At 47.7% G+C, this 143,159-nt stretch overlaps 3 protein-coding genes and 4 long non-coding RNA genes across 20 annotated transcripts in view; 4 read left to right on the top strand and 3 right to left on the bottom strand.

Moving 5' to 3' along the window:
• The window catches only part of LOC111838154 (uncharacterized), a 76,466-nt gene extending 64,005 nt beyond the window's left edge, over positions 1-12,461 (top strand). The window contains exons 12-13 of the mRNA XM_072698922.1: positions 8,845-8,992; positions 11,551-12,461. Coding sequence (XP_072555023.1) covers positions 8,845-8,992; positions 11,551-11,718 — 316 coding nt within the window. The 3' untranslated portion in view covers positions 11,719-12,461. The remainder of the gene's footprint in view (positions 1-8,844; positions 8,993-11,550) is intronic.
• Positions 12,462-25,300: 12,839 nt separating this feature from the next.
• On the bottom strand, positions 25,301-62,773 carry LOC111838208 (BCL-6 corepressor). Of its 6 annotated transcripts, XM_023800945.2 has the most exons (15): positions 62,503-62,773; positions 61,931-62,124; positions 53,147-53,262; positions 50,471-50,549; positions 46,882-49,821; positions 45,091-45,229; positions 43,137-43,388; positions 41,711-42,052; positions 38,959-39,188; positions 37,283-37,552; positions 31,697-31,863; positions 31,208-31,353; positions 28,726-28,803; positions 27,417-27,573; positions 25,301-26,409 (listed from the first exon to the last, which is right to left on the bottom strand). In XM_023800945.2, exons 3-15 carry the CDS (start codon positions 53,230-53,232, stop codon positions 26,115-26,117), a joined length of 5,181 nt encoding a protein of 1,726 aa, XP_023656713.2. In that variant the 5' UTR covers positions 53,233-53,262; positions 61,931-62,124; positions 62,503-62,773; the 3' UTR covers positions 25,301-26,114. The 6 variants fall into 6 exon arrangements, with proteins under 6 accessions (XP_023656713.2, XP_023656712.2, XP_023656714.2 ...); XM_023800944.2 differs by having other exon boundaries at positions 61,931-62,773; XM_023800946.2 differs by having other exon boundaries at positions 53,147-53,259; positions 61,931-62,773.
• An 11,874-nt stretch (positions 62,774-74,647) lies between these two features.
• LOC111838142 (uncharacterized) lies at positions 74,648-77,715 on the top strand. The gene is made up of 3 exons (XR_002836811.2): positions 74,648-75,097; positions 75,208-75,330; positions 77,200-77,715. It is a non-coding gene; the product is annotated as an uncharacterized lncRNA (long non-coding RNA).
• Positions 77,716-79,120: 1,405 nt separating this feature from the next.
• On the bottom strand, positions 79,121-93,726 carry LOC140578334 (uncharacterized). 4 transcript variants are annotated; one of them, XR_011982439.1, is made up of 9 exons: positions 93,590-93,726; positions 91,714-91,911; positions 89,690-89,736; positions 88,971-89,291; positions 88,532-88,778; positions 86,660-86,857; positions 85,213-85,654; positions 84,284-84,330; positions 79,121-82,384 (listed from the first exon to the last, which is right to left on the bottom strand). It is a non-coding gene; the product is annotated as an uncharacterized lncRNA (long non-coding RNA). The 4 variants fall into 4 exon arrangements; XR_011982438.1 differs by lacking the exon at positions 85,213-85,654; XR_011982441.1 differs by lacking the exon at positions 85,213-85,654 and having other exon boundaries at positions 93,578-93,693.
• On the top strand, positions 85,400-94,270 carry LOC140578335 (uncharacterized). Its single transcript, XR_011982443.1, has 2 exons — positions 85,400-85,678; positions 91,430-94,270. It is a non-coding gene; the product is annotated as an uncharacterized lncRNA (long non-coding RNA).
• A 590-nt stretch (positions 94,271-94,860) lies between these two features.
• LOC140578332 (uncharacterized) lies at positions 94,861-104,621 on the bottom strand. The gene is made up of 7 exons (XR_011982436.1): positions 104,482-104,621; positions 102,602-102,799; positions 100,261-100,307; positions 99,555-99,875; positions 99,101-99,362; positions 97,221-97,418; positions 94,861-94,911 (listed from the first exon to the last, which is right to left on the bottom strand). It is a non-coding gene; the product is annotated as an uncharacterized lncRNA (long non-coding RNA).
• Positions 104,622-122,972: 18,351 nt separating this feature from the next.
• On the top strand, positions 122,973-137,519 carry LOC111838257 (sentrin-specific protease 7-like). Of its 6 annotated transcripts, none has more exons than XM_072698858.1 (23): positions 122,973-123,121; positions 123,930-124,019; positions 124,190-124,294; positions 124,414-124,529; positions 125,063-125,263; positions 125,346-125,446; positions 126,226-126,338; positions 126,678-126,999; positions 128,770-128,924; positions 129,741-129,890; positions 130,697-130,730; positions 131,496-131,666; positions 132,458-132,708; positions 132,786-132,868; positions 132,954-133,070; positions 133,214-133,333; positions 133,447-133,539; positions 134,165-134,367; positions 134,943-134,995; positions 135,115-135,158; positions 135,398-135,466; positions 135,818-135,968; positions 136,196-137,519. In XM_072698858.1, the coding sequence occupies exons 2-23, from the start codon at positions 123,960-123,962 to the stop codon at positions 136,352-136,354; spliced, it is 2,871 nt and encodes a 956-aa protein (XP_072554959.1). In that variant the 5' UTR covers positions 122,973-123,121; positions 123,930-123,959; the 3' UTR covers positions 136,355-137,519. The 6 variants fall into 6 exon arrangements, with proteins under 6 accessions (XP_072554959.1, XP_072554968.1, XP_072554967.1 ...); XM_072698867.1 differs by having other exon boundaries at positions 123,927-124,019; positions 124,194-124,294; XM_072698866.1 differs by having other exon boundaries at positions 123,927-124,019; positions 132,458-132,690.
• The last annotated feature ends 5,640 nt before the right edge of the window (positions 137,520-143,159 follow it).

The raw sequence follows: 143,159 nt of genomic DNA, 5'->3' as shown, positions 1-143,159 counted from the left end.
TCCCTCCGCTCCGCTCGCACTGTACTTCCCCCCGTACTGTTGTTCTCTCACTTTCTCTCGCTCCCTCGCTCTCTCCGTTCTCGCTATTGCTCACTTCTCCGTCTCCCCTCTCTTCCTCTCTCGCTTTGTCTTTCTCCCCCTCTCAACTACAGCCTACTTTCCTTCTTATTCTGTCGCTCTTTCTCTCTGTCTCATTCTGTAACATCCTTTTAGACAAACCCCCCCCCCCCACCACCCTCCCGGGTTGACCTCCCTGGACCGCGGTGCCGCTGGCCGTCAGGATCCGGTTGCCGGAAGCAGGTCAGACTCGCTGTGTCCGGCTGATGTTCCGAGTCACGCTACCGCCCCCATTTTGAGGAAATGGCCTGTCGGCAGAAGCCCCCCCCCCCCCCCCCCCCCATGTGCATTAAATTCGCCGCCTCTGTCGTTAATGAGCCCCTAAACTCCACCGTGCATCTCCTTGACTGTTTTTAAGATTCATAATGTCCCCCCCCCGACTCCACAGAGGAGCAGCCAAACCCAGGACAGCTGGGAGCCCTGCTCTCGGTTCACCCAGGAAGGGGGCAGCCGGCACGGGTCTCCGCCTGGGATTTTTTTCTGCCGAAGCCGTCGGTAAAAATAACCGCGGGATTTACTATGCAAATGGCGGCGCGGCGGTTTGGGCGGTGAGATAAGAGTGCTCATGTTTCCGGGCACTGCCGCCTGCCCCCGTGCCCCGCAGATGTGCCCCCGGCTGGCACAGCGCCATCCGGAGGTGACGCACTGTGCTCTGCCAGTGCCCGCGGTCACCTGCATGGGGCGCCACTGCTCTGCGAGGCCCGGAAAGGGGAAGATGGACGAGCCGGGGGCTGTTTCTGAGGAAGCTGGGCCCGGCGGGGGGGGGGGGGCGGCGCGTGAATTTAGTGGCTGAGAGCTCTTGTGAGGTTAATTACAGTGGCTCTGCCGGGTCTAAGTGTTTGGCAATGTCTCGCTCCGAGACGGTGACGGCCATTTGCATATCTGATGTTGGCTGGCCTCTGTGAGCCGTGTGTGTGTGCTTGTGTAACTAGTGCATGTGATTGTGTGTGTGACTGCATGTGCGTATAACTGCAAATACTGTGTTTGTATGTGTGTGTGTGTGACTGTGTGACCCAATCTGCGGTTGACTGTCTGCGTGTGACTGTCTTTGTGTGTGTTTGTGTGTGACCCAGACTGTGTGTGACCCAGTCTCTGTGTGACTGTGTGTGTTTGTGTGTGACCCAGTCTGTGTGTGACTGTCTTTGTGTGTGACTGTGTGTGTTTGTGTGTGACCCAGTCTGTGTGTGACTGTCTTTGTGTGTGACTGTGTGTGTGACTGTGTGTGACCCAGTCTCTGTGTGACTGTGTGTGTTTGTGTGTGACCCAGTCTGTGTGTGACTGTGTGTGACCCAGACTGCATGTGACTGTGTGTGTGCTCCTGTGACCCTGAGCCTGAAAGCCCTGCGCTTATTAAGCAGTGTGACTGTGCGCCCGGGGACACCGCAGCACGCCAGTCTCCGCCAGCGCGTGTGAGTCTGCCTGCCGGAGCACTCATTAGCTCCAGCGCAAACGGGCATGCGTGTGTTTGTATTGCGAACGACGCGTCCTCGCTTGGACAAGCAGGTGCGTGCGCATTTATAATGAGCTGTGTGTGCGTGTATGTGTCTGTGTGTCTCCCCATGTCGCTCCAGGAAGGGCGTGGGGGTTAAATGGAGGCAGCGAGCAGGAGATTAGGCCCCCTCCCCGTACACACACACACACACACACCCGCCACCTCCACCCTGCTGCTGTGCCTGATCACTAATGGATGTGTGCCTATATTTAGCAGAGGGCTGCCGGGGCTGGGGGCGGTTTTATGTGGGGGGGGGGAGAAACAGCTTCTGAATGACACGTCTGTGACACCACATAGCCCCCGAGGCCCCCGCAGACCCCCCCAGTCTGAACGCCATGCCGTGTTGTGTACACAGCCAATCTCTTTATCTCTCCCACTGCTGGCATTAATAAATGATGCCCCCCCCCCCACTTGCCAGCTTTAAATATTCATCATGCCGGCTGCGCTGTGAGTCGCTCCCACGTGCGGCACGCGGTAAACGGCTCTCACAGGGCTGCAGGAGGCTGGCCTTTCATCCGCAGCTACCTGGGAAATGGGGGGGGGGGGGGGCTGAGGGAGCCGCTTGTTTTTCTCCGTAAACGGAGGTGCTTGTGCTTCCCTTTGTCCTCCCAGCACTCATGGATCCCCCCCCCCCCCCACCCTCCTTCAGGTAGCTTTTGAAAGGAGCCCGTTACTCTACCCGTAAAAAAAAAAAAAAAAAAAGGGAAACCGCTTTGCGTGGAAGATCCTGCCGCTGCGATGAATCAGGCTCTATTCATAGCGAAATTAATAAATAATTTAGTCTAATAATTTAATAAATTAGCTCGTTAATTTGATGGGATCGGGACGCTTCCCTGATAGGAGAATTCCTAATTAGTAGCGGCTGGGAGATAAAGGCGGCCTTCCGGGGCTCCGGCCCCCGTGAGCCGTGGCGGCAGGCTGGCTCTGGTCCCGCCCCCCGCGGTCACCTGACACCGCATGCGGTGAAGAAAAAAATAAAGACGAGGGTTAGGAGATGGCGAGCCGCCTGTCAGCGCGGCACACACACACACGCACATACACACACACGGACGGCTCTACTTCGCGAGTCGTTTCTGATCATTAGCGCTACCGCGGAGGGCGGGGGGGGGCAGCAGGAGGGGGGGTAAACACCGCGGTTTAGCCCGTGTAAGCCCCGCGACAGCTCCAGGCTACCAGGGAAACACGCAGCAGCCGGATTGCTGTCGTGTTCCAGGAAGCAGGATGCCTCTTTGTTTCCGCTGGTGAGCGTCAGCGGCTGCGATAATCTCCACGGCAGCGGTGCGCCGGTCCCTGCCGCTCTGTAATCTCCGCGCCCAGCGCTGTGTGGTCCGGCTCTCTAACACGCACGCACACACGTGCGCACAGCTGCTGGGACACACACACACACACACACGCACACACAGTCTGGCTGACAGACGTGCATGCATATCTTTCTCTGTCGCACACGCACGCACGCACACACACACACACACACACACACCTGTTAGTGCGCACTAGCACACTGCGCCCTGCACATGTCCGTGTGCACGTGTGTTCCCCCCCAGCACAGCGGCGGCCGGCGCTGAAGAGAAAGTCGGATCGCTTCCAGCAGCCTCTAAAATAATTTATGCCTCGATACAATCACTCGCAGATGTTCACAGGGACGTGTGAGCCTGGGGGGGGGCGGGGGAGGCTGCCGCGGGGCGAGGAGAAAAACAGAGACGGACAGATGAAATACGGGCTGACCCTGGCGTGACCCCGACCCCCCTGATCAAAGGGGATTATGGGTGGTGGTGTCGTGACGGTGCACTGCTGTAGCTGCGGGATTCACACACACATACTCCCTGACTTGCACACGCAGGCTGCGCAGACAGCACACAGGCAGTACCGTCTGCACGGCGTCAGGCCACCCCAGGGATAGGGGACGACATGCTGGGGATTAACCCAGCAGAGGGAGGGGACCCCCCCAACACTGTAACCCTCAGGCGGTCCGTGTGGGCGATACGGTGAGGAGCGAAAGCAGCGAGATGGGATGGCCTCGCAGGAAGCCAGTGAAACTCCGGACGCCGGATCCGGCACAATCGGTCCTCCCCAGCTGGGTGATCTCGCCAAGGCGGGCTTCCCCGTAGCCAGGCATGCAGCCCTGGAGACCCAGAACGCTTTGGCCCGGGTAGCATGGAGGGAAACAGATGGTTTCTGTAGACGGCACAGCGCTGGGGGAGATCTGAGAGCTGCCGGTCCGCGTGCTTGCGTGTGTGTCTGTGTGTGTGTGTGTGTGTGTGCGTGAGAGGCATCTGAGGGGGAAGAACAAAGTCCAGGCCACGAGGCGGAGCCGTCTAGCGATCAGATAAAGAGGCACGCGAAGCGGCAGAGCCCGTGTTCTGGCTGGGCCAGGCGGGGCGCAGGTGGCTGCCAAAGGAGACACGGGCGCGGGTGTTCGAGTGAGAGTGAGCAGCACGGCTGACTGTGTGGGCGGCTGCGGCGAGCAGGCGAGCAAGAGAGGGAGAAGGAGAGAAGTGCGAATTATTCTACAGTACCGGGAGGCTCCCTCCCCCTTCCTGCGTGATGGTTCCCGGGCCAAACATTGCCCCCTAGGGGCGGAGGCAAAAATTAGCACGCAAAGAGAGCATTATTTCCAGACGACCCGCCAAAGAAGTCCCAGGAAAATTCCCTGAGTTGAGCAGGGCTGCGTAAGTTTGTGGCAAGGCGACCAACCTCACGCACGTCGACTTTCTCGGGCTGATTCTACATTGGTAGCAGCCCCCCAACCCCCCCCCCCCCCCCCCCCAAAATAGTACGTGGCAGTTTTATTGGTCAAGGGAAACGAGGCAGTGGTCTGCCGGGGCATGTGACATAAAGAGAAGGGATCAGGAACTCCAGCTGTTCTCGAGCTTCTACCCCCCAAAGAATGTGTTGGAAGGGCATTAGAAAGGGGGGGGGAGAGAGAGAGGGGGGGGGAGGGAGGGGGGAGCGCGTGATGTGGGTACAGGCGAAGACGGACGGGCCTTTGCAGATTGTGAGATTGCACGCTCCCGTCCCGCAGCGGCTGTGAAGAGATTGAAGCTGATAGAGAGGGAGGGAGGGGGGCCCGCCCTAGCTGATAATATCCCCCCCCTCGCTGTGCTGTGGGGGGGGGGGGGGTGTCCTGTCTACCCTCCTCGCTGGCAAAGGGCAGGCGGCTGGGGTGATGGGAGGGGGGGGGGGGGATGAACACAAGGGCAAACGAGAGAGAACGATACAGGGAGAGAGGGGGGGGGGGGTAGTTGATGACAGAGCAGGGCTCGGGGTTGGGGGGGGGCTGCACGTGGTGAGAGGCTCGCCGTCAGCTCTGACGCGGAGACCTGTATCAGATAGCAGCGCCCCCCCCCCAGTGCCACCCGACACCGCCGGCCTTCTGTTTTGTCGCAGCTTAACCCGGCCACCCCCGCTGTCTGACCGCGAAGCCCCCCCCGCGCCGTCACTGCCGCCGACACGCCCCGCTCCTTTATTTTTTAGCACCCACGGTAACACAGGAAAGAGACGAGCCCCCCCACGGCAGAGAGAAAGGGAAGCCTCCTCTTTCCTCTAATTGAAGTCGTTCTGTTGCCATGGCGCCGCGTCTGCTCCCGGGGCCCGGAGGAGCTGCAGACGGGGGCAGCTGGGGCGTCTGCGCAGCGCCGGGTCGCCTTTCCAGGCCCGCCGCCTTCTCCGCGTGCGCAGGGGGAGCGGCTGCCAGGAATAGCCGTGCCGAGCGGCGCTCCATCTGTCCGGTGAGGTCACGGCGGCCCGGCCTGGGCGGAGCCCCACCTCCGGCATGTCCGCATGAGCCCCCACCCCCAAGGAGGAATGTGGTGGCAGGGCGTGTTTGGCCGTCGGAGTGGGGAATGAGTAATGTGCTGGGTCGGGTCTCCCGGGGCGGTGGGGGGGGGGGTTCCTGGCAACTTCCCCATCAATAACGCTGCGGCTCACCTCTACCTCAGCGTTTACGGCAGCCCCCTTCCACCGGGGGAGGGGCCCCAGTCCTGTATTCTGGGTGTGGGAATTTTGTGTTTTGTTTGGCGAAACAATGAGCACTTTCAGCTGCATCCTGCAGTCAGCCCGTGGAACGGAACGAGTCGCCGTGCGTGTCACGGCCAGCACGGGGGGAAGAACAGCGTTTATATCTGTTCTTTATCTCCCTGCCCCCCCCCCACTGAACCCAGAATCGTGACGGAATAACAAGGATGTCTCTTGTTTTTGCTCAATGCTGAAGAGTCACATGTTGTTGGGGAGGGTCAGTTTTCTGGGTGGGGTGGCACTGTCACTCCTGGGGGAGGGGCTATTGTTGTTGACCTGGAGTCTCAGCAGTTCTCTTTAGGGGACCAGGGACGAGCGCTTATTAATCTGCTCCCCCGGCCTATGGTTCGACAGGTCTCCTGATTGCAAAATGGCCGACAGTCCAGCAGAACATTAGGCGTCTTTTTCACACTAGGATGAGGGCGAGGAGACGTGATGCGGGGGGGCGCATCTGCATGCAGGAAAAACATTTTCCTCCTTAAATCTTCACCCCCTTCCATGGTGAGGGTCAGACAGACCTCGTAGGGGGGGAGGTGATGGTAAGTGGTCCGGCGATTGGCTCTCGACACTCAGACTGGTGGGATGTGGGCCCAGGGTGGTCCGTGCCCCCCCCCCCCAGGGCGATCCAATTCCGCTTACGCTGCGTCGGTGACAGACGCCCAGGGCCCAGCGCTCTGCGCTGCTCGTCCGTTCAGCCGCAATTAACCTGCTTATCGGCGTCTCCGCCAGCTCTAACCACGTTTAGTGGGAGGCGGCACACCGGTGTGCCCCGGGGGGGGGGCCGCGGTGCCCATGCCCTTGATTTATTTGGCCGTTAATGGGAAGTGAAATCAATCCCAGTGGCAGCCGACTTGCTTTAAATCCCCCCTCCCCTGACGGGAGCCTCGAGCAGCCGATCACAGATGCACCTCCGTGGCTCCCACCCGCCTTCCGGACCAGAGCTGGGGCCTGTCCGGGCAGACCCCACTGCACAGCATGACCCGTTTCTGCTTTAACTATCTGCGGGCTGTGGATCACATCTGCGGGGAACCGGCGGAGCAAGGATCAGGGAAAAAAATAACAGAGGGAGGGAGAGGGGGAGAGAGAGAGGGAAGCCGGCAGCTTAAACGAATAACGCAAAAGGATTGTGGAATTGCCAAGACCGTGGTGAAGTAGGAGAGCAGCCAGCGGCAGAGGGCTGAGCCCTAATCCAGAGCAGGCGGGGGTGGGGGGGGCTCGTGCGCAGGACAGGGGGGGGCCAGACCGAGCGCGAGGTCGGGACGCAGAACTGGCGTTACCTGCAGCGTCTCACCCGCCAACAGACAAATAACTTGGCAGAGGCTGAAAGGGGACTTTATCTCCGGCTGAGCCGCGGGGGCTGGGGGGCACCACGCCGATGTGGGTGGGGGGGGGGTGGATAGTCGGCCGGCCGTGTCTCTACGCTGTCCTGCCTGAAGGTCCTCGGCAGGGCAGCACCCGTTGTGATCCCAGTCCTGGCTGACTAACCCCCCCTCCCAACCCTCCACCCCCACACAACCCCCCCCCCCCCCTCCCATTTTAAAAAAAAAAAGGTGCTGTGTGCCGGCAGCATCGCAGCCAAGAATGTGTCGGCCCTCAGATTCTCGGCACGCTGCAGTGGCGTCCTGACCGCCGGCGGGGTGGGTGTGCGAGAGAGCGAGTAGCCTGGAGGGGAGGCGCCAGACGTGCATTTAGCGCAGTGCTTTTCAGAGATCGCTCACGCCACGGGGCTGTGCGGGGCGGCTGCTGGGGGTCCTGCCCGGCCTCCCCCAGCTAGATTTGTCGCATGATTTGGAAGGAAAAGCAGTAAATAAAAGAGACAAATTTGTTGTTTTAAAATTTATTATATTTTCATACCTCCTGGTTTTGGAGCCCGTGTCAGAAGGCTAATCTGGGTGGCCACAGTTCTGGGAGGAGGGGCAGGCGTGATCAGGCCTATTCCAGCTCCCTGTGAGCCGCGTCCCCCCCCACGCTAGAGGCTGACTCACCAAAATGCCGTTTTTTTGTGCTCTTTCCATCAACACGCCAACAGCAGTCAGAGAGGCAGCCTGGGCTCTTCATTCCTGGGCTCTTCATTCCTGGGCTGTCTTTCTTACTGTCCTCCCGGTGCCTGCTTATGTGGTTTACGGACACCGGATAGATGATTCCTCTTTATTTTCCTCCTCTTGCGAAATGTGGGAGGCACCTTGCACCGCTTCAGTCTCGCAGCAGAGTCCGCTTTTGTATTCCCGGAAGTCTCCCCACCCGAGACGTTCCCGGGATTGAAGAGTGAGGATGTGATAGGGATTGGAATGAAGGATGGGATGAGGGTAGGATTGAGATATAGGAATAAATGAAAGAGGGATTGAGAGACTGGGATTGGAATGAAGGATGAAATGATGGAGGGATTGAGATTGGAATGGAGGAGGAAATGAGGGCAGGATCGAGAGACTGGATTGGAATCGAAAATGAAATGAGAGCTGGCATTAAGACTGATACAGAGAATGAAATGAGGACAGAATCGTGCGACTGGGATCGGAGAGTAATGCTGCTGTCAGACGTAACTTAGTAAGGAGATGGATTTGTGTGTTTGAATAGGGAGCTGTGTGTGTGTGTGTGTGTGTGTGTGTGTGTGTGTGTGTGTGTGTGCGCGTGTGCGTGTGCGTGTGTGTGTGTGTGTGTGTGTGTGTGTCTCTTCTCAGAGCCTGTCCTGGCCTCACTCTTTCACACAGGTATGTTTGGTACTTATTTTGACATTTGTGAGTAAATCACAAATCAGTCCTCAGCCATACGCAGTGGCGCTGGAGCACAAGCCTGCAGACAGGGGGCGCTGCCCATTCCTGGCAAAACGGCTCCCTCAGATTTTGCCGCACACCTTCCGAAATGTCAGCCGCTTCCTGTCCTCATAGAGATTTTGTGTGTGTGGGGTGGGGGTGGGGGGGGGGGTTGTCATTATTGCACTCCGTGTGTGTGCCTCAGTTTCTATGAGGATATGTAGTTGCATCACATATAAAATATTTGCATATGTGTATGTATTCATATATGAGTATGTATGAGTTTGTGTATGTGTGTATGTTGGAGGGTGATCCCATCTGTGTGTGTGTGTGTGTGTGTGCGCGCATAAAGAAATTTGTGTGCCTGTATATTGTTCCATGAAGGTGCCTGTATCTGTGCGTGTGTTCCAGCCTCGCTCTGTGAGTATTCCCGCATACACAGGGTAACACCGGCTGCCTCTCTGCCCGCAGGATCCATAACGCCTTGTACCCCAGGACACCGGTGTTCTCACTGACGCTGATGCACGTCTTCTCCGGCCCTCTGCACGGACTGGCCAATGCCGTCGTCTTTGGCCTGGACCGCGACATCTGGGGCCAGCTGAGCCTGACGGGCTTGCAGGTACCACGGGACGTCTGGCGGAGACGCGGCGGGCGGGCAGGCGGGCGGACGTGGGAAAGCACAGGGGCCCTGAGCTTCCTCCTCTCATCGCTCAAGCCTGACTGCCTTATTGATTTTTTTTCCCCTCTATCCCTTTTTCCGTCTCCGTGCCAGTGAGAGGGAAGGAGGGAGGGGGGAGGCAGGGGCTGAAAGGGGGGGGCTTGTTTTCCCCTCTAAGCAGGATGAGCCGCGAAATAAATTTCCAAGTCATAACAGCTAATAAAAGCTGCAGGCGCAGGACGGAGGGGGGGCGGCTGGCGGTCAGGTGGTTTAGCCTCTCCGCAGGCCCGGGAGGGGGGGGGGGTTCAAATTTCAGATGTGGCCTTGGCTCAGCCCCCCCTCCCCCTTTGCCTTGCCTCTCTCTGCCCCCAGGGGACTCATCAAGTCCAAAGCAGACACCTGGAAACATGCAGCCCCCCCGGGGCGTGTGCACAGATCAGGTCGGGGAGCGTGAATGCAGCGCAGGCGATCAGATAATGAGACGGGGCCACGCCCCACCCCCCCCCCCAGCCCGACACCCCCGGCACGCAACCACGCTAATGTCATCATAACAATTCCACGCGGCTCCACCGCAGAGCAGGGACCGCCTGGCGAGCAGCGGCGTTTGTTATGTGCCGAGTCCCTCGCCGGGGAGGCTGGGAAATTGTTTCTGAGAGATTAGCGGCAGCGGGGGCCACGGAATCAGATTAGCCGGAGAGGAGCGGAGCGGAGAGGAGCGGAGCGCGTAAAGTGAACGTATCTCACAGCGCTAATCCCAGTCGTTTGCTCCCTGGTATTTACTTTGATCCTCTTCTTTTAACTCTTTCTTTTAACTGTCAGTCTGCACCGCACCCCCCCCCCCTCCTGTCACACACACACACACCTTCCTCCCATGGTTTATTCGGCCCCCTTACCTTTCTTTTCCACGGAGCTCTGGCACACGCGGCCCTGATCGGCCAGACGTTTCTGCCGCAGCTTTACGCTCCGTAGCCATCCTCCGATCGGCCGCAGACCGAGTGCTGGCAGCGTCTCCATGGCTACGCAGTGCAGGCGCGCCTTCGAGAAAAGTCCGGCTTTCTAACACAGTTTGGCGAGGTAAAGCGTCTCAGTGAGAACCACAGAGCAGTGGAAGGTGACAAAGGATCACACACACACCACACACACAATGTCCGAGGCCACCCCCCCCCCCCACTGGAGGGGGGGGTGGTTCCGTTTTCGGAGACCAGCCTGAGTGTTATGCTGGCATTTGTGCCGTTAAATGGCAGTATTTACCACGCCATTACCTCAAACACAGCCGGTGCGAGACACAAAAGCCGGTGATTACAAGTGCCAGGCGTCAAATGCCCCCCCTCCCCCCACCGTCCTCGCTGGCGACTGTGTGGGCCGCGTTGATAGCTCAGCGTCCAGGCCGAGAGAGAGAGAGAGAGAGAGAGAGGGAGGGAGGGAGGCTGGCGCTGGGTGACCTTTATCTGAAATGTCAGTCAGGAGGCGTCTGCGTGCAGGGAGGGGGAGGGGGGGTGAGCTGATTGCCCTTGGCCATGCCGGGCTGCCGTGGGGGCTTTCTGACTGCTCTTGGGGGAGGGAATGGGTGGGGGGGTCGTTGCTCGTCAACGCAGCAGGGTGTCCCTCATTCCTACCGGGAGGGTTGGGGCCATCTCCACCCGCAGCGGTAATTAACGCAGTGCGGCGGTGCGCCTTTCAGGACCCGGGTGCTTCTGCCCATCGCGCTACATGTGCATGATGTGTGTGTATGTGTGTGAGATGTGTGTGTATGTGTGTGAGATGTGTGTGTATACCTTATGTGTATATTTCCATGCTCAGTCACTAACCAGCACTGTTTCCAGTCCTGGCAGCACAGGGTCTGTTTGCCCCACTGGCCTCATACATCTTGTTGGGGGGGGGGGGGGGGGGGTTATTCCCCAGGGTGGCAGCAGGGTATCGATCAGCACTTACTAAAGGAGCCGCTCATTTCTCCACAGCCTCACACCGCCGGCACTCCCTGCTCTCCCGCATATGCGTGTGTGTGTGTGGGTTATATATATATATATATATATATATATATTACATCATGAGGACCATATGTCCCCACAATGCAAGAGAAACCTGTCGTTTTGACTTTGTGAGGACCATTCTTTCAGTCCCCGCAAGGGGAAATTCAATTTTATACAAATCTGTGAATGCAATCAAAAAACTAAAAATGCCAAAAGTCTCTTGTATTTTGTTTGGCTACTTGCGGGGTGGGTAGGGGTTAAGGTTGTCATTGTTGGGATTAGAGTTTTGCCCATAGAAATGAATGAATGAGTCCCCACAAAGATATGAGTACAAACCGATGTGTATGTGTGTGCGTCCTTGCCTGTGTGTCTCGCTCAGGACACACAAAGGGAACTCGCTGATTAAATGTTAAATCTTTAACAGCAGAGCGATTATTTTTCTTCTCCTGTTGCCTCCTGTGGAAATCGCTCATGTGGGCTGGGAAGGGGGGGGGGAGCATGTTGACCCGGTACCAACCCCCTCTGTCGTCTCCTTCCACATCCCCATAGCTGGCCCTGCACTCTCGGCTCTGCGACCACACCCGGATTGGCGAGTACCACCCGGGATCGGTGCGCTACGCCCCCGCCGGGGAGCTGGATCTCTCTGATTCCGACGAAGACGACACCAATGTGCTCTTCTACTCGCCGGACATGGCTCTGAAGGACAGGGGACCATGAGCCCTGCATGGAGCTGAGCAGGACGACAGCCAGGCAGACACAGGAGACGACCTGTCAGGCTCCATTATTAATTTCCAGCTCTTAATATTTAATGTCATAAAACTGCAGCTCCATGCGCAGCCGGGAGCGAGCGGCGAGACACGGCGGACAAGCCCCTCGCGCCTCCCCAGCCCGGCAACCGGCTCCTCCGCTGTTCTTCCTTCAGCTCCCGTGATTTAAGTTTGACTCCGTTCGCTGCCGTTTTCCACGGCTTTCATGTTCCCAGTATTTTCTAAGGATGTGGTTCTTTTGCCGATTCCAGCATGCGGTGTTTTAATCTTCGTATTTATGAAGCGTGTGTGCTATGTGTATTTTTTGTACGTGTCTAAGGCTTGAAAGGGGTGGGCAATGAGGGGGGTCTCAGTGAAGTTCCCTTTGGCCGGCTGCCCCATTGACTCCATGCTGCGACTGGAACTGGACGTGCCCCCCTCCCATAGCGCACCTGCCGGCTGATTGGCAGACGTTTCAGGACGTCGTCGGGGGAACGGGAGGAGCCAAAGGGGGTCGGAGGACATGTGACTGGCGGGTCACCTGCTGGGACAGCGAGCAGCGCTGCGGGGGCCTGACCCCGGAGCTGAAGCCACCACCGTCTTCACCTGCAGACAGTTATTTTGTTGGCAAGCACTCCTGTGTTATGGACGGCACCCCCTGTGTGGCTATCTTGCGTCCATCATACAGTAAAGCACATGGGTATGAAAAACAAAGTGAGGGCTGCCTCATTTCCTTAAGTCCTGATAATTTCTTTGTGAGTGTGTGTGTACCCGTGCGTGTATTTATGTATGTGTGTGTGTGTGTGAGAGAGAGAGAGAGAGAATTTGCACGCCGCCCTTACAGGCGCAAGGTTGCATGTGACGGTGGAGCCGCGCTCTTCCCGCCACACACCTCATTACGCCCCTAATTTACACATAACGCCTCCGGACGCCGGGCCCATTACTCATTCGCGGGGAAGTGATTGAGTTTAAAAAGCGCCTCAGCCGGCAGATGGGCTCCCGGACTGACGCCGGAGCGCAGCGCAGCCCCCGTCGCCGGGTCCCCGTGGTACTCCAGCCCCCGCGGTCGTCGCCAGCCAGATCCCCCCCCCGTGATTTCATGTTGGTGCGGAGTCACAGCCTGCGTGGGCTCCTCTCGAGACAAACAAAACAGAGAGAGACACGCGGGGCGTCTTCCAACCTCGCACCCGTTCGGGGTTTTCGAATCGATGCAGGTGCCGTGGCCTCGGGGGGAGGCTGACTGACACAATGCCCCCCCCGAGCCGCGATGAAAGAGGCGAAAATGAAATAGCCGAATCTTCCCCATCGCCGGCATTTTCATATGCTCAAAGATGTTATTAACTTGGCATAAGAGCCGCGGTGCGTGTGGAATAATCCAATCTCTCGCTGTCATACGAAAAAAATTATTTCTCCCGTATCGCCGCGCGCGCTGTAATTGGATACAATTTAACATCGGCGGCCCCTGGCAAGTCGGCTCGCGCGCGGTGTGGCTGCCACGAGCCGGCCTCGGCGTCCGCGTGCTCCTCGGAGCTCGCGCGCGACGTGAAGCACCTTCTCTGCCTGGGAATCGTTTAAAAGGGGGGGCTGATTGAAGTCAGCTGTCTGGCTCCAACTGCAGTCCAGCACCGTGCAGGTTAAGGGACAGGAACGGGCCGTCCAGGCGGAGCAGGAAAAATAATTTTAAATTGAATCCCGCGGCTGGCCCGATATGAAAGAGCCACAGACCGGGCAGGAAGCATTAAATTTAATGCTTTTAGAGGGTCTCCGTCGCAATTGCGCAAACCCCCGGCAGGATGTCGGGGGCGACAGGCATGCCTGGTAAACTCCCCATTTAACGACAGGACCCGGAGGGTTCAGGGATTATCGCTGCTGCCCTGTTGTCCGAGGGGGAGGGACCTGGGCGTCGAGCCTCCAATCTGCATGAGGTGAGGCGCGTGTTCTCCCCCTCCAACACACCCGTGGCTTTGATTTTCCAACATTTTCATTTATTATTTTTAAAGCTGGCTGGGTGGCTCATCGTGTGTGTGTGTGTGTGTGTGTGTGTGTGTGTGTGTGTGTGCGTGTGCATAAAACCGTTCCCGATTGGCAGACGTACAAGCCTTATCCGTGTTGAAACGCGGGCCCTCCCCGCCGCAACGGCTGCGTTCACATCTCTGCCGCCGCGTTTGATGCCGCGGTTTAAGACAAAATAAACGAACGGCACGATAATTATTCTGAATGGCGCGCAGATATTCTCATGAAAACAATCCGCGAGATGCAGGTTCTGCGGGGGAGGGGGAGGGGGAGGGCTTCCTCATAAAATAAACGGTGCCGTTTTTCAGTCGGCGGGAAGATGAACGCGTTGCTGATAACACGGCTTTGTTAGCGCGCCGGCCACAGGGGATGGGGGGGCGTTTTCGCGTCGATTTTCAGCCCCTCGTTTTTCAATCCGTCTACGTTCTCTGGGGGGAGAGAGCCGGGGTCAGGCCGGGAGTTTGCGGGCTGACATCATGCCTCTCCACCGTATCCCTCGATTACTCAGAGCGTCCGTGTCGGGAGAGAGAGGGAAGGTGTCTGACTGCGGCCTGGGAAAGCCTCTGCGCCGGCTGCCGTGATGAATGTGCTGGCAGCTCTAAGCCTCTCTGCCTGTTTAGGCTGCAGGAAGAAAAATCGCCCCTCGAGATCAGAGATCCATGCCACGGTCGCTGCCGGGGGGTAGTTGTGCGGGCGTGAGGGAGGGAGAAATGAGGGGGGTGTGCCACAGCGTAATATCAAAGTTCCCCTTTGAGCTCGTCAGTTTCGCTAGCAGCCCCCCGGTAACGCGAGCGCCCTCGCCCAGCCTATGCATATTTCATCGGGCCGCTGCTCGTTACGCGCTCCTGCCTTCCATAGATCTGCGGCGCCCGCGCCGTTTATATCCGCTAATGGTCTCCGGTGAGCGCGTGATGACGCGTGATGCTAGGGGGGAGGGGGGCGATCCTCCGTGTGCCCAGGCGAAAGTAAATGAGCCCCTAATATCACCGGGCCTGCTTTCTCCGCTGTACCCCACCGATGTAAAAGCGACGACACAAACCCGCAGGGATTTGGATCGTTTTATAGCGATATCTGTGAGATCCTCATGGTTTTAAGGGAGGGGGAGAATATAGTGGCGTGTCTCCCCTCATAGTGCCTTCAGTTGACGTGCGGCTTTCTGTTTTTGGAGAAGCCATGAGAGCCTTTACAGACTCGCCGCGTGCAGCTGGTTACGCTGTCCCCGTTCGCCGTGTGCGCGCGAGTGCGCCTGTCACCATGCTTCACCCCCCCCCCCCCCCCCCGATGCTGCCTGTTTATTTACATAAGTCTAGCTGCTAATTCCCCAATGGAGACGTTTATAATGGGGTTTCCCCTTTAATTATGCAGCATTCCTCTTTTGCTCGTGCCGCTTCCATCTTCTGGAGAAGGGGAAGGCTGTGTCTGTGCGATTCGCTAGCGGAAACGCGGCGGGACCGAAACGTCTCTGTCAGATAGGGTACGGAAGAGGAGGAGGGGGTGGGGGATGTTCACCGGAGGAGCGCCGGTTATCATGTGCGAGCAGCCACCCGATCTGCGCTGCGAAATTTGCAGGAAGATTATACGGGAACTATTCCTATATTCTCATAAGGACGGCGTGAGCCGGAGATCAGCTGGGGCTCAGCCTGGTCAGCAGGGTAATACGGTGTGAATAGAGGGCGTCTTCGCTGGGGTGGTGCGCATACAACCCCCAGAGGGGGCGTGGCTTTGCTCATCTTTTATCCTGGTTTTATCCAGACAGCTGGTGATGTTGACTTTCTCTCGGGGTCTGATGCCGTCGTCCTCCGCCGTATTTCTGGTGTCATTCGCAGTGAATCTCTCGTGCGTCCTGCTGTCAGGATAATGGTGTTACGGGGAGGACTCCTAAGCCCCCCCCTCCCCGAGGCATGCCTTGATCTGCTTCACTTTTGTACCGCTTTGAGGTGCTGAAAGGACGTCGACAGAAATGTTTAATTACAGGACTGTTTATGTTTAACCTGATTAAGTTACACTAAATGTAGCTCGTCTTCTTGCGTAAACAGTGACGGACACGGCGTTGGCGACCTCGTCTGTTCCTCATCCTGCTCCAGAAACGCCAGGAGTGGGTCTGTCTTTGCTGCCACAGACAGCAGCTGCAGCCTTTCAAAACACTAATTTATTCTCCTCAGCCGCGGAGTCGGGGGGGGGGGCGTGTCTCCTTCGCCTTCTCGCACCAGCCCGCCTTCTCCGCAGCCCCTCTCGCTCCGCAGCCTGCCACCGATAATCGCGGGAGCGCAGGGGGAAGCGCGGTGCCGACGGCTCTTCTGAGCCGAACAGCACGGAGGTGTTTATGAGCGCAGCCTCAAAGAGCGCCGCCGCCCCCAGCCTGCACGCACGAAGCCCGGAGGGGGGAGGGGGAAAAAATCCACCACCTTAATTTAGCTTAGGAGGCAAGAAGGGTTTAAAAATTCATACAGGAATGGCGCAATACACAAGAAATTACAGTCTTGGAACTCATTCAGTTTGCAGGAAGAAAGGAGCGGCGATGTCGGGTCCGTACGTCCTAAAGCCCCGATGGCGGTCCCCAGCAGCTCCTGTTTACCTGCGCTAATTTAAGGCGTAGCTGTAGGCAGACTGGACTCTGCCGCTACCTGCGGATATTTGTTTGGCGATTCGCGGCAGTAGGTCCGATTTGTTCGGGGGATTCTGCCGTTTTCTTTCCACAACGGGTATTTACTGGAAAAGCACAGAAGGTTATGTGTACAGTACATGTGGAACTATGAGCTTGGATCGGTCGCGGTCAGTCCGCGGGTCGGGGAGCCACCCCACACCTTGGGGCTGAAACGCTGCCCCAGTAATGAAGAGCTCTGGATGGAAGCCAGCCTAAACGAACCGCCGTGCAATTATCCACGTCGGAGGCAGGGCGAGGATTTTTCTGGGGAATAAGCGCGGCCCCCGAGAGGCTGGGTTGGGGGGAGGGTGCCTCTCCGTGTAGAGTGTCGTAAGCGATCCGTAACCATCTGCGGGTGGATCACGCCAGTTAATAACGGACGCCCAAGGCTCCACAGCGTACAAAGAACTTCCTGCAACGTGAGTCGCCGGTGCTGGTCTCCTGCTCTCACTGTCTGGCCCTACTCCGCCCTGCCCTGCCCTAGCTTTCGTTGCGGCTTTAAAGCCGTCACCGCCATGAGGGTTTGATTGCAGGAGCAGATGGTTGGATCACTGTTACCTCCCAGAGAGCGCAGCTCCTACACGACGGTGTCTTAGCGTACTCGCTGCTTTTATTAGTATTTCTCCTTTTGTGACGCGAAAGCGAGACTGTTTTCGGACCCCGTTCTGCTCCTGGAAACACTAAACTTTAATTTCCGCTGAGTTCAAGTGCTGCCCCCATCATCCCGCCCCCTCCCCCCAGGCGGGGGGGGGGGGGGTGAAAGGTCTTTGAGGGTTTAACTGACCCATTATTTCCATTTACAGTTCTTTAAAGGATGTCATAATTGCAATATTCCGATATTAGAAATAATATTCGAATATTCGTTGATCGTAATTTCCACTAAATCGAGGTCCATGTGATGAGATTGCTGAATGGGACTGCGTGTCGTCGAGGATTCCGGGCCCCTTATCCCTGGGGGTATTGTGATTAGGCCTCCAGTTTTTTTATTTATTTTTTTTTTATTATAACTAAAAATAAAAAAAACCGCATACATGCAAAGAACTGTGTGAATTATATAACAGTATCATTTAAATGTCCACGTGGATGTCCATTACGAACGGGGTGTAATTTAGGAGGGAGATCCACGCGCTTTATAGGAGCCGTTACGGATCCGTACTCGGCTGAATAACGAGCGGAGTCGATAGGGCGTCGTTAAAATGCATCCTTAAGTTACTGAATTTCGGGAAGCTTTACTAAACTGTTTTCGATGCCAGGATTTTAGTTTAGTTCTTTATTGGGTATTCAGATGTATAATTTGCATGTTTAATTAACTACCGGTCTAATCTCTGCCGTGTAAATCCTGTTGGGATTTAAACCCTGTGAAACTCGGAGGACGTGGAAAGGGGGACAGGAACAGCGGGTGTCCACGGATCTGTTCTCCAGATCCCGGTTCCAGCTGGGGCCTGTCACAGATGCTGTAAGTAGGCCTGGGGGAGAGTCTATTCTCCATGGGTCCGTCTCTCCTGCTCCTGACCCCGTCTCTTCACGCGCCATACCGGAACAGACCCCGCGCTCGGTAAAACGACTGCATCTTCAGAGAGCGCGGTGCGCTGTTCGAGCACGCCGCCCAAAGCCCCCCGGAGACCCACGCTCTCCGATTTCCTTTGCAAAGCGGAATAATGCGATCTTTTCAGTCAGGCTCCCCCGGTTTCGGCTGAAATTGCTCGCAAACACCTTCCCCTTCGCTCAGCGGCGCTCCGGAACTGCACGCCATTGTGAAAGGGCGCCGCTGAATTAATTAGTTTGGAGGTTATTTAATCCACTGGGGACCATTTTTCTTGCCCCTAAACTGGAAATGTGTGTGTCTCCGGCTGGCCCTTTCACGAGCCGCCTTTCCACCCACCGCCCACGACAGCTGCAATAAATGGGTCCAGACTCCCCCGCTCTCGATGCATCCCCCATCCCCCATCCCCCCAGCCCTTCACTCTCCGCATCCCAGCCTTGACAGATTCGTCCCAGCCGGCGCAGCGTCTCCCTCTGCCCCGCTGGAATGTGACACTGCAGAAGGCTGCTTACAATGTCACTGCTAATAGATAAGGTGGGGATTAACCGTCGCTACAACGCTTCTGGCGGAGGGTAGAATAATTACCCCGGCTAATGTCATCTAATTGTTTTTTGAGTAAGTAAGCGGTGTTTTTCCTAAACCCCTGCACAAATAGGATTTTTTTTTTTTGCGGTGAGTCCCTAGCCCACGTAATGCACGCTTTAACATGCGTGTACACGCATTTCATGCAGTTGTTAAATATCCCATGAAAAAGGTAACCTTTCATAATAAAATCAGCATTTCAAACTCGGATTACACTATTTGTACTAACCAGTTGTGTTGACAGGATAATTGGGAGAGTTTGTGGGGAAATCTGAAAATAATTCAAGATTAATATTGATATAATTCAATGAATCTTTAAAACCTGCAGCAAATATATAGCAGCTCTGTGCACAGATTTTGCTTAAATCGTATTTTTTTTGGTTGAAGATGAACTAAGGTAAGCTATGAGAGATGTCTTCAGACATTGCTGCCCACAGTGAGGGCATTTATATCAATATAGGGGCTCGTGGGGGTAAAAATTCTGTTTTGATGGATATGGATTTAATTAGCCTTCACTTTCTATACCGCCCCCCCCCCCTCCCCCGAATCTCCGGTCATAAATTCAGGCCTGCAACACCGAATAATGTGAAATTCAGTGCTTTCAGCTGATAATGGCTATTAAAATGAGAAAGGTATTGGTGTCACTCAAATCAGTATATTTCTCTTTGGGGTGACTAATGTACATTTGGCGATACAAAAATATGTTTGCGTGAGGTGTGGTGGATCCAAATTAAAAAAAAACTTGTTGTCCCGAGGGCCAGTTGAAGGACTAATATGTGAACTCAACCCAAAAGTTTCCCCATTGGCTACGGGGATCGAACCAGGAACTTTCGTGGTGGAAGGCGATAACATTAACTACTATCAGCGCGCCACTTCTACCACCGCCGCAAAGAGTTGGCGTCCAAAGTAGTATCTGGGAGTGGGGTAGGCCTTCATCTTGGGCTGCCTAGCCAAACTGAACACTCAAGCACCAGCACTGGCAAGTAGTAACTGCTGCGTTTTAGTGCACTTTCCTGCATTGTCTATGTGCGTCTTTTCAAAAACCACCTTCGCATCCACTGTTGCACCTAAGAGGACATCAGCCCGCACATTATCCCAAACTGTCATCCTTGGATTAGCCTAGTCACCCCCTTTGCTGATTGTTTATCCAGAAAATCTAACTGAAAAGTTAAGCAGAAATGATGGGCAACGACGTTATACTGGGATACGGAAAAGGGCGTAGCCGTGCTGAGGAAGCCGGCTGTGCAAACGGGTGGATGTGTTTGTTTTGGTTGCCTGGTGTGTAAAAACACTGTGATTGGGCTGTGTAAACAGCAGGTCTCTGTCACAAACTAGCGTGACACAGAGCATGGACTCCTACTACAGGTTAGCTTGCGATGCTTCCTATGCAGTACAGGGGAACTCTAATCCCGCAGTTTGTTTTATCACTGTGCATATTATCAGCAGACGCATATATTGCTTCTGGAAAACATGCACCGGGTTCCGTTTATTTCCGCCGCGTGAAGGCCATTACGCGTTTGGTATTCTGGAGAGGCGGGCGGATAAAATGTGCAGGGCTACGGGTGAATTGAAATGCGCGCATACTCGCAAAACCACACACTGTGATGCGGAGCGGACATTAATCTTCTCGCGCTGTTTTGACAGCAGCGCTGACACCACCCAGCAACACGCGCCAGGGTCGTTTCGGGAATACCTGAGCTTAACTGGCGCTCACTGTGCCCAGTCAGCGCCCCTTTAAAAGCTACCCGACGCACCGGCCCCTTCCTAACATGACAAATTGAGTGCCTTTAGATGGTCTGTGTTTAACAGTTTCTGACCTGCGACCCAGCGAGAAATGCAGATTAAGGACGATCCCTGCTGAACTACAGAAACGCATATTTTTCTTCTATAACTGCGCATGTCTTACGTCGCTGGTTAACCGAACAGCGTCCATACGGCCACACATAGATTCATTTAAGACCAGATGGGCATATGGGCAGATCTGAAAAATGCTGTACTGTCGGGCAAAGAAATATCTTGAATCCAACGTACAAATCGCCATTTGACATACCTCTGATCCGGAGGCCTGTAAGTGACATTCTTATTAGATAATCCTTATACATTTAGTGCAAGTTATTTGTCTAATGAAGAAATCCGGGGGTGTTCCACGAAGCAGGATTTCTCAGTTAGCTGGGATAACTTAACCTAGAAATCACGATTGTCCAATAGGAATGCTCCTTATCTAAACTATTATTGGACATTTGTGACTTCCAGCTTAAGCTAACCCAGCTAACCGAGAAATCCTGCTTCATGGAACACCTCCTTGCTTTTTGGAATACGCCCCCCCCCGATCTGTGGATGATTCTTGTCTTATTTATGCTTATTTCTTGTTGTTATTGTTGTTGTAACTAGATAATTAGCATTATCGCCCTAATGAACGCAAGACTTAAAACAGAGCCAGGTATTTCCTTAAAGAGGTTGAGTGGGTTTAATGAAGCCGTCTGGACCGCCTATCGTTTCCCCGTCATTACGCTCACCCTTCTGCGCCACCTGTCCGCACTCCGTAATTAAACGCTTTTAAGGGGATTCGCCGAGTTTCCATCCGTATCAGCTACAGCGCTGCGTCCCCGCCTGGGTTACACGCATCTAATGAGACCTCTGAAGAGAGGCTAAGGGCTGCATTAAACCTGCACAACCTAAAAGAGGAATCGGCAAAATAGCCTATGCTTGTTTGTGGGACAAAGGCGTAGGCTGGGAAATCCGCTATGGAACACAGTTACGTAGCTTGTATAGTGTTTCCTTAGTGATGTAAAACACATTGATATACCCACGGTTTCATAAATAATACAATTTATGAAAACGGATTCGCTTATCAGCGGTAATATCAGGTCTTAAGTGCCATGCGGCGAGGACGTAATTTGGGTTGAGCTATGCAGAAAATTCCAGACCCGTCTTTGAAAGTTGCTCCCTGGAATAGTTTGCTTTGGGAGAACGGAGTGATCCACTCGGCAGCTTGCATCAAACAATTGGAAAACTGGAGCGGCATAGGGATAAACTAAACTAGTCCTGTGTTTTTAGGGGCATTTGGTTTGCTTTGGCATCAGCCCAATCCCTATTGGTAATAAAACAAGCCGGGTTTAACTATCCGCAGTGGTCTTTCATTAAGCCAAGCGGTGGTGTCTGGAGCGCTTACACAGGGAACTTCCCGCAAACGTCACACTTTTCCCGTTGCACGCAAACCGCTGCAGTTTATCCGTTGTTTTCACAGAGGCGCAGCGCTATTCCCGTTCTTGATATCTAAGTTGGACGGCAAGAGTTGCCTGCATCATCACAGCATTTAGGTCAGTGGAACGTAATTACAAAAATAACATGAATTTGGGGAGAACCCCCATAGCACATAACGACCTTGCCCAACAAAGCTTCCCGCCAAGATATTGATGATTACATGTAAGACGAACGGCATGTAGGGCCTATTGTGTTACAGAAATAATACGGAAATGAAAATGAACTAAAATTTAAACGTTTTAAAGCCGTCGAGCAGCCTGCAAAAGTGATTTAAAATGTTAATCTGGGTAAATCTCCGGGTGCGCTTGAGCACCACTGCGTTTGTGGGATTATCGGGGCTCCATGTGAACCAGCAAAGGGATTTATTTATAACTCAGACACGCCGATTAGGGGGCTGCTGTGTTTCCACCTTCAAGCGCAGCTGCCGTGCGGCGCCGATCGCAGTTGACGGAAACATAAACGGGGGTGTATTCAGAAACGGGGTCTGGCACCTATTACTCCTCTGAAGCTAATGGTGTGATTAAGGAGCGCGTCTGTTAGCAGACGTTCACCGCGTACCAGTGATGATGATGCCATTACATTAATCTTATTAAATTTACAATCACCGTCACGACCCCCCCACCTAGTAAATCTGAATGCATTCTCTAAATGTATAATAATTGTTTTCTTTCTGTTTTATTTGGTTGTATTAAAATAATTTGCACCACAGCATGAACCCGTATAACGGTATCATACCTTTTCATTTTACCTTCACAAACCCCGAAACCCATTACAGTGAGCGGTCCTATGGTTCGGCATTAGACCGCCCGGTACATAACGGCCCTTAAAACGAGATTTACTGGTTCATTTTAACTAATCCAATATATTGTCTAAATGAAGTCACGGCCTCCCCCAATTACGCGCGGGCACAGAACGGTCCGAAATCAGGAAGCTCGCCACATGAGGGGTCCGCTATTTCATGGCTCTTTCTTTTTGCAAAGACGTGGATAATGGGGGTGGTTACATGCCAGTAAGACAGGTGCCGAAATAAGCAGTAGGCACATTTTCTTGGGGTGCGACGTGTAACATGTGACGTTATGCTGTAACCCTGAAGTAACCGCATTTGGTCAAGTGAGTGTTTAACTAACTGGTTCCGCAGTGGTTCCTTCAAAACGTTGCACCTTGTACACCCAGTACCGGAGTCGAAGCCCGTATGTCTGCCTGGCAAACTTAACCACCCAGTTTTATCTCGCAGGGGGAGGGGGGCGACCCCTAAGAAGAGAGCGCTCTAGGCGGCCGCCTATGTTGCTTAATGGGTTGACTGGTCCTGTGTTAACGAGCAGACACCTGAACATTTCTATCAGCGCAAATGTGCCGTGATATATAAACAGATTACTTGTACACTGGACGGCGGATATGCGTAATGCAACTATATTTAAAGTAATTGAATTGCGTCGTTATACAAGTAGGCTACTGGGATATTTTTAGTATTGACGGTGCTCTGGTCATGGGCTGTAAACGCAAATTACTCCCTCGCAAGGTCGCTGAGTTGCATCGGCGCCCCGCGTTTGGTGTTCGGTGGCTAATCTCCGAATTGGGTGCTTTAACACGTACGCTATTGGCCTTGCCCTATCATTAATCCCATCAAACCTTTCACCGGCTCCCGCCATCTCTGTAAACAATTTCAGCTGCAGCTACAAGGGCGTTCTCCGGAGAATGGCTGTGAGCTGCCGGCTGCCCGTTTTCCGTTAATTCGTCGGTCTGCGCTCATGCAGTAATGCTTGTATAACCCTCAGTCTGTGAATTTGACGGGGTGGGCGCAGGGGATCCTGTTATTGAAAGTTTGTCGTTTGATTATGTCTACATATTTGGTGTTATATCGTGACCCTCAACAGGATAAGCGGAAAAAGAAATTTAATAGCAGTTTGATATTCCTTCTGTGGCGTTTGCATTCCTTCGGTGATTATTTACACAGGCGATCATTCAAAACAAATGTGAGACACTTAAAGGATCGTAATGTCTTGAGTCTGAACCGGCAACCTACTGGTTAGAAGCACGTTGCTCTTAATTGCGCAGTGACATGCGGTTCGCATTTAGAAATACCATCGTCATTTCACTCAAAGGCTCAGCCTCCTATTTACATTCACAGTAAACTCTTGGTCACGGAAATATTTTTGATAATGCTTAAAGAAACGAAACGCTCAGCCACTGGTTTTAATAGAAAATGTGCAGCGGTCTGTTTGGAGCTGACTGACTGCTCCTGCTTCCAATAAAACCGGAACCTGAGCTCTGCTACAGCTAGTATTTAATTGTAATCTTTGAATCTTCAGTAATTGATTCATTTCGCTCCAAAATTCAGAATGACACGTCTGTGTTTGTGTTTCCAGGAAAAAAAAAAAACTTTAGAAAACGATTAGTATTTGAGCGACGTAGGCATACCAATGAGTTGCGCTATTCCGTCGCCATGTCAGTGGATCCAGAAGAACGACGACGACGTGCATGATACATGACTAATTGAGGTATTTGGGGTATGACTACAAATGGTAATATTTCGTGTTAACGTTGTTTCCAGCAGTATTTGATTCCCGAATCTCAATGTTGAATAGGGGGGGGGGTGAGGCTGTGAAATGCGGGTTGGCACGGCTGTGCTGCTGTAGTTACGTTATGGTCAGTTATGCCAGCAGACTGCAAGTGCCGGATGCCAAAACCAATATATTTAAATCCCATTTGTTTAGTCTCCACCCATACTGCCTCTGCCCCCTTATAACACTTACCACATTTAACCCAGATCTAATTATGCCTCATGTGGCCATTAAAATACCCGGCGGTACTGGGAAATTATTCAGGCTGCTGGCTTCTAAATTTCATTTTGAGGCTTCAAAGAGCCCAATAAATAGGGTGAGGAGATGTTTTGCCGCTCGGAGAGGGGGACCCGTCCTCATAAAAGCACAAAATGGCAACCAAGCTTTCCCAGCGATAAAATGACAGTGCGCGGCGTTTGCGAGAGCCGGCCTCCCGTGAAATGTTCCCCGTTATTGTTACGGATGACAGAGCTTCTGCCGAGCTAAACGTGCCCCGTAAATTAATTACTGCTATCGTCGTATCATTGGTAGACTAACAATTATGCTTCCCTAATGTTTTTGAACGTTAGTCCTAGGCCTATATATACAAAAACGTAAAATTTCTAGGAAAATGTAAATTAGAGGAAAAAAATGCAAGGCCTATTAGTGTAATTACAATTAATAAGATAAAGGAAATTATGAGTATAAATTATAAAGGGATGTAAGCAACGACCGCATTGCCGCCTATAATAAAGCGCTGGGTTGACAGCGAAGAGGGCTCAGTAGAGAAGCATGACGTGCGCGTGCATATGGGGGCAGGGGCTCGTGCCGTCGTCACGGTGATCCAGTGTCCGCCGGTCTCTGTCCAGCAACGAGCTATCACGCTTCATGGGAGTTGGAGTTTCTCTCGTATGCTTTTATTGCCATTTATTTTAAAGGAGCTTTTTTTGTAAAATATAAATACAAATGATGGGGTATTTTTTTAATTACAAAGTTTAAACACGTCTCCAAAAACAAACACACCAGTCAGAAACAGTTACTGCAATTGTCACCTCGTTATTTACATGTTCAAGCATGTTTTCTGCCAAACAGCTTACTTTAGTATCTTAAAAGTTCTGTAGCATCTTACAAAAAAAGGAAAAAAAAAACGTGAAAATATTTTAGATTTTTCATCTTAAATAAGAGGCAACAGTAAAAGCCAAGTTTAAACAGGAACCAATCAGCTCCTGAACATCGAGCTCCGAGGACGGAGACCCAGAGGGGACTGTCCATTGGATGCTAACTCATCATTCAAAAATAGGTTTAGCTTCAAAACAATATATATTTGCCCGCCACAGCGGGCAGGCGTGTAAACGGAAGATGAAGTGCACTCAGTAAATTAGAATAAAATATTAATTTGCTTTGCGCTGCAGTCCTGCCTATGTGACACTCAAACCTGAAGGAAGAATCTTCACTACGAAGCAGCCACTCGCCGGCGACCCCGACGGCTACGTGCTAAAACGAGCGGTGGAAACATTTTTCACCAGGGAACGGAAACATGGCCCGCATATATAAAATAACAGACAAAGCAAAAGATATATTTATATTTATAAAAATAAGATAATTGTTAAATTAAGAGACTCTATGCATGGCTTAGGGCAGCCCAAACCCACTGTCCTGCACGCTTAGGGAAGCGGCTGATATCAGTACCTACCCCCCGGCACACACCCAAAGTCCATGCTGGTGTCTTTTTTTCTACAGGAAATGTACACATCCACATCTGGGGCCAGTTCACGGCCGGGTCATGAGGTTGCCGCGGCGACAGGCTCCCAGCGGCTGTCCAGGCATTCCACGGAGGAGCCTAGGAGCGTGGCCAGCTCGCCACTGATCTCCACCAGGTCCAGCAGCTCCTTGCTGTTGGGCAGGAAGCCCTCCAGCTCCTCGGGGGAGGAGAAGAGCTGACTAAGGGAGGCCTGCTTATAGAATTCGGCCTCTGCGATGGTGGCCACCTCGATGTGCGCGAAGGCGGTGCGGAACGCCCGGGCCGACATCTTCAGCCTCTTCAGCACGTCCGACAGCAGGAGCCAGTTCCGGGGCCTGGGGGGGGGCAAAAAGTGCATCAGAATCCAAGGAATGACAGCACCGGAAAGCCCCCAACTCGGCCAAGCAGTCGATGGGCGATGGGATTTTGTTATTCGTTTTGCTGCTTTGTCGTCGAATTCGAATGCCTGCTCGACCGATGGGTCACGCAGATGTCCAGACTGGTGTGGAAGGGCGGGCTGACGCGCATGGCGGGGGATGCTGGCCAATTGATGGTACTTGAAAGCGTTTGAAGACTAGAGCCTTTAGTTCGCTGCCCGAGCGGAGATGGGGGGGGTCAGCCACACGACACAGGAGAGTCATTAATACTGCATCAGGATGGAGTGGGCGTTAGAGAGCGGGGGAGGGGGAAGAGAGAGCCTGGAAGATTAGAGTGGGGGGGAGCGAGAGAACAAACGAGAGCGAAAGAGAGACTGAGCGAGGGAACGTGTGAGCGCGGCGGCCGTGGGGGAGGCAATTAGACATTTCTGCCTTTGTTAGCTTCCCGACAGAAGCTCCGGTTCATTCTCAGCCGGCATCGCGGAAGCACGGCCCACCGGCAACGTTTCGCGCTGAGACAGCAACCCCCCTCCCAGCAAATTATCTCCTTCCAGACAGCCTGTGACAGCCCACAGCAGCCAGCTGGCAACCCCCCCCCCCCCCGTTCCCTCCATACCCAGGTGAGACTTATTACTTTATCAATACTTCAGTAATAATGATCCTCGGCCATTTAATTAAAAGCCCTAAACGAGGGGAGTTAGCAGTGCAGGCCCAGTGTCTGGGTGACCGCTAATTACCAATCTCACAGGCAGCAGTTTAATAAGAGGCCGGACCAGCTGATTGTCCCCCGATTGCCGGAGATTAACGGCGGCATCCTGCTTCGTCTTCACTCGACAGAAAAAGTAGAACAAGGGGAACCCTGGACTATCAGGGGGAATCTCTGAAAGGGGCACGGTGGGTGGGTCCTTATAGCGGCCAGCTGGGTGTCTGTGAAGGGCACCGGGGGCGGTGGTGGGGGTACTCACCCCTGAGACAGGGACACCTGGATGTTGTAGCAGGGCAGCAGAGGTCGGTCCGAGAACTCGAACTCAAAGACGCCTCGCTGCTGCAGGTCCTCCTCGTCATCCCCGGGGCCGGGGGGGTCGGCCAGGATGTCAAAGGTGGCTGGGTCCTTGGCAGGTTCTGGGGGGGGAAACAACAGAGAACAGAGGTGAGGGCCCAGTACAGAAAGCTGAGGACTGGCGAATGGCAGAAGCCGCAGTCGTGCAAAGGCAGAGTCACCCCAGGGACAGTTTGCGTGTGTGTGAGACGGGCTCTGGGCTGGTCCTGCCCCCCTAGCCGTCCCGAGGCCCTGTGCTGTGAGACGGGCTCTGGGCTGGTCCCGCCCCCATAGCCGTCCCGAGGCCCTGTGCTGTGAGACGGGCTCTGGGCTGGTCCTGCCCCCCTAGCCGTCCCGAGGCCCTGTGCTGTGAGACGGGCTCTGGGCTGCTCCTGCCCCCCTAGCTGTCCCCTGAGGCCCTGTGCTCTGACTGAACTTGCCCCAGCAGGTGTTTCCCCTGACAGCTGACCACACCCCCCCGCCTGCCCCGGTGCCTCCTGAATAATTCACACGCTGCACACGCAGACCCGCCGGCCTGTGCTCCGCGGAGCTGGGAAATGCTTTATTTTCTGCAGAAACAGTTCCCTCACCACCCCCCCTCCCCCACCAAATACCCACTTATTCCAAATCTCATTTCAATTTGCGGCGGCGCTTCACTCTGGAGGACAGGGGGGCTTACGGGGGCGGTGGGAGGGTGAGGGAGCGAGGCGCGCGGGGGGGGGGGGGAAGGGGGGCTTCTCAGGAAAAAGGGCCTCAGGGTATTGGGGAGGCGTATCAAATCCCCCGCCCCCCCAGGACAGAGGATCAGGAGCGAGCCGGCGCTCTCAGGGCTGCTTTTACACGTCGGCTCGTCCCCCTCCCACTCCCCAGGAAGCGTTCCTAAATAGAGAGCCCAAAAATAGCCGCCGTCTGGCAGGGAGATGGTTTCGCAGTGGTGACATTCCAGGAATTTGGAAAAATGCGCAGAGCCCAAGAGCTCGATTCACCTCCCTGATTGGCTGGCTATCAGTCCTGGGGGGGGGTCTTACCTAGTGGGGGGGGGGGTATTTTTCATTCGGGGTGATCTGACAGGGTTTGTTGGTATTTTTAATGACTAGGCAACGAGACTCAGAGCAGTCTGCTGATATTCCTGGGATCGATGGATGTGTCTTACACGTGGGGAGCTGGCTGCCCGTGGGGGGGGGGGGTGACTCAGATCTAGCCCCTCCCTCCCACAAGCCCTCGACGAGACTTACCGCACACCGAGCTGCCGTAGAAGTCCCATCGGAGCTCCGGGTCCTCGTCGTCGTGCCCCTGCAGGTCGGCAAAGTAATCTGCGGAGACAGGAAGGAGATGATGGTGTTTTGGCGCCGAGACAGGGCCGAGACATCATCACGGTTACAGAGAGGGACACGGTGACATGGCAGTGGTGGAAACAATCCCCCCCCTCCCCCGGGGGAAAAAAAAAAGGGCTAGAATGCCAGCGGAGGGGTAGAGCGGAGGTGACAGTGGCAGGAGGAGCGGTACCCTCAACGGCCCTACCTGTCACCAACACGCAGGAGCACTGAGGCCGAGCTGCACTTGATTAGAGCCCCCCCCCCCTCACGTAGAACGAACAAACTGGGGGAGGAGATGTAAATCTGAGCGGGCTGACGGAGTGTCGTGCTGCTTATTTACGGCAGCGAAGGCAGGAGAGACTGGGTGCGGCGGGCGGGCGGGCGGGAGCTTGCGGGCGGGCGGCTCGTTAGAGCCCAGCTGGACACACGTCACGCTCCAACTCAGACTGACTCACTCGTCCCCTTGTTAAAAAAAACACACACGGCTCCTCTTTCCCACATTACAGACAGTTGGGGGGGGGTTCCATCTTGCCGCATTGTCAGCCACGTCCTCACCGCGAATGGATCAGCACCCCCCAAATACCGCTCCTGCCCCCCCCCGTTCCGCTAGGGGTTGACCCAATGGAGTTTACCCCCACCCTTTGTGAAGGGATGTGGCCAGTCAGTCAGCTGAACTGTAACATCCTCCCTCCCCCCACCCCCATGGAGGTGAAAGTGCAGGGGGGCACAGTCCCAAAAGCCAGCCTCACAAGAAATGCCCGGAGAAACATCCTTCACACAGTGTAAATACAAAAAAACGGGCGGGGGGGCGGGGGGGCGGGGCGGGGCGGGGGCGCTTCTTCCCAGTAGTGACAGATGACAAAGTGTAGAAAACAAATGCTCTAAAATGCTAACAGTGACGAGAGCAGGAACAGCGTCAAGGTCCTAATTGGAGGTGTGAGTGTGTGTGTGTGTGTGTGTGTGTGTCTCTCTATCTGCTGCCACCACGCTCGGCTAATGTAGGTCACAGAGCACCACGTGAGCAGGGAGACTCATCAAGCCCATCTCACTGCCCCCCCCCCCCCCCCCCCACACACACACACACACACACCTGTACTGCAGGGTGAATGAGCCCGGCAGCCTGGTTTGTATGTGCAGAAGCCAGATGCGTTCCCATGGTTATCGTTACCGCGGCGATTTACCTGCCCCCTCTGAGATAGCTGTGGCGTTAATCTTGCTTCCTGCTCTGACTCAAACAGCGCTGAACGCATTACGGTCTTAAAAGAGGAACAGAGGAGCAGACAGACGACCCGAGCATCCTGTTGCTCAGCCCCCCCCCCCCCCCACAGGGCCTGACTGCTTGGCTGCCCTGCTGCTGGGGGGTCCTGGTCTTTATGGGGGGAAATTACAGTTTATTCATGCTGGGTAATCCTCAAAGCACACTGAGGAAAGGAGCCATCCTTATAAGGGGGGGGGGGAGGGGTGCCTGTTCCGAGAGCAAAGGTGCGGAGAATTTGGGTATTTTACCACATTCACTCCCCACTGCCGCCTCGCATGCCAGCGTGGCTTGACAGCCGCTCTGTCTTGGCCCTGGATAGATGTGTGTGTGCGTGTGTGTGCGTGTGTGTGTGTGCGTGCGTGCGGGCCCCGGCGGAGCGGCGCTGGGCAGCGGGCCATGGCTGCCAGCGCTGGGTGCCTGACGCGGCTCTCAGGGATTAACGGCTCTCACATGAGTGCAGGCTGGGTGGAGTCGCCGGGGCCGGCGGCCGGGACCCACCCCCATGCTTCTCCCCGGGGTCCTAGCGCCCGTCTGCGCTGCCTGCGATCTGCTAGTTAAGGGAGCGAGAGACAGGTGCCGCTGGCAACGCCGACCTAGACCTAGACGCGGAACGTGCGCGTCTGTGTATGTGTGAGGTGTGAGTTGCTGAAACACGTTACTGCCGCAGGGATTGATTATGGATTCTGGGGGGGGGGGCTTTTGGGAAATGTACGCTTAAAACTGACAGCAGAGAGAGAGAGGCGGCTCCCGGCCTCCCCAGCGCAGCCTGACCTGACACAAAGCACCGCACCCGCCCGCCCCCCCCCCCGCCGGGGGCCGAGCCGCTGACGTCCTCACAGGCAGCCATCTGCGACGTCAGATTAATATCAGCTTTCGCTGCGACGCCGCGCTTTACCGCTCGGAATGACAAACGAGGCGGGAGGAAGAATCCCGGCGCAGGGGCGGCTGTGCGGAGAAGCCCGTCGGCCGGTACCGGAAAAAACTTTTGTTTAAATAAATACGCCAGCTGTTGCTAAGTAACCGGTTACCCCGGGGGGACTCTGACAGGGGGCCAGCAGATTTCACAGAGGCTGTCAACTGACTGACACCACTATAGGTAGGGAGGGTGGGGGGTAGTCCGGGGGGGTAGAGGGGGGTCCTCACCTAGCAGGAAGTTCTCCATCAAGTCACTGTGCGTCATTTTCAACAGGCCGCGGCCAGAGTAGGTGGCCAGCGTAGGGTCCGACCCGTGTGACAGCAGCAGACGTACCACCTCCAGATGGTCATTCTCCACGGCATCGTGGAGGGGCCTGTGGGGGGGGGGGGATGCGTAAGCTGAGAGCGGGACCGCAGAGAGGCGGAGTTACGGCAAAGAGCTGCACGGCAGGGACGTCTCATCAGACGCCGCTGTTTCTATCGTGAAACCTTTGACGTAACAGTTCACAGATTTTTCCACATTAATTACATTTAGCTGATTACAACAATGACAACAGTCTAATTTTTTTTAAACGCATTGTGTACTCTAATTAGCGCACTGCACAATAACGGACTTGAGTTCCCACGAAGCCTCCTGTTGATGTTAACCCATAATTACACAACATACAATTAGCAGAGTCTCGCCGCGGCTGCCGACGCCGCTGGGGGCCCTCGTACCTGGTGCCGTCCTGAGCGCTGCAGTTGATGTCAGCGCCGTACTCCACCAGATGCTGCACGATGGACAGCCAGCCACGCGCACACGCCTCGTGCAGGGCGCAGTAGCCGGCGTTGTCACGGTGATTCACGTCGCACACCTTGTTCTCCAGGCAGTACAGCACCACTTCCTGGGGAGGGGACAGAGGCAGAACAGAAGCGCACTGAGCATGGCGGCAACCGAAACGGATCCGCCTGAGTCTCCCGGCACTCGGCCGTCACGGTCACCCTCCACCGGGAGAAAAAGGGAAGGAAAAAAAAAGGAGACTGTGTGACGGGTCGGATTTGCACAGCGCTGCCTGCGTGCCGCGATGACCGTGCATCCGCTCGGTTCTGATCCGTCCCGAGGGAAAGCGAAAAGGGCCAGAAATGCTTTAATTGGTTTAGCGCGTCGGCTGCTGGCGTGAGAACGGCTCGCTCTATATTTTTTTTTTTTTAAGCTGGTAGGAACAGAGTGACGTGTAAGGGGCTGTTTAATATCCTGAGACCCAGGGAATGGAGAGGAGGGGCGGGCGGGGGGGGGGGGCACTTGAACTCGTACAATCTTTTCAAATTTCCATTTCTATGCAAATTTCAGGCCACCCTGGCAGAGGCTTTCAGAAATTCCTGCCGTCTGTGCGCCGAGGAGGCCTGCCCACGGCGGCCTGCCCACGGCGGCCTGATGACCGCTCTGGACATCTGGATAGTAAAAAGCAGCCTGTGCCCCATGTGCCATCACCCCCCCCCCCCCCCCAACCTTTTTATTTATTTTTTTTGCAAGTTACCGGGAAGAAAGGGACAGTATTTTTCCACCGCAGACCCTGTCGGGAAATCCCGCACGCAGGGAGTGCCCTGCGGTGGGAAAACGAAACCGAGGTGCATCTCACAGGACGTCCGCCTCCGTTGCTGGAGCCAGGACCCGCGTCCACGTAAGGGGGGGGGCAGACGTGGAGTCCGAGACGCATCTCCTTCCCCTTCAGCTCACCGAAAACGGTGTGAGGAGGAGCAGCCTCTGTCCGAAGTGTGAATTCACGCGAGAACCAGAGGAACCAGTAAGGGTCCAACAAAGCCCACCCACCATAGAGACTCAACAAAATGTCCCGGGCAGTGAGATAAAACTCCTCCCACTCCCTTCATTGGCCAATTAAATTAGTTTTAATTCACCATAGTCATACCACTGGGGCATGTGGGAGGTTTAGTATAATTGGTCAGGGGAGCCAGGCGGAGCTCGGCCTGCCACCCCGGCTGGCTCATGCAGCTGAGGAGGCCTGAACATAGCTGCCTTTGTTTGGCGTGTTCAGCCTGGCTTAATTCAATCTGAGCCGGCAAACTGGGACAGGAGACAGATGGGATTAATCCATTCAAGGGGACCAGCGGAAGCCTCTGACCCCATCCGGTGACTGATGTCCTACCCCTTAGGTGAAGAGGAACCCAACCAGTCAGCCGAAGCTTGTAGTTTCTTAGGGGGGGTGGGGGGTTCATTCATAATTTCATGCAGGAATGAAGGTGCTGTGCAAAAAAAAAAACTCTTTAATATTTAATACTGACAAACACCCCCCCCCACAACCAAACCAGTGGAATATTCCATAGGGGGTTAAAGGGAGCATGAAGCTTCATGGTAGGCATGGGAGGCACCACTCGTCTGTGGGGGGGGGTCTCGAGTTAGGGTGGGGCTTCACCCCGTGGCATTAAGCGTCGCATTTAATGGACAATAAAACCCTTTAACGGCTCGGGGAGAAGCTGAAGTCGGCTGTTATTGGAAGACACGGAGAGCAGCGAGCCGCTGGTGTCTCAGGAGACGGACCCCCCCCCCCCCATCCCCCTTTTAATCTCCCGTTCTCGAGAGCTGCGCCGCACACAACTGGAATCGATGCATCAACGTTAATTCGGCAGATAGTTAACCATTTAGCGGTGCAGAGCGGACAGCAAGGACGGGCTGGTGTGGAGGAGTGCGGGGGGGGACCAGGACTGGACAGGATGCACCTCCCAACCCCCCCCCCCCCCCCCCACCTCACATGGGTCCAAGATTAGACTCCATCCAAGCTAAGAACTCCATTCATCTCCACAGGACAGATCAGGTCAGACCGGACGGCTTTTGCACGAGTGCACCGTGATGTGCCCCAACCCCCCCTCCCCCCCCGCTGCAGTCACGCTCCAATACTTATGACGCACTAACTGTCATGTTCCAATTCTAGCCAAACTCATGGGGGGTGGAGCAGGGCAGCCCGAATGACGGACGGCAAGGGCAGCGGCTCTCTCCGGGTGGAGGATTAATTGAAAGACTTGCGAGCAAACAGTCAAGCGGTGGGGGAGGGGGGGCGCACTGCACTGAGTCAGGGAGGGGGTGGCCAAGAAGCCAGCAGGCAGAGGAATCAGAGCACAGCTGAGAGGATGGGATCCGCGTGCTTATGCGTGTGCGAGACGGTTCACGCCTCTGAGGATCGGCCCGAAGGTTTGGCAGCCCCGTGTCTCCATGGGTCATTGGGGTGGAGGGGGGGGTTTATTTGCGGGGGGGCTGCCAGGAACCGCAGCAGGTAGCTAACACAGCCCCCCCATATCCGTTAGTATTTCAAACACACAGGCATGAAACGGCGCCGTGTCACAGAGCTCATCGCACACACTCCTGTCTCCATAAGGGAGGGGCGGGGGGGCATGCCGGGATCACGGTGCAGTCACAACACGCTCCAGCAACCCGCGTCAACATGGTCCGCCCCTCCCAGATAAGGCCAAGTCGTGCAAGGGCCGGCGCCAGCGGCTGTGCTCTCACGGGGAACCGGTGCCGGAACTCGCTGGGGCTGCGCAGACGCCAGAGCGTTTAGAGAACCGAGATTAAAATAAAAAGAGGGCAGAACAGAGGCTGAGGCTGAGGCTGAGGCTGAGGCTTCTCCTCCGGAAGATGCACGTTACATCGCCACTAATGCAGTAAAAATATAACAGGGAGATCACGCATGCAGATGGACCCACACACACACACACACACACACACACACAGAGCAGGGTGCCGGGAGGGGGGGGCTCTAAGCTTGAGATTATACTCCTAAGCAGAGGCAGAACCGCGGAAGATCACAGCACCGATAAATCAGGCAGGGCGGGGGGGGGGGGGGGGGGTTGTGCGCGGAGCCGCCCTGTTCATTACGTCCCGGCCTCTGGGTTTGGCCTGCAGGCCCGGCGTGTGGGATCTGAGCCCCCCCCCTTCCCGCCGCAGCCTGATGGCTTATCGCTCGCTGGCAGTTACAGCAGTGCTTCTTGCCCAGGGTGGGGGACGTGAGAGGTACGAAAACAAGAGGCTGAACGCGGTGTGAAGGCTGTCAGGCACGCGCCCCCCCTCGCCGTCTTAAAGGGGAGCCATTGGCATGGCCCAGAAACACACCCACCTGGGCTGGGGGGGCTTAAGCGATGCCACCTTGGGGAGCTATTAGACTGTAATTACTTAGCAAGGCCATCCGTGTGCACACCATGTACACACACACGCACACACACCATGTACACACAGACACACACACGCACACACACCATGTACACACAAACACACGCACACACACACACACACACACATGCCAGTGATGAATGGGTGGCAGAAAAAATCCATATCTATATTTAAACAGTCCTCCCCATAACCCCTCTCTGCAGAAGGAGCGAGCGAGCTCAAAAAGGGGAGATTTGCATATAAGAACGCCAGTTTCGGGGGGAGGGGGGGGATTGGTAGTGATTGTACACACAGCAACTCTGGAGAGTGGGGGGGGGGCTGAGGACAGCGGAAAATGTGGCTCAGCCCACCCGGGCATGAGTTACCAGAGCTGGGGGGGTGGGTGATTCCCACTATAACCTCAGGGTCTTGCTGCAAGCAACCCCCCCTCCCCAGAACCACACTCCAGAGCGTGATGCCAATTAAGGGGTCCTGCAGCAGGGCTTCGTTCCCAGAGCAGAGAGGCACGTGGCGGCGGCTAATGGGCTAAAACAGCTGCTATTTAGCACATTTCTCACAAAGCAGCTTCAGCGGGGAGATTCATTCAGCCCTGCATGCGGGAGAGAGCACTTCTCAGATAACTGATAGAGCTTTAATGGCAAAGAGCAATTTCACCTAAGAGCAGGACCGCCGGAGTGGCCTGGGGTGGCCGCACACAGACTGGGGGTGCAGGCGGATGTGCCCCCCCCCCCACACTCACACACACACGCAGCCTCTCATCTGCGGTGGCGCACAGAGGCGAATTCTGTGTGAACGGGGTTGGGGGGGGCACACCAAAAATGGAAAGAGAGGCACACGCACCCCACTCCACCCCCCCTCTCTCCCAGGCTGGTTAATTTGGACTCTTCTGGAGGCAGACAGAGCTAATGAACAAAGGGGGGGGGGCGGTGACGACGGCAGGAAGGAAGGAAAGCCGGGGTGGTGTTGGGATCGGCCGCGGCGAGAGCGAGCGGGGAGAGATGGTGGCTGCACGTGCCTGTGTGTGGGGGTGGGAGGATGGGGGGGGGGATGGGGGGGCTGCAATCAGACAGTGCGGCGGGACGCGGAGGCGGGACCCTGGACCCACCCGGCGCTGTGCTGTCCCAGTAAACAAGCCGGGCCCTCAGAGTGGGCCAGCACACTGACACATCACAGCTGCTCCCCCGCCCCAGCCCTTCCGTGGCAGCTGGCCCCCATGCGGGGGGGGGGGGGGGGGGGGATAGGGAGGGGCTGACAGCCGCTCACCATAAAAAGGCCTTTGAAACGTGACTTTTATTTTATGTTATTTTTTAACTTTGCGATGCACGTCGGCATGGTGCTAATTGCCAAGTTACTTTGACATCATCACCGGGGACAGAGAAAGGTCTAGAAGCGCTAAATTCTAGAGGTAAACTTCCAAGTACTACAACATTCGGCTACATTTGAAACCGCCAACTCCATCCGTGTCGGACACAAACTGACTCTCCTGAGCGTCCTGAGCTACCGACTGCAGATTCAGAAGCTGGACGCGGCTTTGCGATCCGGACCTGCCTGTCCGGTTACACCCTGTGCAGCTAGAAAATGTTTATCTGGCAGCTTTGTGCCCTTTAAACGGCAGAGCAGACGCTTAGCTTCCTGCACGTTCCACGCTGGATACCACCCGGGGGCCTCGTTTAGTCTGGGAAAAAAATGACTCGTGGGGGAGAGTATTCTGGGAGGCTGACCTTTAAACGAGAAAGAGGGAAAAACAACACGGAAAGAGCGCCGCGTCAGTCTGGGCCGGGAGAGCGGCAGGGAAGGGGTTAAGAGCCGCCGGAGATTATACTGGAGCCGTGATATATGAGAGAGAGCGAGAGAGAGAGAGAGAGAGAGGGAGGGAGGGAGGGGGGGGGTGAGTGCGTCCGGGTGGCGCGCGTGTGTGTGCGTGCATATCCGCTAGCGAGCACAGGCTAAGCGATCACGGCGCGCCTGTCGAGATGTCTCACATGTCACGCTCAGCCTCATGGAGGATTTAATGAGTGGAGGGTGTGTGGGGGGGAGGTGACGGGGAAAGCCAGCAAGCAGGGCTGTCTGTGGTTACCACCTATGACCGACACGGGGCGGGTGGCTTCCCGAGACAGAGAGGGAGAGAATAAAAGCCGCCTGACCTCGTAGCCCAAGCGGGCGGCGCGCTGCAGCAGGGTCTCCCCAGCGTTCTTGTTCACGATGAGCCTCCGTGCTTCGGGGGGCATGGGACGACTGGCAGGGGTCTCCGGCGGGGGGTTCCCGGCGGGCAGCGGCGACGGCTGCGAGGGCAGCGACTGCAGGGCCATGGGTGGGGCGGCCGGGCATGGCGACGGGGGGCACGTCTTGGCCGGGGAGTCGTCGTAGTACGCCGGCGAGATGGGCTGCTTGGCCGCTGCAGGCCTCAGGGCGACCTGTGGGGGGAGGGAGGCCGGCGGATGTGGGCAAGGCTCGGTGACGGGGGGGGGGGTAACAGATTTCTCATGCTAAAAAAACAACAACAACGGAGAAAAAAAACAAACAAAAAGCAGCGTTTACATCCTGCCTTGCTCTGTGCACAGACGGGCTTCCTGGATCGCAGACAGCGGGATTCTTGGGATGGGGCCGCTTCTACGAATAGCAAGAGCACAGGCCCAGAGCGGCCTGATCGCGGGGAAGAAACGCAGCCATCCAGGCCCCGGGGGGGGGGGGATTCCTTTTAGAGAGCTGGCCTCTCTGTGCTTAGGCGTGTGTGTGTGTGTGTAGGGGGGGTGTTAATTATTCCCAGGCATGAGTTCACGAGGCAGTGCAGTGGTGGGGGCCAAGGATACGGCGTTAATAAATGTCACCACTCCCTGCTGGGAGCGAAGGGTGGGGGCAGCGGGGGGGTAGGCAAAGCCGTTTATATCTCGGCGCGTCCTTTCATGTGGCCCGCTGCCTGCCATCCCCCCCCCCCACGTGTCACACGTCCAAGTCCCATCCAGCCGGGTCGGGCGACGGCCTGATCGGGCAGCCGTCACGCTAGTTTTTAGCGCCGGAGGCAGGGAGAGCGCACAAATCTTTAAAATCCTTTATTCTTTTTTTCGGGTGTGTTAAGGACAGGGGGGGGTGGGGAGGGGAGGGGGCTACTCGCGTCTCCTACTGTTTCGGGACAAATGTCTGTGAGGAATCCACTCATCGCCAGGAAAAGGGTTGAAGAGGAACTAGGGCGACGGTTCAGTGGAGCAAGTCTCTCTGCGGTGAGTGGCAGCAGGGCGGAAAGCGGGGGGGCAGCCAGGGGAAGGGGGGGTTGCTTTTGGCCGGGCCGCGGTTCTGGCAGCGAGCTCACGCGAGCGCCGGCGTCCGCCCACCGCGGTGGAATTACACGGCGGAGCAGCTGTCCTCGCGGCCCTGGCCGGGAGCCTCTCGATGAGGCGGGGGCTGGGGGGAGCACCCGGGGGGGTGCACTCGCACAAGTGAAAACAAGCCTTTCATTTGGCCTCGCCGCGGTGCCCCGGCTGCCCACGCAGCCCCGCAGACGTGCTCTTCAGCGCGAGCACAAAGCGGCAAATTCAGTGGTGCACCCCCCCCCCCACTGCCCGGGTCACCGTGCCATCGCCGCAACTGTTTTTTCCTTCTTGTCTCCCCACATTATGAAAAGAATGTACATTGTCTTGGGGAGGGGAGGGGAGGGACCCCCAGCCAGACTTCAGAAGGCTTTCCATCGACAACCCCCCTGTCACCCCCCCCCCCGGCTTCTCCACGGAGAGATTGCATTTCAGTGAGGGGGAGGCTAGAGCTCCCAAACACGGCCCGGTTGGGGGGGCATGCATGACCCCAGATGCGTTTGGGCCCCACCCACCTCGTGCTCGGGTGCTGGCTCTGGCTCCAGCTGGGGGCAATCCTCGGCGCCCCCCGATGCCCGGCGCCGCTCCTGCAGGCTCAGGTGCTTGGTCTTGCACTGCCTCTTGCCCTTGGGCTTCTCCGCCTCGCTGTCCCGGGTTCCCTGCCTCCTGTCTAGCATCCGAGTCGAGCCATCATCCGGGGAGCATGGGTCTGGCCGGCCGGCCTGCAGGCAGGCACGCGGTGAAGCTGTGGGGGGGGGGGGGGGACACACGTTAGCTAGCAGCTCTGGGGGAGGGGGGCGGCTCATGTGACAGGAAGAAGGAGCTTCAAGAAAAACAAATTGTACTTTTTCAAGCACTCATTAGCTAATGGGATCAGACAGGGAGGGGATGGAGTGGGGGGGGAGGGGGGGAATCTCTAAAATCCCGTAATGCTAAGAGGGTTTGTACGTGTGGCGAGAGACGGCCACCGTGTCAGAGATAATGGCAGGCTGTTAGAAGGCGGGGAAGGTGAGGGCAAGGCGGGATGTGGGGGGGGGGGGGGGGTGACGGAGGGGGGAGCTAAGACAGATGGGAGGCTAATGCTACCTGCGCTATGCGTCGGGGAGGCTGACGGACGGAGATCCGCTCCCTGTTTCAGCACCCCGTCACACCCCCCCCACCACGCCTCCGAACTACCCCCCCCCCCCACCAAAGCGGAGACACAACAGGGCCCCTCTGCAGACTGAGCTGCCTCCACATTTTTAAGGAAATCCTTTTATGAAATGCAGTCATGAACCACCCCCCGCACATGTCCCACATCTGGTAAATTATTTATTGGGATGTGTCTTGGAGCGTATTCCGTCCCGAATGGAAAAGGAAAACCCCAAAGAGGATGCAGGGTCTGGGGCAGGCGAGCGATTCCCACACACACACACACACACACACACACACACACACACACATACAAACACACACCTCTGGCACAGGGGGGGGGGGATAGGAGGGAGATGGGGAAGACGGGGGAGGCAGGAAGCCGAGCATGAACAGAGCCAGCCCCCGCCGTGCGGCTGGGCCCACCGTGTTTACCTTACCGCGCGTCCCAGTTAGCGCAGCTACATCTGCCTGCCGCATCAGTGCCGAGCCGCGTCGCCCACATCTGCACGGTGCCCGAGCGCCAGCTGCCTCCCCTGCACCCCCAGCCCCCCCAGCGCGGCTGTGTAAAGCGCTCCTCCAAAAGGGCCTAATTAATGCCCTACCCTACGTGCCCCCAGGGAAACCAGTTAAAAGATTGTTTTTTTTCCCTCCCTCCTTCCCCCCCCCCCCCCCCCCCCGAGTGTAACGGGCAGCAATCTGGCTCGCCTGCCTCGCCGCAGCTCCAATTACCGCACGCACCTTGAGAGATCGGCCCGCTTTACTGGCCCCACGATGGTGGTGGGCGGGGGGGTGGGGGGTGGATTTTTCCGGGAGAGGGATATCTTCCAGGATCGCGTGCTGCCCCGAAAATAAATCCAACAGTCATCCCCGGCTCCGCGGAATCACCTGACGACATGCTGTCAGTCAGAGATGGGTGGGTAGGGGAGGGCATGCTGCACAGCGACGGCACGGTTTGGGCGAGCAGGATGGGGTGCGGCGGGCGAGGGGGATGGGGCGCGGCGGGCGAGGGGGATGGGGCGCGGAGGGGCGAGGGGGATGGGGCGAGGAGGATAGGGCGCGGAGGGGCGAGCGGGATGGGGCGCGGCGGGCGAGGGGGATGGGGCGCGGCGGGCGAGCGGGATGGGGCGCGGAGGGGCGAGCGGGATGGGGCGCGGCGGGCGAAGGGGATGGGGCGTGACTTGGACTCCGCCGGCGCGGCCCCGGAATGTCACGGCTCATTATCCCGAAGCGCGTGGCGTCTGAGCACTGCCATTACAGAGACGGGCCCGCAGCAGCCGGCTCCGCCGTCAGTCACTTAAGACATTACTGCTGGCGTCTGTCCAAGAGGGAGGCGCGGCACGGCGGGAATCCACGCGCAGCCGCCGCCGCCTCCCTCCCCCCTGTGCGTTCTATGGTTTTTTTTCCCCTTCTCTCGCCTTTTTTTTATTTCTTCACCCGACAGCTCGGAACGATTCAGAGATTCTCGAGCGCCGTGGTGAGCAGAGGCTGAGCGAAGGCTTGGGGGGGGGGGGGGGGGCTGGTATGCTGCGATCTCTCTCTTTTCATGTTTGGCCTGTTTGTCTTCGTGAGCAATCCCTCGACCGGGTGAGTCAGAGAAAGGAAGCGAGGGAGCGATAGAGTGAGAGCAAGCGAAAGATAGATCGGCTTTTTTTGTTCTCTTTCCCTGATTGACATGGCGACGCTTGGAGGCAGGACCAGCTCTCAGACAGGTGATGTGTCAGGGACGTGGCCTTCGCCGCCGCCGCCGTAGCGCTCGGGCGGCCTGCCATTTCTGGAAGCTTCCAGCTAACGGCGGCGGGGTGAGAGAGAGTGTCCCTTTTCCGCTGGTCACGCCGTTTCCTTTCAGCGATTGAAAAACACCTTCAAAACGCTGACGGCACGTTTCCGCGCAAAAATTTTTAAAAAAGTTACATTTAGCGCTCGCCAGAGTTTCAAGCCACGCCTGACAGGTTGGCCTCCAGAAGATCAGCTCCCGGCGAAATACGGGGGGGGGGGGGGGGGGGTGAGGAGAGGAGAGAGAGAAACGAGGAGAAGGGAAGGGCACGGTCTGCGGCGGACAGAGCGACGGTTTAGCGCTGCGCTGCCGTGACCTTGCGGAGGCGGACAGAGGCAGCAGCGGTGATGTGGCCGTACCTTGCTCAGCATCAGGGTCACGGAGTGCAGCATCGCACCAGCTCCTATTGAACTCTGAGCACTTCTTGGTGGGCCTCTCGTCCGGGGAACTGCCCCTGACCTTTCTGTCAGTGGGGTGGGCCTCCCGTCGGGCAAAGGCCAGGGGCGGGGGGGCAACAGGCTCCCTTGGCGCCAGGGCCGTGTCAGCGCCGACCTCCGACCTTTCCCAGAATTCCAGGAGACACTGCAGGTGTGGCGGCCTACTCAGCCTGAGACCCCGCAGCTCGATGCACACCTTCAGGTTTCCCGTGTCCACCGAGACGGGCTCGGGGGGGCGGCCTGGTGCCCCCAGGGGCCAGTCATCTGAAGAGATAACACGGATTAATGAGGCGCACGCACGCGCCTCCTGGAAAGTGCCGGAAGCCGGCATCACTGCCGCGCTGTTGCCACTTCCACCCCGCTGACACGAAAAATGGCGGATAAACAGTTTGGGGGAAACGCCACCAGAAAAGCTGAAGCGAAAGATTTTATTTTGAATGATTTCCTGTCGTCTGCTGCGCTCTGTGGTTGTTCAGACAGGCGGGGGGAGGCAGGGGGGTGGCATTTCTGTCCTTTTGACCGCTGAAGGTCGTGGTGACAGTTTCCCCGGGAAGCAGGGTTAGGGTTGTCTCCTTCAGCACGCACACACACAGGCCGGAGTGTCGAGAGAAGTCGGACTTTAAAAGCGGCCTGGTGGGTCCACTGGGGTTAAATTAATCGCGAGCTAAAGGTTGGAGAAAACATCCGGTTGTATGCTTCCCTGTGATTCCGAACTGAATGCTAATTCCAAGAATCTCACCTAGCACGTCTCTCTCAGAAGGGGGGGAGGAGGCGCGACGGGAACATGCAATTTGCGGGGGAGGCTTAAACGAACCATAATTACCAGACCGAAATACAAACGCTTCAATCAAGACACACTCTGGAATCCGTCCCTTTTGCGAGTCATAGTCATTCCCGAGCGACGCGACAGACCGGAGGAAAAAAGCAGGGTGGAGAGTCAGGGAGGGGCCCAAGGGGGCCTGCCCCCCCAAACTGGGGCACCTGTAACTGTGTGTGTCCACATTCGCACACACATACGCACGCTCGCCCACACACACGCACACACGCTCGCACAGTTACATTTTTAACAGAATCTGAGCCCATGTGTGGGAATTAAAACGAGAGGAAGGTTAAAATGCCGGGCTAAGCCACAGCGGCCCCCGCACGCTTCACCCCTGGTGCACCATCCGAGACACAGTGAAGTCTGCTCAGCTGACACCCTCTGTGATGATGTCGCCTTTGGGATTGACCAGCCCTGTTAAAATGTTTTGATCCCCTCCTTGTTAAAGGATTAACAGACCACCCCCCACATGCCCCCAGCCGGTGAAGTGGAGGCAGGAATTTGGGGGGTCAGCGGTTCGTTACATACCCATGATCAACCTGGGTCTCTTCAACAAGGAGGCCAGTCGCTCTGCTTCTTCATCCCCCTCTCCCTCCTCCTCCTCCTCGGCATGTGGGCGCTTGCCGATGAGTGCCAGGCCGCGGCTGGTATCCCGCGCCGACAGGGGTAATGGGGTGGCCCCCGCATTCCCGTCCCACTCCCGGAGAGGCGTGGTCTCGCCCTGCGGCGTGCACCGTTGCAGAACCGGCACGCGGTTGCTCCCGCACGCGAGGAGAATACCTGTGGGGAGGGGGGGGGCAAAGACACGGGCAGCCAATCAGCTGGTGCCTCGCCATCCCCAGAGGCGGGGGCTGTCTCAGGCAGACGTAACCTGACCTGCACGCAGAAGGGCTTCCCAGAACCGTAACGGCACAGCAGGACGGAAAATCCAGTCAAACAAAAACACAAAGAGCTGCCGCCACCACCCCCCCCCCCCCACCACCCGCCAGCCGGTCGTTTTTTCCAACTTTCACCACACCCTTCCCAACACAGTGCCGAATCTCCATTAATCTCCACTTCCCTGCCTGCCCCCTCCCTGTGCTGTAATTAGCCCAGAAACGTCACGGCGAACCTGGGTCCAACACAAGCATGCTCCGGGGGGAGGGGGGGTTTGGCCACCTCCCGCTCAGTCCCTGGTGTTGTGCTCTGCGTAAAGATGGAGGAAAAAAAAGTGCATCTCCCCTGGAATGTGTCAGCGCAGCCAGGAGCCGTGTGTGGGACCAAAGCCGGCCAGCGTGCCTTGCCCCCCCCCCCCCCGGCGTCCGTGTGAGGCACCCAGATGTGCCACAGTTCCGCTGGTCATGGCCTCCCGTCTCGCCTGCAGAACGCGGACTTCCGGAGCCACAGCAAGCGGGATTTATTTTTGTGTTCATGTTATGGCAACGCCACGGCCAAGAGTAAGGGGGGGGGGGGGGGGGGGGGTGTTGAGAGGAGACGGAGCGGGTGGCAGGGTTGGGGCGAGGGGGGGTAGCCATGGCAACCCCGTCCACTTTGCCCATAGCAACCAGAAAGCTTCGCCATTCACATGAAGAAGAAAAAAAATGTCCGGCGATTGCTAGATGCAGGAAGAAAAACAGAACGCTTTGGGGTCAGCCTGGGGTCAGCCCCGGGGTAGCCCCGCTTCCCGCCATGGACTCTCAGACCTCCAGCCCCCCCAGACCCGCTTGTCAAGACTAGCATAAATTTGGGAGCTCTGGGAAAAGGACATGCATGACTAGATCTTATCTGATTGTTTTGAAAAAAAAACAGCAAACTAATCAGATTCAAAGCAGGAAATTTTAAGGCACCCGTAAGGAGGCAAGTGAAAGACTTCAAAAATATGTTAAGGTCTATTTTCTGCTGTCAGGCAGAGATGGGCGACACGCTGCGACTGGATACGGTGTGCTGTTGTGCTGTAGCCAGATGGCTGGCGTCACAAATATCCCATAATGCACCACCTCTCAGGGACCCGGAAGGAAGACTCAACATGGCCACTTGGTATCTGACCATAGGTCTGCTTGCTGAGACTCCCAGAACACACCCGTCATGCTTGGTCCTGAGCGCACGGGAGTGTGTCAATGTCACTGACTGTGTTTCTACGCCGTTTCCAGGGAAAGTGAAGGCAAACACTGGTTATCTGTGCACGTCCCTTGCCGTATGGGTGGGCCCTGCCCGGTGACTCACTGTGCTGCCGTGTTGGGTGTGTGGTGTGTGTGTGGTGTGTGTGTGTGTGTGTGGTGTGTGTGTGTGTGTGTGTGTGTGCGCGCCATACTGGGGTGTTGGGGAGTGTCATGGCAGCTTGTGTACGGGAGAGAGAGGGAAGGGGGAGGGGTCCAGTGTGTGTGCATGAGACAGAGGGTTGGCTTACTCAGGATCTGTGTGTGTGTGTGTGTGTGTGTGTGTGTGTGTGTGTGTGTGTGTGTGTGTGTGTGTGTGCATGCGTGCGCCAACGTGGGCCCCTTACCGTCCCTCTCCAGGCCGTCGCTGACTCTGCCTCTGCCATGGTGGCTGTCGTCGCCGATGCCCTCTGCCAGCTCCCGACCTGTCAGTCCGATGCTCCCCCTCTCCTTCAGCTCCAGCTCGGAGAACCGCAACATGGCCCGCTGTAACCACACACACACACACATACACACACGCACGTGAGGTTCCGAGTGTGCCACTGCACCAAGACAGACACAGTGCAGCCTGCCATCTAGTGTCCTCCATCCAGCTGCAAACCGACAGCGTCATGGCCAGAGCACCTTAAGTGATGGGCAAACAGCAAGGACCCCCCTCCGGCACAAACCCCCCAGCCCCGAGACCAGGCCGCTGTAGCCTGCGAAACCGCATCAAAGCGCTAAAATCTCAACGTGCCCCCAGGAGCACAAACAGCAAACCTCACAGCAAGGGGCAGGTCGGCATAAACCACTGCCCCCCCTCCCCCCCCGCGATAAGCCCTCTGCCTGGGTAATTAAAATGCCGGCTTAATGTATCTTTCATCACTTCGATGACATTTTAGCACTCAGACAAACCGCCCCCCCCAACCACCGGTACAGGGAATGTGTTGCAGAGGCGGCAACGCGAATAAATGCACAGCAATGGGACTAATAAGGCAGCTTCTGCGCCGGTAACCCGGTAACCACTCATGGTTAAAATTAAGCCCATTTAATAGTGTAACGGGGGGAAAGGTTCAAGTTCATAATTCCGATTCCCAAAAAAAAAAACTGCTTTAATAGTTTTCTGTTCGGGGTCTTTAATTATAAGCATAAAAATAAATGAAATCGGAAAGCAGAGACACACAAAGGCGCATTCACCACATCAGGACAGCGCGGGTAATCTCTCCCGCTCCCCGCTCCGACGAGAATTAAAAACCCGAGTAAACAAACGGCGCAGGCAGCGGCAGCTCATGGGGGGGGGAGGGGCAGGCACATGCGGGTGAGTCACCCCCGGGGGGCCGCGGGGCTGCGTGTGAGTGATTAACGGTGACATAGAGGGTCCCGCTAATCTGTTCCAGGCGAACGCGGAGGGCAGCTTGTGCCAAGACATTTACGGGGTGTCTGATGCTTAAACGGCTGGGGGCAGGCGCTGCCCTTGTCGGGGGGAGGGGGGGGCTTCACATACTACCCCCCCCCGGCCTCGGGCACACCTGCAGGTTAACCATGGCCTCTAGCAGTACAAACCCATGGGGTTTCTGCAATCGTGTTTCGTCGTATTAATCCCCCTCCCCCCCTTCGAGGCTGAGAATGCTACAAACAGTCCGCAGGCTGCCTATGTGACCGTGGCAGGCGTCCTGAGAGTGACAGCAGGTGACAGCAGACCTGGGCTCTGAGGACACCTGTCAGACACATGCACCCTGAGAAACCCAACACTAAATCTACTTAGCAAAAAAAAAAAACAAAACAAAAAAAAACACCTAATTTTTTGGTATTTTCCACAGCTTTCATAAATTTTCCACCCTTTCCTTCTCTTCTCTACACCGTCCAGAGCTGTTGCCTGTGAAAGCCAGCAAGACAGAAGCATGCAAACCATCCCTTTCTGGCTCTGCGGACAAACGGCACTGTGGAGACGGCGCTCGAGTCGTGACTGAAAGGTTGCCAGGTCAAATCGTGGCGGGGGCCCTCGCCACAGCAGAAAGCGGGATAATTAATCTTTTAAAAGTATTACTCAAATTTTAATGAGGTGTACGTCTTTGGAAAAACGTGTTAATTAAGCAACAAAAAAATTATAATGACAATAGTAAAAACAGAGGTAGTCCGGCACGGTTGCGGGTGCTGACCTGCAGGGCGCGCTGTTCGCGGCTCAGCTTGCTGGAGTCTGTGTACAGCTCGTTGGTGACGCACTTGAAGCGGTCACCCACGTAGCCTGAGGAGTTGGCAATCCTTTTCGCCAAGCTCGACCTCCTGTTCTTGGAGGAGCCGTGGCCCCCGTCGCTGTCAATGTTGTCCATGTGGGACCCCAGGCAATCGAGGCCCTGGGCCACCAGATCCGCGTACAGGGGTAGACCGTGCCTTTCTGGCCGTGAGTCGGCCTCGTCGGCGGTCCGGTCGCCGGAGGTCCTGGCACAGCGCAGCGTCTGCTGCTCAGCCAAATCCGGCAGGGGGCTCAGCCCCAAAGGACTCTCCTCGCCTGTGCTGGACTCTGGTGATCCGTACCGCTGGCAGACCCCCAGCGACCGAGGCGGCTCCAGGAGCCGCAGTCCGCCGCATATCTCCGGCTGCCTCTCTGCCTCGGCCGGCTTCTGCGGGGCACAGCCGACCCCAGCGGTCTGTCCAGATAGCAGGAGCTGCATGAGCTCCGGTTCGCTACCACTGGGCCTGTTGGGGTCTCCTTTCCTGGTGCAAGGGATGACGTTTTTGGTTATCTGAGCACCTCCATCTGTGTCAGCCTGGACCAGGTCAATACAGACCATCTTCTCCTTCCCGGCTGCCAGGGGCTTGTTGGAGCGCTTGGCATCATGGGCCGCGGACTTGTCCGCTTCCCTGTGCGCGACGTCGCCAGCTTCCACCACATGGCGAGCCCTGTGGGGCATGTCCTCGCCCTGCAGGGACTTCGCCGGAAGGCCAGAGCGTCGCTCTGGGCGCTCGCCACTCTTGGGGTCCAGTGTTAGGTGCGGAGACATCAGGGGGTGAACCATCTCACGGGAGTCGTAGGTCAAGAAGTCCCCGTGGCCAGAGGGGAGTCCATAGGGGAGGCTGGGTTTGGGGGTTAGGCGGGGGGGATACAGACTGCTGCTGCTCAACAGAACGGGGTGGGGGTAAACTGGACCCTTCCCTGGCAATGGTATGTGAGGAAGGGACAGGCTGTCGGGGACGGAGTAGGGCAGGTATCGATTATAGGCTAAGGTGGGGGGTAGGAAGGCCTCGCTCTGGGACAGGTAGAGGCGGCTGGGGGCGTGGCCATTCTCCAGGTGAGGTGGCTGCGGCTTGTAAACCACATCCTGGGTTTCGGCCTTCTTAGGCATCTTCACTGCCTTCCCAGAAGATGATTGGCTGCTCGTGTGGACAGGGGCAGGGCATTTCTCTGGCTTGGGCCAATCAGCAGTCACATTGGGGGAAGGGGATGCAGACGCCGGGCGGCTGGTGGAGGTGGGCACGGTGGGGGCCGGCTGGGGGGCCGGGCCAGCGTTGGGCTCGCCAATGCGGGGGCAAGAGGAGCTGCGCTGCTGCGGTGTAACGCGCTCCAGATTCTTGTTTTTGATGACGGACGGGGCTTTGCTCTGGCCGGAGTCCGGATGGAGGACCGGGGCGGGAATGGGGACGAGGGCGGGTGCCGGGCCGGGCACCACCCAGGACGAGTGCAAAGTGCTGATGATTTCTGGCCTCTCAGAGGGTTTGGAGGGAGCTCCTGCCGAGGAAGAGGGGGAGGGGGACATCGTCTCCTTGAGAAGCTCCCGGCTGGGTGGCAGCCCATAGCAAGACGAGGGGGAGTGACCCAGTTTGGCAAAGGGCTCTAGTTTTGGGGGAAATCCATTAGGAGTTGCTCCAAAATCCATCTTGGCAGACAAATCCAAGGGCTTATCTGCAGGGTCTTTGGTGGGGGGCTGCTGAAGGTGCTTCTCAGCCGGCTTGGAGGGCGACCTGCTGGGCTTGCGCTCGACCCCGCTAACCCGGTGCTCTGTGCCTCCTTCCTTCACCTTGGATTTGTGGCTCCCGCCGCGGGTGGGAGAGGAGTGCTCCGACGCCATACTGGTTATGTAGTATGGATGGGGAGCAGACGGCGAGGAAGACGAGGAGGAAGAGGAGGACGACGAGGAAGCGGGAGGTCCCGGTGGGAGGGGCTTCTGGAAATCCATGTTGCTCTCCATGAGGGGGGGTGGAGGTGGGATCGAGGTCTGCGGCCGGGAGATGGAGATAGGGGACGGGACCGAATCCACGGAGAGGCCACCGCCACCAGAAGAGCTCTTCCCAGATGCGCGTGCTGGCTTGCTACTGTGGGACGGGTGGTGAGTCTGCGGCGGCTGCTGGTGCAGCTGCTGACCGAAGGCTGAGGGCTCGTGGTGGATCCTGGGTCCTAAACTCTGCAGGCTGTTCTCCTGACAGTGCACCAGCGGGGAGAGTGCGGCTGGGGCTACTGTGGCTGTGGGGATCCTCATGGGGGGCGCCAGAGGGGAGGATATGGGAGCCGGGGGGTACGGGGGCATGTAGAACAAGCGCTCGGAGCCGGCTGTGCTGCCCCCGGCGCCGCAGAGCGACTGGTACGCCAGGTGTTGTGGCAGGAAGGGGCTGGGCTGGGAGATGAAGGAGGCCATGCTTAGCGTGGGGTACTTGCTGGGCTCCAGATAGGGGTACATCCCCGCATCTCCATAGGGGCTCACCCAGGGCAGGTGCAGGTAGCTGCCGCTGCCGTTCAGGCCCAGCTCCGGGGATTTGTCCGCCGGCCCCACGCGCCGGTCTAGGCCCAAGGTGTCCCCACCGCTCACCGGCACCAGGACCGGCTTCTGAAGGCCCGGAGGAGGGCTCTTGTAGAGGCCCACATAGCCGTTAGCGGGCTTCCTGCCCTCCAGCGAGACGTCAGGCTTGTAGTGCAGGTCGGGGAGGCGGTCGCCAACATATCCTAGGGGCAGTGCTGCTCCCTCCCGGGCCTTGTCGGCTGACAGGGCCCGGATGCCCGGGTAGACCATGCCTCCATGCACGTGTAGACCCTCCCTCATCAGGCCGCCGCGGTCCATGCCCAGCGCAGCGAGCGGGTTCATCCTGCAGGCCGCACTCGCATCGACCTGCAACAGAGCCCGAGGGCCAGCATTAGATAGGTTAATAGGACAGCCCCTCCCTTTCTTACTGGTGCATTCTGGGAAAATTCATACACTAATACTTAGACGCTGAAATATAATGAGCATTTTTAAGTAAAATACCACAAATATACTAGGAAAAAAATCTTTAAATTACTACAGGCCTCCTCATCCCCAAGCTTCATTAAAAAAAAAAAAAAGACACACACACACAAAAAAACTCAAAACAGGAAATAGAAGGCATGAAGGTCATTAGAGGCCGGAATTGTATTGAGGACGAGAGGGGGAATGCTGCCTGTGGTTTTTTTGTTTAGGGGGGGTGGGTGCATAGATCCGCCCAGCCCATCTCCGGCTGAAGGGCTAGCGCAGAGCTCACCGGTCAGGCACACACTGGAGATCACTAATGCCAGGAAGCAGATTAATTACGTTTCCTGCTTGGCTGCAGCTTGATCCATTTCAGATTTTATAAGCTGCAGGCCCCATTTGCAAATTGCGCCAGCAGCCCAGAAGATCAGTAGATTGTAATCAAATATGTCCGCCCTCGCCGATGCGCGGAGAAGGGAGAAGGCGGGCGGACGGCCGGGCATCCGAGAGCGGCTCGGGACTAAAGGAGGCGATTCAGAGCAGGATGGCTTACCATGCTGTGTGTGATGTGGCTGGCGTCCGTCAGCTCCAGGCCACTTTTCTGGGGCTCACCATCACTCACGGCAAGTTTCCTGTCAACAGCAAAAGGAGGCCGGACACACGGACTCCGTTACGGGTGTCTGACCCAAGCGAAGCGCCAGTCAGAGGAAGTTCACCGCGAACGCAAACACAGACATCATCGTGTCTGGCATGTGACCCCGAGGTCCAAGTCTGGCTTCCGTGTTTCACGTTTCATGTGGGTCACCCCCCTTCGAGCACAGAGACCTTCTGAATCACTGTTGAAAGCAGCCTGTCTCGCTCAGTCTGAGATGGAAATATTTTTAAAAAACACCCATTATGGAAGGGAAACACCAGGTCAACAAATGCGAGGAGAATGGCTCCGTTTGACCAAGCTGGTGCGTCTTGTGCTGGTGGAACCAGCGGCCAAACCCCGGGCTCATCACGCAGCTGCGGTTCAGGACACGCTATCGCAGAGGCACTGATAACACACACCTCGGAGCCAGATCTCATAATCTTGGGAGGAAGTGGGGGTAGCGTTGGATGGGGGTGGGGGGTGGGGGGCAAAATGGCTGTCATTTGCCAGAGGGAAAATTTTCATCATCGCTGTGTCGAGCCAGATTCAATCACGGCGAGGCCCGGCTGGGGAAATGACATGAGAGAAAAGCCATCGAGGGCCCAGCGAATGCTGCCTCTGTTATTGATGGCTTTACGGGTGCAGGATTTCAATAATGCAGGCCTGTCCTTATCTTCCGACACGGCTGCTGTCGCTGTCAGCGCGGCAGGATTGGCGCGGAGGTTGGGGGGGGGGGTGAGATGGGTGGCTGCTAGGGGTTAGTGGTGGTGGTGGGGGGGGGGTTCACACAGACCCGCTACATCTATCACCCCACCGCCACCATCCCTCCCCACTCCAATTAAACCACCAGGCTCCCTTTGGAAATGAAAGCACAGCGGACCCCATTCTCATTCCCTCTGCGAACCCCCCCACCTTCACCCCCCCCATCCCAATCCCACCCAGCCCCGGGGAGTAACTGTGCTTTGTGGAAGCACTGCCATTGAATCACGCTCCACACACCCATTTTCCGTACCCTCCTTGACCTTTGCAATTCAGCCAGTCGGCAGTGAGAGGGAAGATTACACATCACAACCTTTTCGGTGGGGGGCCATTTATCCCCCTCACGATGCAAAAAAATGCCTTTTACTGGGCACCAATAACAAATCCTCCTTAAAATGAATGAAGTAGTTACCTTAATTTACATAATGCACTTACTGTTTACAAAAACACACACAGCTCCTTCGTGTCCAAGCAGATCTAAACTGGACTTTCGGGTCTAAATATATTCAAATTTAGTTCAAGAAGAAGCAATGATTTGGGTAAAGAAAATAAGACCAAATGACAAATTTTTATTTGTGTGGTTTTTAAAAAAAATATTATTTAACTTTATTTGAATATCCAGTAATTCTCCTTTTTGTTAAGTTCTGATTTTGGAGCCGCTTAATGCCTGTGAATAAACATGTAGTGTACTCCCGACTAGCTGGAGATTGACAATTTTACGACCTATTGTGATTAATTTTAGCAGAGTACGCTGGTAATGCGCAGTAATTAATTATTTTCCTACTGTACCTCCTGCAGTGGATAAAACATGTGACGGGTGTTAAGTAGACACGGTGTTTGTGGAGGTTGTGCCAACCCTGTCCTAACATCGCATATTTACCACTGTCCGGAGCTTAAATTTACTGCGCAAAAAAATGCGGCAGGAATCAACATTTGCGGCAAAAAAAATAAAATAAAAATTAATCCGCACTATGTGTTACGTAGTTGCACAAATATAATTTGGATATTTTTTCTGGTCCATCCAAAAGAACAATATGAAACGTGGAAAAACGTGAAGTTCGCCCATCCTTTCTAGTCATTACGAACATTGAAAAGCGCCCCAAAAATAAAATGAATTTCCCATGGCCGGACGTAATTACTTGGGTTGGGGAGGCAGTTGAGGAGGGAGGGAGATGGGCAAAGGGTGGGGTTAGACGCTGATAAACGACGTCCTCCCGCAATACCTCTTTTAGAAGAGAAACGCGTCTGTTCCCCAACGCTACCTCCACTGGCAGTTTTAAATCCCGGCATGCCACTTTTATTGCATTGGCCTAGAGTCCATTAATCTCCTGCGTTTGGCGACATTCCCGTGTCCGTTATGGTTCCAGCTCAAGGGAAGCTTTAACGCTTCAGGCTAACTGTACCTAATGTTATTGTGGTGACCACACAAGTGGACTTCGCTGTCAGGACCGGGCCGTCGCGTTCCCGTCACACAGTTCTGCGGAACGATACCGCGTGCCCGCCCGGGGAAAATGCCGAGAGTAACAAAAGTTTTTAGAAAGAAAACACACCATGCAATCTCTAAGAAAATAAAACAGAGAAACAGTCTGACGGTTTTTGGCCCATATTTTGGTCCAAATTAACAGCCGACAAGAAACCTGGAAGGATCACCTGTCAAAATCTAACATCACGTAATGAAACTAACATACTCCAGAAAACAACACTGATGCTATCGCACGTCAATCGTAAACCAATAATATTATGTTTAAGATGAACCCTTTTGTAGCCATATCAAAAACTTAATATGCAACGCCAAGATCAGACAGATAGGGTAGAAAGGACGGGGGGGACACCAACCTGTCTTCATTAATCGCACACGTGTGGACGCGCTCATTGCCCATCCAGCTGTGAAATGTTCCGTACAGGGGTGTCGCGGAGAGCATGACTTCTGCTCGCCCACACAAGGCTTGCTTCTGAAAAACAGCAAAGTCAAAGGAATTCCTAAGAAATATATCATGCTAAGGAATTTTGCAAAGTTTCCCTCCAATTCACAAAAAACCACTAAACCAAAAAGCAATTATACTATAATGCGCCGGTTTCAATTACACAGGCCTATTTGAGTAGAATGACTTGAGTAGCCTATATGCATAGCCTATTCGAAGGCGGAAAATTATGAAAGAACACTGGACGGTCACTTTGGCCCACGAGGCACGCAGGGTGACAGAAATGTCTCATCCGGCTGCAAACGGTCTTGTGTATAATTTGTGGGAAAGACCCCCCCTTCCCCATTACCACGTTAACACCAGGCCGGCGTCAGTCCGGCTATGCGCTGGTAAACTTAAAGTGGAATGCGCAATATTTCTCACAAACATCTTCCTTAAGTCCGTGTTACTTTCATCTTTAAATACATTACGATTTTACTTTTCTAACATTAATCATTTGGATGTAGACATAATATTCAATATGCGCTTCCATTAGAAAGAAAAAAGAAAAGTTGTCGTGCCCCTTTCCCAGTTCTCTCCTTTTTAGCGGACAATGTCGTCCCGAATTTCCCTTTAGTGTACCGGCGTTTTAAAACAAATAATTTTCGGCCGTTTTATGGTTTCCAAGAACAGTAAAGCCGGCCGCTGCGTCACACTCAGGTGTAAAGTTTACGCTCGGCTCTGCGGCAGAAGGCTGTGGGGCACCGGGCCAAACGCGAGGCCGGAGCAGCAGAAGGAAAGGGCAGCGAAGGTCTACGCCCAGCTCCGCTACTAAAAATAGTTTCCGCAACAAACAACTTAGTCTTCATCACAAAGCTTTGGCAATCGGTAACGCGAGTAGCCTACTTTTTATATATAAAAACAGTAAAACATTATTTAATCGAAAATTATTGATTAGCCTTAGTTATTGTTATAATAGTTAGCTTCAGTTAAAGGTCTGATCACCCAGGATCTAAATGAGGGGACACGCGGAAGAATGAGTAAATAATTCATAAAATCCGTTTAGATAGGCTATGTGGCGTCAAAGACTCCTTATCACGTGCCTTATCTATCTGTCGGCTGCCGGGGAATAGCGCGCAGAGGGCTTGTTCCAGCCTCCCTCTCGTTACTGATCTTTTTGGTTTTATCAGCCCCTGGGCCGTTTCAAAGTGGCGCGCTTTGATGAACAAACTCTGCATCACGGATCATTTCCTTTCAGTAGCGTCATTGTTTTCCCCTGGCCGCCATATAGACGGGTCAAGGCTTCCTTGAAATCTCCTTTAAAAGGATAAACTGGTTTGTTGCGCATAGCGCGGAATATAAGTTTCGCAAAAATGGTTTGGCTGTTTGTTTGCCCCAATACATCGGCAAACGCCCTAAACTGACCGCGAGTTACTATGAAATCCATGGCCTGACCACCCATCCTGACCAGTGCGTGTCTCCAGTTAATTTTGTTATGGAAGAATGGAACGGGGGGGCGGGGGCGGGGTGTGTGACTGTGTAAGACCCCATCCATCACATCTTGTGCACTGGAAGACCTCAATGTCAGTCATTCACAGCCACGAAACAAGGTGCTCACTTACCATCGTTGTCAGTAGAAAGACGTTATAAATCGTCAGACCTTAAATACTTAATTGTAATGAATAACACAAAGTACGTCAAATCACGAAAATCGACATTTCAGATCCAATACAGCTAGAAGGGAAATATCCTGGCATGGATCTTCTTTTTGTATTAAATTAAAACGTTAATTATTCTACCGCAATCGAATAGATCTGAAACTAGGAAAAACGAGGGTGACCAATCTTTCTGCTGTTCTGCTCATTGGCATTACAATCCGACGTTGCGCAACCGTCAGTCGAAAATGGCTGTTAAACCGTGCAACAGACTACTCCATGGGCCTCGAATACGGGGGAAATAATTTAAAAACAGACCGTGAATGGAATTCTAGTTTTTTTTTTCCTTGGGGGAGGGGGGTTAAGAAATAACAGCCACTTAAAGTGGCACGGAGACGTACAAAAACAAAGCATTATAAAGAGCATCAATAAGGCTCCAGTGAGGGAGATCTGACTCTTCCGCCATGTGAGTTCTGGGTGCCCAGCAAGCCGGAGGTACCGTCCCCTCATCGACCCTATGGCCGGTTTTTCGGGGCTGCTTTGTGGAGCTGACTTCAGAACCGCTTTTCGGCGCACTGGCCGGTTGCCTGCTTTATCTAAAGCTAAGCCGGCGCTCTCTTAAAACATGTCGTGTGATGTCCCATAATCGCAGTCCATAGACGAGGGAAAACTGGATTAGTGAGCGCTGGCGTGCGTCAAAGCCATTAGGCCTATATGTAGCCCTACCAACTGCTGAGTAGAAATAGTAGGAAGATGGAAAACAAGCAATCTTCAGAGATTCTGAAAACCAGTGCCTCGTAAAGGCGTTTGGCTTTGCAGTCGTATGACCCGACACGTTCGGTGCACAACGTCTTCGGGAAAAAAGAGGTTTGAGGTCTCAGTTAAGAAAACTGCTAAAGAGCCGGAACCATGTCTTCCGCTAAAGCAATTTCCACTGTTTTACTGACCTTCAGATGCAGTCATTTCAATGGATTTTGGACGCTTAGAGATCATCGTTATTGGGGGTCCTAGAATCATAAAATAGTACAAGAAACTACTGTTCTATTTAATTATTTCGTTGGGATTTTAGATAGCAGATCGATCGTAAATAATGTAATAAGTGTCAATATTGTCATCAGCTGGACACAATGCAAAAATATTTAAGGGAAAGAAACTTGTTCAGGTCAAGAATTATTCAAGGAGGGTAGTTTTTACTCCTGGGGATCCCTAGATCTGTACTGTTTTAATTGTGGGCGTTGTGAATAATGCGGAAACAATTACAATTTAAGTGGCGGATTACAGACAATGCTGGCCAGACACAACAATTAAAACAATAATGAGCTTTATCTCATTAGGCTAACGGTATGAAGACTGTGCTTTTGACTTGCGTATACACCTGCAACGACAGCACACCAGTGATAATGGAAGTGGCGCACATAAGGTGAGAAGGGACGGTCCCAGTACAACCACACAGCGGGACTTCCCCTCTTCGAAAAGCGCTCAGCCTGGCTTCTGGCGCATCCGGCTACAGCCTGTCTGCGCCATTTTAAACACCGGATTCTGCTTATAGCCCTCGGGCCGCAGAACACAGGAGGTCACCGTGTGCTCTGCATTTCAACACGCTTCAGTCGGGAATATTTTGGCCTATTAACTCTTTCGAGGGCAATTTCTCGTTATGTTGATATGAACTACACATTTGAATGATTTTGGCTGGTGGCGTCTTTTGCATTTCTAAGTTTTGTATCAGTCTAAATGGTAGCTTTGCCTGGGTTTAATTTGCCCGAAATTTCAAGCTAATCTGACCTACTAATTAGTGGAGGGGATGCAAACACTCAGAAAGGTCCCAACAAGGAGCCGTCACTATAAATAAATAGAAAGACAGTGTCCAGGGCCCACGCTCTTGCGGAGGTGGCTTTACGCAACGGTCAGCGGCAATTCCTCACGTAGCGGACAGGACGGCATTTAGGGAGCGGCGATCGATCGCATCAAGCCCTTCTCTAGCAAAGCGGACGAAAGTGGAAGTAAAGGTGAGAGCGTCTCATTTTCGTTCCAAGGTGAGGTATGAAGTCTAACGCGGCTATTGTGTGAAACCATCAAGGGGTGTGTGAAAAGCACGAGGGCCGCGAGTGGAAAATGGCCTGAGATTGAGGGGACCCGCCGTCTTACAGACCTGCAGCTCACGCAAGTTTGCAGAATCAACGATTGCAGAGAAACCAGCGATATTTATTGCGGCGGTCACCAGACTCCGGTCGCGCGAAGCGCATTGTCACCTCCACAAGTTTCAAGTTGTATGCGGTTCATTTCTGCTACACCGAGACCCGAGATTAAAAAAAAAAAAAAAAAAAAAAAACGATTCTGCTGGTTGCTGGTACGTTACTTTCTCACTAATGTCAGTGCTGGTGGGACACAAATCTGGGGTGTTTAACGTCAGTCACAAAAGTACCAGGACACCCAGACATAGCAATTTCGAAAATGTGTGTTCTAGATGATGGAAATGTACGATTTTGTTCCATGGTAAAAGTAAAACAACAGCCTCCTCAAAACGATAACTATCGAAACAACTGTCGTGTGTTTATGGGCTATTTGTACCTTTGGCTGGAAAGGAAAAAAAAATTGAACGCTTCAACGAAATAATTGGTGTTTTGCGTGCTTGCCGGGGTCCTGTCTTGCGCGCAGAATCAGACCGTGTTTCTGCAGTATTTCATCATCAGTAATGGCCTACGGACTGACTTTAAAAAATGAGCGATGCTTGGCTCAGGTCGGGGCCTGTCGATGTGGTGCAAAAGGTGCTGATGTCAACATCACTAACGAAGTGTTATTGGCGGGGGTGCCTGAGGGTAGGGGTGCAGAGAACATTTCGCAAGGCAATCAAGACACCGGCGTCCTTAAAAGCACGTTTTCATCCCCAAGATGGACTGTTGGTGGTCTATTTTAAAACGACTCTTTAGGCGTAAATGACTTGTCGCTTGACCATTGGAACCACAACGGAGTCCTAACGGTGTCAACAAGATAACGTCTTAAATGCATAGTTAACATGACACTTATTGTAATCACCTGTCGAAAATGAAGGCGGTCGTAAGAATAGTGTGTCGATGGTATGCTTTATGGGCCAAGTGCAAATTCAGCATAAAAAAAACTTACAATGCTAGCGTGGGCAGCAACTTACTCGTACAAGAGCGAACTGATCCGTGCACATGAGCGCTTGCGATACAAAAGCTTCCCGGAGCAGAGAAGAGAGCTCTGCTGTTTCACGGCTGCCGTCCCGAGGGAGGCTTGGACTGAAAGCTACTTCAATTTAACTATGACGCTTCCTCTGGGAAACAGCAAAACCCGATCTCTCCTGCATGCGTATGTCTGCTTATTCACACGCGTTTAGTTGCCACGTACTAATACGTCTTGGATGTCGGTGGATTGCATGGCCGAATATGTAAATCTACTTAGTCATTTCATCAGTCATGAAATGACTTTATATAAACGTGGTTTCCAGTTGACCCCAACAGAAAGATGCTGTCGCCCAAAAATACATTTTTAATAATATGAATAACCTACTTTTTTTCTCCTTAAACATCGCCCAAGTCGGCACGCTTCGTTAGAACAGATTGCGTTCATTTACAGCGGACAATGTTTCGACCTAAAGACATGAATGGAGATGTTTGAAAAATAAAAGTGCGCAAACCAATCAATAGTCGACAGTAGTGTAATCTGTGAGGTACTTTAAAGGTCTATTTTTGTCATATTTGCGAGTATTGCGGGTTTTTTTTGTACCGGAGGACAACGTTAAAAGATTTATCTTGTTTAAGAATACAATGGGTTGTTTTGAGATAAAAGCCGCTAAATCGTCCCTCTGTATTGCAAATTAACATTTCGACATAACCCCGCGGGGGGGGGGGGGGGGGGGGCTTCTCGCACACTGATTCGGCCGATGGAACACAGAACAATGACCTAAGCCGCTCTGTAAAGGCACGCAAACGACCGCGGTGGTAAATTGAAGCGTGAAGATCGCCTCCAAGCGAATCCAAAGGAAACGTGACCTTACATTGCTGGATGACAAGCGTTAATCGGCGGACCGTCGCTGTGCGTCACGTTAAACGCTTGCGCCACGGAGTCCGCTCTACTGACATCGTAATGCAGTTATTCCAGTAATATCTTTACGTGCCAGTGCTACAAATTAACTGTTTCCATCTGTCTATGCCGCGAAGCTTTATCTGTTTTTGTGCTGGATTTAAGCGTAAACGTCCCAGTTCACGGATTCCGAATGGCAAAAGCTGATAATGACATAAGCGGTGTTAATGCTCGTGATATAATTGTGAGGTTTCTGCGCAATGAAAAATGATACCTGGCGCCACAAAAGAAAGCTGGCATACAGAGTTGATCTAAACTTGCGATCCACCACAGAGACAATTAAAATTAGAACACGTATTTGTGGAAGCTTGCTTGAAGCTACGTTTCAAACCCATAAAACACGCCTGGAAGTACACATTTCTTAGCTCCGAAACGTGACGGCACGGCTGTTTATTTCACGATGGTGCGCGTTGGACTGATCGCGTCTGGCGGCACAAAGGCTCCAACTGAGAACTCTTTGCTAAAAATAAACACACCCCGGACACAACTAATGGGCGGGGTGAGATCACTGTCCGATTTTAACACACCTCTCTAACAAACACACATCTTTCCAATAAACATATCACGAAATATACTTATTTGTAAGTACTCTCCTGTATCTTGCGCTTTGACAGTAAAATCGATAATTAATGTGCAGATAAAGTGGATATGAGGATAGGTTGTGACGCTTTAGGTTTTCACTTGCAGTAAACAGCTTACGTACGCTTTGCCCCTCAATCCCCTTCTGTGACATCTGCAAATAAAACAAACGTTGGCATTTCTACAGTCTGTTTATGGGCTGTGCGTAGAGTCGATCGTTCGGGCTCCTATGCTGTCCTCAACACAAAGCGGTCGGTTTAAGGCAGAAGCCAAGCGCAGTTAAATATCAAAATGCACCAACCACAGCGACATAGTCGAGCTTCACACGCCTATTACGAAAATGTGCCCTTTCTTTCAGGCGTTTTTTCTCTTTTTAATTTAACGGTCTTCGCTTTAGCAGCATGAAGACATTGAGCCGCCTGAGACAAAACGGGAAATCTCGGAGACACAAGTTCCTTTCACTGATCGGACACGTCAATCACATGATTCATGTGGGAGCGCAATTAATGATTCGGACTATAATAGTAAGCGGCTGGATATGATCATTTGTATTCTCGCATTTTCAGTTATATTTTAATGGTTGTGCTTCGTTTCGCAGCCAAAAAGACTCCGAATGGACATAGTTCAAAGCCGAAAGAGCGTTCAACACAATTGCTGTCAATTGACTAGCTATCAGCTATATTAGCCCCTAAACTCATTTGTAAAAGTTACAATGGAGTTCTTTTCAAGAAAAATACTTAATTATACTATAGATCTATTATGCAGAATATTTAAAAATGCGCACCCACATTACAGGTATTCGTTCTACAGTATTCCTTATATCCATATGGTGGACCTGGGGTTTCCAGTACGCATTCACAATAAATTAACACCTTTTGTTGTGTATTTCTTTGTCTTTTTCTTTAGTCCGAACTTCGGCGTACATTTTCAGTCCGAGGATTCCTGGATCATTATCAATCTTTTTCATGTCTAATCGTCATAGTTTTCAATTTTGAAACATCAATATATTCAGACATTATCCTTGTGAGTATGAGGAAACCTGCCGTTAAAGCATTTATGTTTTGTTCTGACAAAACATAAGCACATTATCGGTTAAGTGTTGCGAAGCGAAGTCTTTGTCTCCTCGCCGGTTTCCTTACGATAAGTAAAGCAAGACAACTGAAACTGGGGAAATCGTCTATTCTTCGAGTATTTCGTAGTTAGCGCTCAACCAGCTACCACAAGAAACCCGAAAGGTCATTGAAAATATGAAATAGGCTAAGAGGTGGACGAAGGTGAAAATCCTATGAACATTGCGCGGTGGTATACGGTTTCGATTTCATTAGAAATAATTCACCCCACAATCTCGTATGGTACGCTGGTAAACCAGGATGTTTGGAAATCCACAATAAATTTGGACCCCCACTTAGGTCACACCTGCAAGAGTTGGTCTCTGTGTGTCTGTGTGTTATGGGAAGTACGGGGTGGGTCAGCGTTTAACTCAGCTCAGCGATTGCATCTCTTGCCGCAGTCCTTCTTCCCAGCCAGTTTCCCGAACCCTACCCCGCGATTCACGATCTGCGCTCTCCTCCCCTCCCACACGCACAGGCAGACAAGCAGCACGGGGGTGTCCTTTAACAGAGCCTAACTGCAAATTCGCGTTTAAACACCGCACCGTAAACAGGGCGAGGCTCGGGTCTGAAGCCTTCACCTCGTGTCTCGTCCCGCCCCCTGTCCCCCGCCCCTCAACCCCCCGGGACTTTTTTTTAAATCTCCCTTTACTAAAGACAGTTAAATATTCCCGACCGCCACTCATACGCACTAGCACCAGTAACATCAGTAGGACGCAAACCAGTAACAACCAAAGCGCACAAATAGCCTTTTAAAATGTAACCTAGCTACTATCGAGGTCCGGCGCTCGCTCGGCGTTAGACGGGTCCGCTAACCCGACACTGGAAATTAGTCATTACTGTCTGTTAGGTTTTTACCAGCTCAGGGTGAATTGATTGCAATCATTAGAGTGTAATCTGACTCATTTATCAACCGAATGTCACTACCCACGACATGTTTTTAAAGAAAAAAAAAACTTTTACGAAACCGTTTTGCCGGGGATTTGGATGTTGTATTTTAAAAAGTTATTTTCGACGTGGTGTGAGACATCATATCAGATCGGACGATTCTGTGGGAGTACTCTGTGGGAATCCTCCCGCTAATACAGTGTAAAAATACCACGGTCCGCTTATCTGGGAACGGGAAAGTAACTGGGAAATCCACGATTAAAACACTGTCGGTCCAAATAACCGTCCAGCTCAGTGATATCAGGTGAACTGTGCAGTTTGAGAATGACATAAAAAGGCACACACATCTTTAAGGTCTGATCTTAAACACACAGAAACCGTGCTTACCTCAAGAGAAATAAGTGTCACTTCGGAGTAGAATCCAATAATTTACTGAACGTCAGGTTTTTTTATTCCAAGTTTCTGACTTGAGTAGTTCAAACCAGACACGATCCTGTTAGGTATTTCACAAGCCCAAACATCCGATAAGAAACTAAGGTCGCCCTTCTATAGGGACAAGTGTTCCTCGATGCACTGGACTCCTAGAACAGGCAAATTAAAAGTAGTTTAGATTTTCATGACCACTTTCGCGGAAAGTAATGAGGAGAATACTTTTGTAGCAATCCAAAGTATCGGTGTTATTCCAGTTGAGGAAAAACTGCAAAAAACAGATGTGGTATATAGACATCCTCAGAATTAAAGCGACAGGCTTAATATCCAGATTCAATATATTCTTTGGTCCTTCAGCGATGATCTTTGCGTGAGTGTTGTACAAGGGTACAGGTGTCGACGATCCTTCGACTTCAACAATTAATGCAGCTTGGTAATGCCTTACCGCGCCATGTTGGGTTATAGCTCTGACCGAACACGCCGTGTCAAAACGGGGAGAATAGTTACACGCTTTTCTTGTAAATGCTTACCAAATTCAATAAGTCCATTTTTAATATCTTTGTTCCTTAGGTTCCTTTGTGGTTTGTTTTAAACAGTGTTTAAATATTGTTTTTCTGTCTCCGTCCTTTTTGCCTTAGTTCCCTTTCTCTCCGTCTCTGCTGCTCGGAGCAGTACGAGGCACCAGCTGCTGCCGTCTCCGTGCGTGCGGCGGAGAATGAGAGCCGAGCGAGCGAGTCGCCCCCACTCACAGACTCTACCCAGAAGGCCAGTCGGGGGAACCGCAATTACCATAAACCTCCAGCACACTTCGACGGACGTGTAAAACAAAACAAGGGGGGGGGGGGATCGAGCGAGCGAGCGAGCGAGGAAGAGAGGGAGGGACAGAGGGAGAGACCAAGCGGACCAACTGGCCCGTTCACCGTTGTCCCCGGTCATAAGTGGCGTGTCGTATCTTCTTTTTAAAATTTAATGTTTGAAATGCTCCTCATTTTAGTGCTTCGTAGCGGAGTCTCCTTTGTCTCGCCAACCGGCAACTGTTATATTACAATAACGCTTCGTTAGCGGGCGCGTCCGAGACGAAACATGATGCTGTTACGCTCGTGTATTTTAGACTATTTAATAGTTTAAATATGAGAAGAGGGACATTTTCTTAAGGCATGCATTGGAATAACATTTAAAACAAGGCGTCACTGTCTGATATGCTTTATATACATTCTGGCTTTTGTTATTGGTATTTTTCCGATATCATTCCATATCGTCTTTGTTCCCGACAGAGAACAGTCTATATGATATACTTGTATAGGCATTTGCCTCTCTGGCTTCGGGTATCCGCTACTTTATGCGGAGCGTTCGCTCTATAAGCAAGCAATACAAGAATACTGCCCAGTGTCGTGCGGCAGGAAGCAGGACAATCGCGCACACCGTGGCGGTAATAGGATTGCCTGTACGGTCTGACAAGCAGCCCGCCCCCGTCACCTCCTCCCTCGGGAGCTGACCCAAAGGTCATAACGCTATGTGAGGCGTTTATAGCGCGGGAAGGATTTCCTAGGAGGAGGAGGAGGAGGAGGAGGACGGCAATACCACTAGTAGCGCTCATCGTATTTACTAATATTATGAGACTGCCTACTGAGCAGGCTAGTGACCAGAGACAATAATGCGACGACTACTACGATTATTATTGCTATTATCAATAATAATTACGATCGAGGGAAATGACGCAGACAGTGTCTGTTTTGATTACATGCTTACGGGATTTTGCGCGTTGGCGTTTAGCAACATAAAGTCCTAGTCGCTGGTTGGAATGGGCCCGTATAAATCTTACGTGCCTCTTTTGTCTTGTTTGGCATTTTATGTTATTTTCCACAGACTTATGCCGCCTAAGAGTTTATCACGGATCACCAGCAATTAATATAAGCAGTAAGTGTGGTATCTTTGTGATCACACCATGAAAACGGACTTCTGCAAAAACTGTGGGGTTTTTTTGCGCTGCTGAATGTCCACTTATAATACAATATGATGATTTTACAATGGAACTACCTTAGATCATTTTTATTCACGTATTAAGCACAATTGCTTTGTTAACAGCCCGCAATAACACAATTAATAATATTAACGTGAAATAGCAACCCTGAAAATTAAATTATTGTGAAAAATGAAGAAATCTGTTTGGTCCTGCGCATCGTCGTCATAATCAGACGAAATCGGTTTTGGCGTTGTATTCATGTTCACTGACCTGTCTGAACCTTGCAGACGCTAAAGCGAGCTTCTCTAAACCGATATTTCCCCCCATCGAGCGGCTGAGAGAGGGTAAGCCGCGCACCGTTACTGCTTTTTAATTAAATCCTCATGAGCATATTATTATAATATAACGCCCACTGACACGCCGGCAAGAAGAGGCGGTGAAAACTGTGGACAGCGCTCGCAGTCTTTACCCGTAGGTTACCGTTAGTTTAACATCACCCAGTTTGTAACAGGCCTAAAATAAAGCAAATCTACGAATTATATAGCCTGTCACATCGGTGTCTGCATTATGGGGGTGTTTGTAATGCAGTTGTTATAGGCCGAATCTTGAATATATAACATTATAGGGCCAAAAACCCCTAAACACACATATTAGGAGCCCGTCTTATCTGACGAGATAAATAAGACAGCAAAGAGCAACAACAACGTGAAGACGCCAACATACTTTTGGATTTAAGCTTAAACATGTGTAAACATAAGGAAAACTAACCATCGACTTAACTAAGCAATTATTTAAAACAGTTCCTTCGTTAAACGCTGCAATCGCTCAAACCACTTATTTATAAGCCTAATTAGGGCAAGTGTTTTAATATAGACGTAAGAATGGGTGGACGAATTGGATGATCTTATGCGCCAGCTTGAGAGCCGCGAAAGGTTTCGAATCGCTCTCGGCTGTAATTTAGCACGGAAGGACCTCGGCGACTGCTCTCGATTTGGCGTGTCTAGAAAACGCAGCAACGCCCGGCGTAGAAGCGCAGGTGCCAAGTCCGACAAGCGAGACGTACAAGCTGCGGTCGCCAGAAACGCGGCTTCTGACTTTTCGCTGAAGCAGCTCCGCGTGATGCTCTTTAGGTTTCGTTACTTAGTAAAACTGAAATACGAGTGGGCAATGCAACACATGTACGACTGGTACTAGATATGAATGATCCCGTTTACCGGTACAGGCAAGGAGATGGAAGGACAAACTGATGCCAGCGAACACTTAACGACTCTGTTTCCGAAAAACGCCGAATCCGCTCTCCATGCCGGGGTAGGCGTAGTCACTTCGAGGCGCTTGTCTGAACGTTCGACGAGCGTCTTCCTTTCACTTCAACCAAAAAAACTGTGTAATGCCAGATCAGACTAATCACAAAGCGAGCCATCTAAACAATAATCTGTGGCAGGGTTAAAACCTGAGAGAGAAATAAAATATGGGCAAGCCTCAATGCATGCCATGATTACGATGACGTGAATTAAAAATTTCAGTAGATTTTTCTAACCATGTTCGAACTTCTTGAAAGAACACTTTAGAGTTGGCCCATTAAGCTAAAGAAGAACCTAACGCTCATTTACTTAGATTATATACATATGTATAAATATTGGACATACAGATGGCTTTGAGACATTTTTCTTTGCTTGGTTCCCAGGTATTTCACCCTGGGTGTGAAAGTGTACCATAAACAAGTTTTGAGTTTTTAAAATCCAATATAATATGACCCCAAATTCCGCTATAGCCATAATTTCAGTATGACTATTCCCCCTTATGGAAATCACGTGATTTAATACTTCGTAGCTCATTGTGTCAGCCCCCTTTTCCTTTAGTGACGTCATTCGTAAACTAAACCACGACGTGTCCGCAGTTACGCCACCTTACATAGTGGCGTTAGAAAAAACACTGAAGATTAATAGTCCCTTATAATGTGAGTGAAAGTGGTGTGGGGCCTAGATGTAGTACATGCATACCATCACCGAATCACTGTAGGGAAAGAAGCTGTTCAAAATATAAACCGACCACTGAAACTTTAACAGTTGCACAGTTGCAGTAATTTCCTTTTAACCTCTGATCTTCGATGCGTCGCTCAAGCCCAGTGCCGCGTGCTACCGAAAGTGCAAAACAGGGGCTGGAGAAACCGAAGAATGTGCAGCCACACTCACACACACATACACACACACACGCACGCACATGTGTATTTATGTATGTGTGTGTTATTACTAAAATTTGTATTGGTGACGATATATAAAGACAGGACTCATTCAAATGCACATCATTTCGCGATTGGTTTCTTTTTCCAAAGAAACACATTCAGTTTCTCGTTTCCTGAAATTAAAACTAACATGCACTAAGAGATACCCATTTTCGGCATTATGTTTTTATATATTTTACATATGAAACAAGATTGTTATTCAAAGTCTATTGTAAGTCAGCCTCTCAAACAAAATCATCATTTCGTTTCTCACTTGCTTTCACTTTGGTTTTGTAATTATATAGCTAATGCCTTTTAAAATAAATAAAAACAATACTACAACATTAGAACGTTTGTTTTTGTTGTTGTTGAATGAAGGCGTATAGTCATCTGATACTAGTCACATTTATTTTTTTATAAGAAATACTAAATAAGAAATCTACTTGCAGTACGGAACGTTTTGTGAATGGATAGGAAAAGACAACGGGTTTAGGCTTACATCTAAAAATTAACATTTTCCAGCCGGATAACCAGACTGTAGGTTCAGCCAAACAATATTTCCCCGGTACAGCCGGAGCTACACTAATTCACACTGTCACTTGTAATGTTTAATTCAACTGCAAACCTAATATCGACATGTTATTCCTCGTAGTTCCTGGAAATCACCATTTTGTTTTTCTCGGCACTGCCATTTTCTCCTGATAGATTTTTGCAGTTCGCGTCGTTTATTTTATCTGCAAGGTTTATAAAACGTTTACGGCAGGTTGGCTTTGGGTTCCCATTAAGCGCTGGGTCCTTGTTTGCTTTCCGGACTCACCATTCATACAGATCGCATTAATCATGACTTGGCTGCCACATGCACGCGGCCTCTCTAACCCTTCGACCGTCGATAACGGCTCTCTGTTGATTCACTACCCGATCGACGTCTATAGAACAGCAGCACACTCGGTTTTTTAGAGCAGTTAGTTCGAGGGGCATTTGCATTTGGTCACATGACAATTAATTTATCAATAATGCCGTTTAAGTCATAATTTACCTGGCATTGGATGAATCAGTAGGCTATGTGAAGCGTGGACTTAGATTACTGAGAGTTGTTATACGTTCGTATAGTATGTCGATATTGATATAAATACATACTGTGTGTAGATGCATGTGTTGGTTAAAAAATGTTGTTCTTTTGCATCACTTTATCAAAATAGGGGGGCATGTGTTCACCATGTGTAATTTAACCATTAAAACGCACGCCCCCCTTCGATATATCCGTACTCCACTATATGTGCCGCCGCATACTTCTTCAGGGGTTTAAGGGTAATCACTTCAGACCGGATCGTTAAATATTCCCACGACCCCCAGTTGTAAATTTGCGCACCTTTTTCTGTGCCCGAGGAGCTGCACGAACGCGAGGAGAAACCAGAATTTCCTCTTTTCCTAGATGGCACGAAATGACTTAACACTTTGCCGAAACTCCGATACACCGGACGTTTCTGTTATTAAAATTAGGAATTACAGGGGCTACACTATCAGTAGCCCTGCTGTATTTCTCCTAAACAAGACGAGAAATTACAGAAAGGAGAACAGCCTGCCGTTCCTAAACTTGCTGGGGTCAAACCAATTCAATTTTTCTGAGCATTTTCACAAAACCGTCAGTAACCTAAGCCTTAGATATTAACAATAACAAAGCACAATACTTGCCCTAGCACCCCAAGGATTGTTGAACCCACATCTCCTCCTCACCAAATAATAAGATTGTGAAAGAAGGAAAAAAACACACGGTATTGGGATTTGGTAGTTCAGTGGTTAATCTGTCCTGACACTTGACGACCTGCGCTCCCCCCCACCTCGACCCATATTGTGTTTAGTGCCATGGGCGGGGGCAGGAGGCGCATTTCCCTAAAAGAGAAAGAAAAAACACCCGCATAAGCCGTCTATCAACGCGAGAGCCCAACCTGCCAGTGATAATGTGCAATCAACACGAAATCACCACCGGCAGGTACGATCCATCATTCGCGCGACGCTTTCGCTCCAACAGAGAAGCAGGCGCGCGCGCTCGCCTGTGAGCGCGTGTGTGAGCGTACAGAACGTACAAAAGCCAACCAAAATGGATAGTTCGGGGAAAGGTAATAGATTGAACCTCAAGTTTTCTGCTGAATATGTTCTCAGGAGCAATGAAAATGCATTTTAAAACAAAAAAGCATTAAACGTTTCGATAAAAATACAGTATGACTTAATTGTCTTTAATTTGCACAGAGCAAAGAGACGCGTGGCAGGTTTGACGCTGGGTGACAGAGAACTATATATGCTTGTTGAATCTTATCGGCATATCCCACGTAAACAGATAGATGGTGCGCTGCGTATCTCTATGTCTGTATCAATTACAGTCCAAGTAGGCTATAGATTTTCATTATTGAAGATACTTTAAGTGTCGTAAAGTTGAAACGACGCCCATCAAGGGACGGAGTCAGCAAAAATATGATTAATCTACTAATAAATAAATTCCAGCTGACTAACATAAATGTGCACAAAAATAATTAGTATATTTTCACAAATCTGTTTCTTCACGACATCATAAATATCCTGGGAGTCGAACACACTGATATAGTAAAATTATAAGACAATAGGCTACTTCCGTCTAATTTCCGACGTTGTCAATTTTATTTATTTAGTCTTTTTTAAATAAAAAATTCTAAGATGTAGTAGCTGTCACCTTCTAGTAAAAAGAATCTTATTTAAAGAACTAGAGTTGAGGAAAGTATTAGAAGTGGGGGAGCGAATCCATCTGTGGCCTGTACTACGAAGCGGGGTTACTGGCTTGTCGGGGTAACTTGTCGGATTTAAGGTACCACAGTTTAAATGGACTTCGTATTCGTTCACTTACATTTTGCCCAGACTACCTTAAATCCGACAAGTTACCCCGATAAGCCAGTAACCCCGCTTCGTAGTACAGCCCCCTGGTTTTATCATCATGCAAACTGAACCCCAGGTATGAAATGCATTCAAACGCAAAGAGGGCGAATGCAACTAAATTCGGCTAAAAAGCTCATTTTAATTAAGTGATCAGTGTTGACACACCACAATGCACGACAACGAAATGTGTCCTCTGCATTTAACCCATAGCGTGACATAGCATGCAGGGGGCAACTAATTCAGCGCCCGGGGAGCAGTACCTTGCTCAGGGTACCGCAGCGGTGCCTTGCTGGTCAGGGATTCGAACCAGCAATTTTTCAATCACAAGTGCACTTCCCTAACCATCAAGCCACCACTGCCCACGTTGTATTAGGTCACTTGTACCAAGATTTCAAGGCATCACGAGGAACTTTGCCTAGATTATTTGAAAATCCACCTGTTAGTTGTTAGGAACAAAGATTAGGCTACCTTTAATTCTCATATCCGCTTTTAGGAACTTACAACATTCACAGAATCAAGAACGTAAACCGGTTAGATGGATGCGTAATGTAAAGGGGGCACCACGAAATAAGAGCCCAACCGTTTTTATCTGTCCTGGAAACGTCGTTACGTTATTGGAGTATAAGATTAGAGGCTACATATCCCGCCTCTATAGCCACCTTTGCGTTGTAAATGGCAAAGGAACTCAGTTTAACGTCCCTGAAATGCGAAGAGCAGTATGGAATACGGGTCGCCCTTCTGCCAAAAATAATAATAAAAAAACGTTTCAAAAGGGACGTGTAAAGGACTTGACCATCAAGGTCAATCCTCTTAGGGGCCTGGACCTGCGCTAGAATAGCATTCCACGCTTATCATCAGTTCTTCCCGACCAAAGCTTGTTTGTCGCGGCCTCGCTCCCCCACGGCACCTTGTTTTGCGCCAATATTTTCTTCTGAGTGACAAGAGCGCCGCCTAATGGCAGATGCTTTTTGTAGGCAAAACGTTCAATTTAATTTTCTTCCCAGACAAGCGGATCCGATGAGTCATTTCGTTCGTGGATCGCAGTAATGCTGTTTGCTGCGAGATATTGCATGTAAAGCACAGCTTTTCATAAATTCCCAGATATTCCCCAAAGTTTTGACTGTATGGAGATTTTGTTTTCTTGAATTTGAAACCATTACGTCTCCCTGACGCCTTTACGTCAGTGTCGGCCAAGTTCTTAGGCGACAAAGGCTGCTGGCTATGGCGCCGTCTTCTGAGTGGACGCCAACTTAGCAAACACCCCCCCCCCCCCCCCACCATATATCCGATATAGAGCGAAATTGGGCGGTGAAGCTTGCCTAGGGAGCCACATGGGTTTCGACCGCCACTGCATGTCATGTCATTAAACTCCTCGCTAAATCTACACGGCATTATTGTAACCACGCCATTCCCTTCACAATCTCTACGGAGGTCGGCGAACAAACGTACCCGTCTTCTGCGGCACTCTGAACTGCCATAGCTCACTCAGAGCATTCCTGCCGATGTTTGGACAGGGTCTCGAAACAGCAGTTCCCCCCTCCATAAAACCTCGGAGAACTGCAGAAATTTATTACACATGTCTTGTGCCAAATTTCCGAAGAATAACTTAAATAACACAAAGATAATTACTTTCGTCTCCATACCACTTCATAGGCATATAGCAGAACACTTTTTTCTACACGGGTGGCTATAATCTTATCCGCAAAGGGCCGGTGTGTATACAGGTTTTTGCGATAACCTTTAGGCCAGCTCCTCAGACCCAGTTGTGAGGACTCTTCAGCCAATCAGTCCTCAGTAATCTGATTATGGAGTTACAACGAAAACCGAATATAAAGCGGCGGTTTATGGATACGATTGGTCACCCCTACCCTAGTGAATGACATCCATCTTATAACCACTTGTGCTGCAGTTTGTACTGGAGGTCTATCCCAGACAGGAGAAGGCGCAATATACACGACACGGCAAATTAGAAGTCCTCAGCTAACGAAAACTGCATGTCTTTGGCCTGCCGGAGGAAACTTGACATCCGGGACGAAACCATCACTACACAAAGGGAATACAGGCAAACTCCACACAGACGTACTAGTGGAAATTAGCGCACACAACAACAACAATAATAATAATAATAATAATTGCACATAGTTCATCATGATGTACACTGTGTGAACAATAAATAACCGTCTCTTCGGTTTTACGTCAGTAAACACTGCAACACCTTTACCGAACCGACCCAATAGTCATTGAAAATGGATGCTGATACATGGGCTCATCTAGGAATACCTTTATGGTCTGTTATTTGGATATTAAATAAGGACCAATGGTAGTGATATTTACGAATCAAATGCTTATTTGGCCGCAATTATTAATGTCATAAACTGTATTGATTAGTGTTGTGGTTGTAGGTCATATTATTATTTATGAAAACCCTTCCATCAATTTTATAACCGCTTAATCCTGGTCGGGATCGAGGCGCAACTTTAAGAAATGATGATGTATACAACACGTCATTGACAGCTATAGGATGAAACTTCGCAATCGCCATGTGATTAATTAAATCAACAGCATATGCAATATCAGGGCAGGCCTAAATTACAAGCCAATTAATTCATAAACACATTTTCATTATTTTATTCTCACCACTTTATTTTATTTATTCGGCGAAATATAATTCAATTAGAAAATACAAGGCTTTTTTTACTAGGGCTATCCTCGAGAGAACGCAGCCGTAACCTTCAAACGTGGGCTAATACCCAGTTTATAATTAAGTGTTAAATGAGAATCCAGTCGCAGACAGACCACTTGTCTCAAGGGTATGGTAATGCGTCTCGGTCTCCGTCAGCCATGGAGGAAACGCGGTATAAAGTGGTCGCAGCGGGACACCACCCCATCCAACATCGACTTTTAGAACACAAACCAGTATGTATACATCGCCTCACCTGTTTCATCCGTGACTCATAGAAAACTAAAAATGAAATTGCTGATGATTTTTGTTGCTATTTTGAAATATTCCGGATTACCCTAGTTTTAAAACAATTTCTGCAATTTCAGTTGATCACGTGGCATTGTGACGGACAGTGTGATCAAAATGTAATTTTTCACAACGAATATTGTATTTAAAAACGTAGGATATACAGTTTTTTCCTTAGAGGACATAGAGAAGTCTCGCCAGGGACACGTTAGTCCGAGTACTAACAGGTTGACGATCCCTGCTCACAATAACATTTCGTCCTGTCCGCCATACGATGCTGCAAGGATATATGATCAAATATCGCCATCAAGCGGTAATTACTGGTAACGCAACTTACATTTTGACAATTATTCGAACCCGCAAATGACTTGTTGTCCGACAAGATAATGAACACTTATTATCTTAATTATTTTTCTTTGTGATGATTAATTAGATAACATTTGCGTTCCTTTGTCAGGCAAAAGTTTTATCAGGATATAACCGGCAATTTTGTCACGAGTAGCAAGAAATCTGCATCTCATTGTTCTAGGTGTCGCCAAATCACAAGATGTGAAGTATCGCCTGTTCAATGGACCGAATCAAAACTTAATATTTCAAAGCGCTTTCATACTTAAAGCTGTGCATCTGGCACCCGTGCATTCTCACCTTGATCTTTAACTTTTAGCCTTTTAGTTAGGCTTTTGTCTGAGTATTTGCTTATGAGAAAATTCTGCTGTAGGGTGTTGTGGTGGTTAGCATTGTTATCTTACATCTCCGGGACCAGGGTTTGAGTCTCTGCCCTGGCTGTACATATATGGAGTTTGTATCTTCTTTCAGTATCATCATGCGGTTTTATTCAACATCCCCCAGTTCAAAAATCATACCAAGCTGGAGTCAGAAAAATGTGAATGTGTGTGTGCCCTGTGGTGGGTTACTAGGGCTATCCTCGAGAGGCCCCAGCCGTGTGCTCATAGGTTCCAAACCCTTATGACCCTGTGGGTATGCACAGTGAACGTCTTTGTTACGGCTGTAATTTGCAGAAACAAATTCCCAGTGCCAATCATGAGCTGCTGCATAACATCGACCTGAAGCTACAGCACCGAACTGCATACAGAGTTCACAGGCATCACAGGTGTCACAGGTGACTTTGAGCTATACTTTTGAGGGCTGTTGCTTAGCCATTCAGTGGGAGATGGAGCCATGTGGACCACAGGGATGTGGAACTGCAGTGACCGGGGGGGGGGTGTTCACCGAAGCAGGATTCCCTGCTTAGCTGGATAATTTGTCGGATTTAAGGTAGTGTGGGCTAATTGGCCTTTATCTTCATTCACTTTCATTTAGCCCAGACTACTTTAAAATCAACAAGCTATCTCTCTAAGCAAGAAATCTTGCTTTGTGGAACGCCCCCCCCCCGGACTTAAACCTCCCTCACCTTGCCAAATAATCAATCTATTCCTCTTCAATTAGTCGATGTAGTAACAACGACATATAGCACAATTTTATTGCCTTTATCTATGTCGATGTGGTCTGCTGTAACCTTTTTAATAGTAGTGATGCCAAACGATACCTATTTGGGCACATGTACCCTGTATGTGCATTTGTATATCGTATAAGATTAGTCACAAACCGGTTTCCTTAATCTACAGCTCATGCTTTTCTCGTGACGTCAAATAAAAAAGGTACAATGAAGCAGGCAGCCAGGGTTAGCATTTGAGTATAGTCTCCGGAAAATGGAGCAGACCACTGTACGACTGAACAATCACCTAGCTGCAGGTCAGTGTTAATTTCCTGCTGCTCAAGTTGCCCAGCGGATATTGAGAGGTGAAGAAACCGGAGGGACGACCCTGACAGACACCATTAGACACGTTAATGGTGTGAAGCTCCTTGCTAGGATTTGCCTGCAAATACTTATGAGGTAAGTAAAAGAGGAATTGTACATATATCAGATTAGAAATCTAGTCCAACTCCATTCAATTAGTCCCTTTAGATATAATCCGGTCCTTCAGGGTAAGTGTAATTTCAATTGTTGGAGATAATGGAGATGCTTTTTGAGCAGCCACAGGCCTTTATCTGCAATGTGACAGGGAATTGTGCCAGTATATCTGCAGTCAAGGCGTAGGGTACAGGAACCTGCAATAGTGTCTAGGTTCCCCTTTTCTGCTTGGCTGATAATGTTCTATTGAGATGAAAGTTCCACAATGAAAACAGCATCACAACATGGTACTTGACCGGAGCTCAGCATTGGCACTCCTGGGGGGTGTTCCACAAAGCAGTATTTTTTCAACTTATTTTTCATTTTCATTAACTTAAGCCAGAGGTAAGGGCTGTCCATTAGCAATGTCACTTACCTCTCTTCTTATTGGACAGTTTTCACAGTTGGCTTAAGTTACTCAGCTAACTGGAAAATCTGCTTTGTGGAACACCCCCCTGGTGAACCTCAGTTCTTAATGACTATACCAATGCTATTATCTAGATATGTCAACCCTTATGCTAATTCAATTAGGTGTTAATTCAAAGGCAACTTCTAATGCTTGATTTTACGAACCAGCGTGGGGTTCTGTTGTTATATAATCTGTCGATAGGTACTTCCGGGTTAATAATGTTTAGGCATCAGTCATGTTTTTAGTGTTTAGCTAGTGACCACCTTGCCACCCCACCGAACTGCTGTGGGACTGTCCCACCTGATTCCCTGTCGGCCCACCCACGTTGTGATTTGGTGGATAGTTGAAAAGTGACACAGCTTAGGTCAGGGCTCGTTTCAGGTACCTGTCAGAAGGTGCAGGGACACGAATCACCATCACACTGAGTCACCCGGTGATTTTTGAGCATCCAGCGCATCCATTCTCAGCCGTGTCCGCTGCTGTAGTCCGGGTTAACGAAGACCTCGGGAACAGCGCAGCTGCAGCGCAACCGCAACACTGCCTGCGCAAGACTTACAGCAGCCGCTCCGCCTTCCTCGGTCTATATAATATTTATCGAGCCTGTTTCCAACTAAAAAGCTCTGTAAAACCAAAAAGGAAAGGCGAACGTTGTTCTGCATCGGTAAAGTGCCCAACCCGAAGACAGAAATGGTGTGACTATTAATCAATGGTAACTTACGCCTTGTACTACATACATTACTTTTATGTCTAAACGTATGCTTCCATGAAAATGAATAAACATATTGTGATTAACTGCACCTTCGGCCCTGACTTTCCCAGCCGGCTCCTACGTGGCCAGGAAGATCGCAAACTTCCTTTCCGAGAAGGAGCCGTCGGATCCGGAGAAGCGAAGCGCCATGGCGCCGCGCACGACAGACAGAGCCAAGTGCAGCTTCGGCACCGGTGTGTCTCCGTCTGCTGGAATCTCTTAAAACGCTTTATTCAAAATGCCCTCATGCGCCCCTGGTTTAAGCATTTGGTAATCAATGGTATGTGAGCTTTGTGGAGTACTTCATTTTAATAACGACTGGTTTCACGATTTAAAAAGGATGATAAGTCGGCAGAACCGTGAAATACATGCGCGTCTAGATATCCGGCGATTAAAAACCCGCCTGGGAAAAACTATTTTCATCTTCCCTTTTCAATATTAATAGGTTTTTTTTTTAGGAACCAGAACCTTTTTAGGATTTCTGTCGCCCTCCCATAACAGGAAGCCGGCCCGATTGTAGTTCCGTGAAGGTGGTTCCTGAACCTTTTTCAAGTCCCTACTACAGAATAGGTGATTGTCGCTCGACCAGCACCTGCTAGGGGGCTATAGCGAAAACCTTGCTGATTAATTGCCCACAAACACCGGCGCTAACTTGGAAGATTCAGATGTAAACTGCCCCCTTGCCACGGATTGCCACCCCTGACGTCATCGCTCTTTTTGATTGCCATGTTGCTTCGTAGCTCCTGCGCGGCGGAAGCGACCGCTTACTGTAACTTAATTTTTTTTTGCCTTAAGCAGACTAAAATAACCCACATTACTGGTTTATTATGGTATTTTACAATAAAATTAAGATGAATAACCGCCTGCTAAACGTTGCAAATGTGACAGTTTTTCATTCAAACGCGACAGTGATGCTTTTCTTTTCTACAACGCTTGTTTGTGCAAATACAGTTGCCTCAGCGATTCATTTACTTGAATAATATACCTTTAAATGTACTTGGCTGTTACGACAACTTAATGTCCCCCCGGGGATTAATACGGTCTGTCTGTCTGTCTGTCTATCTATCTATCTAATATTTTTGAGACTATGTTGAATTCATTCTGCTTCGATATTTCTCCTATTCTTGTCATACGTATAATGTGGCAATTAGCTTCACACTGGGCACTGTCACATCTGGAAATGATGACATCGAGCCAAACACCAAAAGGCATCAGAAGTCAGCGAATTTTCACTATTCGCTGTAGCGATGATGTCAGGGGAGGCAATTTCTGGCAGGGGGGCAGTTTAGAGCACAACACTGGCTCCCAATCAGCACTTGAGGACATTTCACTTTCGGGGGGGCAACAGATTACCTGGCTGCATCGCAAAATTGTTTTATTGACGGTCCCCTCGCTACCTCCCTCGATGACTTGCTGTCTAAAATTGACAGTCCATAAAACTGATGAGGGAAGGAATGAGAGTGAGGGAGGAAGATAGCATGGACAAAAAGCAGTATTGGGACACACTTGAATCCTCGATGACTTACCATGGTCCACCTGTATGTATGAAGTCAACACTGAGGTAGAAAAAGGTGAATTTCTCTTCCACAAAAGGTACTTTCGACTAGACTTCCACAGGCCTCCAGGGAAGGGGTAATATGGGTGAAAATTGGCCATCGGTGACTCGATCCCTAAGGTACTGGGACAGCATTTCAACATCTGGAAGTTGGAAAAACTTCCAGGGCGAAGGAAATGTAGTGGGAGGGGTTTGGAATGCCCCAGGAATTCAGAACAAGGAACTAGCGCCTAAAACCTTGCATTTAACTTAAGTTGTGCCTCCCCCCCATACCAAACTCTCTTCTCACGCCATTTCTGGCATGTTAAACAAGATGTGAAAGAGCACATCTGTTGACTTTAGAGGTGCAATTAGTTGTTCCTGTATTTCAAGTTTTAAGGGTTCTGATCTTGTCATCGCTTAAACTGGAACGTGGCCCTGCGATCAGGAGGCACGGCTGGCATCCTGACGCCCAAGTTTGTCCGGTTTCTCTGCATTTCATTACTGCCTTTATGCTCCATCTCTTCAGACACGATGGCACGGCGTTCCGTTCCGGCTGCGGGGACGGCAAGCGGCATGTTGGATTCTGAAACTGATGGTGCCTCTCCTGCAACTGGCCCCGGGGAGATGAAAGTGAGATCGTAACGTCAAGTGGAGGAGTCGTCCCCGAAATCTACCTTTGTGGGATTAATAAAGTTAATCATCTTACTAAAGGGAGCAGAAGAAAACTGAATGTCCAATGTTCCATAGTGGAAGTGTGTGCTATAATGGTTTAATGGGCTATAATGGTTTATTCTCCAGTGTAACAGCAATCTGTTCCCCATCACAGCCAGTTGAGACAATATGGATGTACAACTCCACCCAAAAAGAAAAATGTTGCTTTTTTCTTGCTATCGCTCCTCCTCCCATGAAAATGTGATGCCTATAGTCTGCTTCAGGGCCGCAGTAAATGATAGCTTGCTCACCACCCCCTCCATCCAGGGGCTGAACATGGCTTGATTCCTGTGCTGTAGCCCATCCAATAAAGTGAGCCTCTTTCACGATTTGTCCTGCTTTCTTTGCGCGTCTTTGCTGCTGCCAGCAGGTGGCAGCATTGTTTAAGGACAGAAAAATGCTCCCCGAGGAGTCAATGCAATGTATTGTAAAATGTACACTAATGTCTACGGTGTTGTGCTGTAACACAAATTGTCCAGTTTTGGTACAAAGAAAATAAAAATAGGTATTTATGGCAATTGACAATTTCAGTCAGAGCAGAGGAAACATGGTGTGTTTTGCAATGGTGCAGAACTTGTTAGAATATTAAAACCAAAGCGTGCTATACATACGGAATCTTTGGACCATGCGGTAGGTAAACTAGCCTTGGGTGTGGCTGTGATATGTAAGCCATGTCACGGGTAACGCACCCTCCTAGTCCACATTATATATCAAAACTCTCCAATGTTAAAATTACTACACGAATTGAACTGATATATCCTCTTGAGACCCAAGGAAAAAAAGTGTCCTTCAATTGTAGGTTATTTGTCTTTGGAGGAAATAAGACATCTTACAATTTAGATTTTTTCAAATTTATTTTTATTTTTAATTTCACAGCATGTCCTCTTTAGTGCACAACAGGAATAAATATGTTTCCTTACATCAGTGAAAAGATAGATGCAAAAACAAAATGTCCACTACAATGGACATAAATTAATGGGTGGGGTCTCAGGAGGTTACAGATCATATATTTTAACCAAGTTTAGCTTGTATTTCCACAGAGACCTGGAAGAGGCATCATTGGGCGTAATATGCTGTAATTTATGATGCAGGCAACTTGTTATTGCAAAATTGCCCGTTTTAAGTGAGTGTGTGTCCAGCGATCGATTGGCATGGTGTCCAAGCTATGATATGCTATGATATTTCTTATTTTGCTATGATATTATGACTATTAAAAAAATAAAGCAGAAGATGCGGCAAAACCAAGCAGGCATATTTTTTAATGTTATGCATTACTTATAAAACCTGGGTTTACTTGTATGTGGTTAGTTGCAAACCTGTTGTTAATCTGCAGCTGATCTCAGACAGGTTCTGCTTTCACATGCACATTTTAAAAAACTGTCAAACAGACAAACTGACAGACGACACAGAGGAGAGAGATAGGATCTAATGACCAGGGGATTGTGTGGTTCCACAGCAAAACTGAAAATGCCAAAAATCACAACAGCCTGTTACGTTTTCATGATCAAGTGTGTGCATATTATAATGATCCAAGCAGTGGCACAATTTAAGTGACAGCACGGTCCTGTCACATCAGAAGTCTGACCTTCAGACCGCGCTCCAATCACACTTGATTTGAATAGATTCAACTGATTAGATGTCTGAAATGCAAAACTGCATATTTCCTTACTTTTGTACAGCAAAGTGATATACAAGTGAAGCAAACATTAATCAGAACATTACAACATGACAATGTCTATGGTAAAAATGTTCAGCTTTATTAAATACATTTTACATGCCACATATTAGACAGTTTAGAAAGTTTGGTTGAGTTTAAATTTATATTTAACGTAATTTACTCCCAGGATCAATAAAGTTTATCTAATTTTATATACAGTTGTGTCATGTTTGATGCATAAATATATAATAATCCAAATACAACTGTATTTTTATATCAGGCATCTGATTCCCAGACCACGCTTTGGGGACCATAGGAATGTCTATGATGTTATAAAGGGGGTCGATGCCCCAGAACCAGCTCTCCCAGTTCAAGGGCAGAGCAAGTGCTTTTCCTGCAGAGTACAGCAAGGGCAGTTTTAATCCCAACAGCTCGGATACTGGACTGTATTTGTGTTACATAACAGTGGAAAATGTGAAGTTAACTTGTGAGTCAAAGGTTAGTATGTGGACGTTTTACCCCATGTTTCAATAATGGTTGAGCCTTTTCAGACGTATTTTTAAAATAAACACTAGATACCCTCCTTTTAACATTGTAAATTCATAGAGTTTTTTGTAGAGTATTAGTGAGTTCTGTTAACGAATTAATGATAAAGGAAGATAATGTCCCCCTGTTTTTGGTTCAAGTCTTTAGCAGTGAGCATATTACTTTACACTGAACAAATATAACCAACACTTAATTGTGCTGTATTGCTGGGACGGCCTGCACAGGGCAGGAGGACATTCTCCCCCATGTAACCGTCCACCGGCTCAACTGCCAGGACTGAGTGCAAACGGAGAATTTCACACAACACTGCCAAGCAAACATATAGTGTGTTTATGAATAATCATAACAAGCATGAACCACTAAAGCCTGTGGGTCAAATCCAGCTTTACCCCCCCCCCCCACCCCCAGCAAATTTAATTGTCAGCACCCCGTCCCACTGAGCAAATATTGTTGTGAGCACCCCCCCACACACACACACACATACACAGTGTACGGTAAGTATTACGGTCACCTCCCCAAAGCTCCCTGCTCAACAAATTTGTCTGTCAGCACCACCCCCTGGTTAGCAGTTATTATCATCAGCACCCCCCCACTCCTCCCTGCCAAATTTTAAACTTAAACTGGTAAGAGAACAATATTTGGGCCAGTGGCCCTTGGATTTATGCTGTTGATAGAATTTAGTCCTCTGGGAAAAATAATTAGGGATCCCCGATGTGGGATTTTACTGATTTTGTTTCAGCTGCGGAGTGTCTCCACCATTTTAAATCGATACTAACAATATTACATCATAATGGGGGCTACGGTGAGCTAACATGGTAGATTTTGGGTTTTTATTTTGGCCTTGGTTTGTCTACGTAACGTACATTACGTCTGTGAGACAGGAATGTCAGGAATCACAACCAGGAAGAGCCACATCGGAAAGACACTATTTCATTATCTTATGTAATACTTTTACCTTGAACCTACATATCTGAGAGAGGAAATATGAACATGTTATTTTCTATATTTGTATTTATGTGTGGCACCATAAGAGGCCTGAAGAGAAAGCGTTTTCAGTGCACTGTGTACATGTACATGGATGTGCTGACAATCAAGAACTTCAATCATGCAGCCAAAACTTAGAGACGATGAATAACAGGAACAAGGTTCATGATCATTTTGTGTCCAAAGTCTACAGCTGAAAAAGTGAACAGTATTATACATTTACTTAAATAGCAGACGCTATTGTCACTAGTGGCCTACAAGTGAGAGAGCGGCGTCAGCTAGTCTGTGGAGTAACTGGGGTTAAGGGCCGAACAGTGAAATCACTCTGCTGGGCCCAGGATCGGAGCCCATCACCTGCCCGGTCCCAAACACAAAGCTCTAGCGCAGTCACACGTTAGCCTGCGATGTGCAGCACATCCAGGCATGGATAGCAATTATTACATTAAATGAAAAAAATCAATTAAATTAATAGATTGCAAAGTCCGTTGAGTATGTCAACTGTTACGTCAGGGAGATTCTCACAATTGGTAATAGTATAATAGGACATGGTGATGAAATTAGTGTGTTATGATGTAACCCTACGTTGTACATTAAAACGTGTTATAATTTACATACTATTGATGTAGACAGAATGTAAAAAATGCAGGAAGTTAATTATGATTTGGTATTTTCTTTCTCAGGAGGAAACTACTCACTTCCCCTACTAACAAGAGCTCCTAAAATAACAAGTCTGACCAGTGACTGGTCAGGTCAGTGTGTTTCATACAGGGGCTGCAACTGTCACATGACACAGAGGAGAGAGACAAGATATAAGTACCAGGGGATTATATGCTGGCTGTGTAGTTCCTCATCAAAATTGAAAATGCAAAAAACGTGCTACACCCCAGCCCCAGCCGTAACAGGTCAAAAAGCATCCCATCTTTGCATTAGTAAATAACCGGTGCTATAATTTTTTGTTTTATTACCCATATATCTCTGCAAACTGACTTCTTTTTTATTTCCTTGATATTCTGTTTTTCAGGATATTCTATTTGCGTACTGTGTACTTTTTAATGTTTGCACTACATTTACAGTATATACACTGTCATTGCACTTTGTCTCTTTTGCATTATATGCATGTTCTGTCTGTGCTCTACATCAGTGTTTCTCAGACCAGTCCTCGGGAATTGGGAGTTAGTTAAAACCTGGGCTGTCTGGGGGCCCCCGAGGACTGGTTTGAGAAACACTGCACTGTGTACCTTGCTGTTGAATGCACAAGAATTTACCCCCAGGATCAATAAAGTTTATCCAATTTTTATGCATATTTGTTTATGTCATTCTTAATGCACAAATAAAATAAATCAAACATTTATTATCCAAAATATGATTCTCAGACCATGTTCTGATCACATTAATCATTCATTTAGTCATTCGGCACAGAGACAGATAATGCACAGTCAATCAGTTATTCGGCACAGAGACAGATAATGCACAGTGTCATTCCATAAGCATAGGGACACATAACATAATTACAGTCTGCTTGGCCAAGCAAAAAGTTACCTGAATACTGACAAGACAAAGGCTCTCTGATTATTCCGGAATGTTTACATCCACCTTCCAGCCCCTGATCCAGTGCCGGTTTGTGGGGGGTCTGGAGTCTGTATCAGGAGGCACAGGGCAGAAGGCAGGGGACACCCCCTCTGGGGTGCGGACTATCTATAAAGGTGCGGGAACACTGATCCAAGCAGGGAGAGCAGTACGAGAGCCGCCTTTGGAGTCCTGTCATCATTGCTGTCTGAGTCTCCGGGGATCATTATGTCAGTGGTGGGTTTAGCTGAAAGAGTGAAGAATCAATACAGATACATAAGAAAAACAGGAATCTCTTTATAAACTGGAGTGTACAGCCAGCCAAAACTTATGTTTCCATACGTTTACTTTTTTTTTTTTTTTTTTTTAATTTTGGTTGCATGTACGAGTGGTTGTGAGTCGGAGACAGTCTGTACCAAAATAAAAAATCTTAAAATTTTAATACACTGACCTTTGACTAGCAGGTTAATGTCACGCCGAATGTTTGCCCCGATTATGTAGCATGAATACAGTCCAGCATCAGAGCTGCTAAGATTAGTAAGAAGTAGGGAAAAATTGCCCTTGCTGTACTCTGCAGGAAAAGCACTTGCTCTGCCCTTGACTTGCGGGTCCTGATTCTGTAGATCATCGGCTCCATTTATAACATCGTAGACAATCCTATCGTCCCCAAAGCGCCAGTAGATAGTTGGCTGTGCTGTATCACTGGGATGGCCGACACAGGGCAGGAGGACACCCTCCCCCATGTAACCATTCACCAGCTCACCTGCCAGGACTAAACGCAAATGGAGAATTTCACACAGCAATCCAACACAAAAATGTAGTGTAGGTTCTCCACCAAGCAGCCTGTGTGATAAATATGGTCTTAATCATCAGCCCCTACCCCCCAACTCAGAAAATGTATTGGACTTAAACTGGCATAACAAAATAATACCAGGGGCAGTGGCCATTGGAGTTATGCTGTTGATAGAATTTAGTCCTCTGGGAAAAATGATTAATCCCTGATGTAGGTTTTTTTCTGGTTTTGTTTCAGCTGTGGAGTTTCTCATGTCCACCATTTTAAACCAATACTAACAATATTACATCATAATGGTTGATTTTGGGTTTTTATTTTGGCCTTGGTTTGAGTAGAATTAGAATTTAGTGATTGTCATTGTTGACACACCACAGCACACAGTGCACAACAACGAAATGTCCAAGTGAAAATGGTAGATTACCTGGATGCAAATAACATTCTAAGGGATAGCCAACATGGATTTAGGAGAGGAAGATCCTATTTAACGAATTTACTTGAGTTCTTTGAGGAAGCTACAAGAGAAATTGATCACAAAAAGGCCTACGATGCGATCTACTTAGATTTCCAGAAGGCCTTTGATGTTGTCCCCCACAAACAGCTCTTGCTTAAGCTCAAAGCTGCAGGGATTTTAGGAACTGTGGCAGCTTGGATCAAAAGCTGGTTAACTGACAGGAAGCAGCGAGTAGTTATTAGAGGCACAATGTCACAGTGGGCCTGCGTTCATAGTGGGGCACCGCAGGGTTCAATTTTAGGACCACTATTGTTCCTAATTTACATTAATGATATTGACACCAATACATACAGTAAACTGGTTATATTTGCAGACGACACCAAGGTGGGTGGTGTAGCAGATACTGAACTAGCAGCAGAGAGGCTTCAACGGGATCTGGATTTAATTAGCGAAACTTAACATAGATAAATGTAAGGTAATCCATGCAGGGTGCAGAAATATAAAGTACAGATATTTTATGGGTTTACACAGCGTGTAGTTAGAGTATGGAATAGTCTTCCTACTAGTGTAGTGCAAGCTAAAACCCTGGGTTCCTTTAAATCAGAACTAGATAAGATTTTAACAACTCTGAGCTATTAGTTAAGTTCTCCCCAAATGAGCTTAATGGGCCGAATGGCCTCCTCTTGTTTGTAAATTTCTTATGTTCTTATGTGTTCTCTGCATTTAACCCACATGTGATGTCGTGACAGGGGGCAGCTAATTCAGCGCCAAGGGAGCAGTACCTTGCTCAGGGTACCTCAGTGGTGCCTTGCTGGTTGGGGATTTGAACCTACAATCTTTCAATTACAAGTGCACCTCCCTAACCATTAAGCCACCACTGCCCACTAAACAATATACATTACCTCTGTGAGACAGGACTGTCAGGAACCACAACCAGGAAGAGCCACATCTGAAAGACAAATTTACAGAACAAACACTTTCAGTATCATACGATACTTCAATACCGGGCTGCACAATATTAACGATATACTGACTCATTGTCATACAATTTGAATGATAAAACTTCGATGTTGACTGTTGATAAGATACACAGATTGAAGGCACACATAAGCCCAGTGGCCTGTACTACGAAGCGGGGTTACTGGCTTATCGAGGTAACTTCAATTTCCTTCAGTTTAAGTGCATAAGGCGTGTTGTGAGGGTGACTCAGCGGGAGTGTGACTTGAAATGAAGGCGAAGTGTCCAGGGTATAGTTTGGGATTGGGCCTTAGTCAGTCACGGGATTTGAACCCATGACCTTCTGGTCACAGGTAGAGCCACAAACCACCCACAAGCATTGACAGTGCAAATTATATTAAACCTACAAACACTGTTAATACAATGTGTCTACAAACTGTTGTCCGTGTGATAGGTCCTGGATTTCCATTAACAATTTACAACACGACCAATTAAGTTAGCTATTAGCAAGCGAGAATAAGCAACTTAAATACAGCTATGGAAATCTGTACGTACATTATTAGAAAGGATAACAAATTTTAATTCATGACAGAAATTTATAAAAGTTAAACTTCTTAATTATGAAAACAACAACTGCACATTTCTACCGGGAAGTATTCGAAGGGTTTGGAACATACCACGAGTTTTACAGCTAGCCGTACCCGCCATCTGTTATTTTAAACAGGTTAAACATTTAAACAAATTTATTTTATAAAACATTACAGTAAAGCATCTACTTTAGTATTTATCTGGAAATTCCAGACCATAAGGTTCATAGTCTAGCTTTAGGTGTGGCTATGCTATTTACGCCATGTCATGTGAAAGACGTACCTACCTAATCCACATTATGTAGTAATAGTCTCCTTTTAATACAGATGAAATATATGATTTATATTAAACTAAAATTACATATAGATCTTATATTATTTGTTTTTTTAGGCAAATGATTCTTATGTTTTTCCAAAGTCCGGGAAGAAGTACGTATTACGTATTACGCTATGTATTGTGACGTAGGACGCAATGCGTATTATCCTTTGTTTTTCAGCTGAGCTCATGCATTTCTTCCAAATGTTGAAACATTTGATGCAGGTGACTTTGTATGTTTGCATTGTCCTATTGTACATGGATGTGTGTCCAGTGATGGACCGGCAACATGTCCATGGTGCTCAGTGCCAATTCCGCACACGCCGGGACTCGGTACTGCTTAAGCGAGGGGCGAAGGAGGATTTTTGGCTGACAGCCCACCTCTCTCGGAAGGTCCGGGAGGCTCCTGTGAACTGAAAGCAACTCCTTGGAAAGAGGTTCGGCAAGTATTACTGTCACATCCCTCCGTGCAAATTTCACCGGCACCCCCATCCCAGCGGCTGGCGAATTTTAACTCCACCCCCCACGATGTCTATGTTGGGCATTATTAAATATCTTCACAATTTAAAGAATTAGAATTAGAATTTAGTGATCAATGGTCATTGTCAACACACCACAGCACACAGTGCGCAACAACGAAATGTGACCTCTGCATTCAGGGGCGCTGCTAAGGATTTTGGGCCCCATGAAAAGAATCTTGACAGGGCCCCCAACACAGCTGAGACTTTTTTTATTGGGGGCTTCTCTGGGCCCCCTCTCAGTCATGGGCCCCGAGAATCGTCATCGTTTACCCCCCCTTTACAGCGCCCCTGTCTGCATTTGACCCATATGTGACTTTCGTGACATAGCAGGGGGCAGCTAATTCAGCACCCGGGGAGCAGTGCTTGGGGACGGTACCTTGCTCAGGGTACCTCAGTGGTGACTTGCTGTTTGGGGATTCGAACCTGCAATCTTTCAATTACAAGTGCGCTACCCTAACCATCAAGCCACATGAACAAAACAGTGGTGACTTGCTGGTGGGGGATTCGAACCTGCAATCTTTCAATTACAAGTGCGCTACCCTAACCATCAAGCCACCACTGCCCATAAAGCTAAATATTCCATCCATCATCTATACCTGCTTGTCCTTTTCATGGTCATTTGGAGCCTATTTCAGAAGCTACAGATTCAAGGCACAGAATAACCCATGACGACATGGGGAGGACATGAAAACTCCATAAACATGGAGCCATGGATTTTTTTTATTAGAGACTCAAACCTTGGACCCAGAGGTGTGAGAGAGCAGTACTACACCACTGCACTGCCCCTCCTTATGTTTATGTGACAGGTATTTGTCCTGTTTTGTTCATAAACAGCATGTCTATGTCTGAAGTTAGTAGACAGCATGTTAACATTTTCATTAATTAATTTCCACTCACATGGGTTACTGCTGTGACCGATTACATGATGACATCGTGCCTGCACCCAGCCGCTTGCCCTGTTAGACCGTGGGCCTCGGTGTACTTGGGGGCAGGATGTGGGCTCGTCTGAAACTTGCCGGCTGCTCTGCATGCACACGGTCGACACCCTCAGGTAGCGTTTGTGGGGATCAGGTTCTCCTCCAGACACAACTAGGACTGAATATTATGAACACAAAAAAGAAAACGCTGTTACCTAAATTGCAAGGATAGTATTTTTGTATACATCACTGCGATTGTTCTGTGTACATAAAGCGCTGTGTTACAGTATAAAATACCTGCTTAAGTAAAAAAGTTAAAACATGAATCAATGGATATAGCAGAACCAAGCAGGGACATTTTATACAGTTAAATATAACATGTCAAAACGCATCCCATCATTGCAATAGTAAAAGTCCTATCAATCTTTAATTGCAGATACAGTGCTCACAGAAAGTCTTGGGACACTTGCATAATTCTGTAAAAATGTAACAAATATTTTGGTTTCATAACAAAAGTCCGCTGACAAGCAATGTTTAACATATCTGCACATATCCTATAATATATATAATATATATCGCACAGACATTTTCTATTTATTGTCATAATTGTTTTGACTGATTCATTTAGTTCTTGCCGTTTTGCTGGTATTTGCAATTGTCACTGGCTCCCAAAGAGATACTAAACATGAATGTTTGGTGCTTTATGTTAGTGTAAACGTGCTAATTAAAAAGCACCCAATCAGACTGCTTCTCAATGAACTTTTTAACTCCAAACAGCTCTTTTAGAAATATAATTTGGATTTCAATGTATTACAACGTCAAAGGCATGTTTTACTTAAAACTGTTAGTTGTTTTTGTGATATTTTATTTTGGAAATAAATGAATAAAACATTGATTTTTGCCTTAAAACCAAAAAATTTGCAATATTTTTTTACTGAATTAAGCAAGTGTTCCAAGACTTTCTGTGAGCACTCTATGTCATCCATAATTTTACTTCTTTATTTCCTTGATATTCTGTTTTTCAGGATATTCTATTTGCGTACCATGTACTTTTCTGTTTGCACTACGTTTTATTTGTACTCTATGTGCTATGTGTGTTCTGTCTGTGCTCTATGGAACTTGATGCTGTATGCATAAGGATTTCCCCATGGAATCAAAATTTATCTCATACTGCAGTCTGTTTCAGTGACAGCACTGTATTTTCACATCAGATGTCCGATTTTCAGACCATGTTCTGATCACACATTTTTAAAATATTCAAATGATTTGCCATGCGATGTCTAAAATGTAAAACTGAATATTTGCTTACAATTTCCTTACTTTTGTAGAGCAGACATTCATCATTCTCTGTCCATAGATATAATAATCAGGACATGACAAGGTTTATGATGGCTTTCTCTGTAAAAATCCATGTCTCTTTTTAAAAGATGTTTTACACTGTATATACTAGATATTTTGCAAAGTTTTTCAAAAACAGTTAAGCAGAGACACTGAGGGCTTTCAGTCATTACAGAGAGATATGTATGAAGCTACAGCTGGACGTGGCTGTTGGCGTGTGGCTTTAATCGTAAATACATTTTATTTAGAAATGAAATGAGCACAAGTAGCAAAGTACATGCAACTACTTTGTGGAGCAACACAATAAAACAGAGTGGCAGTTACTGAGTAATTTAACACCTAAAGGTGTAAACCTTACTTTAATTACTCAGTCATTAAGCACAGGGACCGATAATGCACAGTCAATCAGTCATTCGGCAGACAGATAATGCACAGTGTCTTATTCCCTAAGTATAGGGACACATAACATAATTACAATCTGCTCGGCCAAGCAAAAAGTCACCTATATACTGACAAGGCAAAGGTTCTCTGATTATTCCGGAATGTTTACATCCACCTTCCAGCCCCTGATCCAATGCCGGTTTGTGGGGGGTCTGGAGTCTGTATCAGGAGGCACAGGGCAGTAGACAGGGGACACCCTCTTTGGGGTGCGGACTATCGATAAAGGTGCGGGAACACTGATCCAAGCAGGGAGAGCAGTACGAGAGCCGCCTTTGGAGTCCTGTCATCAGTGCTGTCTGAGTCTCCAGTGGTGGGTTTAGCTGAAAGAGTGAAGAATCAATACAGATACATAAGAAAAACAGGAATCTCTTTATAAACTGGAGTGTACAGCCAGCCAAAACTTATGTTTCCATACGTTTACTTTTTTTTTAATTTTGGCTGCATGTGCGAGTGGTTGTGAGTCGGAGACAGTCTGTACCAAAATAAAAAATCTAAAATTTTAGTACACTGACCTTTGACTTGCAGGTTAACGTCACGCTGAAGGTTTTCACTAATTATGAAGCATGAATACTTTCCAGCATCAGAGCTGCTAAGATTAGTAAGAAGGAGGGAAAAATTGCCCTTGCTGTACTCTGCAGGAAAAGCACTTGCTCTGCCCTTGACTTGCGGGTCCTGATTCTGTAGATCATCGGCTCCATTTATAACATCGTAGACAATCCTATTGTCCCCAAAGCGCCAGTAGACAGTTGGCTGTGCTGTATCACTGGGACGGCCGACACAGGGCAGGAGGACATCCTCCCCCATGTAACCATTCACCAGCTCACCTGCCAGGACTAAACGCAAATGCAGAATTTCACACAACAATGCAAAGCAAAAATGTAGTGTAGGTTCCGTAATAGGTGGCCCACGTGACAAATCTAGATATAATCATCAGCCCCCACCCCCCACCCCCCTGCTCAGGAAATGTAATTGTCAGCCCCCCCTCTAAAAAATGTATTGGTGTTAAATCGGGATAAAAAAAAAAAACAAATAATATCGGGTTCAGTAGCCCTTGGCTTTGTGCTGTTGATAGAATTTTGTCCTCTGGGAAAAATTATTAGGGATCCCTGATGTGGGATTTTGTTGATTTTATTTCAGCTGCAGAGTTTCTCTTTAAATAAACCATTTTAAACAAAACCACTGTAACAATATTATATCATAATGGGGGCTACGGCCTTGGTTTGTACATTACCTCTGTGAGACAGGAATGTCAGGACCCCCAACCAGGAAGAGCCACATCTGAAAGACAAATTTACACAACAAACACTTTCAGTATCATATGATACTTTAATACAGGGCTGCGCAATATAAACGATTTACTGACTCATTGTCATATACGATTTAATGATAAAAAATGAGAAACTTTAATAAACTGTCAATAAGAAACAGAGCTTTTAGGCACACATAAGCCTAAGGTCTACAGCTGAAAAACTTAAAAATTTACATATTTAGCAGACATGCCTTCTCAAAGAGAGGTACAACTGAGAGCAGGGCCAGATAGTCCCATCAGGAACTGGGGTTAAGGGCTCAAGGGCTCATTTTGTCAGTCACAGGATTTGAACCCATGACCTTCTGGTCACAGGTAGAGCCACAAACCACCCACAAGCATTGACAGTGCTAATTATATTAAACCTACAAACACTGTTAATACAATGTGTCTACAAACTGTGATTCCGTGTGATAGGTCCTGAATTTCTATTAACTATTTACAACACGACCAATTAAGTTAGCTATTAGCATGCGAGAATAAGCAACTTAAATACAGGTATGGAAATCTGTACCTACATTATTAGAAAGGATAACAAATTCTAATTCATGACAGAAATTTATAAAAGTTAAACTTCTTAATTATGAAAACAACAACTGCACATTTCTACCGGGAAGTATTCGAAGGGTTTGGAACATACCACGAGTTTTACAGCTAGCCGTACCCGCCATCTGTTATTTTAAACAGGTTAAACATTTAAACAAATTTATTTTATAAAACATTACAGTAAAGCATCTACTTAACTATTTATCTGGAAACTCCAGACCGTACGGTTTATGAACTAGCTTTGGGTGTACCTATGTTATTTACTTTAGTATTTATCTGGAAATTCCAGACCATAAGGTTCATAGTCTAGCTTTAGGTGTGGCTATGCTATTTACGCCATGTCATGTGAAAGACGTACCTACCTAATCCACATTATGTAGTAATAGTCTCCTTTTAATACAGATGAAATATATGATCTATATTAAACTAAAATTACATATAGATCTTATATTATTTGTTTTTTTAGGCAAATGATTCTTATGTTTTTCCAAAGTCCGGGAAGAAGTACGTATTACGTATTACGCTATGTATTGTGACGTAGGACGCAATGCGTATTATCCTTTGTTTTTCAGCTGAGCTCATGCATTTCTTCCAAATGTTGAAACATTTGATGCAGGTGACTTTGTATGTTTGCATTGTCCTATTGTACATGGATGTGTGTCCAGTGATGGACCGGCAACATGTCCATGGTGCTCAGTGCCAATTCCGCACACGCCGGGACTCGGTACTGGTTAAGCGAGGGGCGAAGGAGGATTTTTGGCTGACAGCCCACCTCTCTCGGAAGGTCCGGGAGGCTCCTGTAAACTGAAAGCAGCTCCCTGACACCCGTGAATGATGGGCAGTGTCCCGGAAATCTGTCCACGGATAGTTAAAACGTTATAATGTGATTTCACAACTCAACAGAGAAACAGGTTCTCTGAAGAATCAATCAACCTCTCAAGAGGTTCGGCAAGTATTACTGTCACATCCCTCCGTGCAAATTTCACCGGCACCCCCACCCCAGCGGCTGGCGAATTTTAACTCCACCCCCCACGATGTCTATGTTGGGCATTATTAAATATCTTCACAATTCAAAGCTAAATATTCCATCCATCATCTATACCTGCTTGTCATTTTCAGGGTCATTTGGAGCCTATTTCAGAAGCTACAGATTCAAGGCACAGAATAACCCATGATGACATGGGGAGGACATGAAAACTCCATAAACATGGAGCCATGGATTTTTTTTATTAGAGACTCAAACCTTGGACCCAGAGGTATGAGAGAGCAGTACTACACCACTGCACTGCCCCTCCTTATGTTTATGTGACAGGTATTTGTCCTGTTTTGTTCATAAACAGCATGTCTATGTCTGAAGTTAGTAGACAGCATGTTAACATTTTCATTAATTAATTTCCACTCACATGGGTTCATGCTGTGACCGATTACATGATGACATCGTGCCTCCACCCAGCCGCTTGCCCTGTTAGACCGTGGGCCTCGGTGCACTTGGGGGCAGGATGTGGGCTCGTCTGAAGCTTGCCGGCTGCTCTGCATGCACACGGTCGACACCCTCAGGTAGCGTTTGTGGGGATCAGGTTCTCCTCCAGACACAACTAGGACTGAATATTATGAACACAAAAAAGAAAACACTGTTACCTAAATTGCAAGGATAGTATTTTTTGTATACATCACTGCGATTGTTCTGTGTACATAAAGCGCAGTGTTACAGTATAAAATACCTGCTTAAGTAAAAAAGTTAAAACATGAATCAATGGATATAGCAAAACCAAGCAGGAACATTTTATACAGTTATATATAACATGACAAAAAGTATCCCATCATTGCAATAGTAAAAGTCCTATCAATCTTTAATTGCAGATACAGTGCTCAAAGAAAGTCTTGGGACACTTGCATAATTCTGTAAAAATGTAACAAATATTTTGGTTTCATAACAAAAGTCCGCTGACAAGCAATGTTTAACATATCTGCACATATCCTATAATATATATAATATATATCGCACAGACATTTTCTATTTATTGTCATAATTTTTTTGACTGACTCATTTAGTTCTTGCCGTTTTGCTGGTATTTGCAATTGTCACTGGCTTCCAAAGAGATACTAAACATGAATGTTTGGTGCTTTATGTTAGTGTAAATGTGCTAATTAAAAAGCACCCAATCAGACTGCTTCTCAATGAACTTTTTAACTCAGAACAGTTATTTTAGAAATATAATTTGGGTTTCAATGTATTACAACGTCAAGGGCATGTTTTACTTAAAACTGCTAGATTTTCCAAATGTGATATTTTATTTTGGAAATAAATGAATAAAGTAATTATTTTTGCTATAAAAACAATAAATTTGCAATATTTTTACTGAATTAAGCAAGTGTTCCAAGACTTTCTGTGAGCACTCCATATCATCCATAATTTTACTTCTTTATTTCCTTGATATTCTGTTTTTCAGGATATTCTATTTGCGTAGCATGTACTTTTTTGTTTGCACTACGTTTTGTTTGTACTCTATGTGCTATGTGTGTTCTGTCTGTGCTCTATGGAACTTGATGCTGTATGCATAAGGATTTCCCCATGGAATCAAAATTTATCTCATACTGTAGTCTGTTTCAGTGACAGCACTGTATTTTCACATCAGATGTCCGATTCTCAGACCATGTTCTGATGACACATCATTTAAATAGATTCAAATGATTTGCCATGCGATGTCTAAAATGTAAAACTGAATATTTGCTTACAATTTCCTTACTTTTGAAAAGCAGACATTCATAATTCTCTGTGCATAGATATAATAATCAGGATATGACAAGGTTTATGATGGCTTTCTCGGTTAAAATCCATGTCTCTTTTTAAAAGATGTTTTACACTGTATATACTAGATATTTTGCAAAGTTTTTCAAAAACAGTTAAGCAGAGACACTGAGGGCTTTCAGTCATTACAGAGAGATATGTATGAAGCTACAGCTGGACATGGCTGTTGGCGTGTGGCTTTAATTGTAAATACATTTTATTTAGAAATGAAATGAGCACAAGTAGCAAAGTACATGCAACTACTTTGTGGAGCAACACAATAAAATGGGGTGGCAGTTACTGAGTAATTAAACAGGTAAAGGTGTAAACCTTACTTTAATTACTCAGTCATTAAGCACAGAGACTGATAATGCACAGTCAATCAGTCATTCGGCAGACAGATAATGCACAGTGTCTTATTCCCTAAGTATAGGGACACATAACATAATTACAATCTGCTCGGCCAAGCAAAAAGTCACCTATATACTGACAAGGCAAAGGTTCTCTGATTATTCCGGAATGTTTACATCCACCTTCCAGCCCCTGATCCAGTGCCGGTTTGTGGGGGGTCTGGAGTCTGTATCAGGAGGCACAGGGCAGAAGACAGGGGACACCCTCTCTGGGGTGCGGACTATCGATAAAGGTGTGGGAACACTGATCCAAGCAGGGAGAGCAGTACGAGAGCCGCCTTTGGAGTCCTGTCATCAGTGCTGTCTGAGTCTCCGGGGATCATTATGTCAGTGGTGGGTTTAGCTGAAAGAGTGAAGAATCAATACAGATACATAAGAAAAGCAGGAATCTCTGGATAAACAGGAGAATGTTGGTAAATATAAAGCAACTTGCTCAGTGCTCAAAATGTGACAAAAACAGGACACAGTACCTACGCAACTACTGAATGGTGTGCAGAGCACAGTAGGTAGGGTTACACTGTCAGTGTGCAGCAGACAAAAGTTAGTTTTCCATGCATTTGCTTTTTTTCAATTTTGGTTGCATGTTTGAGTGATCATGAGTCGGAGACAGTCGGTACCAAAAACTATTCTAAAATTTTAGTACACTGACCTTTGACTTGCAGGTTAACGTCACGCTGAAGGTTTTCACTAATTATGAAGCATGAATACTTTCCAGCATCAGAGCTGCTAAGATTAGTAAGAAGGAGGGAAAAATTGCCCTTGCTGTACTCTGCAGGAAAAGCACTTGCTCTGCCCTTGACTTGCGGGTCCTGATTCTGTAGATCATCGGCCCCCTTTATAACATCGTAGACAATCATATTGTCCCCAAAGCGCCAGTAGACAGTTGGCTGTGCTGGATCATTGGGACGGCCGACACAGGGCAGGAGGACATCCTCCCCCATGTAACCATTCACCAGCTCACCTGCCAGGACTAAACGCAAATGGGGAATTTCACACAACACTGCAAAGCAAAAATGTAGTGTAGGTTCCGTAATAGGTGGCCCACGTGACAAATCTAGATATAATCATCAACCCCCACCCCCCTGCTCAGGAAATGTAATTGTCAGCCCCCCCTCTAGAAAATGTATTGGTGTTAAACCGGGATAAAAAAAATAATAATATTGGGTTCAGTGGCCCTTGGCTTTGTGCTGTTTATAGAATTTTGTCCTCTGGGAAAAATTATTAGGGATCCCTGATGTGGGATTTTGTTGATTTTATTTCAGCTGCAGAGTTTCTCTTTAAATAAACCATTTTAAACAAAACCACTGTAACAATATTATATCATAATGGGGGCTACGGCCTTGGTTTGTACATTACCTCTGTGAGACAGGAATGTCAGGACCCCCAACCAGGAAGAGCCACATCTGAAAGACAAATTTACACAACAAACACTTTCAGTATCATATGATACTTTAATACAGGGCTGCGCAATATAAACGATTTACTGACTCATTGTCATATACGATTTAATGATAAAAAATGAGAAACTTTAATAAACTGTCAATAAGAAACAGAGCTTTTAGGCACACATAAACCTAAGGTCTACAGCTGAAAAACTTAAAAATTTACATATTTAGCAGACATGCCTTCTCAAAGAGAGGTACAACTGAGAGCAGGGCCAGATAGTCCCATCAGGAACTGGGGTTAAGGGCTCAAGGGCTCATTTTGTCAGTCACAGGATTTGAACCCATGACCTTCTGGTCACAGGTAGAGCCACAAACCACCCACAAGCATTGACAGTGCTAATTATATTAAACCTACAAACACTGTTAATACAATGTGTCTACAAACTGTGATTCCGTGTGATAGGTCCTGAATTTCTATTAACTATTTACAACACGACCAATTAAGTTAGCTATTAGCAAGCGAGAATAAGCAACTTAAATACAGGTATGGAAATCTTTACCTACATTATTAGAAAGGATAACAAATTCTAATTCATGACAGAAATTTATAAAAGTTAAACTTCATTATGAAAACAACAGCTACACATTTCTACCGGGAAGTATTCGAAGGGTTTGGAACATACCACGAGTTTTACAGCTAGCCGTACCCGCCATCTGTTATTTTAAACAGGTTAAACATTTAAACAAATTTATTTTATAAAACATTACAGTAAAGCATGTACTTTAGTATTTATCTGGAAATTCCAGACCATAAGGTTTATAGTCTAGCTTTAGGTGTGGCTATGCTATTTACGCCATGTCATGTGAAAGACGTACCTACCTAATCCACATTATGTATTAATAGTCTCCTTTTAATACAGATGAAATATATGATCTATATTAAACTAAAATTACATATAGATCTTATATTATTTGGTTTTTTAGGCAAATGATTCTTATGTTCGTCCAAAGTCCAGGAAGAAGCACGTATTACGTATTACGCCGTGTGTTGTGACGTAGGACGCAATGCGTATTATCCTTTGTTTTTCAGCTGAGCTCATGCATTTCTTCCAAATTTTGAAACATTTGATGCAGGTGACTTTGTATGTTTGCATTGTCCTATTGTACATGGGTGTGTGTCCAGTGATGGACCGGCAACATGTCCATGGTGCTCAGTGCCAATTCCGCACACGCCGGGACTCGGTACTGCTTAAGCGAGGGGCGAAGGAGGATTTTTGGCTGACAGCCCACCTCTCTCGGAAGGTCCGGGAGGCTCCTGTGAACTGAAAGCAACTCCTTGGAAAGAGGTTCGGCAAGTATTACTGTCACATCCCTCCGTGCAAATTTCACCGGCACCCCCATCCCAGTGGCTGGCGAATTTTAACTCCACCCCCCACGATATCTATGTTGGGCATTATTAAATATCTTCACAATTTAAAGAATTAGAATTAGAATTTAGTGATCAGTGGTCATTGTCAACACACCACAGCACACAGTGCGCAACATCGAAATGTGACCTCTGCATTCAGGGGCGCTGCTAAGGATTTTGGGCCCCATGAAAAGAATCTTGACAGGGCCCCCAACACAGCTGAGACTTTTTTTATTGGGGGCTTCTCTGGGCCCCCTCTCAGTCATGGGCCCCGAGAATCGTCATCGTTTACCCCCCCTTTACAGCGCCCCTGTCTGCATTTGACCCATATGTGACTTTCGTGACATAGCAGGGGGCAGCTAATTCAGCACCCGGGGAGCAGTGCTTGGGGACAGTACCTTACTCAGGGTACCTCAGTGGTGACTTGCTGGTTGGGGATTCGAACCTGCAATCTTTCAATTACAAGTGCGCTACCCTAACCATCAAGCCACATGAACAAAACAGTGGTGACTTGCTGGTGGGGGATTCGAACCTGCAATCTTTCAATTACAAGTGCGCTACCCTAACCATCAAGCCACCACTGCCCATAAAGCTAAATATTCCATCCATCATCTATACCTGCTTGTCCTTTTCATGGTCATTTGGAGCCTATTTCAGAAGCTACAGATTCAAGGCACAGAATAACCCATGACGACATGGGGAGGACATGAAAACTCCATAAACATGGAGCCATGGATTTTTTTTATTAGAGACTCAAACCTTGGACCCAGAGGTATGAGAGAGCAGTACTACACCACTGCACTGCCCCTCCTTATGTTTATGTGACAGGTATTTGTCCTGTTTTGTTCATAAACAGCATGTCTATGTCTGAAGTTAGTAGACAGCATGTTACCATTTTCATTAATTAATTTCCACTCACATGGGTTAATGCTGTGACCGATTACATGATGACATCGTGCCTCCACCCAGCCGCTTGCTCTGTTAGACCATGGGCCTCGGTGTACTTGGGGGCAGGATGTGGGTTCGTCTGAAGCTTGCCGGCTGCTCTGCATGCACACGGTCGACACCCTGAGGTAGCGTTTGTGGGGATCAGGTTCTCCTCCAGACACAACTAGGACTGAATATTATGAACACAAAAAAGAAAACGCTGTTACCTAAATTGCAAGGATAGTATTTTTGTATACATCACTGCGATTGTTCTGTGTACATAAAGCGCAGTGTTACAGTATAAAATACCTGCTTAAGTAAAAAAGTTAAAACATGAATCAATGGATATAGCAGAACCAAGCAGGGACATTTTATACAGTTAAATATAACATGTCAAAACGCATCCCATCATTGCAATAGTAAAAGTCCTATCAATCTTTAATTGCAGATACAGTGCTCACAGAAAGTCTTGGGACACTTGCATAATTCTGTAAAAATGTAACAAATATTTTGGTTTCATAACAAAAGTCCGCTGACAAGCAATGTTTAACATATCTGCACATATCCTATAATATATATAATATATATCACACAGACATTTTCTATTTATTGTCATAATTTTTTTGACTGACTCATTTAGTTCTTGCCGTTTTGCTGGTATTTGCAATTGTCACTGGCTCCCAAAGAGATACTAAACATGAATGTTTGGTGCTTTATGTTAGTGTAAATGTGCTAATTAAAAAGCACCCAATCAAACTGCTTCTCAATGAACTTTTTAACTCCAAACAGCTCTTTTAGAAATATAATTTGGATTTCAATGTATTACAACGTCAAAGGCATGTTTTACTTAAAACTGTTAGTTGTTTTTGTGATATTTTATTTTGGAAATAAATGAATAAAACATTGATTTTTGCCTTAAAACCCAAAAATTTGCAATATTTTTTTACTGAATTAAGCAAGTGTTCCAAGACTTTCTGTGAGCACTCCATATCATCCATAATTTTACTTCTTTATTTCCTTGATATTCTGTTTTTCAGGATATTCTATTTGCGTAGCATGTACTTTTTTGTTTGCACTACGTTTTGTTTGTACTCTATGTGCTATGTGTGTTCTGTCTGTGCTCTATGGAACTTGATGCTGTATGCATAAGAGTTTCCCCCTGGAATCAATAAAGTTAATCTTATCTTATACTGTAGTCTATTTCAGTGACAGCACTGTATTTTCACATCAGATGTCCGATTTTCAGACCATGTTCTGATCACACATTATTTAAATATTCAAATGATTTGCCATGCGATGTCTAAAATGTAAAACTGAATATTTGCTTACAATTTCCTTACTTTTGTAGAGCAGACATTCATCATTCTCTGTCCATAGATATAATAATCAGGACATGACAAGGTTTATGATGGCTTTCTCTGTAAAAATCCATGTCTCTTTTTAAAAGATGTTTTACACTGTATATACTAGATATTTTGCAAAGTTTTTCAAAAACAGTTAAGCAGAGACACTGAGGGCTTTCAGTCATTACAGAGAGATATGTATGAAGCTACAGCTGGACGTGGCTGTTGGCGTGTGGCTTTAATCGTAAATAAATTTTATTTAGAAATGAAATGAGCACAAGTAGCAAAGTACATGCAACTACTTTGTGGAGCAACACAATAAAACAGAGTGGCAGTTACTGAGTAATTTAACACCTAAAGGTGTAAACCTTACTTTAATTACTCAGTCATTAAGCACAGGGACCGATAATGCACAGTCAATCAGTCATTCGGCAGACAGATAATGCACAGTGTCTTATTCCCTAAGTATAGGGACACATAACATAATTACAATCTGCTCGGCCAAGCAAAAAGTCACCTATATACTGACAAGGCAAAGGCTCTCTGATTATTCCGGAATGTTTACATCCACCTTCCAGCCCCTGATCCAATGCCGGTTTGTGGGGGGTCTGGAGTCTGTATCAGGAGGCACAGGGCAGAAGACAGGGGACACCCCCTCTGGGGTGCGGACTATCTCTAAAGGTGTGGGAACACTGATCCAAGCAGGGAGAGCAGTACGAGAGCCGCCTTTGGAGTCCTGTCATCAGTGCTGTCTGAGTCTCCGGGGATCATTATGTCAGTGGTGGGTTTAGCTGAAAGAGTGAAGAATCAATACAGATACATAAGAAAAACAGGAATCTCTTTATAAACTGGAGTGTACAGCCAGCCAAAACTTATGTTTCCATACGTTTACTTTTTTTTAAATTTTGGCTGCATGTGCGAGTGGTTGTGAGTCGGAGACAGTCTGTACCAAAATAAAAAATCTAAAATTTTAGTACACTGACCTTTGACTTGCAGGTTAACGTCACGCTGAAGGTTTTCACTTATTATGAAGCATGAATACTTTCCAGCATCAGAGCTGCTAAGATTAGTAAGAAGGAGGGAAAAATTGCCCTTGCTGTACTCTGCAGGAAAAGCACTTGCTCTGCCCTTGACTTGCGGGTCCTGATTCTGTAGATCATCGGCTCCATTTATAACATCGTAGACAATCCTATTGTCCCCAAAGCGCCAGTAGACAGTTGGCTGTGCTGTATCACTGGGACGGCCGACACAGGGCAGGAGGACATCCTCCCCCATGTAACCATTCACCAGCTCACCTGCCAGGACTAAACGCAAATGGGGAATTTCACACAACAATGCAAAGCAGAAATGTAGTGTAGGTTCCGTAATAGGTGGCCCACGTGACAAATCTAGATATAATCATCAACCCCCACCCCCCTGCTCAGGAAATGTAATTGTCAGCCCCCCCTCTAGAAAATGTATTGGTGTTAAACCGGGATAAAAAAATAATAATATTGGGTTCAGTGGCCCTTGGCTTTGTGCTGTTGATAGAATTTTGTCCTCTGGGAAAAATTATTAGGGATCCCTGATGTGGGATTTTGTTGATTTTATTTCAGCTGCAGAGTTTCTCTTTAAATAAACCATTTTAAACAAAACCACTGTAACAATATTATATCATAATGGGGGCTACGGCCTTGGTTTGTACATTACCTGTGTGAGACAGGAATGTCAGGACCCCCAACCAGGAAGAGCCATATCTGAAAGACAAATTTACACAACAAACACTTTCAGTATCATATGATACTTTAATACATGGCTGCGCAATATAAACAATTTACTGACTCATTGTCATATACGATTTAATGATAAAAAATGAGAAACTTTAATAAACTGTCAATAAGAAACAGAGCTTTTAGGCACACATAAGCCTAAGGTCTACAGCTCAAAAACTTAAACATTTACATATTTAGCAGACATGCCTTCTCAAAGAGAGGTACAACTGAGAGCAGGGCCAGATAGTCCCATCAGGAACTGGGGTTAAGGGCTCAAGGGCTCATTTTGTCAGTCACAGGATTTGAACCCATGACCTTCTGGTCACAGGTAGAGCCACAAACCACCCACAAGCATTGACAGTGCAAATTATATTAAACCTACAAACACTGTTAATACAATGTGTCTACAAACTGTGATTCCGTGTGATAGGTCCTGAATTTCTATTAACTATTTACAACACGACCAATTAAGTTAGCTATTAGCAAGCGAGAATAAGCAACTTAAATACAGGTATGGAAATCTGTACCTACATTATTAGAAAGGATAACAAATTCTAATTCATGACAGAAATTTATAAAAGTTAAACTTCATTATGAAAACAACAGCTACACATTTCTACCGGGAAGTAGTCGAAGGGTTTGGAACATACCACAAGTTTTACAGCTAGCCGAACCCGCCATCTGTTATTTTAAACAGGTTAAACATTTAAACAAATTTATTTTATAAAACATTAAAGTAAAGCATCTACTTTAGTATTTATCTGGAAACTCCAGACCGTACGGTTTATGAACTAGCTTTGGGTGTACCTATGTTATTTACTTTAGTATTTATCTGGAAATTCCAGACCATAAGGTTCATAGTCTAGCTTTAGGTGTGGCTATGCTATTTACGCCATGTCATGTGAAAGACGTACCTACCTAATCCACATTATGTAGTAATAGTCTCCTTTTAATACAGATGAAATATATGATCTATATTAAACTAAAATTACATATAGATCTTATATTATTTGGTTTTTTAGGCAAATGATTCTTATGTTCGTCCAAAGTCCAGGAAGAAGCACGTATTACGTATTACGCCGTGTGTTGTGACGTAAGGACGCAATGCGTATTATCCTTTGTTTTTCAGCTGAGCTCATGCATTTCTTCCAAATTTTGAAACATTTGATGCAGGTGACTTTGTATGTTTGCATTGTCCTATTGTACATGGATGTGTGTCCAGTGATTGACCGGCAACATGTCCATGGTGCTCAGTGCCAATTCCGCACACGCCGGGACTCGGTACTGCTTAAGCGAGGGGCGAAGGAGGATTTTTGGCTGACAGCCCACCTCTCTCGGAAGGTCCGGGAGGCTCCTGTGAACTGAAAGCAGCTCCATGGAAAGAGGTTCGGCAAGTATTACTGTCACATCCCTCCGTGCAAATTTCACCGGCACCCCCATCCCAGCGGCTGGCGAATTTGAACTCCACCCCCCACGATGTCTATGTTGGGCATTATTAAATATCTTCACAATTTAAAGAATTAGAATTAGAATTTAGTGATCAATGGTCATTGTCAACACACCACAGCACACAGTGCGCAAGAACGAAATGTGACCTCTGCATTCAGGGGCACTGCTAAGGATTTTGGGCCCCATGAAAAGAATTTTGACAGGGCCCCCAACACAGCTGAGACTTTTTTTATTGGGGGCTTCTCTGGGCCCCCTCTCAGTCATGGGCCCCGAGAATCGTCATCGTTTACCCCCCCTTTACAGCGCCCCTGTCTGCATTTGACCCATATGTGACTTTCGTGACATAGCAGGGGGCAGCTAATTCAGCACCCGGGGAGCAGTGCTTGGGGACGGTACCTTGCTCAGGGTACCTCAGTGGTGACTTGCTGGTGGGGGATTTGAACCTGCAATCTTTCAATTACAAGTGCGCTACCCTAACCATCAAGCCACCACTGCCCATAAAGCTAAATATTCCATCCATCATCTATACCTGCTTGTCCTTTTCATGGTCATTTGGAGCCTATTTCAGAAGCTACAGATTCAAGGCACAGAATAACCCATGACGACATGGGGAGGACATGAAAACTCCATAAACATGGAGCCATGGATTTTTTTTATTAGAGACTCAAACCTTGGACCCAGAGGTATGAGAGAGCAGTACTACACCACTGCACTGCCCCTCCTTATGTTTATGTGACAGGTATTTGTCCTGTTTTGTTCATAAACAGCATGTCTATGTCTGAAGTTAGTAGACAGCATGTTACCATTTTCATTAATTAATTTCCACTCACATGGGTTAATGCTGTGACCGATTACATGATGACATCGTGCCTCCACCCAGCTGCTTGCTCTGTTAGACCGTGGGCCTCGGTGTACTTGGGGGCAGGATGTGGGTTCGTCTGAAGCTTGCCGGCTGCTCTGCATGCACACGGTCGACACCCTGAGGTAGCGTTTGTGGGGATCAGGTTCTCCTCCAGACACAACTAGGACTGAATATTATGAACACAAAAAAGAAAACGCTGTTACCTAAATTGCAAGGATAGTATTTTTGTATACATCACTGCGATTGTTCTGTGTACATAAAGCGCAGTGTTACAGTATAAAATACCTGCTTAAGTAAAAAAGTTAAAACATGAATCAATGGATATAGCAGAACCAAGCAGGGACATTTTATACAGTTAAATATAACATGTCAAAACGCATCCCATCATTGCAATAGTAAAAGTCCTATCAATCTTTAATTGCAGATACAGTGCTCACAGAAAGTCTTGGGACACTTGCATAATTCTGTAAAAATGTAACAAATATTTTGGTTTCATAACAAAAGTCCGCTGACAAGCAATGTTTAACATATCTGCACATATCCTATAATATATATAATATATATCACACAGACATTTTCTATTTATTGTCATAATTTTTTTGACTGACTCATTTAGTTCTTGCCGTTTTGCTGGTATTTGCAATTGTCACTGGCTCCCAAAGAGATACTAAACATGAATGTTTGGTGCTTTATGTTAGTGTAAATGTGCTAATTAAAAAGCACCCAATCAAACTGCTTCTCAATGAACTTTTTAACTCCAAACAGCTCTTTTAGAAATATAATTTGGATTTCAATGTATTACAACGTCAAAGGCATGTTTTACTTAAAACTGTTAGTTGTTTTTGTGATATTTTATTTTGGAAATAAATGAATAAAACATTGATTTTTGCCTTAAAACCCAAAAATTTGCAATATTTTTTTACTGAATTAAGCAAGTGTTCCAAGACTTTCTGTGAGCACTCCATATCATCCATAATTTTACTTCTTTATTTCCTTGATATTCTGTTTTTCAGGATATTCTATTTGCGTAGCATGTACTTTTTTGTTTGCACTACGTTTTGTTTGTACTCTATGTGCTATGTGTGTTCTGTCTGTGCTCTATGGAACTTGATGCTGTATGCATAAGAGTTTCCCCCTGGAATCAATAAAGTTAATCTTATCTTATACTGTAGTCTATTTCAGTGACAGCACTGTATTTTCACATCAGATGTCCGATTTTCAGACCATGTTCTGATCACACATTATTTAAATATTCAAATGATTTGCCATGCGATGTCTAAAATGTAAAACTGAATATTTGCTTACAATTTCCTTACTTTTGTAGAGCAGACATTCATCATTCTCTGTCCATAGATATAATAATCAGGACATGACAAGGTTTATGATGGCTTTCTCTGTAAAAATCCATGTCTCTTTTTAAAAGATGTTTTACACTGTATATACTAGATATTTTGCAAAGTTTTTCAAAAACAGTTAAGCAGAGACACTGAGGGCTTTCAGTCATTACAGAGAGATATGTATGAAGCTACAGCTGGACGTGGCTGTTGGCGTGTGGCTTTAATCGTAAATAAATTTTATTTAGAAATGAAATGAGCACAAGTAGCAAAGTACATGCAACTACTTTGTGGAGCAACACAATAAAACAGAGTGGCAGTTACTGAGTAATTTAACACCTAAAGGTGTAAACCTTACTTTAATTACTCAGTCATTAAGCACAGGGACCGATAATGCACAGTCAATCAGTCATTCGGCAGACAGATAATGCACAGTGTCTTATTCCCTAAGTATAGGGACACATAACATAATTACAATCTGCTCGGCCAAGCAAAAAGTCACCTATATACTGACAAGGCAAAGGCTCTCTGATTATTCCGGAATGTTTACATCCACCTTCCAGCCCCTGATCCAATGCCGGTTTGTGGGGGGTCTGGAGTCTGTATCAGGAGGCACAGGGCAGAAGACAGGGGACACCCCCTCTGGGGTGCGGACTATCTATAAAGGTGTGGGAACACTGATCCAAGCAGGGAGAGCAGTACGAGAGCCGCCTTTGGAGTCCTGTCATCAGTGCTGTCTGAGTCTCCGGGGATCATTATGTCAGTGGTGGGTTTAGCTGAAAGAGTGAAGAATCAATACAGATACATAAGAAAAACAGGAATCTCTTTATAAACTGGAGTGTACAGCCAGACAAAACTTATGTTTCCATACGTTTACTTTTTTTTAAATTTTGGCTGCATGTGCGAGTGGTTGTGAGTCGGAGACAGTCTGTACCAAAATAAAAAATCTAAAATTTTTGTACACTGACCTTTGACTTGCAGGTTAACGTCACGCTGAAGGTTTTCACTTATTATGAAGCATGAATACTTTCCAGCATCAGAGCTGCTAAGATTAGTAAGAAGGAGGGAAAAATTGCCCTTGCTGTACTCTGCAGGAAAAGCACTTGCTCTGCCCTTGACTTGCGGGTCCTGATTCTGTAGATCATCGGCTCCATTTATAACATCGTAGACAATCCTATTGTCCCCAAAGCGCCAGTAGACAGTTGGCTGTGCTGTATCACTGGGACGGCCGACACAGGGCAGGAGGACATCCTCCCCCATGTAACCATTCACCAGCTCACCTGCCAGGACTAAACGCAAATGCAGAATTTCACACAACAATGCAAAGCAAAAATGTAGTGTAGGTTCCGTAATAGGTGGCCCACGTGACAAATCTAGATATAATCATCAGCCCCCACCCCCCACCCCCCTGCTCAGGAAATGTAATTGTCAGCCCCCCCTCTAAAAAATGTATTGGTGTTAAATCGGGATAAAAAAAAAAAACAAATAATATCGGGTTCAGTAGCCCTTGGCTTTGTGCTGTTGATAGAATTTTGTCCTCTGGGAAAAATTATTAGGGATCCCTGATGTGGGATTTTGTTGATTTTATTTCAGCTGCAGAGTTTCTCTATAAATAAACCATTTTAAACAAAACCACTGTAACAATATTACATCATAATGGGGGCTACGGCCTTGGTTTATACATTACCTCTGTGAGACAGGAATGTCAGGACCCCCAACCAGGAAGAGCCACATCTGAAAGACAAATTTACACAACAAACACTTTCAGTATCATATGATACTTTAATACAGGGCTGCGCAATATAAACGATTTACTGACTCATTGTCATATACGATTTAATGATAAAAAATGAGAAACTTTAATAAACTGTCAATAAGAAACAGAGCTTTTAGGCACACATAAGCCTAAGGTCTACAGCTCAAAAACTTTAAAATTTACATATTTAGCAAACACGCCTTCTCAAAGAGAGGTACAACTGAGAGCAGGGCCAGATAGTCCCATCAGGAACTGGGGTTAAGGGCTCAAGGGCTCATTTTGTCAGTCACAGGATTTGAACCCATGACCTTCTGGTCACAGGTAGAGCCACAAACCACCCACAAGCATTGGCAGTGCTAATTATATTAAACCTATATTGAACGTTGGCAACCTTCACACACTATGCGCCTGTTATTTTACATGGTCTCTGTTTTTCCTAAACGCTTCCACTTTGCAATAATCCAACTTACAGTTGACCATGGGATATCTAGCAAAGAAGAAATTTCAAAAACTGACAATACAGCTTCTTGATGGATCCATTGTGTCAAATCACTACGTAATGCATTTCCTCTTTCCGGTAAAGAGGACTGTAAAAAGGTTCTGCGAGGGCAAGTCTGTCTCAAATCTTTCTTGTGACAATTTCCTTCAGTTTAAGTGCATAAGGCGTGACTCGACATGAAGGCAAAGTGTCGAGGGTATAGTTTGGGATTGGGCCTTAGTCAGTCACGGGATTTGAACCCATGACCTTCCAGTCACAGGTACAGAGCCACAAACCACCCACACGCATTGACAGTGGTAATTATATTAAACCTACAAACACTGTTACTACAGTGTGTCTACAAACTGTGATTCTGTGTGATAGGTCCTGAATTTCTATTAACAATTTACAACATGACCAATTAAGTTAGCTATTATCAAGGGAGAAAAAGCAACTTAAATACGGGTAGGTAAATCTGTACCTACATTATTAAAAAGGATAACAAATTCTAATTCATGACAGAAATTTATAAAAGTTAAGCTTCTTTATTATGAAAACAACAGCTACACATTTCTAACAGGAAGTAGTCGAAGGGTTTGGAACATACCACGAGTTTTACAGCTAGCCGAACCCGCCATCTGTTATTTTAAACAGGTTAAACATTTAAACAAATTTATTTTATAAAACATTACAGTAAAGCATCTACTTAACTATTTATCTGGAAACTCCAGACCGTACGGTTTATGAACTAGCATTGGGTGTGGCTATGCTATTTATACCATGTCATGTGAAAGACGTACCTACCTAATCCACATTATGTAGTAATAGTCTCCTTTTAATACAGATGAAATATATGATCTATATTAAACTAAGATTACATATAGATCTTATATTATTTGTTTTTTTAGGCTAATGATTCTTTTGTTTGTCCAAAGTCCAGGAAGAAGCACGTATTACGTATTACGCCGTGTGTTGTGACGTAAGGACGCAATGCGTATTATCCTTTGTTTTTCAGCTGAGCTCATGCATTTCTTCCAAATTTTGAAAAAATGGATTCAGGTGACTGTGTGTCTAAATAGCTCATTGTACATGGGTGTGTTTCCAGTGATGGACCGGCATCGGGTCCATAGTGCTCAGTGCCAATTCTGCACACGCCGGGACTCGGTACTGGTTAAGCGAGGGGCGAAGGAGGATTTTTGGCCGACAGCCCACCTCTCTCGGAAGGTCCAGGAGGCTCCTGTGAACTGAAAGCAGCTCCCTGACACCCGGGAATGATGGGCAGTATGGAGTTAATTTTGTGCCAAAAGTATTAATCAAAATTTTGAAAACCGCAAGCAAATCATTAAGTATCAGAATGAAAATATATTTTCCAAATATCAAAAAAGTTGAATAAAATCATTTTTTCCCCTTCTTCTCTAATTTGTTTTGCTTCTGGAATGCTTTTCTTTGCTTTTGAATTTTTTTTTTGCTTTTGAATTATTATTTTTTTTTGGCACAAAATTAACTCCATAGGGCAGTGTCCCGGATATCTGTCCACAGAGAGTAATTTGTTATAATGTTATACCACAATGCAGCAGAGAAATAGGGAAGAGGTTCGGCAAGTATTACTGTCACATCCCTCCGTGCAAATTTCACCGGCACCCCCACCCCAGCAGCTGGCGAATTTTAACTCCACCCCCCACGATGTCTATGTTGGGCATTATTAAATATCTTCACAATTTAAAGCTAAATATTCCATCCATCATCTATACCTGCTTGTCCTTTTCAGGGTCATTTGGAGCCTATTTCAGAAGCTACAGATTCAAGGCACAGAATAACCCATGACGACATGGGGAGGACATGAAAACTCCATAAACATGGAGCCATGGATTTTTTTTATTAGAGACTCAAACCTTGGACCCAGAGGTGTGAGAGAGCAGCGCTGCACCACTGCACTGCCCCTCCTTATGTTTATGTGACAGGTATTTGTCCTGTTTTGTTCATAAACAGCATGTCTGTTTCTGAAGTTAGTAGACAGCATGTTACCATTTTCATTAATTAATTTCCACTCACGTGTTAATGTTGTGACCGATTACATGATGACATCGTGCCTCCACCCAGCCGCTTGCTCTGTTAGGCCGTGGGCCTCGGTGTACTTGGGGGCAGGATGTGGGTTCGTCTGAAGCTTGCCGGCTGCTCTGCATGCACACGGTCGACACCCTCAGGTAGCGTTTGTGGGGATCAGGTTCTCCTCCAGACACAACTATATATAATATATATCACACAGACATTTTCTATTTATTGTCATAATTTTCTTGACATTTTCTTCATTTAGTTCTTTCTGTTTTGCTGGTAATAGCAATTGTCACTGGCTCCCAAAGAGATAACATGAATGTTTGGTGCTTTATGTTAGTGTAAATGTGCTAATTAAAAAGCACCCAATCAGACTGCTTGTCAATGAACTTTTTAACTCAGAACAGCTATTTTAAAAATATAATTTGGGATTCAATGTATTACAATGTCAAAGGCATGTTTTACTTAAAACTGCTAGATTTTTCAAATGTGATATTTTATTTTGGAAATAAATTAATAAAGTAATTATTCAATTTATAACAATAAATTTGCAATATTTTTACTGAATTAAGCAAGTGTTCCAAGACTTTCTGTGAGCACTCTATGTCATCCGTAATTTTACTTCTTTATTTCCTTGATATTCTGTTTTTCAGGATATTCTATTTGCGTACCATGTACTTTTTTGTTTGCACTCTTATGTGTCACGATCCGCTCCGTTCGATCCCGATGTCTGCCACGCCCACCTCGTTACCTCGTGTGATTACCGATTGTTATCACCTGTTACCAGGGGCGTTGCTAGAGATTTTGGGCCCCATGAAAGCATATCATATTAGGCCCCCCAGTCCAAACCAATCCAGTTATTTTCCTAATTTTTTAGGGCCCCTGTCACTCAGGGGCCCTTGGAATCGTCCTAGCTTTCCTCCCCCTTACGGCGCCCCTGCCTGTTACCCGTTCTTTCCTGCTTGTCTTGTGTATTTAGTCCGCTTCTGTGTCAGTATCCCGAGATCCGTCATTAATGTTGGTAACCGTGTTGTCCTGCCTGTCCTGAATAAACCCGTCTTCGTGGATCTTCGCTTGCCTGCTTGATCATTTCCCCGCGTCCTGCCTGCTTGTCCGACAGCGATCTCGACACTATGTGTGTTCTGTCTGTGCTCTATGTACCTTGATCCTGTATGCATAAGAATTTCCCCATGGGATCAGAATTTATCTTATACTGCAGACCATGTTCTGATCACACATTATTTAAATGGATTCAAATGATTTGCCATGCAATGTCTAAAATGTAAAACTGAATATTTGCTTACAATTTCCTTACATTTGTAGACATTCATCATTCTCTGTCCATAGATATAATAATCAGGACATGACAAGGTTTATGATGGCTTTCTCGGTAAAAATCCATGTCTCTTTTTAAAAGATGTTTTACACTGTATATACTAGATATTTTGCAAAGTTTTTCAAAAACAGTTAAGCAGAGACACTGAGGGCTTTCAGTCATTACAGACAGATATGTATGAAGCTACAGCTGGACATGGCTGTTGACATGTGGCTTTAATCGTAAATACATTTTATTTAGAAATGAAATGAGCACAAGTAGCAAAGTACATGCAACTACTTTGTGGAGCAACACAATAAAATGGGGTGGCAGTTACTGAGCAATTAAACATGTAAAGGTGTAAACCTTACTTAAATTACTCAGTCATTAAGCATAGAGACTGATAATGCACGAGTCAATCATTCAATCAGCACAGAGACAGATAATGCACATTCGGTCATTCAGCACAGAGACAATGCACAGTCAATCAGCACAGAGACCAATAATGCACAGTCAATCAGCACAGAGATAGATAATGAAAGGTCAGTCAATCAGTCTGTATCAGGAAGCACAGGTCACAAGACAGTCCGCACCCCAAAGGGCGTGTCCCCATCTATAAAGGTGTGGAAACACTATAATTTTACACAAACCCAAAATATATATTTGTGAATAGTTAAACATTTGTGGATCATGGTACATATTTGTGTTATAAATAATAAAGTCCAAAAAAAACTTACAATTGCCACACCCCATGTGGTGGCATGTAACATTGCAAACCTTCATCCAAATGATAAACAAATGTTGCCGTAAACAAGGTATTCAAATAAATGATAGAGCATAATGATAGACGGATAGACGTTTTTATTTGATAGACGTTTTTATTTCGCCATCCGATATGTATCGTCATATTGCGCAGCCCTATAATGTAATATTGTTAGGATCATTTTAAAATGTTGGATTTAAAGAGAAACTCCGCAGCTGAAACAAAATCAGTAAAATCACCCATTAGGGATCCCTAATAATTTTTCCCAGAGGACTAAATTCTATCAACGGCACAAACCCAAGGGCCACTACTCCCGATATTGTTCTGCTGTGCCAGTTTAAGGTTAATATTTGTACACATAGTAGTTCATATTCTTTATAATTATTCTCAAAGATGGTTACATTGGGGAGGATGTCAGCCATCTCAGCAATACATCACAGCCAACTGTATTGGCATTTCAGGAACTACAGGAATGTCTACGATGTTTAACATGGAACAGATGATCTACAAAACCAGCTCTTCCAGTTCAAAGGCAGAGCAAGTGCTGTTCCTGCAGAGTACAGTAAGGGCAATTGTTCCCTGCTTACTGCTAATCGTCACAGCACTGATGCAGTGCATTTACGCTGCATAATCAGGGAAAGCTTTCTGCATGAAGTTAACCTGTAAGTCAAATGTTAATGTGCAATCATTTTCATTTTGTGTTTTTCAGACACATATTTTTCAAATGAACACTAGATACCCTCCTTTCATTTTGCATTGCAATTTCATAGTTTTTGCTGAGTACTGGTGAGTTCTATTAATGAATTAATAACAAATGAAGATAATGTCCCCCCTATTTTTGGTTGTAGTCTTTAGCTGTGAGCAAGTTGCTTTATATTTACCAACATTCTCCTGTTTATCCAGAGATTCCTGCTTTTCTTATGAATCTGTATTGATTCTTCACTCTTTCAGCTAAACCCACCACTGACATAATGATCCCCGGAGACTCAGACAGCACTGATGACAGGACTCCAAAGGCGGCTCTCGTACTGCTCTCCCTGCTTGGATCAGTGTTCTCACACCTTTATAGATAGTCAGTGGGATTTGCGTGGAGGACTGTTACAGTCATACTTTCTGAACTTCTTGCCTGTTTTTCTGCTGAGTTGTGGAATAACATTATAATGATTATAATCTCTGTGGACAGATTTACGGGACAATGCCCATCATTCCCGGGTGTCAGGGAGCTGCTTTCAGTTCACAGGAGCCTCCTGGACCTTCCGAGAGAGGTGGGCTGTCAGCCAAAAATCCTCCTTCGCCCCTCGCTTAAGCAGTACCGAGTCCCGGCGTGTGCGGAATTGGCACTGAGCACCATGGACCCGATGCCGGTCCATCACTGGACACACACCCATGTACAATAGGACAATGCAAACATACAAAGTCACCTGCATCAAATGTTTCAAAATTTGGAAGTAATGCATGCGCTCAGCTAGCTCCTTTTGATGTGGAGAAGCAGCGGTTCTACTCTGAGACCCTCCTGCATATCCGAACTTCTCACCCTATCCCTAAGGGAGAACCCAGACACCCTGCGGAGAAACCTCATTTCGGCCGCCTGTATTCGTGATCTCATTCTTTCGGTCATTACCCATAGCTCATGACTATAGGTGAGGGTAGGGACGAAGATAGACCAATAGATCGAGAGCTTTGCTTTCCGGCTCAGTTCTTTCTTAGCCACGACGAACTGGTTAAGCGCCTGCAAAACTGTAGACGCCGCTCCGATTTGTCTGTCCAGCTCCCGATCTCGCCTACCTTCACTCGTGAACAAGACCCCGAGATACCTGAACTCCTCCACTTGAGGCAGTACCACTTCCCTGACCTGAAGAGGGCAATTCACCTGTTTCCGGCTGAGAACCATGGTCTCGGACTTGGAGGTGCTAATCCTCATCCCAGCCGCTTCGCACTCGGCTGCGAACCGCCCCAGTGCCTGCTGGAGATCCCCAGCAGATGAAGCCAACAGGACGACATCGTCTGCAAAAAGCAGCGAGGCAATCCTGAGGCCACCAAACTGGACACCCTCCACACCCTGGCTGCGCCTAGAAATCCTGTCCATAAATATTATAAACAGGACCGATGACTTAGGGCAGCCCTGGCGGAGCCCAACACGCACCGGGAACACGTCCGACTTATTACCGGCAATGCGGACCAAGCTTCTGCTCCGTTCGTACAGGGACCGAATCGCCCACAACAGCGGACCCCGGACCCCATACTCCCGAAGCACCCCCCACAGAGCACCTCGGGGAACCCGGTCGTAAGCCTTTTCCAAATCCACAAAACACATGTAGACTGGATAGGCAAACTCCCAGGCCCCCTCCAGTACCCTTGCAAGGGTATAAAGCTGGTCCAGTGTTCCACGGCCAGGACGAAAACCGCATTGTTCCTCCTGAATCCGAGATTCGACTATCGATCTCACCCTCCTCTCCAGTACCCCGGAATAGACTTTCCCAGGGAGGCTGAGAAGTGTGATCCCCCTGTAGTTGGAACACACCCTCCGGTCCCCCTTCTTAAATAAGGGGACCACCACCCCGGTCTGCCAATCCAGTGGCACTGTCCCTGACCTCCACGCACTGTTGAGAAGGCGTGTCAGCCACGACAGCCCCACAACATCCAGAGCCTTCAGGTACTCTGGGCGGATCTCGTCCACCCCTGGGGCCCGCCCACCACGGAGCTCTTTAACCACCCTGGCCACCTCAGCCCCAGTGATGGGCAAGCCCCCCCCAGCACCCTCAGGCTCTGTGCCCTCAGATGTCTCAAAGGCAGTGTGCATAGATGTATCTGAGGCAGGGTTGAGGAGGTCCTCAAAGTATTCCTTCCACCTCCGGGTGATGTCCCCAGGTGAGGTCAACAGCACCCCCTCCCCACTATAAATAGTAGGAACCAGGAGCTGCTTCCCCCTCCCCCTTTTTGAGGCCGACCGAAAGTCACTTTCCATGGCCTCACCGAACTCCTCCCACGCCTGGGTTTTTGCTTCTGTGACCGCCCGAGCCGCGTTCCGCCTGGCCTGCCAGTACCCGTCAGCTGCCTCCGGAGACCCCTGGGCTAATAATTCCTGGTAGGCCTCCTTCTTCAGCTTGACAGCCCCCCTCACCTCTGGTGTCCACCATCGGGTACGGGGGTTACCGCCACAATGCACTGACCACCCTACAGCCACAGCTCCATATGGCCGCTTCCACAATGTAGGTCTGGAACAGTGTCCATTCAGATTCAATGTCCCCAACCTCCCCCGGTATGCAGTTGGAATTCTGCCAGAGGTGCGAGTTAAAGCTCCGGCAAACAAGAGCCTCTGCCAGATGTACCCAGAAAATAAGTCACTACTGTATATCATTTATATCACCCAGCTGTATACTGAAGTATCACGTGAGATACTGAAAGTGTTTGCTGCTCAAATTTGTCTTTCAGATGTGGCTCTTCCTGGTTGTGGTTCCTGACATTCCTGTCTCACACAGGTAATATACGATGTGGGGGCTGGGGGCTAATGGTTATGGCCAGATTTGTCACACAGCTGCCTATCAGGGAACTCTGACTTACGTAATACTGAATATTTAGCATTTTTTACTCTTTGTACTATTTCTAAAAGCACTACATTTCTGCTTTGCATTGTTTAGTGAAATTCCCCATTTGCGTTTAGTCCTGGCAGGTGAGCTGGTGAATGGTTACATGGGGGAGGATGTCCTCCTGCCCTGTGTCGGCCGTCCCAGTGATACAGCACAGCCAACTGTCTACTGGCGCTTTGGGGACAATAGGAATGTCTACGGTGTTATAAATGGAGCCGATGATCTACAGAACCAGGACCCGCAAGTCAAGGGCAGAGCAAGTGCTTTTCCTGCAGAGTACAGCAAGGGCAATTTTTCCCTCCTTCTTACTAATCTTAGCAGCTCTGATGCTGGACTGTATTCATGCTTCATAATAAGTGAAAACCTTCAGCGTGACGTTAACCTGCAAATCAAAGGTCAGTGTACAAAAATTTTAGAATTTTTTTTTTGGTACAGACTCATGATCACTCACAGATGCAACCAAAACTGAAAAAAGTAAATGTATGGAAAACTAACTTTTGTCTGCTGCACACTGACAGTGTAACCCTACCTACTGTGCTCTGTACACCATTCAGTAGTTGCGTAGGTACTGTGGCCGGTTTTTGTCACATTTGGAGCACTGAGCAAGTTGCTTTATATTTACCAACATTCTCCTGTTTATCCAGAGATTCCTGCTTTTCTTATGTATCTGTATTGATTCTTCACTCTTTCAGCTAAACCCACCACTGACATAATGATCCCCGGAGACTCAGACAGCACTGATGACAGGACTCCAAAGGCGGCTCTCGTACTGCTCTCCCTGCTTGGATCAGTGTTCCCACACCTTTATAGATAGTCCGCACCCCAGAGGGGGTGTCCCCTGTCTTCTGCCCTGTGCCTCCTGGTACAGACTCCAGGCCCCACACAACCCAGCACTGGATCAGGGGCTGGAAGGTGGATGTAAACATTCCGGAATAATCAGGAGAGCCTTTGCTTTGTCAGTATTTTGTTCAAAAAGTCAGGTGACTTTTGCTGTTTTGAATGAGTGATTAACACACGTAGCACATATCCATTAATACTGATGCCTTGACTGCTCAGTAACTGCCACACCATTTTTACAGTGTTGCTTCACAAAGTAATTGCATTAACTTTGCTGCTTACTCAGTGTATTTATGATTAAAATGTATCGACTCAAAGCATCATGGCAACAATCTTGTCCAGTTTGTAATTATATATATATATATATATATATATATATATATATATATATACACACTCACCTAAAGGATTATTAGGAACACCTGTTCAATTTCTCATTAATGCAATTATCTAATCAACCAATCACATGGCAGTTGCTTCAATGCATTTAGGGGTGTGGTCCTGGTCAAGACAATCTCCTGAACTCCAAACTGAATGTCAGAATGGGAAAGAAAGGTGATTTAAGCAATTTTGAGCGTGGCATGGTTGTTGGTGCCGGACGGGCCGGTCTGAGTATTTCACAATCTGCTCAGTTACTGGGATTTTCACGCACAACCATTTCTAGGGTTTACAAAGAATGGTGTGCAAAGGGAAAAACATCCAGTATGCGGCAGTCCTGTGGGCGAAAATGCCTTGTTGATGCTAGAGGTCAGAGGAGAATGGGCCGACTGATTCAAGCTGATAGAAGAGCAACTTTGACTGAAATAACCACTCGTTACAACCGAGGTATGCAGCAAAGCATTTGTGAAGCCACAACACGCACAACCTTGAGGCGGATGGGCTACAACAGCAGAAGACCCCACCGGGTACCACTCATCTCCACTACAAATAGGAAAAAGAGGCTACAATTTGCACGAGCTCACCAAAATTGGACAGTTGAAGACTGGAAAAATGTTGCCTGGTCTGATGAGTCTCGATTTCTGTTGAGACATTCAAATGGTAGAGTCAGAATTTGGCGTAAACAGAATGAGAACATGGATCCATCATGCCTTGTTACCACTGTGCAGGCTGGTGGTGGTGGTGTAATGGTGTGGGGGATGTTTTCTTGGCACACTTTAGGCCCCTTAGTGCCAATTGGGCATCGTTTAAATGCCACGGCCTACCTGAGCATTGTTTCTGACCATGTCCATCCCTTTATGACCACCATGTACCCATCCTCTGATGGCTACTTCCAGCAGGATAATGCACCATGTCACAAAGCTCGAATCATTTCAAATTGGTTTCTAGAACATGACAATGAGTTCACTGTACTAAAATGGCCCCCACAGTCACCAGATCTCAACCCAATAGAGCATCTTTGGGATGTGGTGGAACGGGAGCTTCGTGCCCTGGATGTGCATCCCACAAATCTCCATCAACTGCAAGAAGATATCCTATCAATATGGGCCAACATTTCTAAAGAATGCTTTCAGCACCTTGTTGAATCAATGCCACGTAGAATTAAGGCAGTTCTGAAGGCGAAAGGGGGTCAAACACCGTATTAGTATGGTGTTCCTAATAATCCTTTAGGTGAGTGTATATATATACAGTATATGGCCCTTCAAAATGTGGCAAAAATGTGTATAATATGTAGCATGCAAAATGTAAAATAATATTTTACTGGGATAAGCCTTCATACATTGTTATGTTCTGATTAGTGATTTTTATATTTACACTTTTTAATGTATGAATTATATCTATGGATAAAGCATTTGTTCCGTACATGTACTGTACAGTCAGCAGAGACCTGCCTCATATATACACATACCCACAACAAACAGGCGTATAACAAAAAAAAGCCAGATTCCTCTCGTGGAACAGAAGTATTATTCAATAATAGTTATTACACACTGAAGCGGTCATGTCATAACGTGATAATGACGTGAGCCGATACCTTATTTCATGCATCCAGTAAAGAATTTGCTGACATCAAAGAAATCCACCACCTCGTTTTACCAACCTTCTGATCAGAGCATGTGAGCGGAGTGGAGCGGAGCGTGAGCGAGGAACGGAGCGGGCGAAATTTGGTCAGAGCGCGGAGCGGCTTTTTAATTAAGACTGGAGCGGTCGCTCTGTCTCGCTCCAATTTCGCTCCGATACCGCTCACACTACGATTCTGAGGCGTGCGCAAATCTTCCCAGAATTCATCTATACAATCAGGGTTCGAAATTAACTTTTTTGATCACCAGCCAAAGTGGCTGGTAACTTTCTGAAGTTACCAGCCAACCAGAATTTCCATTTGACAAATTTTTACGTGGTGAAAATAAGAGATTATGAATGCCACTGAATGAAAATTTGATCATTTTATTAACAGTGCATGAAAAACGCACAACAAACTATACAGTTATAAACTGTTATAAACTTAACTATACATCCCCACCACGAAACTTAGTTTTATTTTTTTTCTTTCGTGTAGGCTACTCACGGCAAATCTGACAAAACATGACCGCATCTTTACTATCAAACACAAGCCAATGACGACCTGTCCGCCATTTACAATTAAACTTCCTTCTCTTTGTTTCGCACGCTCTGTCAACATTTTCATCTTCTGCCTCCTTCCTCTTCTCACCTCTTCCTGATCCTGACGTCTGTCCTAACCACCGCAGCATTTTGATTTTAGCTTATTTCGCTGTCCAGCTCAGTCCTCTTTGCTCATCCGATATTTCCTATTTCTTGTTTGTATTTTCGCGCTCTCGTCGTTGATTGGACCCGCAAACCGAATCTGTACAGTATCTGCGCGCTGCTGCCAAAGGTATCTAAAACGTCACCAGTAGTGTAGCGTTCATGTGAAATGTAGGACGGAGATTCTTGGAATATTTTGTTATACACATTGCATGGAATCTAATATGGTTGGATTGTGTTGAGCCTTCCATACTGTAATTCTTTTTTTTTGTACACGAACTAATGACAACTTGTTGTATTCAATTATTTTTGTACTCAATAAAAAAAAAAATGTAGGACGGAGGGGACAAACGACCCAGAGCGTCTCTGACATGATTTGCATGATTGGTTCATGCATCACCGGCCAAACTGGCCGGTAAGTTTTTATCAATACCCGCCAAAATGATTTTTAACCCGCATTTGGCGGGTGTTAATTTCGAACCCTGTATACAATTATCAAGATTTAGATCCGCTTTGGAATCTAAAAAGACCTTTCTCGGAAACATGAGTGTGCTACACGAACACGCGGAGGCCAGAGCAAAACGTGAGCAAGTTTTATATGGTTCTAACATATCAAGTCTATAAAGTAAATAAAAGTATAAAAGCCTATAATTTGGTAATCAAATAAATTAGTTTGTCATTCAAATTAGGTCTAATAGGATTTGTAAAATCACGTAACGCTCAGTGAAATTTTATTTTATAGAGATAGACGCAGCAGCAGCATCAACAGAAAATAACAGGAATTTAAAACGTGGATGCGCTTAGCCTGCATATTCTTTAGGCTATTAAGCCCACTGTTTCCTTTATTTTTAAGCCTATTTTGTGTGGAATGCCATTGCCAAACCTGTCCGTTGTTGCCTATATGTAATTGTTTAAAAATAAATATTTTCTGTTCTGTTCTGATATGTGAGCAATTACATATCATTTCTTTATGATATAAGGCATCGGTTTAAGGTGACATTTGTTAGGCATGCAGATTATTTGTCCCTCTTTTAAACTGGAGTGAGCGTGGAGCGATTTGACTGGAGCGGGAGGAAATTTTAGTGGAGCGAGGAGTGGTGTTGAGCGGAGCGGCTTAGTGCGAATTAGAGCGGAGGAGCGGGCGGAGCCAACAGCCTCGTGAGCGAGGAGCGGAAATTCTCACCGCTCCACTGCTCTGTCACCTGCCCCACAAACATCCTGCGGATGAGCTGGCGACCAGCTCGCTAGTATGCATGGTAGAAATCTCTCATTTTGCAAAACATCTCTCCACTGAAAGTGAAAGAATGCAACATTTTACATCGGATTGTAAGCTTACAAAACATCACGGCGCCAGGTACTTATAATTTGGTATGTCACAAAAAATTTCAAAGTTGTTGGATTTACAAAGTTACAAAAATAGCACCAGAAGAAAGGGCTTGATAAGACCTTTCCAATGATACCAAGAACTTCTTTCTGTGATGAATGGCAAGAAAGTTATAGGATATTTTGTAACGCCAATTAAGGCTTATTAACGTCCACTTAGTTATTGTTTATCAGATTTTAATAAACTAGGTATCATTAGAAAGCTTATTCCTTGCCTAACAGTCTCAGATACACTGAAAATAAAACAAATAATTATTTAATTTATTTGTCTGTCAATTAATACTCACCGGAGAATGTATGTAGTGAATAATACAAAGAATGTCTTTTCAAAGAGTCCACAGCATCAAATTAAAAAGTACTTTGTGTTATCATTATAATCCATTCAATAATAATACATTTGAAAAGCATTGTCCATAGTAAAGTATCAAAAGGTACAGGTAAATATGCAGTATGTGCCCGTTCAGAACTGTCTGATCTCCGGGAGTTGAAGAAAATAAGTCTTTGAGATGCTGCCTTGCTATGCCAGCCCGTGCTGGTTGTGGAGGATTACGTTTTCTCTTCATGTTAAAGGTAACTGAAAAGACAATATGCAACTATTTCTAGCCTTTCCAACCCATTCAAAATTATCAATCATCTGTGTTACAAAAGCAAGCGATGGGTATCTACTCCATTTTATTACAAGAATATATATTCATAAACACATATAACCTCATTTAAAAGCCTTCACATCATTTTAAAGCTGTAAATTCCATGCTGAAAAGCATGCTATTTTCGGCTCTTGCTGCACTGTTCACCACAAAACATGGCCGGCTTTCGCGGCAGATCCAAAAAAGTGAACTGCTGATTGATAAATTTTGCTCAAAATACGCCTAAATACAATAAACTAACTAAGAAATATAATTATCATAGTTTGAAGAATAATTCTACTTACCTTTATTGTCCCAACGAAGGTTTTAACGAGTGAAATTTTCGGTAAGATCCGGAGGAAATTTCGAAGTTATCAGAAAGTCAGATTACCGTGTTTTGAATGGAAATCCCCAGATGAATCCCCAGATTTATCCACCAATTCACCCATCCAGCCACTTATTTGGTTTTGGGTCGCGGGTTGTTCTCGATTGATAGGTAAAATCTACTCTGCAAATAAACAGCGATTATCAAACAGCCAGACGTGCGAGTGTCAGTCCCGTCATTTAGCCAGAAGTCTGCAGTTTCCTCGCTGGTGTAGCGCAGTGACAATTAAATGCACAGCAAAGCCCTCAAAGACAAGTGCAAGTAGATGCGATGAACATTTTACCCATCGGCAGGACGGGCGGCTCAGGAGAGGTTTCGTTTTTACAGAAGACAGGATTAGTTATGAACTCAAGGGAACAATAATGTCTGAAAAACTTTAATGTCTTTAATTTGCGCGGCCAGGTAGCCTGCATACATAGCAATTACATTTAAATATAAAGACAAAATTCACGTTAGTATTTAATGACTAGTAAAATAAGGTACCAGCTCACTTTCCAAAATTCGTATCAACGAAGAAGCCGATCGATAACCCGAACGGAGGTTTAATTACGGAACTGTGTTTGTACAGTATATACATCATCCAGTTTTGATACTCTGCCTATCACATTATACACAACATTATAAACTTAGAAGGACGAACGAAATCCGTGTTTCTATAATGAATACAGTAAAGTTATGACCCATTCAGTGACATTAAATTTTACAATAAACAAAAGAACAACCATGATCGCTAATTACTAAATAAAACATAAGTAAAGATTTACTTAGACTTACCTATTATTATGTCCTTGCGTAGCTCTTTTGGTCTTCTTAAATCCGAAATGTCAATCATCCATTCTTCTGTCAAATACTACGGTCGAGAGGGTAAAATGGTAATGATTGTAGGTGTTTTTTGTAATATCTGGTAAAAGGTTACTGCACCAGCAGGTTCCCGGAAAGTAAGAGACAGATATTCCCCCAACCTTTGAACGCCTCCGTGTGAGCGCGCCTCCTCGCCGCCGATGCGGAAAGGCTTGAGGTTAACCTGCGCGCAACACCGGCTCTGCGCGTCACTGGCACCTCTGTCCTCATTTCAAAGAAGCATCTGCAGGGTTAGTACCAAGGGGCGCCTCTCCACTCACCTCAGCATAATCTACGAACGGAGAATATGGGAATGCTGAACACCTACATATGCTGTAAACCCGGATGTAACCCGCGAATCAAAAATGTACACATTCATCAATCAGATAATCTGACGTTTTTATCTACAGCCATTTACAGTGAAGGGAAGGGCCTTGATTTGCGGTGTTGACGCAATGCTCTATTTGATGAACTGCAGGAGCAAAAACTTGCTAGGTAATCCTAAGCAAAGTTGTACCAAAGTATTGGGACGCACCTCTTAATAATTGAATTCAGGTGTTTCATTCAGACCCATTGCCACGGGTGTACAGTCAGGGTTACAAACATATGTGAAAGAATGGGTCATTCTGAAGAGCTCAGTGAATTCAAGCTTGGTACTGTCATAGGATGCCACCTTTGCAATAACTCACTTTGTCAAAATTCTTCTCTAGATATTTCATGGTCAACTGTAAGTGGTATTATTACAAAGTGGAAGCACTTAGGAACAAACTCAGCCACAAACTGGGAGACCACATAAAGTATCAGAGATGCATAGTGAGTAAAAGTCACCAGCGCTCTGTTTACTCGATAACTGCAGAGTAACAAACTTCCTCTGGCATTAACCCCAGCATAACAATCTGTGCACCAGGAGCTTCATGGAATGGGCTTCCATGGCTGAGCAGCTGCATGCAAGCCTCACATCTCCAAGGGCAATACCAAGCTTCAGATGGAGAGGTGTAAAGCACGCCGCCACTGCACTCTGAAGCAGTGGAAATGTTCTGTGGAGTGACGAATTGTGCTTCTTTTGTCTGATGGATGAGTTTGTCAGATGCCAGGAGAACATTACCTGCCTGACTGCATTGTGCCAATTGTAAAATTTGGTGGAAGATGGATAATGGTATGGGGCTGTTTTACAGAGACTGGCCTAGATTCCGTAGTTCCAAGAAAGGGAACCTTTAATGCTTCAGCATGTCAAGACATTCTGGACAATTCTATGCTTCTAACTTTGTGGGAACAGTTTGGGGAAGGCCATTTTCTGTTCCAGCATGACTGTGCATCAGTGCACAAAGCAAGGTCCATGAAGACATGGTTAAGTGGGTTTGGTGTGGAAGAACTTGACTGGCCCACACAGAGCCCTGACCTCAACCCCACTGAACACCTTTGAGATAAACTAGAATGGAGATTGCGAGCCAGGCCTTCACATCCAACATCAGTGCCTGACCTCACAAATGCTCTTCTGGATGAATTGGGAAAAATTCCCACAGACTGTCCAAAATCTTATGGAAAGTCTTCCCAGAAGAGTGGCAGCTGTTATAGCTGCAAAGGGGGGGGGGGGGACTGACTCCATATTGATACCTATGGATTTAGAATGAGATGTGATAAAGGTTCCTGTAGATGTCTCAAAACTTTCACATATTGTATTTATTCTGTTTAGACATATTTAAATTAGAGGTTTGGTCATTCAATTTTCACAGTGAGAATTTAAAAAAAGAGATAACTCGCAATGTAGTAACGTTATGTTGGTCAGGCTTTTTTAAAGGTCAGAACTACAATTCTTTAATGACCACATAAAACAATAATGGACAAAACACTCATTGCTGTTAGCCGAATTGTACGTCAGGAAATATTATTTCGCTATTCGTATTCATATCATTATTATCATCATTATCACCATCATCATTATAATCGTCATCATGATATTACCCACACAAACAAATTTTCATATTTTTTTATTTTCACCAGTCTGACACAACTTATTGCGGAGCAACCGATCTGGTACAGGATCATACCGTGGCAAAACCCCAGCACCCAGGTCGACAAATTTTACCGTTTATTTCGTAGATTATAGGTAGATTTTACCGTTTATTTCGTAGACTATATGTTAAGTTACGGCTACCGACGGCTCCGTCTGCGACCTCTCAGCTTGCGTTTTTACCTGTGCGGTGCACTCCAGGCCACTAGATGGAGCCAAATCCATAGGTCCAGCCCTGTGACGGTTCTACCGGCATATACAAAGAAGAATGTACTTCCGCAATAAACAGATTTTGTTGTTTCTTGTATCTACGGACTGTAATGTATGGCATTGCTTTGTATCTTTATACGAGTGTGTGGGATGTGCAGATAGTTTTACCTTTAATTTATATACATGTTTCTTAGCCCACCTTCGACGTTTGGTAGGTATAATTGTTAAATAGACTTGTCATAGCCTTCTCTTGATACAAGATAATCGGAGTCGGATTTTGTAGTAATGTAGTTGGACAGATGGCTAACAAACCGCCACCAAAATTAAAACAACATGAATTTAACGTTCGTTCAAAGCTTGTCACCATTCCAACATATTTAGCCTAGGTTCATTAGTATTGTACGACAAGACGTTTAAATAATGTTAGTATTGTTACCGTTTTATTTTCGTTACCCGTTTTTAATTATCCGGGCACACGGTAGAAACTGGCATGCTAACAGTTTTTTTTCTTCCTTCGCTGATATATAAAAGCTAAATTAGTAACTCAAAAGCGATGTCCTGTTTCCAAACTTTTCTATCAAGACCATCTTGTATTTAATATAGGCCTAATTGCTGTATTTCATAACCAGTTCACCCGATTGCGCCAATACTGGACTTGAAAATGAGCTGATCCTAATACAGCTACTGTTATGAAAGGGCGTTACGTGTTCGTGGCGAAAAAGGAAAAAGAATCGCCTTGCTTTGCGATAAGTTATGGTAGGAGAGGACAAAAACTCAACTCCCGTCGAGCTGGAAATTAGCATTATTACGGTTTAAATTACAGGGTATAAATTACAGAATATATTGCTGAAGCTTTTAAATGTGTACGTATCCATTGAAATCATTGACTTCCATGATCTGTGACTTATGGGACCCCAGAGCATTTTAGGATTTTTCCCAGCGTCCACAAGGCAGCGCTGTACAGCAAACACTGTCTGTGAGTGGGACGTTTAGCTACTGCTTGTCTTCGGTTATAGCAGGTGCAGTGTGGGTAAAGAGCTGAATTTGCCATGACTGCTCTTGTGATGGACCAGGGGAAGACTTCTTCAGATAGGTTGGCTGTTCCCAGTGTAGGTATATTTCTGACTTTTGTTAACAGGCTGGACTGTACGATAATTACAGTATGATTGATCTTATCGTCATTAGATGAAATAATAGCCATCATTCACCTATGTCACTAACTGCTGTTTGGTTGGAAACAGGGTGTTTGGTGTTGATGCTGTGTCTCATGTATGTTAAGCTAGGGAACACTTTCAGAATTCCTAAGAGGAGGTTTCCTGCCAGTGGCGCTGGCGTAGAGATGGAGTCTCCACTTTCCCGCCTCCCGGAGTCCAGCAGCCTCAAGGTGATCCCGCACGAGCCTTACCCGTGCTCCGAAATACAAGATTCTCTTGTTTTCATTCAGACGGATTTTTAAAAATTTCAGTAAAGTCTAATTTTAGATCTCCTATCTGATGCGCTTAGCAGGTACAATGGGGCCGGTTGTCTCAGGGTCGCAGGAGGTCGAGAGGACTGGGTCAGCTGGATGGTACCAGATCCTCAGACGTCAGCCAGATGTCTAACGCCAGCAGAATGGACAGGCAAGTGTTGTAACGCCTTGGTGTTGGACTTCTCTGTAGGTGGAGTGCTTTATTCGGCCTGTGGACACTCGGGAAGTAATGCGTGTGGCAGTTTTTCTGTTAAGCATATTTTTCAGCCCTCTCCACACACTCCGTAATCATTCAGAGTCTTTTCCTGTTCCCACCATAACCCCAAGGTGATGCTACTGAACCTTTTCAAATTTACAGAAACATGCACTTTAGGGTTTTTCTGCTTCCGCCCTCTCTGTGTCTGTTTATCAGATGTGTTCGGCTATTTTGGTCTGTGATTCTTCCATATTGTCCTTTAGTCTTGTTCTGCACCTGTTGGGTCCAGTGTGTTTTTTGGTGCATTTCTTTAGTGTCCACCAGGTGGTGCACACAGATCAGAAAATGTTTCAGTGCAATGGGCAGGGGTTAAAAAGAATCAAAATACTGCATTAGGGCACATTACTGCATAGAGGACCAGGTGGTTGAAATGAAGCTGCCCAACCTTCCCATGATGTTTAGCCTGTGTGCCTGTCTTCTGTATACAGGGTAGCACTTCTGGGTGTCCTGAAGGTGGCCCCCCCACAGGAAATGCATAGTGAGGCTGTACGGTTACATGTGAGCAGCTTGCAGAGTGATCCTGTTACCCGGCACAAGCGGACGGCACCCCAGCCCTGTTCAGACACCTGGGTGCAGACGTCGGCACGCCGGCCCCTCCCTCCTCGTCCTCAGTCTTCTCCGCTGAAAAGGTAGAATCCAGCGGTCACGCATGGCTGCTGCGTCTTGGCCCTGCTGGGCATTTGTGCTCATCGCTCAGAGTTTGCGTTCCAGGTTCCGGCCCAAAAGGGCATCAGACACGTTGTGCCAGGATGAGAACCTGCAGGGGGCTTCCTCCTCGCCCGAGGGGAGAAGAAGCAATGTGGGACTGAGAGGTGAGAGTGAATAATTTCCTGCGTAGCGTCGACCCGGGTCAGAGGTCTTCATGCTCAATTATTGGGGAGGTGGTGCAGTGTAACAATGTGCTCTGTTCTTTATTTTTTGTAGCATCAAGGGGTGAGAAATTGAAAAGGGGCAGAGTTGTCAGCATGGAGTCCATTAAACTGTCCATCCATGTGTTTTCACTAAGTTTATCCAGTCAGGATTATTGGGATCCGGCGTCTCAAGAACATTCTGATCTAACAGTGAGATGTGATCTGGATTGAAAGCCGTAACCTTGCAGAGCGATATTAAGTGACAACTTCTAAAACAAATACCGTCCTCGCTGGGGTTGTTCTGAGTTTCCCCTGCTGTGTTTCTCACTGGTGCTGTAGGTTGTTGCTTCGTTTATCAGATGGTGAATGCATGTCGTAATGTGCTCTGTATGTTCTGAGGCTCTCAAGTAAATAAACAATCCCTAACTTTCTGGACCTGTTTAAAGCCCAGATGTTCTCTCTGTCTGTGTACTTCCTGCCACATTTCTCCATCTGGGGATCTGTGCCCTGGCTTGGCTGAGCTCACTACCCACGTACCACCTGTGCTGCAGTGCCTGGGCTGTTTACTCTGTACTCCTGGTTGGGACTGTTCGTTTTTCTTTTCTTTCTTTCTTTTTGTAAACACTACTCAAGGGTACATGAACCAGCAACCTTTGGGCGTCCATCTTGGAGAAACGCCTGCAACCTGCTAACTGTTCTTTTCACTTGTTACTCTTGATCCTTTTCCTTCATTCCTCCAGGTTCTCTCCAGCTGGAACAAGAACGAGAAGTGGGGGAGAAGATGATATTAGAATACAGTGGCTCCTCGCCTGGAGAATCGAAGAGATCCTTTCCTTCTGATGGAATCAAGGAGGTAGAGCCTGCGATCTGGGTTGTTGGTGTAGGAACTTTCAGCCATTCAGTGAAGACGTGAACCCTTCCTTTCTTCCAGTTTTAGACATAGAGTAGATTTCTAGATGAATTTATGCCTGTTATGTCTGATCTGCTATTAATTTGTATAAATATGAAGGATAGGTTTGTGTGAGTGGTTTAACTAAATCTGCACAAAGCAAAGTGGTGGACAGATGCCTCTGTAGATCTGGTGCTCACCCTGGGTTTGTGTGTGTGTGTGTTTGTGTGTGTGTTTGTGTGTGTGTTTGTGTGTGTGTGTGTGTGTGTGTGTGTGTGTGTGTGTGTGTGTGTGTGTGTACAGGAAGAGAGAGACAGAAGGGCTATTTTGGGGCCCAAGATGAAAGTAGAGGACACAGGGGTCACAGTGGAGTCTTCGAACCCCACTGGGCTGCCCAGGTCAAGTGCCCCACACCACCCCAGCCGGACGAGGGGCAAAGAGTCTGTGGATAAGCGGGTTTCCCTGGCAGCACCTGCAGGCTCGGTGGCAGGCAGTGAAGTGGCCTTGCTGCTGCGAAAGGACCCGAAGCGTGTCAGCGGTGCCTCCCAGAGACATAAACTCCAGGTGGAGAAGGTGGTCCCTCCCATCCGGCCTAGAAAACCTTCACTGAGGCCCACTGAGCCAAGTAAGTGTCATCTGGCAGAGTGTTTGGGCTCAGTATGCCGGCGCTCTCTCCCGGGGGCCCGGCCTGCCGGCTCTCTCTACCGGGGGCCCGGGCCTGCCGGCCCTCTCTCCCGGGGGCCCGGCCTGCCGGCCCTCTCTCCCGGGGGCCCGGCCTGCCGGCCCTCTCTCCCGGGGGCCCGGCCTGCCGGCTCTCTCTCCCAGGGCATTTTGGTTCATGCTGCTGTCCTCCACAAACAGATAATAATTCCGGAAGCACCTCATCATTTCTGCTTGACGAGTTGTATTATTGATTAAGAAAATAAATGAGCATGTTGCCTTAGGTGGGTTTTGCCTGGAGAAGTATCAGGGGTGGCACTGCTTTTTGTACTCAGTGCTGCTGTCGGTGGGTAGGGTGTGTATTGCAACGGGTGGCAGGTATCTTCATTTTGACTTGGGAAGTGGTTCTGGTTGTTCACCAACTCTGCTCTCCCCCAAAAGGCACCCAAGCAGTTGTTATGTGGGCATCTTACACACTCTGGCCATGCTAGTGTGGCTGGACCACCGGCAGTATCTCTGGATTTGAGCTGTTGAAGGGAAGGGGCTTTGAAAACAGGTCCAGATCCCTTAAAGCCCATCATGGGCATGGTGCTGGGTGCTGGGTGTGCCTGGTGCCTGGTGCTGGGTGTGCCTGGTGCTGGGTGTACCTGGGCCATCAGCTGAGTGGCAGATGAGTAAATGCTAAATCTTGATGAAGTGATGCAACATTTTGATTTATTTTTTTATCTCATGCCTTCAGCTCTTGTGTAGATGCTGAAATTGCATTTAAAACGAATGGTGTTTTGAAACGGCCCCTTCAAAATCCACTGCTCTTTACTCTCCTAACAGTAAGACTGTTTTCTGCCGTGGTTTATGGCTGGTGGCTGTTCCTTTCCCTCCAAATACTGGTGTTCTGTACCAGCAGGGCCTGTAAAATCAGTAACCCTGTGGTCTGGAGTCTAGTGTTTTGGAGCCTTACAGGAATCATAATCGTTCTTGACTCTCCTTCAAAGTCCATTAAGTCACCAGAGCAATGTCACGCTCCCCCATAGGGGTCATAGTGGCTGCAGGACGAGCCTCTGAGTATAAATGATGCAGTATCTGTAAAAACCCGAATGTTCGCTTGCCAGGGTGGGGGCTCTGGGAGTCATTAGAAGGGGAAATCTACCCAGAACTGATATATTTGTTTGTCACTGGGTGATGTTTCATACAGCGAGCTGGCCTGCTGTCCTTTGGGAAAAACACAATCTGAAAACCTCCAGGACACATTTCTGTTATTCTGCTATTATATTGTATTTGAAGTCATGGGGAGTCAAATTGTTTTGTGCTCTGCAGATGATCTGCTCTTCTGCTGTCTGTGTGTCTGTGCGTTTAACGATCTTCTTTCCAGCAGCATATACCTTTATGGAGAAGCTTGCCTGTACCAAGATGTCAGTGCTAAACAGGCAGCATCATGGTATAAACCTGCTATTTCCCATGAAGCTTTGCTGCTCTAGTAGAATAAAGATCAGAGTATATTGGGATAGTCATTCGCTGGCAGATTAACTACGGTGCGTGTGATCCACCAAATCCATTGAAAATAAAGTTCTGACATATGAAACAAGCTCTTCATCTGGTGTCAGTTTATACTCTAGTAGGCGTGAAGGTGAATGTGTGACTTTTACATTTTTAAAAATTTTTGATTGGTGTCCCCCACATACGCTTTCATGCGGCTGCGTAAGACGCGCCGGTCCTGAGCGACATGTGTCTCTCTCAGTTGTGCTGTCCAGCGATGAGGAGGAGGTGGAGAAAGATGGGCGGAGTCAGCGGCATGGGATCTCGCGGAGTCGGAGCGCGGCAGCATCCAAGGATGAGCTCGCTGCTGAGAAGGGCGCGGGGGCACAGACAGAGAAGAGGGACAAGCGGCAGGAGGTACTGCTCTGGGACCAGTTATACAATGTAACTTCAGGTCCTGAAACTTGGACTGAAATGCTTCATGAATGTTTCTGCACAGATGTTTCTAATGTTTTATAAGAAATGCTTATTTACTGGCCATTTTAAATGGTTAAAATGTAATCTGTGGTCACGAATGTTTAATGTGTTCGGTGAAATATTTCACCATGTATAGCATGATGTTCTCGTGGGGCCTGAGGGTTGAGTTGCATCGCCTTTGTGATGTGTGACGTCTACTTCGCTTTTGGTTACTCACTGTGCTTATCTGTGTTGGTAGTACCTGGTGTCTCAGCATCGCCTTGGCTGGAGTGCAGAGCGGATGGCTTTGTGTGCATTAAAGGGCCGGTTCTTTGTGTGCATTAAAGGGCGGGTTTGGAAGTTCTGTGCTTTTTACTTTTTGTGCCATCTTTGGACCTTTAAGCTAGAAAGCTAGTCCTCATTAAAAACCAAGAACATGCACGAATGTGGTTTTCGTGTCCAGGATTCCACAGGAGTTCTTCCTTGCATAATGTGGGGCTGGACGGCTGAATTGAATTCGATGTAGGTGAAGCTTCAGCTCGATGAATTGGTGGATTGTCTAAAATGCTGGGATGTGTGAAAGGCAAGTACTTGGGTGCATTGAGGTTATGTGACAAGCAGGGGGCAGGGCTGTGCTGCTCCTGAGGAGGTGGGACCTCCTCCTGAACCCCCCTCCTCAAGGACCGACTTGGAACAGCCCGTTAACCTTGAGTGTGGTGCTATCTGTAGTCTACAGTCAAGCATAAGGGTCTGAATTGCACATTTTTCCCCTTGTAGGCTGAGTCCAGGACATCGGCTTCAGGTCTGAGAGCAGGAGGGCCGACAGGAAGCAGCGAAAACTACAGTGAGGAGTCCTCACTGGTGGAGCTGCAGTTCTTGACTCTGCATGCAGGGGGAGCAGTGGTTGAAGCTAATGGAAACATCATGGTGAGGCTGCCTTTGCCCCGTGGAAGAAGTTGTGCCGGGCGACTCTCCAACAAATCCCGAAAGTGTCAGGAACGTATGAGTATTTCCATTTTCCCGTAGTGGAGAAATGGGGCAGAAGCTGCCGTTTCCTACCCTGGAGATACTGGCTTTGTGGTGCGTGCCGTTTGCCCACCGTCCTCCAGATGCCAGGCCTGCTAGACGATAGCATCGACGCCCGGGTCCTTCTCATGGCGTTTCAGATGTGATGGGTGCAAATCGTGGCACGAAGTTAGAAGGGGCGACCCAATGTTTAGCGCAACTGTTTTCTTGCGGTTAATTGGAAACATCCCGAGTATGTGTAAACGAGGCCTGTGTCGCCCATGTTGTACTGATTATTTCGACACGTCGCAGGGCAGTCTCAAGCAGCCCTCTGCTCGCTACAGTATTTCATTTCGAGTTTTACGCTTCAAAGAATGAAAACCCGTTAAAAGTAAAGCACAGGCTGGTTGGTTTTGCTTTAATGAGCAATTAAGGCATACTATGGTGTCGATATAACAAGGTTGTGAAAAATGAAGCCAAGTTTATTAATTAGGTAAAGCAGCGTGAATCAAGCTTCATTCATGTGTCTAAGGGTTTGTTTGGTCCTGCTGCAGACTCGCTCTGGTCAGGCTGGGCCGTGGCTGTTGGGGTCGTTCTGATTGGCTCTCCAATTTGTCATGTGACTGCCCTTAATGGCAGTCTCTCGCAGGCTCCTTGGGGCAGTGTCCGTCCTTCCTACGGCTTTCATGTACCTAGTAATTCTGTGCCCTTTTTTTCCCTCCCTACAGGTCACAGCGGACTGCCTAATTGTAACTGTGAAAGGTAATCTTTAGTTTTTGTTGTTCTGATGCAGTGGCAGTGAGTATCTGCTATTGTGCCTATAAATGAGGACATGCAGCAGTCAGTCCCCAGGCTATGGCAGTTACCCCAGGGCTGTACTGGACGACGTGCGGCAGTGCCGAGGTCATCCCAGTGAGCGATGTGCCTTTGACGGCGTGTTTACACTTTTCTGCCAAAGTGCTTCACTTCAGTGTAAACTCACTCAGTGCTACTTTTGCCTGAGCGGCTCCCAGCATCAGCGCCGAACTGTTTATTTGAAGAACACAGCACTGTTATTGGCTTGAGAATAATACAGTGTAACGTGGCGAATCCATCAATCAAGGGGCTGCTTGTTGTCTTCGTTTCACTGCTAACCAGCCATTGGCGTCTTCTGGATGTTTGTCTCTGAGCCTGTAGGGTGTAACTGTAGGGCGGCGCCATTTTGGCGAAAATCATAATCACCATTATTTTGGTCAACATTGTTCGGCAGTAATCACGATTATTTAACACGATTAGTCATTAACTGGAAATATCATATATTTATTGAACTTAAAAAAAACTTTTTAAAACTCAAAATTTAATTCAGCTTTAATTTATAACACGGGATAAAACAGGAGCATCATTGTGAAATAAAATGTAGCACAGTATTCGTTTTATCTTGATTGTTTTGTTTTGATAATCGCTGGAAGATGAAATCGTAATTGGAATTAAAATTCGATGATTACCCTGCCCTACGTAACCCTGCCCCTTCTCTGCTCGTGTACATAGATCCCTCGAGTGAGGCAGTGGCATCGCTGGCCCTCGTGCCCTCGGAGCTACGTGGGTATGGTGCATGGGCCGGGCAGCCCAGTGCCCTCCTCCTCTTCCTGTGGGTGTCCGAAGCGCAGGCGAGGCTTGTCCAGCGGGAGCTGACGGCGGTGAGGCCCCTTGTGCGGCCAGGTGAGCACACAGTGTCTGACCTTCGTGACCTTCGAGACCTCCATGACCTGCCTCGTTTGCCACTTTGATATTTCTGGTGCAGCACATCATGGTGAGATGTGGGTAACCATGTTTCCACCAAGTCAGAAGCTCTGTTTTTAAAGTGTCTGTCACATACAGTGTGGCTGTGAGTTTCATTAGCCAAGTTTCTAATGAATTTGATGATAGCTTTAACTGGATATCGCTACCAAATACCATTATTCAGAAGGTCTTGGATTTGACAGGTTTCCTTCGAGCAGGACTGTAGTGTATGTATGTGTTTGCTTGGCGTGAGGAATTTTGCAATATGGTTCCCAAATGCTGTTTTGTTTACATATTGATGCGAATTAACTGAAGTGGAAAAAATCATTGGCTGAATAATGAGCTGAACATTCAGTTGAGTATAATGTGGGTCTGTCCGCTGTACCAGGGCATGCCCTCGAATCCGTCACCAGGGCGGAAGCGAACTAAGCGGCTGCTTAGGGCCCAGTGGCCACCAGGGGGCCCCGTATCTGGTGTACCTGTCAGAACGGGAAGGAGGGAGCCAGATGACAACTAAGTAAATCAAATATTGCTTTGGGCTCTGATTAGGGTTGGCTGCCCCTGCTGTCGTGTAAAATCACGTATCACTTAGTCTGCTAATGCTTTTGGGAAGAGAGGTTTCTAAGCACTTCGGGTTCATAGTGATGTGTTTCATGAAGGACTATATGGATGTCAAAAAGGAAATGCGTGATTTTCTCACAAAGATGTTTCTCGGTGTTGTTTTTCTGCAGAGCAAGCCTGTCCATTTTTGCTCCTCACGCTGAAGGAGTCTGCTGATGGCCTGCAGGGGGCTCTGTTGGCCTCTCTGTTGGACGTGATGGGCCAGCGTTGTGCGAGGCTGACTGTGAGGCTCGCTCTCTCCCGGGATCGGGCCGTCGCCCTGGTGCAGAGCTCTTCCTGGTCCAAAACGCTGCTCCCTCTCCTGGAAAGCAAGTCCTCCCCTGCCTTAGACAAACAGGACCAGGTTGAGTTAACTTCGTGGGTTAGTGACCCTCTTGAATTGATGCCTTCAACCTCCTGCTGGCCCCGGTTTCTTATTGGCTGTTCTGTTTCCCCCAGTGTCCTCAGCTTGGGGGTCTGACCCGGCGCAGTCTAAGGCGAGCGGGCATTTCCGCGAGCCAAGAACTCAGCCCATCGCGCAGGTAGGGCGCCCTGATGGAGAGTCCGTCCTGTCTTTGTGCTGATTCGCTGTTGGCCATTGACATGAATATTAATTTCTCCCTATAGGTTGATTCAATATCCCCCGCCTCCGTCCAAAGGGGGAATCACAGTAAGGATGGAAGACCTGGACTGTTTGAACAGCGGCGAGTTCCTGAATGACGTTGTCATTGATTTCTACCTGAAGTTAGTGCCGTTTGTCCTGAGCTATGTTGTGTGAAGCATGTTGGAAGCGGAGCGTTGGGCCGTAAAGCAAAGTTACGGCAGTTACGGTTTACTGCCCAAGCCTCATCCAGCAGTAAGTGGTCCCAGCCGGCTTTGCTCCTCAGGTTCCTGATGCAGGAGAAGGTTCCCAAGGGGATGGCTGAGCGATCACACATCTTCAGCAGCTTCTTCTACAAGCAGCTCACACGGCGAGGCGGTGCTGGGGAGGAGCAGGCCGGTGTCTCGTAAGAAAGATCCCAGTTTGGGGCGTGGGTCATACCATTGTTTATGAGGCGATGGGGTGGGGGGGGGGGGGGGAGTCCCTGATGGTTTTCTGATGTTTATTCTCCTCTCTCAGGCCTAAGCGCAGACGACACCACAGGGTTAGAACCTGGACCCGTAATGTGGACATTTTTAATAAGGACTTCCTGTTTTTGCCTGTCAATCAAGAGTGAGTGTGTGTGTTATTTATTTATTTATTTAAATAAGTGGCATAACAAATGGACAAAAATGTTTTTACTTACAGCTTGTCATGACCTGCTCGTTTGCTCCTCCTGCGTGCCACGCCCCCCTCGTTACCTCGTGTTCATTCCCGGTTGTGATCGCCTGTTGCCTGTTGTTTTCGGCTTGTCCTGCGTATTTTAGTCTGCGTCTGAGGTAGTTTCCCCAGATCCGTCATTAATGTGAGTTAGTTGCTGTCTGCCCTGTCTCCCCGAATAAACCCTGTCGTTGGATCTTCATCTGTCTGCCTGGTGGACTGCGATCCTTACACAGCTGAAGATCTACCTGCATGTTTTACCTGCAGGACACTTTCAGTGTCATTCTATTAACTCCCTGACAGATACCAGCTTTAGGGATGTTTTTTAGTTTGTCAATCTAATGGGGTTTTTGATTTTTTTTTATTTATTAGAAGCTAATGTTAAGCGTCTTATTTAGGTTGTTTAACTGTTTGTAATATTTAATAGTTATTCATGAAGTTTCATGCAGTACCTATCGGCTCCTCAATGTGTTGGCATTCTGTCTATGGAGGGACAGTATAGCTGTTGAATCGCCGTCATTCTCTGTGTGATCGCTAGGGCTCACTGGTATCTGGTGGTGATCTGCTTCCCCTGGCTGGAATCCCCCGTGCGTGAGGATTGGGGAATCCAATCTGCCCATGGGAACAGCGGTGTGGAGAAGAACAGGCGCTTCCAGGCTGGGGGCCCGGCCACCGATGACGGAAAGGAGACCGCGGAGTCCAACTCTGCTGACGTCAGACGGGGGGGAGAGACGTGTAAAGGTCACTTTTCACCTAAAAACCCAGCCCCCCCCCCCTGATATTACATACTGTACGTCTCTGCTTTGTGCGTGTGCTACGTGCGTTTTTGATTTGGGGGGGACTTTTGACTACTGAGTTATGCCTACCAGGGATAGCATGTGTGCCGTTGATTAAAACCTGCTTGCCATGTAATGTGTAAGGAGATGGTCGGCTATAGCGGTTTAGCCGGTGATGGATAGGGGGGGGGGTGCCGAGTTTAGAGAGGGAAATAAAACCTTTACTGCACTTATAACTTGTTCCCAGGATGCGACGGCTGAGTGCTCTGTGCTGGGGGTTAAAGCTCTGCCCAGCTGCCGTTTCTGGGAGTCTGTCTGAGACAGACGTTTCTCCTGAGTTCAGCGCTTCCACTGAGTTCATGTGCCGTCCACTTTGGCTGAGACCTAGTACACTGCACACGGCTCTCTAGAAGGCCAATGTTTGGCATGTTCTGTTCAGTGTCCCCCTGATACGAATGGTTCCCTGTTAATTCTCTCTCTGGCCAAGTTTTGATGAATTAAATTGCTGTGCTGATTTGGGGGATTTGTCTCCCCCTGCAGGTGGTCCGGAGGCAGGTCCGCACGTGGCACGGGCGACACCCAGCAGTCTGCCGGTAATTAAGTACCCCATCATTTCCTGCCCTGTATATGCTGAAAGGTGAAACTGAGCACTGCTTTACATTATGGGTACATTCTGAAGGTCACTTTTTTTTGTATTCTGGCTTCCTTGTAGGAATGTACGCAACTGGGATGTCAGAGGAAAACCGTCTGCAAGAGGTAAGGCAAGACAAGGCCACATTAACTATAATGCATCTAATACTTTACTACATACGCAGTTCCATGTTAATCAAGCTTCCTGTATGATGAGACAGGCATCTCCCCTTCTTGCTGTCATGACGTTTGTGTTCTTTTCTGTGGCGGATGCACGTAGTTAAAGGAAATCCTTGAATTTGCCTTGTGATATTGACTGTGATTGGTGTACTAGAGACCATGCCTGCTCCTCTGCCTCTCCTCAGGCCCTGCATCCTGATCATGGACTCCCTGAAGCTGTCCCGGCACGAGCAGATCTTCACACTCTTACGAGAGTGAGCACATCTTTTTGGCTCATGGGAGTTTTACTCACACAAAAATATTCTGAGGGCTGAAGGAACAATGATTTTTGTGCAAGTAAAACTCCCAGAAGTGTCATGTGGAGTGTCATATGGTGTTGCCGTTTTAGTATTTTCCTTAATATCCAGATGTATGTTTGCAGTTTTTTTTAATGTAATTATACTTGTGGTTTGATGGTTATCTTACTGAAATCTTTTAGGCTGCGCACTATGTTCGAAGGTACAACAGAAGGGCCGCTTTCTGGAACTGATTCTGCTGAAAGTATTTGCTGTATCTCAGAGGAACAGCATGTCCTCTGTCAGTCCTGAAGTGTCTGCCTCCCCCAGGTACCTGGAGGTAGAGTGGGAAGTGCGGCGGGGGACTGCTCACGGGTTCACTGCAGAGCGGGTGCTCGGGTCTCACTGCAGGGTCCCCCTGCAGGACAACAGCAGTGACTGCGGACTCTACCTGCTGCAGTATGCTGAGAGCTTCCTGCAGGTAGCTGCCCACCCTCCCATTGCACCTGACCCATTCACAGTCGAGCATGTATAGGCTACGACTTTTCAATCACACGCTCACAGGATGTTTTCATTGGTAGAGCAACTGGAGGTTTTACCAACCACTGGTGTTTGCAGTTAAACTGGCATGTGACAGCAAAAGGGGAATAATTGTCTTGCTGAATTAATTTGTGCTTGATGTCAACCCCGCCCCCCCCCCCCCCCCAGAACCCTGTGGTGCATTTCGACTTACCGCTACGCCTGGAGCGCTGGTTTCCACGGCAGCGGGTGCGAATGAAGCGGCACCGGATTCGCGAGCTGGTGGTTCAGCTATACAGGAAGCAAGGGGGCGGGACTTCAGCACTACAACATGTTTCTGACCATTAAAGTCCAGTTTTTTTGGACAAACCCCCCCCCCCCTGTGTCTGGTTATGTAAAGTGCAGCCATCTTTGTAAGGCACTTTTTATATATGTCATAATGCCCCTTATTTAATGCCTGTATATAGTTAGTCATTGTTTATACATAGAGGATGATTTATTTATATATCACACTTTTGTATACAGCGTACCGTGGTGCTAAGATTTCCTGGAAGGTTCACTGAAAATGTCCTTAACGCTGATGTAAGCTACTAGAAAAGGACAGACTTGACTTATATTTTTATTTTTAAAAATATTTATGTCCTCTTTAAAACTTCAGATTATGTTTTTCTGCCTTGATTTGAGAATAAACATTCGGATGACCAGATTTAAGTTGTATTATTAAGAATTTCATCTTTGAGTCGGCACTGTTGCTGTTCGGGATGCTGCTGGGATTCATGTGTCTTTGTGGCTTTGAGTGTGCTGGGGGGGGGGGGGGAGGCTACATCTAATGAAGCCGTAGGGTGGCTTTAGTAAACACAGTTGTTCAGTTTTGCTGAAATGCTTTGTGTCAAATGGGATCTGAAGCTTTCAGCTTGACCCCCCCCCCCCCCTTGCTTGGGGGGCTCTAACCAGGTAGCCTCCCATGGTGAGCTCTTAATCCACTCCCTGGCCAGCACCCCCCCCCCCCCATGCCTTAAACTGCCGGGCCTGGAACTATTCAGCGCCCAACAACCCAGATATGTTTTTAAACACATTTTTTTCATAACTGGTCTGATTTTAGCTTTTTATAATTGCTTTTTTATTGTGAAGAGTTAATGTTAATTGAAATACTTCAAGACAAAAGCTTGAATTTACATTCCATGGCTCTTTGATTTTGTAGTTTGTCAGGAACCTGAGGGTTAAAGAAGTCTTTCCGTTTAGCCTACTGCTTTTATCTTTTTTTTTTTTTTTAACTCAGGAAGATAGATATATGTAAGAAATCTTGAAGGACTGATGGAACATGGCGTTTGTCTGATCTTTCTGTCATGGCTCCTCTTGGTTTGTCTGACCCTGATTTCTTGTCTTTTTGCCTTTGACGGTGTAACTGATTGCAAACTGTGATTCTGTCGCCAGGGATGGAAAAAAAAATCCTTTCCTGTCCAAAAACACACTCCTAAATAAAACAGCTGAAATGACTGAACTGATTGATTTACATGGTGGTCATGTTTGTTCCTCCTCTCTGCTGGATGCAAAAAGGATTGATCTGGCTTCCTTTTGGTCTAGTCATGGTCTGAAGTTGGGGTGTGGAGGTTGGTTAACTCCTGGATGGAGAATTTCCTGGAGGATCAGTGCATGGTCAGTTTGACAGGAAGCCTCTTAAGCTTCAAACACACGTTGTTGTACCATGAATGATTGAACCTTGCATGAGTTTTTCTTTGATGAATTAACTGTGCAGAGATTATGTTTTGGGATTTGCACCAATTTTCTTGAAGTAAAATTGTGTGGAAGGCTCTTTCTTACACTGATTTGAAAACAGGCTCCCAATGTCCAATGTGATCACAGAGCCAGATGGGGAACTCATCTAGCCATTCTACGGTTTCTAATCTGATTAGCCAACCAGGGTAGTTAAAACACAAAAAATGAGGAAGGACCCCTCCCACCTAGGGTCTGATGCCTCTCCACCAGTAAGTGCCACTCTTAAGCTTGGGTGTCATGATCTTCTGGTCCTAACACCCAGACTGAGTCCATAGAACTGGTAGAACCCAAATGGATTTGCCAGTACATCTGCATGAGCAACCAAAATCCAAACCACAGTAGATAAGGGCTTGTGCATGTCTGTCTGTGGCTTATCCAGAACATAGATGTCAGTCTTGCAGGTTTGCCTGTTTGGTTTCCTTTCACCCATAATAACCTTGCATCAGAGGCACTTTCAGATGCCTCTTGTTGTTAAGGGAAAGTTTCTTTTATTAGGATTGCCATCAGATATGTCAGTCATAACCTGGGTTCTACTTTCAGCTGATGTTTGTTGAAGAATGAATCTACCAAAAGAATGAATGGCCACATGTGTCTTGGCTGACTGCCCTTGAGTTGTGTTAACTTCTTGATGATCTTCTCTTAAGGGCTTAGTAAATAGGTTTAGGTTGGGGTGGGAGGAATTTATGAAGCCCCATCTCCCTACCTGGGGATCAGAGTTGTATTTTTGTAGCAGATATATTGCTCCTAAGCTATCTTCAGAGCAGCTGAAGATACCTTACCTGTAGCACCCTGCAGAAGATCATAGACCATATTATAGAGATGCTCCTGTTTTATGATGGAGGAAGACAGACTGTTCAAATGAACTGTGTTTAAAGCCTGCAAACGATGTGGATTTCACTTTATTTTGCAGGCTGTGCCACATAAACCTCTGATTTAAAATGCTGGCTCTGTCTTGGCAGAGTATTGTGTGCGCTGCTGTTGTATTCTGCATCGCTAGACGATGTGACACAAGCCCAGGTAGGTGTTACTGAATCCCGCGTACCCTCTCCAGATGCTACATGCCTGACGAATGCTCGATTCTTACAGACACAGTGACTGCAATTCTGGAGAGTCCACTGGTTGGTAAGCAAAAGTTTACGGGGGACTGGATTTCCAGGAGAAAAAGAGACGCCTTATTTCCTTGTGGGGTTAAACTTTGCGCAGAAGAGACAGCTCAGCAAGTGATTGCAAACCACCTTAATTATTTTGATCTCCGAGGTAAGAAATTCTGCCTTTATTACTGTGACTTAGATGTAATTATGCAGCTAGGCATGCTGATATCAATCTGAATCACCCAGATATCCTAGAGCTAGTCTCTCTGCAGTTTTTAATGATGTAAACAGGGTACTTATTTAGGATTTTGGCTTAATGTTTGGAAATGTCTATTAAATAACATCTGGTATTAAGCTGGAGCGTGTCCTGTTTATGGCTATATGCAGACAGATACAAATAGTGAACAATTGAAGTCCATTAAATAAGAAATGCAAGGAAAAAATCTGAATATAGAAGAAAACATCAACTAAAGAAGAATTTAATAGATCATATGGGTTGTGTGTACTTTTACTTGCAGATCATAATAAGCCCAGTCCTTAGAAATTCCTGTTTACAAGGACATCATAAACACATTGAGCGATCAGCTCATGGCCTTGATGTTCGATGAGCACATTGCCAGAAAGAGTGTCCTGGATAGTATATCCCATGCACCTCCATCCATCAAAGAGTCGTGGTTGTATATTTCATTTGTGCCTTGTTTTGAGATGTTGAGAGCAATATTCACAGGTTCTGGTGAAACCTGACTCTACTTCAAGACTTGGGTCTTTACCACTGACCACCACAGTAATGATGATTCAAGGAGGTTATGTCATTGTGGATAATAACGACGCTTTATTGACCAACGTTGTGAAATTTTCTTTTCACCTATCCATCCTGCTCTCAGTCACAGACACATATGTAGGTGAGAGCAAGCTTGGCATCCACTTGCAGCAGCACCCCTGGGGGGTTAAGGGCCTTGCTCAAGGGCCCACAGACGTGACTATTCCACCAAGGCCAGGCTTGACCCAACAACCTTCCGATCAGGGAGGCTTTGGCTGCTGAGTCACACGCTGCCTCAGAAGATCTGCAAAATCTTAATAATGGCAGCCTTGTCTTTGAAGTACAGCCTGGCACTGGGAGTTTAAGCAGAACTGAAAGGCGTGAAACAGCAACAGGTGGAGCGTGATTCCTGGTGTAGAAACAGCTCCTCCATCACCAGGACCTGTGTTGGTTTATGCCTCAGTGTGTCAGGAGACTGTGTGGGAGGCCTTCAAGATCTTTTGGGATCGGCTTCCAAAGCGTGATGAGTACCAGGGTTGGCTAACGCTGTGCCAGGATGGTACTGCCAGCATTCTTGAGATTCAGCAGATTCAGCCAATCAGAGGAACATCAGTCTCTGGTGAAGAGTGTAAATGGTGTTATAAAGTATTTCAACAAACTGTTTGTTTTTGTTCTTTTGGTTAAACCACGTCTTAGATTCATGGAAGTCGACACAAGCACAAATGATTGTTGCGATTGTATTTATAATGCCTTCCAAGTGTGACATTCTGTAGCTTGACTAAATGGTGTCTGTTCTGTTTTTAGCGAATGTCAATGGCTGAATTACACAGGTGAGATCATTTTAATACCATTAATATGTGCAACCCCTAGTCATTCAGAGATCGACGGCACCCTGATTAGCTTTTGTTATAACAATTATAATCGGTTCAGTGAAAAGATTGTTTTATATGCTTAACCACATGCCCTGGTACAAACCACACCTTTGTATTCAACCATTCTCTCTGAAAATGTAGACATTTACGTACAGGATTCTCTTTGTCCCTGTTCCCAGCGAACCCACCAATTCTTGGCTGCATCTGTGCACGTACATTCCAGTATACGGACAGCAATATATACTCAGCAAAAAAAGAAACGTCCCTTTTTCAGGACTGTGTATTTCAACAAATAAAAATCCAAATAACACACAACACACAAGCCCTCAGTCCAGCCTCTCTCAGCCTATTGCGGACAGTCTGAGCACTGATGGAGGGCTTGTGTGTTCCTGGTGTGACTCGGGCAGTTGTTGTGGCCATCCTGTACCTGACAGCCCATTGGCTAAAAAAAAAAGAGAAAAAAAAATGTTCATTATATTTCTTTTATATTTGCTTAGCTAAGACAACATTCTGCTGACTTGCTGAGAAGGATCCCTAGTCTTCTTGCTTATTGCTTGGCAGCTAAACCATTTTAACATCCCAGAGAAACTCCATCCTGGGGTTTATCGGTGGGGCTGCAGGAGGTTATGGATGGTAATTGCATGCACAGGGATACTAACCTGTACGGCTTTCCTTACTTTTTGTGTAGTGGGCGGAGCAGCCCCTGGTGGGTGAGGCAGTGCATCTCCGTGTCTGGCTGAAGGGGGGGGTCCCACAGCGATTTCCTCAACGATCCCTCTAGTGCCCGATACCAACACCTGACCCAGAATGTTTACACACAAGGTACAACAAGCTCTCCATGTCTCTGCTCCCCCATCACTGCCTGCCCCCTCTTTGCCTCCTTCCCTCCCACACCTGTTTTATTCCTTTTCTTTCTCATTTGCAAACTTCAAAGTCCAGCGGTAAAGAGAGACCTCAAGTGGTTCAGGAGACTTAAAAAAAACGACATTTGTCCTGTTTTCAGTCCTTTACATTAAAAATGTACGAATTCTTATGGAGTGTCATCACTATTCACTATGGAACTCTCAGCATAAGGTCTAAGAGAAAACTCCTGACTCCGCAGGATGGTGAATCATCACGCTTTGCAATTGGAGCATCAGGGTTGTTGAATGCTCTGTTGAATGCTCTCTGGGGATGAAATGCACACCATGCCCCATTTTTTGTGGTCCAAAGAAAATCTGGCAGGTTGCTCGATGGCTGCATGGGACATGAATTAACCTGAGAAAGGGATGCGGTTGACTTTTGGGGAGGGGTTCTCACATGATGGACCTCAGTAGATAATGCTGGCAAAGAGGCTTGATGCGAAAGACAGCTAAGATTTCTGCGCTCATTTTCTCGCACGTCTGGGTGCCCTTTGAAGCTTTGTAAGGTTAGCGGTTTTGTGCTCATCACACACTCAATGAAAATAAAATTTATGACTCCAGATGGAGGTCCAGATGACAACAGCCCGATTGAACCAGGATTTTATTGTTAAGCTGCTAATTCAGACGTGATGTAACAATTGAGGTCCACATGGCCAGCAGGGCTCTGGAAGTCCACAGTGATAAATTACATTGTCATGCTCTTATCAGCTTGAAGATGCATTTAAAGGGCTGTCGGGGTTTAAGGGAGTCTTTGGGCTCCAGTTCCGGTAAGTTCCTTTGTGATGCCTTGTTACTGTGGAGGTAAAATTGTAAGTTGTGAAAGAAAGTGTGTATTTTAATGATATTTAGAAGACCCAAAATAAATGTTCATGTACTCATTTTGGCATTTTCTAAATAATTTCTAGGGAACATATGGATGGTGAAAGGTGGATGTTTTATGTGAATTTAGCATTTCATGTCACTCCAGTGGAAGATAAGTATAGCCTCAGAAATCTGCGCACTCATTTTTTAATGAAACGTGAACGTAACAAGGCCCCGCTGACTATCCAGCACCTGCCGCACTCCTTGCGATGGACTTAACTGGAGCCGTTTTATGACCAAATGAGTTACCTCTTTTGTCAGCCTTTGGCACAACCGTGTTCCTCCCACTGGCTTCCATGGGAGCCGTTTCCACCACCAAACGTACTCTGCGATCTCAGTGCAGCTCTTAAAACCACTTTTGACATGTCTGCCACGTGTTGAGCCTGGGAACAGGGCCTGAATCATAAGGGGGATTTCCCATGGTACGAGTGAAATTCGGCCTGGTTGTAAACTCAACAGATTACTTCACACTTACACAATTTTTGCTAAATATACCATACTACATTCATCATTATAGCCGTGATTTCTCCCGGCAAGTTAGAGTGGTACCATCTCAGTTTTATTTTGATTGTTGTTACCTTTTTGGCCATTGAGGTTCTGATCACCTTAACCTCTCGCCAGTAGAACAAATCCTGCCTCTCAGCATCTCTTCATGGTATCTGTGAAAAATAACTTCTTTGATGCTTTTGACTTAGTGGATTCTTATACAAAACTTGTCTTCCTCAGTCTTCCTTAATCTGCAACTTCAACCCCAGTGTTGTGAATTCTCTGTAGACATACATCTTCTGACCCGCTGCCCCTCATTTGGAATAAACTGAAGCTCTACTTCATTATCTCAGTATCTGCCTCTTGAGGTCTCTCTAAGTATTGACTGTGTAAAGATGTGTTTTC

Source organism: Paramormyrops kingsleyae, chromosome 1 (genome assembly GCF_048594095.1).
Source record: "Paramormyrops kingsleyae isolate MSU_618 chromosome 1, PKINGS_0.4, whole genome shotgun sequence".
Classification (NCBI taxonomy): domain Eukaryota; kingdom Metazoa; phylum Chordata; class Actinopteri; order Osteoglossiformes; family Mormyridae; genus Paramormyrops; species Paramormyrops kingsleyae.
This window is presented reverse-complemented; position numbering and strand designations above follow the sequence as displayed.

Bases quoted from the DNA above. Each gene is read 5' to 3' on its own strand.
- LOC111838257 (XM_072698858.1), top strand. From the start codon at position 123,960: ATGACTGCTCTTGTGATGGACCAGGGGAAGACTTCTTCAGATAGGTTG. The intron at 124,295-124,413 runs GTGATCCCGCAC...TGATGCGCTTAG, and splicing joins CGGAGTCCAGCAGCCTCAAG to CAGGTACAATGGGGCCGGTT. The intron at 133,071-133,213 runs GTTAGTGCCGTT...TTTGCTCCTCAG, and splicing joins GTCATTGATTTCTACCTGAA to GTTCCTGATGCAGGAGAAGG.
- LOC111838208 (XM_023800944.2), bottom strand. From the start codon at position 53,232: ATGCTCTCCGCGACACCCCTGTACGGAACATTTCACAGCTGGATGGGC. The intron at 42,053-43,136 runs GTATGTAACGAA...TTATCTCTTCAG, and splicing joins GAGACCCAGGTTGATCATGG to ATGACTGGCCCCTGGGGGCA. The intron at 27,574-28,725 runs GTAAGTCTCGTC...TTCCCCCCCCAG, and splicing joins CTACGGCAGCTCGGTGTGCG to AACCTGCCAAGGACCCAGCC.